Here is a 128,078-nt window from a genome sequence, read left to right on the forward strand (position 1 = left end):
TCATTTTCATTTCCTAGGGAGCAGATAATGCTGTGAGCCACAAGGACCCCTAACTCAGCTTCAGTGATAGACTCAGAATTAATGGAATTAAACCTCAGAACAGAGACAATAATTAAGGTAGAAAGATATTCTGAGTTATCAGACACCTCAGAACTTCACCATCTATTCACTCTTATGTTTATATAGGTAGGGAGAGAAATGTGTAATTTTCATTATTTTTTATTTCAGTTCTTTTAAGTTCTGGGTTGTTATTTGTTTGTCTTTGCTAATGGGCTGCCTATGTTGGTTCCTCTTGATGAAGCTATAAAGGTGATTAAGTAATTCTTCGTAGTTATTTGAGTTCTGTCTTGTTTTCAGACCAGACAAACAAACACATTGCAATAAAAGATATAGACAGGAGAAATTTTTTTTTTCTTTAATTAGGATGAGTGACTAGATTTACTGGGAAACAGCTAGCGCAGGCTGATACTACATACATGCTGGATTAATTGATGGAAATTAAGCATTACACTTCTGTCCATTCCCATAAATTCTTCAGCTTTTAGTTAGATTTCAGCCCTGACATACCGTTGTCACTTTCATCTCACTGATAACATACACAGTGAATTAAAAATGGACTTATTTCACAACTTCCAAACAACAGGACTATATTGGAAAAGGCTTTTTAAGAGTAAATAGTTTCCAATAAGTAAGGGTCATTTTCAAACCCCTTGACTAAATGCTCAGATAATGGATTATATATGAGAGATTAGCAGTGGTAAGGTTTACCAGCTAAGATAGCCATGCTGAAGAAAATATACTCAGCAACTCCCAAGGATAAGTGTGTATTTAGTAAATATTGTAAATGACACATGAGAAATATGATACACCAGCACAAATCAAAACTGATATTTTCAGCAACATTTTTATGGAGCAATAATTCAAGTGTTTTTTAACTTTTTTTCAAAAAGTTAAACCTTTGGACTAGCAATGAAGTCATCTCAAAGCACATAGAAAGCTAAGTGCTACTGTATTTTTGAAGAATATATGCAAAGTGTACTTCTGCACCTTTAGCTATATAATACCCACTTAATTGTCAGGTTAAATTTAATTTATCTCAAGTATGAGGTACCCAGAACATTAAGACACTACTGATATATATATATGTGTGTGTGTGTGTGTGTGTACGCGTCTGTCTGTCTGTCTGTGTGTATGTGTCTATATATATATATATATAATTTCATATATATGAAATTTTCCAAGATCAAAGCTAACTGAAACCATGAGGAAACAGAATCAAAAGATAAAAGCACCTTTTGCTCCTCTCTTGTATAGATGTTGTCCACCCACCTCTGCCCAGAATACCTCACCAATTAAATTGTCATTTCATGTTGTTTTCTCGCTGTGATTTGGCATTGCACTTTTCTGCTAGAGTGTTTTTTCCTATTTGGCCCAAATGTGAACCTTTTGTCTGAGATCCATTTTATAGAATGAGCTCACTTCTGCAGACAGCTGGTTGATTATTGCCCTCATGAGTGGGGCTAATCATGAAACGGTTATTGGTCTGGATTTACTGTCTTGCAAAGAGACTTATAGAGGAAGGAGATGAGCATTGTAACAGTTATTTTCAGCTGTATTGAGAGAGTTAGTTCCCTCTCCCCAGCTGCCTTTTCCCTCCCAAATATGCTTCCATGGTAACATACACAGAGCTGCTGCAGTGAAGTTAATCTCAGAAGTTTGGCTTTCCCAGTTGCTAATATTCTGAACTGAATCTTGCTTTAAATCCTGGTAGCACATAGAAAAAATAATATTTGGCAATATTTGTGTTACTTTTGCTTCCTGATCTATTTCCAATTATCTTCTATTTCAGGTAGTATTTTAAAAAGGACTGCTGTACAGAAGAGACTAGTATTTAAAAAATGTTATAATTAATATAAACTTAAACACTCTAAGGGAAATTAGGATAATTCATACTTTACAGCTGATGCACCATAGAAATGTAATAAGTATTTCAGGGGAGGGGTGGCAGTTGAGTAGGTGAATATATCATATAGAGAAGCTCTTGGTATCCTTGGTGTTGGGCACAATCAAATTTTAAAGCACCTTCTGATAAAATTTGTGGAAAATGTCAGCCAACATATGTTGTTCATATCAGGGTTGTTCCTTTTTACTGGGAGGATAGCCACAAGCTCTTTGTTGAATAGATTTGATAAGTGAGCTATATGATTTTGCTATTGAGAATAGAATTTTTTGTGTGATATGTCCTCAAGCACCCATCAGTATTGATGCAGAACATCCAGAAATTACTGGCTAGAATAATAAGTATTAAAAGTATTGTACATCTTTTATCCCTGTCAGTGCAAAATCTAATTTGTTACACTATTTACACACTTTATTTACTTAACAAAACTTGAAGGTGAAATCTATAAACAATTGCAACTCTCTTCCAACTAAGGAAATATATTTCTGTTACTTTTATAAACACTTTGTGTTATGCAAAACATTTTTCGGGTTTGCTCAAAGTCTTCTTAATTCTAGTCAATTTCAGGTTAGCATTAATGTAGCTGGATCAGTTTAATAGTATAGAATACAGGGAATATGCTATTAGTGAATATGCACAAAAATACCTATACTTGAAGAAATTTCCAAACACTTTATAGGAACTCTGCTGCAAAATGAGGATCTTCAGAGGGGCATTTAGTAACCTCTTTAACAAAAAAACTTTTTCCTTATTGTCTTACTGTGGATGGATTCCAAAACAAGCATCAAATAGGAACTGGGTCCAACAGATTTTTTCACTGTAACTCCCTTTTTAATATCCTAAACAAGAGCCACAACAAGCCAGTGGTCCTGCTGAAGGTAGGATATGATCAGTTTGTGTAAGAATTATAAATAAAGATTAATTGGAATTGCATAAACAATCTGACTTTTGTTACTCTCAATTTAAAATTGCCTCATTATATAAATCTTGTCCCTTCCTAATATGCAAGTATGAGAGAGAAAACTGCTTGTCTGTTTTGGTTGCAAAGACTACCTTTCCAAACATGAGCAGCTGCTATTTTGTCCTGGCCTGAAAAGCTGAGCTTTGGGCTGCATGAACATTTTCCATTACATCAGCACGACATTAACCTGCAAATAAAGCCATAGCTAAGGGTCACATCTACAAACAGATGAGGCACACACATAAATGGCCATTTCTGTTTGCAGCCAAGCTGAATGTCAATTAGGCTATTGCATGTGTAGCAAGGCAAGTGAGCAAATGATAGAAAATTTCCAGCACATTTTCCCTCCCCAGAGAGAAATTCTGAATGAAACACTAGATATACTAACAGATGAAAATTGCTAATGCTTTATCATGTCCACCTCTCCATTGGCAGTGAATGGAATCAGCTGGGAATTAAGTTATTGCCATTCATACTGCTGCTCATGTGCTTTGTTCTCTGCCAACACCTTAAGGGAGTCAGACACTCTGCTTCTGTGGTTAGCAAAGTGGAATTCTGGAGCGCATTGAGAGTTTTGCTTGTAGCAAAATACTGACATATTCAGCCTAAAGTCATTCTTCACCGCTATGTTTGCTACTAAGATGCTTTGTAAACAGTTTAAACTGGTGTGACAGCCTTCTGTACTATACAGAAATGTATTAAAAGTATTTTATTAAATGAAAATAATGGAAGGAATCATAATGAAGACTAAGATTTATAGTAACAACTAAGGTCAGTTCAGTTTTAGGTTGTAAAAGAATGGCATAAAAAAAGAAAATATTATTCCTGACCTAGCATATAAGAACAAATAAAGGTTTTTACTGAGCTATCTTTGGTTTAAAACTGTTAGAAATGGATATATACAATCCTTTAAAATCGATATGGTAGCTTATTCCTTTCTTTTTAAAATGCAATTGAAGAAGGACAGGAGGTACGGAAGAAGATTATGAAAGACTTCAGGATGGTTGACAGAAGCAACTGCATTTTTTAAAAATCTGTTATATCTGATGCAGTAGAGATCAAATGATGGTAATAAAGGATATGGACATTGCTTTCCCAAAGTTTCAGTAAATGGGACCTATATTTTTATCTGCAAGTGATCTTTCTCTTGATTTCCATGTTTCAGCAACACTGAAAAACGGCTGTATAATAACTACACATTAGCTGTACACAAAACAGTAACTTTCTGAGAACAGTAGTAACTATATAATCTTAACTGAGTCTATACAGTCAATGGTTTCTCTACATGGAGCCTTACAAAGTTCTTGTAAAGGCTGAAGTTCAATTATTCGAAGAATCAATCTCCTCACCATATATTCCTTCAATTCATCATATATTGCCTTCTTGATAATCTGAGATCAAGCTTTACAATTACAAAGGCAATTAATTTCAAACATATTTAAGGGCTGAGCAGAAAAGAAATGTTTTGTCTCTTGGTACATGATACTATTAGCAGATTTTCATGATCTTTGGTAGAAAAAATTGAATTTCCCAGTACAATGTAGAATTATAATAACTATATCAAACAATAACTGTCTAAAAATGAACAAATATGCATCACACACATGCTCATTTCATTTTGACAGCTTTGATTAATTCTTGTCCCTGTTCTTCCATTTATTTGTCACATAAAATTGTATGCTTATGATAAAAAGGATATATCCATTTACTTGGTAAATCTGTGTCAACTATATAAAATTGCAAAATAAATAAAAGCAAAATTATCCTTGTAAAGTCATTATGAATTTCAGTAAGGACAAAAATATATTTTAAATATATATAATTCATTAAATTTCTCCCCTTTCGCTTCCTTCTTTCCTCCTTTTCAACCTTTGCTCTAGCAGCAGAACTATAAAATACATTTCAGGCCCAAGAGCAGACCTATTTGACCTATTTGCTTCCAGAACTATTTGATGTAATACACCAAAATGGATGAAATAAAAAGAGAAACATGCAATTTAATACCATTCTGCCCAGCAAGGTGCCACAGAAGAAGCTTGGGGGCTTATCAGCTATAGGAGTTGGATTTTCTGTAATTGTCTCATAGACAATATCATTGTGGTAGTACAATGATCCATGTCCAATCATATCCAAAGTTTTAAAAGCAAAAGGAATGTATCAACAAAATTGTACTTTGAGTCCATAAATGGCAAAAAAAAAAAAAAACAAACAAACAAAAAAAAAGACACCACAAAAAACTTTTGTGAAACCTTGTAATCATTTTGCAATGTTCATTTTGTTTAGCCAGACTGAAGTATTACAAGCATACATTAATACTATTTATAAAGTCAATTTTTAATGTGCAATACTCCTTTAAGGAACAGCTCTAACAGATCTCTCCAAGTGGCTCTTTTACCAAAAATTTCAGGAGAATTGGGAAAAAGTCCATGGAGTTTACTCACTGGAAGAATACTTAGTGGAAAATGAGAGATGGCAAATAATCAGTTTTCTACTTTTTTTGCTATGAGAAGTGATGCTTGACTCTCTGATCACTAGACTTGAAAATTCAGTCCTAATAAGAGAGCCTAAAACCTTTTTGGAGGAACACAACAAGGAAGATGGTCAATCAGGCATATTTTTCTCATAGTAGAATAAAAATTTGGTAGAATCTCAGAGTATTTCTTAATATCTCTCTGCAAAATAGTGGCTGTTTAACATCCGTCCTCTGGTTGCTTTCTTAGTTGAGCTACCTGATGATACTAAATATTAGAAGAAAACAGAGGTTTTAGTAGAGTGGTTTTGAGACAGTTCAAAAGCAGAGGATTTATTTTTCAGCAGTTCAGGCACTCTGGAATGCAGGCTCAGAATATCAAAGAGTCTATCATATCTGGAAATTTGAGCCTGAGGATTTTGGAAGAGCTGCAAAGCTGTAACTCAGGGGGCTGACAGCACTTCATTTAGGAAGTGTAATTACTGGCCTTTTTCCTCCACTGCAGTAAAACTGTGTGTTTTGTTCAGTTTGCATCAGCATGTACCAAGCACAGTATCTGATCTCAGAATAATCAAGGATTATTATCTAATATAATAATCCTTCATCCAGTAGTTGAATTTTTTTTTAGATGTATAGTTGTGTGTGTGTGTTTTCAGTGACTGCAATTCATTTGAAAAGGCAACCCACATGGAGAGACAACAAACAGTCATTGAAATCATTGATAAGGAAATATAACAGCAGCCAGTTTCTTCATCTTGATTTTAAAATCAGAGCCATAACTTTGTGTATCAGACTTCTCTTGTGGATCAAACAACTCATGAGTTTCCCAAACGGGGATTTAGAGCAGCAGCCCAGATGTGCTAAAGCCAAGATCCTCCCACTCCCCAAGCTGGCATGGAAAGGTGTTAGGATGGCATTTTCCCCCTGATTCTGACTGTTTTCCCTCTGAATTATAAGGAGAAAGAACATTCATTCCCACTCTGAGAAAGCGGGGGAACAAAGCAGCCAACCACAGCCATGTGAGTGTATTTTCCAATGATGAGTTGCATATTTCAGCCCATGTGAGTATTATCCAGGCAGGAGAAAGGAAAAGATGGTGAGCCAGGATAGCTGACTTGCTTAGGAAGATTTAACAAAACTGATTTATCTGCTGAGAGTGGAAGGTGTCAGAAAAAAAAGATGTGTTCTTTCTCCTGAAAATCCTTTCCAGGGGGATTTTCAGCACCTTTTCCCCTATAGCTATCACATTGGCCTTTCCTATGAGCAGGGCTCCCAATGTCCTGGTGAGATGATGGCATGGTGGGTGGGACAGGAGCAGGGCTTGAGCCTCCAAGGCAGCTCCCAAGCATGAAGTGCCTTCCCTGCCTCAGGAAGTCCAGCCAATGGTTCAGCCACCTCTGTCTTGCTGCTGGTCCCAGGATGAGCACCTGCAGGAGTTCCCAGTGTGCAGCTCAGTGAGGGAAAAGAAATGTGATTGTAGTGTACAGTACCGTGTGCTTCATAAAGCCATGCCTTGTGTCTAGCTAGAGCTAGAGCATTAAACAACAACTACTCCAAGGGACTGAGACAAAGGAAGAACAGTTTTCTACTAAGAAAACTGTTTCTACTTAGTTTTTAATTAAGAACCTAAAGAAAGCAGACTTGGAAAAGCTGTTTTGCAGGGTTTTGCAGTATGTCAGCCAGACCCGCACTCACCACTCAGGCACAAGGCAAGGGTGCACATCCAGAATGATGCCAGATGGAAGCAAATGGGTCCTCTCCTGCTGTGGATGTCTTGCCATCTCCTGGGATGTGCTGTAGCAGTGGGGAGAAACGCCAGCTGGAAATACTGGGGTGCCTCAGCTATGAACTCACAATTCACAGGTAGGGCTGTGGCCAGCAGTGCATTTCAAAATAAAACACAGAGCTTGTATTCTTTTCAAAACAAGGTTTGTTAACTTTATTTGCCACAAAAAAAAAAAAAACAAACAACAACAACAAAAAAAAAAAGAAACAAAACAAAACAAAAAAAAACAAACAAACAAAAAAAGCTACAAAACCACAACAAAAAGGCACAAGCACCCCAAAAAACATAACAAGAAACCAAAACAAATCAAAACAAAACTATTCAAAACTACCCAAACAAAAAAAAAAAAAAAACAAAAAACCAGAACCCCCACACCAAAACAAAACAAAACAAAACAACAAACAAACAACCAAACAAAAAAGCCCACAAAAAGCACACCACAAAATCTCCATATAAAACACCCACCCCACAATATCTCTATATCTTTCTGTTTGCTTAGTTAACTGATAATTTTAAGGTAGACAGTTTAGAAAATGTGTGCACTTCAGCTTCTAACCTTGTTTACCAGCTTGGTGCCACAAAATCTACTGGAGATTTTGTGTAGCCTGCACTAAGCCTCAGCAACCACTCAGCAAGAGACTTGAGTGACGATCTCAAAACTCCAGTGGTCCCTTTGGGGTAGGAAGAACATGCAAAGTCTGACAACAAGATTAATATTTCATAGATTTAGTTGCAGCTTCTGGGTAACACTTCAGAAGAACTTATCAATTCAGTTGCTAATGTATTCATTTTAATCCCTCCTTCTGCTCTTCAGCCTATGTGATAAGGAGTAAATCACCCATAGCCCTGCATGACTATTGACATCTCACTGAACCTGCAATAATTAGCTTTTGTGAACTGACCTATGTTGCCATGTGAACAGGTATACAGATTCTAAGAAAAATGCAGGCAAGAGAATTTAGCTTGTAGAACTAAACTCCAGCAAAATTTGGTCTCAATGAAAGTTCACCACCATCACCAGAATTTGTCAATATCAACCAGACAAACTTTGACTGCCAGAAATAAAAGAAGTAGTTGGAATCACCCATGCTGCAGTGCAGTGAAGATGCACAGTAACAAAGCTTTTGCAACAAAGGCAGCTTTTGTTCCTAGATCTTCACGTTTACTGAAAGGTCATTATGATGCACACAAGAAATAACTCATTTTGCAGAGACTGAAAAGTGAGCTATTGGTGGGGTCTCCATTTCTCTGTTTAGACTAATCTATAATGTGAATTTCTAAGGTTTACTTAGAACATCTATTAAAGGTAAATATGTAGAACTAGCTTGGAGAACCAACACAATTTTTTACCTTTGAACTTACCAGACTTTAAAATTAAGTCCATTTTACTTGCATATCATTTCTTTCCCCTGCAACACAGCCTTTCTGGTTCTATACTTTCCTAGACACAGCTTCACTTCCATGACTGCTCTGTGACAACTGATTTTCATTTTTGTTCATTGTGAGAGAAGCTTTGTGCTTGCCTCATATGTCAAAATCTTCTTCAGAGGCTTGAAGAATTACCAAGTACTCCTTATCTATTCTGAGAGTAATGGTTTACTTGGTATCTGAGCTGAGCATGTTTAAGCCACAGCTAGGCAATTTTTTTGAATCTATTAGATAAATGGCTAGCCCAAATTCTGTAGATATTTGAAGAAAATTCTCATAGTTTTGCACTCAGAGTGGTGTTTGAAGTTTGAATATAAAGTACTTTCCTCACCCCTGTGTTTCAAGAGACAGGAAAGAATAACAAGTAACAAGTAACAAGAGACAGGAAAGAATAATAATGAAAATTCAGTTTCCTGAAGATTTGATACAAAGCTTTTCTTGAACAATGTAAGGTCTTTTGGAATGAAGATAAATTTAAAAAACCCGAACTAACCACAAACAACAACAAAAAAACCAACTACCTGTTGTTTCTAGCTGTGTCAGACAGGTATGAGGTACATTTACTTACATATATAGAAGTTTTAGATCAACAAAGCAACAGTGGCCAGAGGCAGTGATGTATAGGCTAGGCAGAGTAAATTCCCATCTTTCTGAAGTTATAAAGCAGCTGAAATGCTATCTGTCGGCTACGACTATGTGATTCAGAGGGTCAGAGGACTATGACTGGAAGACTTCAAGTTATTTTATCTCAAGTGATTTTCAGCTATCAAATTGTCGCTTTGCTACAGTATATTTTTGTGATCCATGTGTCTGTGCCTTTGGAATCTGAGCAGACAGAGAGAAGCTAATAATGACAAAGAACACAGTTTTCTGGTTTATTAATATCTGTGTGTTTATAATACAAGCTGCCTGGATTAATCTGAGACATGTATGTCCGGTGAAATAACTCAAGAGTAAGCATTTACACAGTGGGTGTTTATGCTGGGTTTGGCTGTGATGGAGTTAATTTTCTCCACAGTAGATGGTATGAAGCTATGTTTTGGATTTGTGCTAAAAACAGTGTTGCTAATCTAGATGTGTTTTTGTTCTTGCTGAGCAGGGCTTACATAGAGCCAAGGCCTTTTCAGCTTTTCACCCCACCCCACCAGTGAAGAGGCTGAGGGTAGAAAAGGGTTGGAAGGGGACACAGCTGGGACAGCTGACCCTAATGATCAAAGGGATATTCTAGACCATATGTTGTCATGCTTAAAATATAAAGCTGGGGGAAGAAGAGGGAAGGAGGGAGTATTTGGAGTTATGGTGTTTGTTTTCCTAAGTCACTGCTTACCAGTGATGAATCCCTGCTTTCCTGGAAATGGCTGGACACCTACCTGTCCAAGCGAACAGTTGAATGAACTCATTGTTTTACTTTGTTTGCATATGTGACTTTTGCTTTGCCTATTAAACTGTCTTTAGCTAAACCTACAGGTTTTCTCACTTTTATCCCACCAGTTCTCTCCCCTATCCCACTGGTGGGACAGTGAGAAAGTAACTATATGGTGCTGAGTTGCTGGTTGGGTTTGAGCCATAGCACTGTTGACACAAACACAGCCCATAGCAGAGTCCTGAAAGTCACTGGCTCCATTGTTACCATGTGACTGAGCGCTTTTATCCTTGAGAAATTGTATTTAATGGAAACCATAAATCTCCAGTACAGTTGAATCTAGTTTGCACCATACACCATTGCTCACAATCTTTTCCCAGGTCTTGTCTTCTGTGTTATTACCCCCACTTGAGCATTTAACCAGAGTGGTAGTTAGTATTAAACTAGAGGGTTTGACACTTTCCATATCCCTCAGCATTAAAACTCATGTTTGCACTACAATTAACACCTGTTATTAGGTTTGCTAGGTCATTAATATAACAGTTTTACATAGTCTTTTCAATATGGATTATTTTGGTGTGTTAAACTCTTTTTGAACTGAAGACATAAGAATCCACATTTGTAGGACATTAATTGTCTAGCATTTACTGATTTTTTAGATCATTATGAATTCATTCATTACAGTAAAGTAATTTTGGTAGAGGTTTTAAAATCTACCTATCACACATATAAAGATAACACTGTACAGAAAAGTTAAACATGACAACCTGACTTTAATGCTACTAAAACCAAGAAAACAGATTCTTACAGCTGTATAGAAAGTGTATTCAAATGTATGAGCACACAGGTTTAGCTGAATTTGAAGCCATTGTGTTAATTTGTGGTTAAGAAATATTGTACTCTATAGTTGAGCTGGGTCTTAACAGTAAAGAGAAATCTTAACAGAAGTTATTTCTTGTGGTAAACTGACAGCTCTATATCCAGCTCCACTGGACTTCTAACTTACTGTACAGAGGTGTGACATTTAAACAATTCTTAAGAGCTTGTTACATTTCACTGAGGCACTCTGAACTGTCAAGAAAGTCCTACAAAGATATCTAGATTTTCAGACTAGAGCTGCCAAAAACCTCTTGGCTAGTAGAATTTGCAGTAGCACAATGCATCTCTGTTAAGCCAAATCAACTGATTCTTAAGCAACAATTATTGGGAAGTAGAGAGTCTGTTCATTAGTGGAACTGAGTGAGGTGCTAACAGAGAGCACTTTACCACCAGTTTTCAGACCTGCAAGAGGAATATGCAGAAGGAAATTGAGCCTTCAGAATCTCAATTCCTCATCATTTCAGCTATACCCTCAGAAATGCAAAGAAAACAGAGGACCAGTTCTGATGACTTGCCAAACGTTGCCTTTTACAGCAATTCATGCCTCAGATGGTTTAATCATATCATGTGCTTTTCTTCAGATGTCAGTTTGGCAAAAGTCTAGTCACTAGGCTCTTATACCTCTATTCTATTTAGCCTTGATTTATCAGAAGTCTCTGCTGGGAAAAATCCCAGACTTTTCAAAAATGCAGAACTATGAACACACTCACTGCTTTCTTCTAGTGGTGAGAGGTACATGTCCTTCTTTCACAGCCCTACACAAAAATGGACTCAACACCACTTGTGAAGGGCTGTCAGGGTATATGAGAAGCAACTATATTCTGCTTTCATCTCTTCAAAGGTTATGTCTTCTGATGCAGTTATAAAACCTCCTTCCTGACTTCAAAGTCCCATTGCAATCAGATTTTGACCCTGAACCTTCAGAAGTATGGTTCAAACAACTAGAATTTAAGAGAAGAACTCTTTACCTAAGACAGTAACAGTAAAATTCAATTTTAAAATGTCAATATTAGTTCTTAAAGACTTTATTTTGAAGTTGTTGATATGGCTTCTTTTCTACCACCTCCGCTCAGAAACCTGAGAATACAAAGGGCAGGATGATGGAACTTTCTATGTTTAACAAATAATAGGGTCAATTGTCAGTCATGGTCTTCTTCTCCAACCTTGGCAGGGACCTTCAGCTCAGGCAAAAGAAAATCTAGATCTAAGGTGTTTGACAAGGAGACATCAGCACAGGATTTTTCTCTTTTCCATAAAGCTCTAGAAATTCCTAGTGCTTCTGGATGTTACAATGACAACATGAACCAAACTGCACCATTTGTTTGGTCTTTTGAGAGAGTGACACATACATCAAGAGTTCAGACAGGAAGTTAGAAACAAAAATTACAATGGCCTGTCTCAGTATATTTGAGATACTTCATAAACAGACTTTTGGGATGAGCCTTTTCCCCTTGCTTGCCGCAACATGCCATGTGAATACACTTAGAAAAGGCTGCAACAACATTTTTATGTTGAAAATTTTAGTTAACTGACCTGTTCTTAGTCCAAACATACTTCAACTTTTCAAAGTCAGATGCACTTATAGGTGACAAATTTTAAGCTCCTTTGTGACATTTTTACAATCATGATAACTGCTTGAGGTTACATCTTACAGTCAATATATCATGAGATTTGCAGAATTTACACTACTGCCACATGACATGTAGCACACATTCCATTAATATTTCAGATTCTCAGAGACCAGCAGGAGATACTATTAATTCCAAGTGCCACAGGATGTGGAAAAGAAGCTCTAATATATCCATTATCTCTGTCAATCTGCATTTTAGATATAATTTATCATTTCTGCTATATTTTGACTCTGGTCATAGTTTTGGTTTGTATCTGTTTCATGCTGCAGTTTTCTATGCTTTTATGCCAAGCAGTATTATGTTTAAATTGATCTACAGTTTATTATTTATTTAAGCAATCTTGGAAAGATTAGTATTTTTTTTTTAAAGTTCAGCAACATATCATAAACCCTCCTTGTGTCCCTGGAAAAGACTGAAATGTGAGAACTTGGTGAGAAATGAACACTTTCTTCCCTTTTCTTTTAATAATACCTTTCAGTACATACCCAGAGGTAGCTGTAAAATTAGATTACAAGGGGATGCAAGTAGGTTTTGCAAGTAGGATGCAAATTACAAGAGTAATTTGTTTTGCAAGATATTGGACATGCTCAATGCATTGTAATATCACAATTTCCTTTTCAATGCAGATTGTGTGCAATGATGAAATACATACATTACATCTGATGATCCCAAAAGTGTTAAGCAATTGTCATGGCATTGACAAATCACCACATAGCAGAACATCAAATACAACTGCTAGGGGCCTGTATTTTCCTGCAGAAATAATAAATAGGTTTCAGACTCATCTATCCAACAAGCCTCAGGTTCTCATTCCTGAGTAGTTTCTTTCAGTAAGAAGTCAGCTCATCCATTGCTGAAGTAGATTGACCTAAATTTATTTCTTCTCCATTAGAAAAACAAATCAACCAAATAACCTGCCTCAGTCTGTTCACACTGAAGTACTATAATGTAGAGTCTTACTTCTGAATAAATAAATTGTACCAAGTAGATTAGAACCTCTTACATCAGGCTTCTGACATCTGACCCAGTAAAGACAACACAACTCTTTCTGTCAAGGATGATGGGTGAAAAATTATGTTCCATTATGCATAAATACCACAATCAATTTATTATGTTCTAGAAATAGGCTCTTGAACCCATGACATCATCTTCCCACAAAAAAAAAAAAAAAAAAAAAAAAAAAAAAAAAAAAAAAGTTCATACTTAGCTGCCTTTGAGGATTACTGCTAATTTTGTTTCTCATGAGTTTCTCTGCTATAAATCAAATGACAGCACAGTTGAGAATTGAAGGATGACCCGTACACTTCAAGGGAATGTGCTGGCTACAAAATGATGCCACTACTTCTGCCGAGGTTTCAAGTGACACTTGATTAAATTAGCTTCAGGTAGGAGTTCTACTCCCTCCAAAGCAGCTAATGATGCTAAATCTACAACTGAACAGCTACAAGCAAAGCATTACAAAGTACAATAATTTTAAAGGGAATGCATATCTTGCAAAACAGATGACCTGTAACTTGATCTTGTTTACTGAAGTTAGATATCTAACCTTCTGCATTTTAATATGCCCTGAAGAATCCATACTCCAGCCCATCAGAATCATATCTGTGTTTGCTGCTCAATGACCTCCACATTAGGACAGTAAAAAGAAAGGGATTAAGCAGTCTCTTCACTGCATGTATCAACTGATTTAGGAAGGTTATAAATGTTATCAGGGCCATGAATGGATACACAGTGTTACTGTGTTGTAACACAGTAACAGCAAAGGCATGGGGTATGTTTTTTTACTCAAAGTGTTCTTTGGAAAGTCTATAGCATTTCTGGACTTACTTGGCTTGGGGGTTCTACTCAAGAGAGTAACACAGTCACTCTTCTTAATGTACATGGTGAATAACACTTTAAAAGAACATGTAGGCATAAAACAAGATACAGAAACTTAAAGATTCAGATATTTCTGCTGTAAGCACACATGTTGAACCACAATGTGAATATTTAAACAAAGCCATGCATTTATTCTGTGATTAAGTAAATGCCCTGATGATATTGAGAAAGACTGCCCTGAAGTTTCTAGTTATGAAGCACAATTCACAAATTTACATGAATTAGAGTTCTGACAACTTTGATTATTTCTTTAGTTATGCCACCACTTTCTATCAAGAGCCAAAAATGTGAAATAAGTTTCAATTACAGGTGTCTGTCCTAGTCAAGAAGAATTTTGAGGTGTGCTTGTAAATAATTATTTTTGTAATAAATAATGATATGATTGATGAAAAGAACTGGATGACAGGTGGCAAAATCAATTCCTCTCAACAGCACTTCACATATATTTTAGCTACCTTCAGATTTAAACCCCAATAGAACACTTGCAAAGTTAAGACAATGAAAAAAGAAACTTTGCAGACATTTTTATTTTACAAGACAAACAGAAGCAAGGACATGTTTTAGAATTATAACCGAAATACACTGAAATACAACCAAAATACAAATTTTCTCTTGCCCTTCCAACCTAATAACAACTGCAGCATCCCAGAGATATATTTTCTGTTGCAAGAAGACCCCTATTCAGATGGATTCCTTAGAGAATAAATAACCTTTTTCAAACTGGGGTGTTTGTCTCTGACATAAGACGTGTCCCCCTCCATAGGCAATAGTCTGCCCTTAGTGTCTGCTTTATAGCTGTGTCAGGGCTTGCAGCTTGGTTTTTTTCAGTCTTTGAAGAATCTTCTGCAAGAGGTGATTTATTTCCCCCCGATTCAGATGTCACTATTTAAAATGCATTCTGGTGAACTTTAAATGAGAGCATAACAAATTAAACAAGAGCAGGCCCTAGGCATTTATAATATTAACAGCTGGAGAACTAACTAATATTTTTCTAATTAAAACAACTCTAGCTCATTAAGTGTGAAGGAAAATTCATTTCAGATCTTCAAATACAACAGGCTACTAAACAGTCAATTAACTTTTGAGTCATGTCTTGTCCTCCAAAATGAATGTTAATACCACTCTATTACTTGAACATTATACTAAGAAAGAACAATCCATTTCATACCTAGTAATTTTTTTAATGAGGCCACATACAGGCCAGATATATTACATTCCTATGTTCAGTGCACCTACTGCCTGCACCTTTGACTTTGACATTAAAGTTCTGTGCAATAACCAAAAAAATAATAATGAGAGTGATGGTTACAGATGGCAAAAGTTTCATTTCCTTTCATTTTCATATAAGCAAATTTATCATTTTACCACTTTTATCCATCACTTACTGCTTTCAGTCCTGCATATTGCAGTTGGTAGACTTCTTAACATGCACAGAGTACACATCTTTAAAAAATGCACTTAGGGATAAGAAATGCAGATTGAGATGCAGCTTGAAGTGCAGAATGGTTTTTAGTCAGCTAAACATATGCTTTACTGCAAGGAGTAGAATTAGAAATGGATGAAATTTTTTCTCAAATTTACTCAGAAAAAAAAAACCAAAAAAACCAGAAGTAGCAGTAAGGAGATGATAATTTGCGAAGAAGCTTTTAAACAGAAAGGTACCATGGATAGAGTTTCAGCTCAGATAAACTACTATGAAGTAGAGAGTAGCTCCTTGTGGACAGAGAATAAAATTAGATAAAGAAATGTGACACTGTATCTGTGATTGTAGGCTAGAGAGCTGCACAGCCAAACCCAGATCCAAACCCATAATTTCTCCTTACTTATGAAAGAATCATAGAACATCCTGAATTGGAATAGACCCAAAACAATAATCAATTCAACTCCTGAAATGAAAAAGGAATATTAACTGAAGAGGGAAACTTCTTAGATTTGAGAGAGGGAAATATTTACAGTAATGAAAGGGCATGCACAGAAATGTGGAAATACCAAATATATACACTGTGTTATCTTCAAGAGCAACAGATACTGCTTAATTGTTAAAGTAAGACAATGTTTATCACACGTGTTTCATGGATATGCAACAATAGACAGATGTATTTTGAAGAAGAACTTTTTAAGCAGAAAGTAATGAGGAAAACTGTTCACCAAAGATAACTGCCGCCAGTTATCATAGCCCTCTTGACAGGTTGGATACTGGGAGATCTGAGCCTGAACAGGGATTTTTTTGCACAACTTTTCCCCAGGCATAGTAAGACAAAAAACAACTTCAAAAGATTTTGGTTTAACCCTCCTTTATTTCATTTTTTGTTTCATGAAACAAGAATTGTCAGGTCAGAAATCGTTAATCTCAATCGAGGTTGCAAGGATAGAGATCAGGACCATCCTGAGGGTTTAACACTGCAGCATGACACTTGGGAACTGCCTCTAGCCTGGGAAATAGACTTCAGCTCCAGGATATCTGACTGCTTTTCCTTTGGAGCTAGCTAGCTATGCCCAGAGTCAACTTCTATTCACATGGCAGTGAATTCTGATTTAGACAACATGGCTCCTACTTGCTGCCCTGCCGCAAAACTCAGAAAGCATATCACATTTTGAGACAGCATGTACAACCGTATAGAGAACAAAATCCATAAAGCTGTTTTGTCCAGGGCAAGAACTACGATAATTTATACCTTGGAGAAATCAAAGTTCACTGTTGAATTTAATGCCAATTAAATAAACAATTCACATGCAGCAGCAACTTTTACAAAAAGAAGAGTGAAAATAGCCCATTTTTAGCTTTTCTGCAGTACACTCTTCTTTCTCTATTTCTATAGCCCAAAAGCTATAAATCTTAAAAATGTCATTCCCTTCCATATATTTCTAGAAAGAAAACCCACCTCTATTTTTATTCTCATATTTAATTGCAATAGCCTTTTGCTGGATGTTATACCTCTTCAAACAAGCAACACAGATCTGAATTTTTCTTTCTCTTGTGAAAATCTAATCCTACTCTATCAAGTTTATAGGTTCATATAGGTTCAACATTTTCATACTTGTTCTGCATCAAAATCTAATGGTAGTTTTGAATTGCTTTTACTTGAAACTGAGCATTGGTAAGCATTAAAGGCCCTTTTCTTCCTGAAGATTAATTTATCTTGGAGAAGAGAGTAAGTTGGTACAGTAACTGTAGAATTGAGAAACGCCAGCTTCATTCAACCTGTCTCCACAGGAGAGATTCAGTACAGATGGATTTCAAAATAACAATGAAAATTAAATGAATGTTACAGAGCAATTCACTTTTTGTGCGCAATCTCAAGCTAATCTACACTCTTAATATTCCTATTTGAATGTAATTTGCTGCATTTATTCTAGTATAATTTTATTCTTATAAGCATTCAGATGAGAAGCTCTTGAGCAGTGAACAAAGATAACAAGAACTGTTTAACCTGGAATATTAAAACTGCGTCTGAAGACATTACTTCCTGTGGGGACAATTGCCTCAGTAAGTGGGTACCAGGAGAAATATTTCCTAGCAAAATGTTTTTACATCATGACTGTTCTTTCCCAGTTCTTGAGCCATTTCAGCTAAACACAGTCTGAACCACTACTTACACATATTTTAAAAAATAAGAAAGTTATCATATTTTCTGGTGAGCTTCCTTTTCTGTTTTGGTGGGTTCAAAACTCTCAAAGTTTCACCGTTTTACACAGATGCATCAGGATGGATTAATACAAGACAAAATTTCTTGGGACAATGAGGCATCTCCTTGGATCTTTCAAAGATTTCTGGTATACTTAGTGAGAGGTAATGCTTTCTAAAAACATCCTGAAATTTCACTCAGTATAATCTCCCTTGAATGTATTTCACTGACATTTACATCCAGAGGGAAACGAGCAATGAGAGGAAACAGGATGAATATACGTTTTCTCAAGGTAAGCATCCTAATTTTCAAGAAATTAAAGAAATTCCATGTCCACAAGAAAAGTCTGTAAGAGCTAGTAAGTAAAGACTTCAGAGTGCAATATATTTTTGCAAATCTGTGGAGGTTTCTGTCTGATCTGAAATAGATATTCTTACTCTCACCCTTATTACTTCACTGGCATTTCAATTCATAGCTTAGGAGCACCTCCTGGACAGCTGTCAGCAGGGGGAAGTAAGATGTGGGACTTACATGGGATGTTCCCTTGAACTTCTAGTCCACAAACACCCCCTATTCCTTTCCCTCATGGTTGCTCTCAATCTGTTCTCCACCCAGCCTACATCTTTTCTTGGCATTGCCCCAGTCCATGTGTAGGACCTTGTACTTGATCCTGTTGAACCAACTCTTGTTACTAGCAGACTAGTTCCCCAAGAAGCTTTGGGTTAGAGGACCTAACAGTTCTCCCTCAACTCTTTTGGGGGTCAGTGAAACAACTTGATTCTTTCTGTTCTGTGTTTGGGATCTCTTTGTTCCTGAAAGCTCCTGTAGGGAGAGTCTGGAGTCTGACTGGGCTTCCAGGTTGTGTTACCCTGCTATAAACTGTACATTTAAGTGCTTCTGCCTCAGAAGACAGACATTAAGTACCATTTAACCTCATCAGGAATCAGAAGATTTCATATACAAAGTCTCTGCATGATTGAAGTTCTCTTACTTCAGAAATAATGGTTAATCCTCCTAACTAGTGAGCAGGAGAAGTGAAGAGTATATGACATTGTTCAAGGACATGAAAAGCAGGCAGAGCAATTTATGACCAACAATGATGAAGTAGTACAGGAAATAAAACCGCACTTCGATGTAATTAATATGAGAAAGATCTCAGTGACAAGGGCACAATGCACACATTTTGCAAACAATAGCTCATTTTTCCTTTCTACAAGGAATTTAGTGGTACATGACATCAAGTATGCTAACTATCAAATACAGTAAAAAACTTTTGTGAAATAGTCTCATGTTTATTTCCCTCAAGGAATAGAATGATAAAATAGTTTGAGTTAGGAAGAGTCTTTAAAAGCCTTCTAGTTCAACATCCCTGGGAAGACCAGGACACCTTCAACTTGTTCAGGTTGCTCAGAGCCACATTCAGTCTGACCTTGAACTTTTCACGGTAGGGGACAGTACTTACACAATGTCAGGGTCTTTTCTGCCCCTCACTGCACTCAACAAGACAGGAGGCTGACTTTCAAGTAGTTCCTAAGACCCACACCGCAGCTTCTTCACCCTCTTCTGCTTTTCCCTTCTAACTGTGTCACACATCCTCTTCATCAGCTACCACTTGCTACAGTCACTAAAAACCACTTCTGCCTCATGAAACTCCCAATTCACCCACTGAACTCCCTGGACCCTCAATTATATGATTTACCCAGCAGAAGCAGAGCTTGGAGCATCTCCTTTGAAAGGTCTGTCACCACTCTTAATATGCTATTTCCTTTTTATCAGAGAAATGTTAAAGTATATACACATTTAATGAGGTGTAAAAAAACCTCAAAAGAGAGCTATACACTCTCTTACACTGAGCTGGGGAAACAGAAAGAAAAGAATTTATGCTCCCTGGGTGAAGCAGCTGTTGCCCTTACAGCAGGTGCTTTAATGATTGCAATTACTTAGTGACTAGACATTTCTAAATAGCACACTGAGCACTGCAAGTAAAAGTAAATGAAGCACTAAGCTAGCCATTGAAAAGCCTTTCATTTTCTCAAGTCGGAAAATAGGTATAAGATTGCATAAGACCAAAGAATGTAATTTTATTTACAGATCTAGAAGCTTCCAGATGATTGAAAAAAGAAAGCCTAACATAAACTAGCGCAACCATTCAATACTCCAGGAGAATAAAAAAAAAAAAAAAAATTGTGATCTCTTCCCAAGTTTTGTGTCTCAGTGTGCAATTAAAAACTAGTGGAAATGAAATTTGCTGTACATACATATTACTGATTACTTAATTTTGTAGGAGGTAATGCCCAGCCCTTTTAAATTTCTTGAAGTCCCAGGTTTCACTTTGCAAGGCAAATTGGTGAGATAACCTTTAGCAACTGTTTTATTTTCCAATAAAATAGTCTTCTAAAGTAAAAAAATGGCTCAATTTGCAAAAGGATCATGCTGGTCGTGACCTTCATTTAACCCATAGAAAATAACTTATCTTCAGTAAAGGGCTGATTCAGATGGTTTTGCCTTTGCTGCTGCTGTTGCTAAGATGCCCAAGATTCTCCTCAGACTGTCAGACAATTTATTCTCAATCTCCAGCAATGTGAAACTCATAAATTTCAGGTTACATGGAAAACACTGTGTAAGAACCCACATTTTTTTCTATCATCTCTCTATCCAGTTGTTAGGAAAACCTCCAAACCTAGTAAAAGTATATTCACAGATGTCATCAAACACAGGCTCAGTATTGCAGGGAAATGTCTTATCTTGGGCAACCTGTGTTTCAGAGAACAGCTCTGTCCATTGCATGTGTTGTTGATCTTGCCCTTAACTGCATTTTCCTGCTGTAGATGTTCTGGTCTTTGGTTCCAAAAATCTCTGGTTTCCTGATCCATGAAATTCCCTTTCACCTCTGCTAATACACCCCAGAATTTACTGGAAGAAGATCAACAGAGCCAGCCAGCACTAATATGGGGAAAGGGAAAATGGAGAACAATAGTCACACTCAGTCCCACTATATGGTGATGATAGATGTCTCATTTCTTTAGAGGGCTACACATTTTTGAGAACTTCTCTAGCTCTGCTCCAGACCAAATTGTTTCTCTTGGTCTTCCATCTATGTATGAACAGGGTTTAAAGTGTAAAATCACATCCTTTCACATGATGGTTTATTATACAGGGCAGGGAAGTAGGTCTGTCATTGTCTTTTCCTTCCAGGACTGGAGAATCATCACTAACATCCTTTGTTGTCCTGAAATCTTCCTGTTTATGATGAAATTAAAGCTTCCAGACTAAAGCTGGGATTATTTTTCTGTCCTATCAAATAACAATGTGACTTGTGTGTGTGACTATATAGAATTCTTGCTCCTGGGAAAACATAGAAAATTGTTTTGTCCTGAAATTTCTTCTCAGGCTTGTGCTTTGCAGCTGGAAAATCAGTTTTCCCACTGTGCCAAATACAAACAACACATTGTTTTCCTTTTGTGTTTCATTGTACATTCTTATAATCTAAAGAAAACAAATATGTTTTCCCTCTCTATAGCTATCATTGTTTAAAAACAAATACATATACAACTTGACCTTTACCAGCAGACTGATTGCATCTAATCTTATTCCAGCCTCAGGAAATACATAACTCTAAAAATCAAAATTGTACCATCAAAGCATAGCCACATTGCTCCTACTGGCCATGGGGAGAGCTCTAAGAGCACAAACAAATTTGAGCTAATGTCAAGAGTACTTAGTCATCATCTTTCATAAACAACTTACTAGATCCTGTGTTTTCACTGCTAAATCACAAATACACAAAGAATCACAGACACAAAAATTTTGCAGTAACAAACATGACAAATAACTGAATTACATTTCCCTCTTCCTTTTCTCCTTTACTCAGTGGAACACTCACTCTGATTGTGAAGGTTCAATAAGTATAGGCTGATGAAATTTGATGTATGTCTAAAATTAGTCTTAATAAAAGATGTACTGCCGTGCACTGTATCATTACAGATTGTGAGTACAGTTGCAAGTGCACTCATCAGGGATTGCATTGTACAGATTCCAGCTATGGAATTTAGCTACAGGTTCTTCTAGGACTAGAGATCAATAAGCTGTTGATAACTCTTTAAAATGCTTTCTGTGAGCAAATATTTAAAGATATTGATGGCACACTTTTCATATCTACCCTATGTTTACAAATTAAATTGCATATTTACTTGTCTTAATTGATTAGTAATATGTCATATAATACAATGATAATTTTCTTTGTATACCTAGGTATAAAAAGTGCTGCCACTTGCCCATGACAGGATAGGAAGGAGAATTTGGAAAAAAAATTCTAAATCCTGTGTTGAGATAAAAACAGTTTAATAATTATAACAAAGGAAAATATAATTATGATAATAATAATAATAATGATGATCATGACAAAAACAATAATACTAAAGGAGAGGAAGAGAAAGAGCTAAAACCCAGCTGAAACAAATTATACACAATCCAATTGCTCAGTACCTGCTTGCTGATACCCAGCCTGTCCCTGAACATCAATCAGACTCTTTTCTGTGTAACTCCAGTTTATATCCTAGGCATGACATTCAGTGTTATGGAATAGCCATTATGGCCAATGGCCACTTCAGGTCAGCTGTCCCAGGCATACTCTTGTTCTTAGCTACTGTTAGGAATTTTTTTTTAATATATTTTTCTTCTGAAGTCTGCAAGTTGGAACATTTTGATCTTATTTCAATTAATATGCTAAATTTTTCAGATGAAAATACTTATATTCATACATTTCTTTAATCATACAAAAATTAGACTCCACTTTGAAGCAAATACATTAAAAACATAAACAATGTTGACCAACCCAGTATGAAAAATTTTTACAGATAAATAAAATTACAGACAAAAATGCCAAAGTTTCATTAATGGAAGGGAAAGAAGAGGTGAATTTTTTACCTAAACAATAATTACCAATTATTAATTATAAAATTAGACACCAAAAGTAATACAGCGAACTACAAAAGGGAGAAATGGAAATTTGTGGAAGTATCTTTGGCAGGTTGGGAAAAGATGTAAATCACAAAAGAAAGAGGTTATAGATTATATTTATATTTGGAATTTTCTCCTAAAAATCTTTAAAAAAGCAGACTCTCTTCTATTTCCAGTCACTTTCCAAACATTTATTGACCTGTGTCAGGCATTTACCAGGATTTCCTCAGAAACCTGATGAATCACAGGCAGCAGCAAAAATAAACATACTAGTGGGAATTCATCCCCAATAGCATTCAATGCTTCAAAAGTGTTTATTCTCCATGAGGCCAGTCCCAGGTATTTTTTTCACTGCATGGTCCTTCGTCTCAGCTGTTGGACATAATTATGAGGATATTTTGGCAACAGGCTTAAGCAATATGACTGTATAAATAGTTTCTTAGTATGACTTCTTGTTTGGTGATTTTAGTGTCACTTGCTCTACATTGTGCACAAGGTTATGATTTAAAAATGATATGTAACACTGGCATTAGAGGTGGCTAAAGTAGAATGTTGAATACTATGGCATTCAGGGTGTAGAGGTGTTTTGTGCCTTATGTGTTTTTAAGTTTAGTATTGATCTGCTGTCTAGAGCGAGAAAATATCAAAAGAATTAAAGGCTTAGAAGAAAAAAGGGAGAGAACCAAGGCAAGGAAGTAGATTTTAAAAATGCAAGAATGAGTAGCTGTGAGGGGAAGGAACAGAGTTTTGTTACTAGAATTGCTAGCCTCCTTGAAATCTGAGAAACAGGGAGAAAAGGGAACTACTACTATTTTCCTGCACTGTTCAATGGAGTGACTTGTTAGAAAAGAAGCAGCATTCATAACCTCATCAAAGGCAGAACTTTTAATCGGCAGATTTTATTCTGTCAAATTTTCTATAAAAAACAGAGTACCATATGTAATTATAAATGTATTTCACAAATGTATTTCTATTACTGCAACTTATAAACAAGGAAACTAAAAGTCTTATCAGTGAAGTATTTCTGTCTGACATGATATTGTTATGTTCACTGACACTTTTGGATTATCTGGGAAATGGAAGTCACTAATGCATCAGCTTTTGACTTGTACTTCTAAGGAACTTTTATGAGCTAGCTTTGAGCAGTGCCATATTAATTGAAATAAAATAGCACCTAGAGGTATGGACACAAAACACACCCATATTCTGACTTTAGTTACAGACATTTCTAAAATGCCACTTTAAAAAAATCAGGATTTACTGAGGAAGATCAGCCAGGTGTCATTTTAATTACTGGCCTAGAGCTAAGGTAGGGAGTAACTCAGAGAAGCTAGTGGTCTTACTTACCATCTGAGTCTGGGCAAATGGAATTACACAAATGATATCAGACATTCAGCATTAGTAGGAATTTGGTAGCTGGTGACTTGTACTTAGAGTGAGAAAATAAATAAAGTTGAAGTAAAGAGAAGGAAGTCCCAAGGCAGGCTTTAATACGTTAAAGTTAGGAATTTGAGTCAGCTTGGCCATTAGTATTCAGAGCTGAGCAAAATCAAGTAGAGGGGAAGGACCATCTGGTGCAGGGCACAGTGTTCCAGAAGGCTTTTGTACACCTTAGAGTCTTATTAAATTTGTGTTGTCCAAAACTTGTTTAGAAGCAATTACAAGAAAGGATGGAAGAGATGCTGGGTAGCAAGCAGAGTACAAAGGACATAAACACTAGAAAATAATGTAGTACAGTGATATTCAGTATAATATTCAGCTCCATACTAGTAACTCTGCTGGGAGATATTTCTTCACTATACATTGTGACAACATATATTAAATAAATATAAGATTTAGTATTGCCTAGGGCAGGCAAGAGATGGACATATTTTAGACTTGTTTTGGGGCACCTAGCCCTAAGTTTGCAATGGACCTAATTCTGTAAAGCAGTGAAAGACAAACGCAAAGTAGTCATTTGTTTTGCCAAGGACCTTGAGTAAATGGTATTCTAAAAATTCTGCTAAAGGCATGAAATCCCTAAGAATGCAGCCCAGCAGACAGTGCAAACCCCTGTGGTTGAAGATATGCAAAACAATCAGGACGTTCATGGGAGCTGCTTGAAAATGCGTAACTAGCATTTAGCAAGGGAAGGCTGGAATGATTTTTCTCTCTCCAGTGAGATGGCTCCCTCCTTGGGCGGGTAAATATCCCTGTTTGAAATTATTTAAGCTCAAAGGAAATTGCAATAAAACTGTAAAAATAATACCCAACCACTACACAAAACCAGACAAAAATTCAGACCTGAGCCACTTGAATGCTTCGGACTTTGGTGAGTAAAGCTTTCCCTTGGAGATGAGAGCTCCCTTATCTGAGAGAGGGGGGAGTTGGGAGTCCCTTTAAGTCTAAAGGGACGTGAGCACCAGTGAAGGGACCCAACAGCTTCCAGAGCTGTGCTTGTGACAGAGAAGCAGGGCATACAGTGGTCCACAGCCTCAAAGCTAAGTAAGGAATAAAAATAACTTTGGGGGGCTGATACGATTCTCCCTTGGGGTCATTGTAGACCTAAGCCAGACTGCCTCTATCCCAGGACTGGTCTATGGCTGAACCTGATGACAATGAGGGAATTTGTGCCAAAGCAGGAGCTGGGACTGGGTTTGCTGGGTCCCTGACTATCTACACTGTGGGGTGGGAGCTGCACCTCTGCTGCGATGACAGAGGAGTTCCTCTTGCAAGAGACATTGAAAGCTGAAGTCAGAAAATGAATGTCTTTCATCCTTTCTCCTGAGAGTGGTTGGGACTTACAAAGGGTTTGTGGCACTGATGGGGACAACAGGGGCCATCAGACAGGACAGGAGGGGACCTTCCAGTGCTGTTCCTTGGATAAAGAGAAAGGACCCATATTCTGGGTCTCCTAGAAATACTTATATAACTGTTTAGATTGGAAAATACCTCTAAGATCATTGAGTCAAATCATTAACCCAGCACTGCCAAGTTCACCACTAAACTGTAGCCCTAAGTGGCACATATGCAGATCTTTTAGATACTTCCAGGGAAGGGTCTCTTCCCCCAAGACTGATCTTGCTGAAGAATTATCTTCTTCTTCTACCTCAGTAGCAGGAGAAAGAAGATATTTATGGAGTTGACTCTTTAGCCCTCACAGTCCAGCTCTGATCAAGTCTAGGGTGACTGATTCACAGCATCATTACCAATGGACAGGAAGGGACAGAGCTGCCACAGACACTGAGACAGAAGCCTCAAGGAGGGGAAGAAATGGTAAGAGAGAACACAGTAACCTCCACCATCTGACTCATGCCCTCTTCATTCTTCTTGGAAAAGCTCTTTTTCCACAGTGACAAGCTGGGAATCCACAGTGTGGCTGGGGTGCAGAGCTGATGATGCACAGGGAAGGCAGAGGCAGCTCAGCATATCTGGTTTAAGGCCCTATTTCATTCTGCACACAAATGTGTGGTTGCTCGGGTTGATGGTCCATCTTGGAAGCTGAGCCACAATTACAACAGAACTATCTCTACCACTGAGGAATATCTGCAAATGCCCTCCAAAGTGGGCATCCTTACTCCTCCGTGCTGCCAAAGGGAGTAGCAGAGCAGGCAGAGGCATCTAGACACAAGAGACAATATGAAGCTGCTGACTTAGACAGTGCTGCTATGCTAATATCCTCAGGTGGGTTATTTCTAATGGGCCTTCATGTCCCAGCCTTGCAGCGCTGATTAGAGGAGTTATGCATTGTAATTTCACTGTCTTGTTCTGCATAATATATATTGAAATAAGCTGAGAGGAAAATGAGGCAGACACAGGGAATGGAGGATCTGGTTAATAAATAAGCCATATAGGGCAAAAGTGAGAAATAAAAGACACCTGTTTCTGGCTTGGCTTGATTACTTTTCACCAAAGTAAAAAACAACCTTGCAAACGTCCTTAAGGTAGAAATTAATGTCTTTGTTGTTATGTGTGACTGGTATTTTCTGGCATATACACAGACTGTGTTAGTCAGAGATTTCAGATGATAAAATTTAGACATTAATAAACAAAAACTATGCCTGAAAGGAAGATTTGTTCATTAACTTGGATAACAATAGACAATTCAGTATGTTACTTTGATTCTGCAAAACCGTGGTGAACACATGTGCATGAACCAGCATAGGCAGTCACAGGAACAACCACAAGACCACAGATAAAATGCAAAAGAAGTAAGCTTAATTTTGTTACCTCACCAAACAAGGCACCCCAGATCAGCATCCAGGCAGAGATGCAGGCACTAAAGGTTCTCCCACTTAGATCCCTCAGCCCTGGCTGTCAGGTAGCATTTTGCCCTCCCTTGCCCAGGCTTTTCCCAAGGAAAATGGGCTCTCACCTGCCCACCCAGGAGGGGCTCACCCATGCCCCACCATGGATTTTTTGTTTTCTACAACTTTATGAAAAGTCCAGCATGAAGGCTCTTTAACTTAAAAAAACCCCAGTCCTTACACAAGCAGCACATAACCTGACACACACTGCTGTATGCGATGTATGGCTGTTTATAATTTATGAAGTATTAAGGATATTGTCTAAAAGGCTCCTTGTGACAGACATGTCACAAAACCACAAATAAAATGGATCCATGGTCATGGAATTTATTCTACTAGAACAAATATTTTAAAGAAATGATATATTTACAATCTGTACTATAGTCATTTATACCAACAGCAGAAGTAGTAAAAAACCCTAAAAGTGCACAAAGTCTCTGTAAAGCAAAGAGTAAAGTTAGCAAATGAACTCCGTTATTTCAGAAGAAATTATGAGCAAAATTTATTCGTAATAAAAGACAATATTCTAGGTAGCATCTTCTTTCTTGTTTTGTTCTCATTCCAAATAAATCCTGTGGGGTTTTTTCCTCTGTAAGTGCCAGTTTTCTCTATATTGATTTCTAAAATAAGTAGTTCTAAAGCTGTTATTTCCTAAATAGCAACACCAAAATGAGTGAAAATGTGGTACAGAATGTTGTGCTGCTGACTTCAGTAAAGAAAAATCTTTGTTTATGAAGAAGCTATCAATTCCTTACAGGATTTAAAACATAAAAACATGCACACGCACACATACTTTTTATCCTCAAAATAATGTAAAAGTGAAAATACCAAGTCCAATGTCTGTACATTAGGGATATTATCTAAGCCACCAATAAAATACTCCAAGGAAAATAAGACATTAATGAAACAGAAAATAAACATAAATGATATTCTGTGGATGGGGCAGAAGCCATGAGCTGCTCTAGAGAAATGAGAGGGTCATCTCAGCACAACAGATAGTAAAGATCACTACACAGACCAACAGTTTTAAGGGCATTTTTAAGACCAGTTTTTAAAAGACATAATACAACTCAGAAGCAAATCTGTTACCAAATTACAAAAAACATACATAACAGAAAACCATTTTAAGAAATTTATTTTTTTTTTTTTACAGACACAAAGAAATGGGACAAAACTCCTCAATTAATTGACAAAAAGTCGTTTCTCTTAGACCAATTTTAAGAAACAAGACAGTAAAAATAAGAATTACAGCACTAATCTGAACAAAGCCAAACAGGTAACAGTCAGTTCACATGCAGCTGTCGTGGAGAAAGCAATGCAACTCAAACCCTAGCTGGGTCAGCTTGGCTTCTAGTGCCACCTGCTGAAATAACAGCAGTCTTCCCCTTGCAATCACAGCTAATGAACAATTTAAATTAATCCTCAGCATTAGACAGCAACACACGAAGGAAGGTCACTAAGAAGATGAAGGGCTTGAGTAATCTAAGTGCACATCCAGTGAGCCATACACTGAATGTAGTAAATTGAGAACCTTCTCTTGAATGATGTCAACCTGCTCTGAAGGGCAGTAGTCATCCAAACTTGATCTGTTAAAAAAAAAAAAAATAAAGGAAGCATGAGAATACAGATATCACAACCATAACCACACTGTGTATTCCTGCAATGCTCTGTGGCTAGGCTGAAGCTTCTTTCAAACAAAGTTTTGCCCCCCAGTATCCCTTTGAAGCATAGTGCTGTGCTTCTTATCACTATATTTTAAGTTTAATAGAAAGTCTGCAGCAGATCAGGAACATGATCTAATCTTTCCTGTTCTACTCTCCTCCTGAATCTGGCACAGAACACACTGGCAGTCAAAGTTCAAGCAAAGAATCTAATCAAAGGACACATGGAAAATTTAGATTGAAAAATTGAAATGCTACTAGTAAAGCAGGCAGGAAAACTTGAAAAACATCTTCACAATACCTGGCATATAGCATTTTTTACAGTATCTATTAATGAACCTCAAACAGTGAAAACTGACTTCCTGAATTTTTTACCTGTTAAGATCTACAGAGATGATTCTGGTTTCTCCATAGCAGTGGATAATAACCCTGCGATTGGCTTAGGGAATAGAGTTTTCTTTTATTGCAGGCATTAGCCATACTAGTTCTTGTTGCCAAAACCAGTTTCATATCAGCTTCTGCTATTGTTGCTGGTGCTTTAAGAGCACAATTAGTATTTCTGACTGATTAAATTGCAATAATTTGTCATGAGGCACTGTGATCTTCAAATTAGATTTTTTCAGGCCAGTTCTTTGGTTCCTGGCCTCAAACTCCATTCTGTTATTCTAAATAAAACCCTTACAGTCCTGCAAGCCTAATTTTTACCCCATAATAAAGTTTTACTAGAGCTTTGAAGAATATAAACGCCTTTTAGTCTACTAGATGAAAACTTGTTCCAGCAAAAGTTTCACTGCAAAAAAGAAATCCTATCTGTAGTACAACAAACCCTAGAGCAAGAGAGTAAGGAAGGTGAGATTTCAGCCCAAGGCAGCTTTGCTTTAATTAGCTCAAGGAACACAAGTAGAGATGTATGAACTCCAGTGACAGCTATCAATCCCAACATACACAAGGCCTCATCACAGTGCTGAAGCACTGTAAGGCTTCCACTTTAACAGAGCGTAAGACAGAACTAGTGCTATACTGACAGGATCATTTAGCTTCATACACATAGTCTGGACATTTTAAAGTGAAAGGATCTGCACAGTCTTACCGAGCAACTGTCACCAGTGTGGGCTTGGGCAGATCTGTCAGTAGAACTCTAATGGATTGTATGAGGCCTTCGATTTCATCTTCAGTACTAACATGGTGAGGAAGCTCCACATAATCACAGGTCAGACCAGCCTGATGGACCTGTGGGTAAATTAAAGAGAGATTTAATTTCTGTTGATGAATTATAGATACAGCTTATGCATGTAGAAAGTCTTTAGGATACCATCCCTAGTCCATCAGGTAACTTGCACCTCTTCAGACAGGGGGGTTTTCCCCCAGCTTCTTCTTTAAACAAGTAAAATTTTGGAGGTTGTATGCATTATTTTGTTATCTCCAGTACCCTGTACCTCTTCTTATGAATTCAGAGTATGCTGCAGTCCTTGAAGATGATATAGCTCTAATATGTTATAAATAGGTACCTTATTTTAAGTTCTACAAAGGAGATCAACAGACTGGTGAAATTTAGCCTCCATTCACAGGATGCAGCCCAAGACATTATAGTCCTAGAAGATCACACTAAAGTTGCCTAAATATAGACAGACAATCAGACTAGAATTTTAGCAGCTTTGCAAGGAAAAGCTTGTCTAAGTAATAAGACATAAAACCTGAGGAAAATTACCAAAATCACACAAAGTCCTGAATCAAGAAGCAAGTCTGAAAGGAAGTATGACTCTCCTTCCCTGTCAAAGCTACGCCTTTGACATCTGTCTGCTCTCCTCCTCTTTGTCACCTACCATTTCGTAGTCTGGGCTTTCCATCCTGGTTTTCAAACTGTGAACTAGTTGAACAAGTGGCTTCATTCTGGAATTAAAACAAAACCAACATTTTTTACAAACAGTTAGAAACATTTATATACCTTAAACGGTTAGGGAAAAAAATGGTGAGGAAAAAGGAGGGAAGTAGAAATTACGGCCTAGGATTTGAAAAGGAAATTTGCTCTTCTGCGTCATTTTGCATCTGCAGAAATGGAAATTATCAGTATTACTGTACTGTTTCACCAGATCTTTCTTATGAAGTTCCTATATTCATACCTGCCTCTGGCAAGTCCTCCTTGTGCTTCTTTTACAGTAGATTTACAGAGAAGCTGTTAGAGCTCAAAAGTCATATGAACTTTTCAGGAAATACTTCTTGTCACTGTTACAGAGGTCGTACAGTAACTGCTGCATTTGATGTGGAAAATGAATGATCTTCCTATCAAGGAAAAGCTCAGACTTTCCCTGTCTCTTTTAATCTGAAAACTCTTCATGTGAAAACATCTAGTTTAAAAGCAGAGTGACGCAGTTCAGATGTTTAGTGGAGACTGTTGCTCAGATACAGTTCCATTAAGTTCCATTTTTCCAAAGAAAGCAGAACCTTTGAAAACACCAAAGAACTGCTTCTCCATGTCCTCCTCAGTTTGTTGCCTTTTTTGAGAGCTGTGCTACACATTGATGACCAAGGTTTTAGTCACCAAATATGCCTCCATCCATAGAGAACAAAACTTGCATGAAGCTGTACAAGACTGCTCTTCCATAGCTTACAGTAGTGCTGAAGACAGTAGACTGCCTTTCCTTTTGTTTTGTCTCTTTTTCCTCTAGAACTAAACAAAAAAGTGTGTACTTGCACAGATCCTATCCTTTTCTGTTATCAAAATGTTGGACTAATCAGTCTCAGACTTCTATTTGTAATTTAGGCCTTTTAGAAATCTCCTACCCAGGATACGAAGCCCATTTCTGTAGGGTTTCTTCGTCATCACTGTCACACAAATCTGCAAATGCTGCTTCCAGATCTTCCAGCTGATGAACACGGTTTTCAACACAATCCAGCAAGTCTTCCTTTGAATAAGCATATTAGAAAGTACGTTAAGAAAAAAAAAGGTAAGAATATCATGACTTATCCTATGATTTAAATTCTGTAATGATTGATCTACTGGAAGTGGGGAATCAGAAAGAACTGATTTATTCCTACAGCACATCTTTTCAAAAGGGTCATAACAAATGCCTGCAGCAACTGTTATACCTTCAGAATAAATCACCTCACTTTGTTCTGATTTTCCCACTACAAATTTTAAAAACCCACCTTTTAAATATGTACCTGTTTTTATTCCTGATTAACTAAGAAATATAAAAATCAATTTCCAATATTCAACATATCTTTATTTCTTTATTCACATATATTAATTAGGTTTCATTTATTTGTGATAATTAAATGTGTTGAATCTCTCTGCATTAGTGTTCAGATGAGATTATGAAAGCCTGTATTTCCTTGTTTCAGAAGCACACAGCACATAAAATGAGAAGAACATTACAGTATTTTTTTGCAGTAGTTAAAGTATGGCATATAGTAATATAAGAGCATCCTTTCCACATCTGAACAAAAAGGTAAAATACCAATTACACATTCATCACAGGTCTGACTATCAAGAAAGAGCAATAAAGGAAGGAAGGAACGGGAAAGGCTGGAGGGAGGAATTAAAAAAAAATAAAAAAGAATCAGCCACTAAAAAACCAAAAAAGAAACACCCCACCAAACCTAAGCCCTGTTAAGCCATAAAAAGAACAAGTTTGCTGGTGACTTACTAGGTTTTCATTCCTTCCATGCCAATTACCATTTTGTTTACAGAAACAAATTTTCACACTCATTCTAAATATTTATGCAACTCACATGTATAATCAAAACATTTAATAGAAAAAAAAATTCTAAGATGCTGCTGATTAGCCAAAGTGATTTGGCTGCATAGCTTAATGTGAGACCACTTCATTAAGCACCTTTGATAGGTTTCTTCCTGTTGTCGTAACTCATTTTCATTGGATAAATAAAAAGAATCATTCCTTCATATGTTCCACAAGGAAGCATCATACCTCTGTTGCATTTTTATGTGGCTTCTTGAAATTGTACAACTCTTGCAAAAGCTCATATTCTGTCTTTGAAAAAGAAAAAAAAAAGAGGAAGAAAATGACTCTTCAAATGAGAAACCCAATCCTCAAAGCCTTCAAAAAAAGATCATTTCCCTACTCTAGTATGGCAGACAATAATACGCATAACAGCCTCTCATCAGGACAAGCTACCACTCTGGATAATCAACACTACTGTGCCTTTTGAAAGGCAGTCTCCTGATACCATCATGGCTTTCTAAGCACAGGTTATAGAGGTAAAAAATGATAGACTCTCATATCTTGCTGTGGGTATTTGGAAGGTAACCTCTGGAAACCCAAGCATAGCTTTTACATCCCAAGCAATGAGCAGAAGTTGAGTATACCCCTGAGTTTGAACGTACACTCAATATTGATACCAAGTGTAAGAAACTCCCCCTATTTGGTAGTTGTAATTCTTTACCACATACACTCCCATAGAAATATTTCTTTAAAATGGAAATATCTCATTAAAATATTACCATTAATCATTAACCATGGTCAGCTAATCTGCTAATTTAGCTTAGATGAGTTTCTCCATAGACATAAATACTAAGGCTGGTACTCTTTTGTGAGTGGTATGAGGCTACTCAATTTCCATACTTACCTGTGTGTACATTTCTTTAAATGGATTTTTAACTGAAAAAAAATCTAAGTCGATGTCCAAAACATACGCATCCCCTTTCTGCAGTACTTGGCAGACATCTTTAGCAATGTCCCTTATTGGGCATTCACTCTTTTTGAGACAGCTTGAAGCTGAGCCCTCTGCCAAAGTTTCTGCTCCATTTAGGGCACCTGCATTTTGTATTTCCTTTTCCTTCACACTCGGGATGTTGTCACCAAAGTGATCAAAGTCACCAGGAGCCACTGAAGAGGCAGAAGTGGCACTTGCTGTGTCATCTGTGTTTAGCTTCAGTCTTTTAGCAGATCTTACTTCGCCATTTCCTTTATGGCTGTTTGATGATTGAGTAGGATTGATGAGAATGACGTGCAAATTTAAAGGCTTCTGGTTTTCTAGCTGATCAGCAGGAACATAAAGACCATCACTTAAGAAGTAATTGTCTGTGCCTGTAACCCTACAATTGACAATAACTCCCAGTTAATACACATCTTGGCAAAGAGCTTAGGAAAAAGCATTTTATACTTTAGAGACCCAAAGAATGAATAGATGTTTGATGGTTAATGAAAGCAGTAAAATTGTGTAGAAAAAATGATTTCTTTTAATTCTCCGGTTTAAATTACATTAAAGTTTTTTCTACTTCTTTATTGTGGAATATATTATAATTCACTCTATATTTTTTATGATAACCCTACAAGGTTTTAATGGATAAGAAAAAGATAATGCATTATGTCCAATAAAATTAATTTGAAATTGAATTGCGTTTTAAAGACAACATCCAGAATTGACAAGATATTATCAATACTATGGCACATAAGATTGCAAATCTATGGATATTTTGCCTTGGTTTTATAATTTTCTAGGAAAATTATTATAGTTGGGTTTGCGAAGTGCCCTGAAATGCATAAATATTGACTTAGTGAAAGTACAATATTATGAATTCAAAAGTAAAATTTAACTTTTTTTTACCCCCAACAGATTCCCTAACTGATAAACATGGTAACTAGAGGATAAATAGCTAATTATCAATTGAATCCACTTAAAAAACCCCACAAAACAACTAACCAACCAAAGGCAACACTAAAACTTCTGCTTACAGTGAAAATTTAAAGAACAGAATTTTCAACCTGTATTGCAGTACTTTAAGCCTTAAGAATCATAAACTCAAATAACAAATAAGATTAAGAAGTGTGAACTTCTGCTCACTGTGGTAAGGCCTCATTTGAGTACAGGGTATCACCATCTATCAACCACAAAGACAAATCATTTCCTACGCAGGAGAAATTGGAAGTTCAGTTCCCCAGTGTCTTGTGGCTGGATTACCCTCAGTTTGTCAAGGGCAGAGGCTGGATTACAACCCCATACAATTGACAAGGCAATCACAGTACATCTTCCCAGAAATTCTGCAGGGTTCACCCATGAGCTCATAGTACCTTAGTGTCCACTAATGAAGAGGCTGTATCTATTGCCTATCAATCTCTTGTCATCAAAACTTTTAGGACATTTGTATTTATGAGGACTCTTTCCCTTTCTTCCTTCATGGTTTTGGTAAGCCTAGAACCTGAAGAAAATGTACCCAACTGTCTTCAAAAGGAAGTCTGAAATGCTGTTTTCATGCCTGCTAAGGCCACCAGTGAGAGAGCTATTCAACCATTGTGAATTATTCCTATATATTGGCTAAATGATTAAATGTAACAGAAAGCACTACCTTTAAAAAAAATCATTTCGGTTCCCTTTAGGCTTCAGATTCAGAATTGTAGAGCTTTAAATGTTTTATTTAAGGTTGTAAAACAAAGCATTTCTCTGCTGTTTTCTGTCAAACTTGCTTCAAAAGATTTATTTTGCTATGCCCACAAGAGACATGATTTGCAAATATCCCCTAAAGTTTCACAAAATCACAACACTGTGAATATCGTGAATGCAAAATTATTATGGACTGCATCCTGCAGAATGATGAGGGGCTCTGATTTGAACTTGAATCACAGAATAATTAAGATTCAAAGAGACAACTGGAAGTCTCTAGTCAATCGTCTGGTCAAAGCAGAACTGACTTCAAAGCTAGATGAAGCTGCTCAGGTGAATTGTCCTTTATCAAATGATGGAGAATTCACTACCTGAGTGCCTGTTTCAGTACTTAACTAAATTAACTTCAAAAAACAACAACAACAAAAAACTCCAAACAAACAAAAAAACCCACCCCACACTATTTGGCTGATACCAAATAACAATTTTACTAGTTAGAACAAAAATTGATACAGGTGTAACTGCATTAGGTTCTAAGGAAATTATAAATACAAATTAAATATTCACCTTTATGCAAGAGAACAAAAAAAAAATTCCAATGAAAAGCTATAGAGATGGCTTTTATATTACTAGTATATGTCAGCAGACAATTTACCTGATCGTTGTTGTTGATACATCTTTCCCAATTAGAAAACTGTGCTTCCCTTCCGAGATCTGCTGAGCCCAGTGTGGGTGAAGCCACACTACTTGAGAAATATGGCCAGCATAAACAGCGGGCATAATCCAGTTTTCAATACTTAATTCACTGTAATCAGTAGAGAAATACACAAGATAGCAATGTTACTTTCCCTATAAATAAAAATGCTCAAGAACACCACAAACACCTTCCACAACTTGAAGGTCCCCATGCAAATAATCTAAAACTAGTATTCCATGTAAGGGGAACATCAACAAAGAAAGAAAGAGAGGGAAATCTTTAATCATAAGACAAACCAATAAGGCCTGTAGTAGGTATAAAAAATTTTGGATATAGAGTGGAATTGGCTTCACTCTTAGCATGGCACTTTGATTATAAACTCCTTAGGGGTGGACTTGGCAGTGTTAGGTTAATGGTTGGACTCAATAATCTTAGAGGCCTTTTCAACCTTACTGACTCTATGATTCTATGCCCTTTATCTCTTGATACATCAGACAGAGGAAAGTGCAAGGAACATCATCGACATTGTTGTAAATAACTTCAAACTGACCTCATGAGAGTGTTTTATTGTAAACTGCTCTAAGTGTATTTTAAATGTCATCCCAGTAATTAAAGTGAGTCAATCCACATGCATAGGATTAGCATCTTTCCTCATTATCAAGACCCTATTTTCTTTAGGTGTATGATGCCAACTGCATCCTGGGCTGCAGCAAAAGAAGCGTGATGAGCAAGTCACAGGAGGGGGATTCTGCCCCCCTGCTCTGCTCTTGTGAAACCACACACCTGGAGTGCTGCATCCAGCTCTGGGCCCCCCACATAACAACTACATGGGCCTTTTCAAGCAGGTCCAGAGATGGCCACAAAGATGATCAGAGGGCTGGAATACCTTTCCTATGAGGACAGGTTGAGAGAGTTGGGGTTGTTCACCCTGGAGGCTGCACAGAGACCTTATAGTACCTTCCAATACCTCAAAAGGGACTACAAGAAAGCTGGAGAGGGACTTTTTACGAGGGGATGCAGTGATAGGACAAGGGTTTACACTGAAAGAGTGTGTGTTTAGATAGATATTAGGAAAAAGTTCTTCACTGTGAGTGCGGTGGGACACACCACATGGGCTGTCCAAGCAATTGTAGGTGACCCATGGCCAGAAGTGTTCAAGGCCAGGTGGGATGGGGACCTGAGCAACCTTGTCTAGTGGAAAGTGTCCTGCCCATGGAAGGGGAGCTGGAACTAGATGATCTTTAAAGCTCCTTCCAACCCAAAGCATTCAATGATTTTGTGATAGAGTCCACAAAACCTTTTAGTCACCCAATAAATAGAACAAAATATTGACTATGGCTAAGGTGATTCAAGTTATACCAAATGCATCAGCTTGTAAATCACCGTAATACTGAAGCAAACACTATTTTAAAACAGGAAGAGCAAGACAATAACAGAGATCATAGTGGCTTATTACCTACCTACCTTAGATGGTCAGGAAAATAGTGGTCTTTATGATTGTAATAGGATCATCTTGTTCTGCTTCACATATTCAGCATGCCAACAAAGGATGTGCTATTTCAACCTCATAGTCAGTTTTTCAGTGTGAAGAGAGGAAGACTGTTCTATAACTACAGCTTTTCAGACAAAGCATCCCTGCAGAGTGCTTTCCTCTTACCCAGAGGAACCACTTGGGATAATACCATCATACACTACTGAGCCAATACACAAAGCAAACTCACCCATCTTAAATTGCTTGATATGCAATGTAACTTTTGCCATTAAAAAATAAAGTTTCAGCAAAAGTGAAAAGACAGAAGACGCAACTTGAATCTGACTTATATCTCTTTTGTTCATCCTTCCTAAGCAGTCATAGCAATATTCACTGTGACTCAAAGGTAGCATGAATTAGACTTAAAGTCTACTCTGATGCAGTACCCAGGCCTTACCTAAAAAGAGCTTCTTTGTCATATACGGTGTCTGCAGGCATATTCACAGGAATGAGAAGGTCTGGATGGGAATCAAGATGAACAAAACTGATATTACTGGCAGGAAGATGCTTTGAACCAATGGCACGATAGATGAAAGGCAGCACCTAAAGCAACATGAATAAAAACATTTTAATGATAGCCAGTGGGCTGAAAAATGCAACAGCTTTAGCAGCAAAACCACCAGTACCACTTTTATTCCTTTAGAATTTGGATTAGAGGGAGAATGAGACAGAAAACAATACAAAGGGGAAATAACTCCAGTGGCAAGACAACTCATGAACAGTGATCATTATAAACCCAAGCGTTCCAGATGAGAAACTGCTGAAGAGTCACAGCCTTACACCATTTTTCCTTCTTTACAGGAAGTCTTACTGAGCTCTTCTCACTAGCCATTCAGCTCAGTTCCTAGAGGTTTGAGGTTTTTTTTCCATTTACAACTAAGACTCAGGAATGCCTTTCCTCTTCCGCAGATCATTGCCCTTGTACTTCTTTCCCCATGCTATAAAGCTTTCTCACCATGCACTGGTGCTATGGAGATAAAAACAGTTTGTTCCTTATGTTTTATAAGTTAACTGATATAGATTGAAAACCGACCCCACCACGATTTAAACTTTAGCTGACCATTAAACCTATTCCTCTTGAAGAATTAATTCCTAATCCCTCCATGACTGTTTGCAATAGAGACTACCTTTCTTAACTGCCCAACTTTATTCTCTACTGAAGTTCTTCACTCAGAAGTGTGAAAAACAGGAGACGAGGCAATTCACCAATTTACAGCATAGCAAACCACTGAACTGCAATAATGTGGGGTGGTAAAAATGAGAAAAGTGATGCCTGATTCCTCTTGGAACTGCAGTACCTGCAGAGTCTCTACCACAGTTAGAGGGCATCAACTGCCTTGGCTACCAGAGCAAATCCAACAAGGATTGTGAATCACAGCCCTATTATACAGGGAATGTAAAGACTGTAAGAAGCAATAAAAATTATGTGTGACCTCGGCATTACAACAGCAACTGAGCTACTTTTTTTGGCATAAAACTGATTAAGATGACAAACCCTGCATACTGCACAGGCATAACTGTAAAACATATGTATATTATTGCAATAATAGATAAAACAAGATTAAAAACAACATGTGTTTCCTGACCCATGGCTTTCACTTCTTTGTAAAAAAGAAGCAATCTGGCCTACTAAACAACCTACAGTATTTTCAAATAAAATTGAAGCTTCACCTCAGGTAAGCGCAACTACCAGTTGCAAGAGACGGGAGACAAAGCTCTCTAACCTTGCAAGTTCTCCTGATTTGGATTAAGAACAAAATTTCCTTCATGACAGCTGTTATTATTAATCAGTGCATGATGCAGCCTACTGACAACTTGCTCTGGAGGAACATCACTATCAGCAAGGCTGATATCAAAATTTCTGTGAAGTTCTTACACTTTGGGACAAAAAGCCATTTATGTTTTATGCAAGACCAATTCATCCACACTCCTATACTGAAAACGTTTTAAATTAAATATATAGTATTAATACAACTTTAAGCTGATTGAAAACAGAAATATAGAGACTAAAACAAAGAAGGATCATTAAGAGGCATTACCTCAGAACTCCTACGACACTGACACTCTAAGTCCTTGGCTACCACGAAAAATCAGCTGTCACAGCATCACATATTCAGCGAGTCTTAACAAAAATGAACGGCATTAAACTACTTACAAATTTGTAACATTACTGTCTTTAATAAAATTTACTACACTAATATTTTCTCTTTGCAAATAACCAAGTAAAGAATCTGTTATTTTAGGATTAAAGCCTCAGTTTATGCTATTATAAAAAACCCCATGAGAAACCAGAAACAGCAGTTCTAAAGCAATTCCTTCCTCACTCCGTTTTTCAATGACTCCACAAAAAAAAAAGGTGAAGCTCCAGATTTTTAACACTCCTCATCAAGTGGGAGTCAATATACTAGTTGGGATGGGATTATATTTACTTATACTCTGCTGACATGTCATACTCTGGGTAGGGTTGAGTTTCCAAGCACCCCACCAATAGCCAGCAAATTACAACAGCAGTGTAATGTAGGTATTAACCCCTTTAAACCACAGCAATTGGTGTGGTTCAATCACAAAAGAAGAAAAAGCAGTCAGCAATGATTGCTTAAAAAATTGCCAAAATTCGATCATGGCAATAAGTAGCTCGGTGTCTGAATCGGGAAGGAAAATCAGATCACCTGGGCGCTGGAGTTCATTGATGTTTCAGAGCGGAAGGGAAGGCAGCTTTAGGGTTTGTGTGTGGCTGCGGAGGGAAGGGCCGTTCTGAAGGAAGCGCCTGGAGAAGCAGCACACACGACGGGAAAGCACATCTCCGTGCGAGGTGACCGCACCGGGCACCTCTCTTCGCTTCCACCTGCCCCACTGAGCATCCGCGCCGCGGAGAAACACACCAATAAACTCACAAAAACAGGAACAAACGAAACCCCTCCCCATGCCCCCACCCGAGGGAGTCCCCATGCCCCGGCAGCCCAGCGCGGGGCACTCACGTCCTGGTGGTCCTCCACCACCCACACGGGCAGGGCCGGGTAATGCCGCCGGGAGGCCCCGCGGGGCCGGGAGGCATCGCCGGGCCCGGGCTCCGCTCCGCTCATGCCGTCGCTCCCCTCCGGCGGGCGGCGCTTCCGCCCGCAGCACCTCCCACCGCTTTCCTGTTCCGGAGCCGGGGCGCTGCGGGCGGCGCTGGCCTCGGCGGCGGCGAGGGCGCCAGGTGGGCTCGGCGTGCCAGGCTGCCCGCGGAGGGGCGGCGGGGCCGCCTTTGGGCAGCTCCGCGCTGCTCGTGGTGCTCGGCAGGGGTTGCGGCCGGGGCGTGGCGGGGGCGCAGGTCCCGGGGTCGGGAGCGCGGCGGCTCCGCGGGGCCGGGCTGGCGGGGCCGTGCGGCCGAGCAGAGCGGGGAGCGGCGCCCGGCCGGGGCGGCTCAGCGGTTCCGTGTTCCCGTCCCCCGGGCCGTCGGGAGGCGGCGGTGGGGTGAGGCCGGGTGGAACTGGACGGATCAGGTCAGAAGGGAACACAATGGGTCATCTGGTCCAGTCTCTCTGCTCCTGCAGGGTCGTCCCAGAGCACATGGCACAGGATTGCGTCCGGAGAGTTCTTGAATATATCTGGTGAGGGAAGCTCCACAGCCTCTCTGTGGAATCCGTTCAGTGCGCAGGCATCCCGCACATTTAAAGAAGTTCTTCCTCACGTTCAGGTGGAACTTCCTGTGCATCAGTTTCTGCCCATTCACTCTTGTGCCTGCTGCACGGCACTGCCGAGGAGAGCTTGCATCCATCCTCTTTGATACCCTCTCTTAGACAGTTACAGACACTGATGATGTCCCCTCTCAGTACTCTCTTCTCGATGTATCAGTGCCCTGTTGCTCTCAGCAGTGCATCTGCAGGGAGAGACGAGTTTATTCAGTGTTTTTTAGGGGACCAGTGCTGCTTTAGAATGCAATGGCTCCAGTCAGTGCAATAAAATTCCTAGGTGACAAGGGAAGAGAAGTTCACCCTTTTCTGTGTTTTTGAAGTTTAATGTGACTTGTGTTTGCAGCAGAGGGAGCTTTAAAATAATTCAGGCATGTAAAATAGTTTTGTGTCTTTTTGAATCTTTTTTCCCGTTGTGATTCTGTGCATCCTGAAGGACTGCAATTAAAGTAGTAGATCAAGAGCAGTTCTCTGGCATGGGGGAGATCTGAGAGCTGATAAACAAAACTGTTTGTTTGAATGCTGTGACATGTTAGAAAGAAACACACCTAAAGACAAGGCACTGTGGTACAGCCTGTTTAAATAAAATGTGTATGTGAACGTTTGCAAAGTCTAAAACAGTCTTCTGTTACAAGCCTGAGTTGTGTAAGAGCACAGCAGGAGAACCAAAGCAAAATTAATTCAGCATCTGGTGGATTATAATTAGTAATATCAAAAGGCTATGCTATTGCCAGACAAAATGGATGTTGACTTTCTTTTTTTCTCCCCGGTTGTGACTTTTTTTTTTTTGAGAGGCCTTACAATATCGGAGGGTACTGAGCAGGTACAGGCTGACTGGAAGGAACACATGGCTTTATACCATCATGACTGCTATCTCCTCAAAGTGTGGGATTCTCACTCACATTGGCCTTTGGTTGTTCTGGAGAGGGAATGACCACCACCAATTCCAGTGGCTTCCACTAAGCCCTGCATGTGTAAGGAGGGTTCTCTTGATTCCTCGTCTTCGATATGAGTCCTTTGCCCCTGTGTTTCTTTTCCTTTCTCCCTCTAGTTCACCAGAAGCTGTCTACTTTCTCTCAGCAAGTGCTACATCTTTTACTGCAGTGTCACCGGAATGTGGCTGAGCATAGTGTTCTGAGCAGTCCAGGTTGGCTATGTTGCACTATAGCAGGTGGGAGAATATTCTGTGCATGTGTATTCTTCAGCATCAGCAAAGCCGCAGTGAAAGGGAGGCTTTGTTTCCTTTTTCTGGTGATCTTTCCAACTTTGTGTGTATGTCTCCCCTTTCTTTCTCACTTCCCCTTACAGAAAACAGGATTTGACTTCTGGAGGTGCTTAGATCTTTTTTTTCACCTCTCCTTCCATTCCAGCCATAAATTTTTGTAACTGTTTTTTCCCCTTTTTTCAGGTTTTGAAACTTAACATCGTAATTAAAAAATCAATTTAAACTTTAATGAAACACAGTGCTTTCATTTATAAACATTAATGCCTTAAATACATGCCTAGTTTTGAGCAACACTTAAGCCTACTTTAAGCAGTGACAGTTTCTCAAGGGTAACAGGGCCAAGAAGGCAGTTGAGGGATTTCTTGGGAATTATTTATTTCAATGAAAATTAAGGAATAACACAGTCTACATGATTTTTTTTTCATAACCTGTAAGATGTGTAACCTGTTTTTCCACAAAAATATACCTACCTCACTTAAAACAGTTTGAAGGGTCTGTTGAATTCAGTCTTAAGTACATTGGGGACTCAATAGTAAGCTAGTATTTAATTTAAAATTTACATGATTTGTTGGGCCAGGTGGCATCCAATGAGGTGTTAGTCAAGTCATTCTGCCCAAAGTTTAGAATTGTGTTCTAGAGAGAACTCCTTGTTATACAACTTTGGATGACCACTGCAGTTATTAATAATAAGTGATTTCTTTGGTGTGGGGTATCTAAAGGTTTTATATCAAAGTGTCGAAGTACTAGTGGAGGCGCATGTATCCTTGACCTGTCATCATAACAATAATTTGTTGAAATTACATTGCCCTAACTCGTAAAGGATGATCCAGCTTGCGTTCTGGCTTAAAGACAGTAAGTGCTTTCATGGATTAGAGGCTTGAAGGAATCAAAAGAGGCATAAATGGCCTGCACTAAAGGTCTGAGGAGCACAAAGCTCCCAGTGAAAGTGGATATCATTTACTGCTTCTGTTAAAGGAAACTGCAGTTTCAGCACTTCAGGAGTAGCTCCTGCAGATGCATTGAAGACATCTTAGAAAAATCGTGTGACACTGGATTTTTATTTTCCTCAATAAAGGTGAGCCATGTCTTTCCATTCTGGGCGAGGATGTCCCCGTGGCCAGGGGGGACCAGGAGCAAGAACTTCAACACAGACCTACCGCCCTCAGAACCTCCGGCAGCTTCACCCACAGCAGCCCTCTGTGCAGTACCAGTATGAGCAGCAAACTGCCCCTCCAACAACCTACTCCAGCCCTCCAACCACCGGTTACATGCCTCCCAGGCCAGACTTTGTGCCCTATCCTCCTCCAGTGCCCCCTTCCACGCAAAATCCCATCAGCCAGTGTCCCATGAGGCCACCATTTCCAAACCACCAGATGAGGCAGAGCTTCCCAGTGCCTCCATGTTTCCCTCCCACTCCTCCACCAGTGCCAAACCCTAGCAACACTCCCGTTCCAGGAACACCTGCTGGACAAAGCACCTTTCCTTACATGATGCCTCCCCCCACAGTACCACACCCTCCCCCCCCTCCAGTCATGCCACAGCAAGTCAGCTACCAGCCCGTGTACTCGGCAGGCTACTCGCAGCAGTCGTTCCCGCCGCCCAGCTTCAACAGCTACCAGCACAGCTCCGGCTCCTTCCCGAGCAGCACTGCCAGCAGCAACGCCAGCAGCAGCCACTTCCGGCACACAGGGCAGTACCAGGGAGAGAAGTCCCAAAGCGACCGGCGCTCCCCAGACAGGAGCAAGCACTACGATGAGCACCGGCACCGCGAGCACGGTCACATTCACGGCGACAGGCATCGCTCCGCTAACCACGGGGATCGTCGGGATCGGGGCCGCAGTCCGGATAGGAGGAGGCAGGAAAACAGTCGGCACCGGACGGATTATGACAGAGGAAGGATATCGCCTCATCACAGAAGTTACGAGCGAAATAGGTAACATTTGTCTGCCTGCAGGGGGGAGAGATGTCATCATCGGCCCATAGAGCATAGAGTGTGTTTGCATCTATGTTCTTACCCTTTTTTGTCCCTCTAGCTCGTGAAGTAGCCACTAGTCAGGTCTCATGGAAAAAGTTACTATTTAGACACCTTTCAGGTACACTGCTTTGCCTCACAGTTGTAAACTGACAGATTTGTTGCTCTTGTCCATGGAGATAGTTTTTCAAGCAACAGTTTCTTTGCATCTCACTGAGTGGATTGTTGATTAGTGCTCAACATATTTATTTTAGAAATTTATGCAAATGTGGCAGGAAAATAGAGTTGGTACTCTAAGACTATAGAAAATTGAGTCTTGCAAACAATTAAGCCCCAGCACTTCAAATTTCAAGATCTGGGTACCAGAGTTAGGGTGCCAGGTGTTACTTTCAATAAGCCTTGTATTTGCAGAGAATACTGACTTGGTGAGGTTTATAGTCTGATAGAGGCGCATAGCTAATATATCAGTTTCTTTGCCGCGCGTTGGGCCCCTCTCTGGGGGCTCCCCTGTCAGGGGGAAACCCTCCTGGAGCGGTTCTGTGTCAGGAAAAGGAGATGCACGGGACTTTTTTGGTCTTTAGCTTCTTGTTTATTGTTATTCAAAGTTTTACACGCTCTCTATACCAGACTCTGCACACTGGAAAAGCACTGCAAAAATGGCCAACAGTCTCTTGGTACAAGGTCTTTTAAGACTAAACTGTCCAATTAAGAAATGACACTAAGATTATTTTCCCTTTTAATGCAATAACTGATTCCTCGAAGCCCGCAATATGGACTTTTCTGCCCGATTATGAGACAACACCCAAACCCACGAAGAAGAAGGAAGAAGAAGGCAAAGAAGAACAACCTGCCTCCATCCTAAAACCTCCATCTTGTTCCCATCTACAACATATTAAAAATCCCAAAACCTAAATTTCTCACCTAAGTCACATGCCATACTACTCTCCATAATCTATTTCACACTTTGTGGATTCTAGTCTGTCTTGAAGTCTTGGAAGCTTTCTCCATGAATGAGGGTCAAAGTCAGTGCTTCTCTGTGAGTCAGGTCCCCTCAGAGCAGACAGAGAAATGTTCCCTGTGCCCTGGGTTCCCACACTAATACTTGCAGTAAGGTGTTTTAGTGAAGAGCTTGTTGTGTTCAGGGTGGAAATCTCAGCAAGCCAGCCTCAAGAGAGGACTGAGGTGAAAATGAGTGTGGGTCAGCTGTAGGCTTCACTGATGTAATTCAGATGTCATTCAGTGTGTACGCTACTTCTTTTGGGATTTATCATGAAATGTCTGTCCCTCTTCTTCATGGACACAAAAAGCTTGGAAATTATGGGCTGACCTGAAATTTGCTGTGGCGTGTTTTAGGGCAAGTCATCATCAGTTAAATCTTTCTCATGTCTTAAATTTGTTCTGTTTGTAGCTCTTTATGTGTCTAATGAGCCTTGCCAAAATATTCAAAGAGCTACTGGAAAGCTAAGTATTTATCAGAGTTCCTGGATCACATGCTCTTAATTTTAAAAGCTCAGAATTTTTTCGTACCACGTGTGGAACATAAATTTACACATAAAGCCTGTGCAAATGAAGCCCCTTTGATTTAGATATGCAGAGACTTAATTACAGATTCTTAGACACCTGCATTCAAAAAAACAACCCAAACCTCACACTTTGATTTTCAAAAAAGGATTTTCCTAAAACTGAATGCAAATGGCATTAAGTCACTGGCCTTTTCTGTTTAATGTGCTTGTGGAGTTTTCTCCTTTATTCTGCATAATTTCAAGCTTCAGTTTTAAGTTTTGAAAATGCATGTTTTCCGTAGCTTCTTTCTCAAACACTTTTGGATTTCTGCTTTAGGCGAACAGCTTCCAGATCTACTTGATAATGTATCTACTTATTTTGATTCAGAACTGTTTGCCAGACTTGGGGTTGATTTTGTTTTTGTGCAGCATCTGTCTCCCAGGCATATCAGATGTCATGAAGTGTGCTCTCTCTGAAGACTGAAATCCATGAACAAGGCACCAACAAACAAGGATAAATTGGGCTGGGAAAAAACAATAGATAATTTATCCGAAAATTTTTCTTTGTAAATTTGCATTATTTTGTATTATGATCACGTAAACAAACATATATATATGTTCATAAATAATTTTGACTCACTCTGTTAACCCACCAAGCCCCTTGAGTTAGCTGTTTATAATTTCTAGTGTATCAGCAGACTAGAAGTTTTAACAGATGCACAATGACTTACCAGCTGTTAGCAGAGTATGAAAGCTGGTGTGAGCTCTCCTGCTTAGAATCATAGAATCATTTAGGTTGGAAAACATCCTTAAGATCATCAAGTCCATCCTGTAACCTAATGCTGCTACCTTTTCCACTTAATTGTGTCCCTAAGTGCCACAACTACATCTCTTTAAAGTGCCTTCACGGATGATGATACCACCACTTTCCTGGGCAGCCTATTCTATTGCTCAATAACCCTTTGGGTGGAGAAATTTTTCCTGCCATCCAAATAAAATCTCCCCTAGTGCAACTTGAGGCTGTTTGCTTTCATTCTGTCACTTGTTACCTGGCAGAAGAGGCTGACCCCCACCTGGCTACACACCCCTTTCAGGCAGTTGTAGAGAGCAACAAGGTCTTCCCTGAGCCTTCTTTTCTCCAGAGGATACAGCCCCAGCTCCCTCAGCTGCTTTGCCATTTGTAACAGAAGAAGAGGAAAAATGGTAATAAGTCCTGTGGGGAATTCATAGATATTACCTCTGCATGGTGTGAATAACCCCTAGTGTTGAGATAGATGGCTTTGTGACAAAGGTGGAGGACATGGACGCTTGACTGTCTTTTACAATTTTCTTGAAGGTCAATGTTAAGATCATCTGGGTTTTTAGCAGTCAGCATATGGATGTCATTTTGCATAACATGATCTTAGGCTGCTTTTGTGTTCCTTTCAGTTGTAGAATGTATGAAATGCCAGATTTCTCATTTAACTTATTTTTTGAATTTTTCAAGAGAACGGGAGAGGGAGAGGCATCGGCACCGTGACAGCAGAAGATCACCATCACCAGACAGATCCTACAAAAAGGATTACAAGAGAGCAGGAAGGTGAGGACGGCTGCATATGATCTCATGAGCATTTGAGGCTCTGTGCATCCACTCACATGAGGTTTTGTGTATGCCTGTGAAACCCAGAAAAAATGAGTGTCTTAAATTTATAATAATTTGCATCATTTCCATTATACATGCAAATACCAGTTATCTCAAGACCTTGTAGAGTTAGAAACAGGAATAATCTCTGGAGAGAGTTTTACTGCTGTGTACTAAAGACTTTCTCTTAAGTCTTCTAGTCTGTAAAGTACCAAAAATATTTAAAGTCGCTCTATCTTTAGATTATCTTTTAGAGACTTTTCTTATATTACTATTCCTTTCTGAATGCTGGATAGTTGAAAATATTGCAACATTATTGGTTTTGTGCGCAGAAGAGATTAAAAAAAAAGTAAGTAGGTTCCTTACTCCTCTTTCAAAAGCATTGTTGTTCAAAGGTGTATTAGAGTAACAGAAGTGTTGGTTCTGTATAATCCTTTTAATAAAACTCAAGTTCTTTTGTCATACCAATAGTTTGTGGGCTGTGCTCTGAAACTTCTTATTGTAACTTGTAGTTTTGACTGATGTGACTTAGTTTTTATCAATGATTTCCTAACTTAAAATAAAAGAAATTGACCTAGAATGCAAGTAAGAATTTTAATTTAAAATTGTATGTATTTTTTATTTTAATTATTGAATGTGACTTAAAATAAAAAGCACATCGAATTTTAAGTCATTTTATAATAGTTCAAAACTACAAATTACTCTTGTACTCTGGAAAGGCAACTGGATTTTGCTGCAATTTATATGATAGAATGACTTACTGATCTGAAGCAAACTGTTTTTCATTTTAAAATAATAAAGAGAATTGCTTTTGTTTGCTTTCTCCCACTAAGCCGGTCTCCAAGCAGAGAGAGAAAGAGAACCCGGTGGGAGGAGGACAGAGAAAGGTGGTCTGAAAACCAGAGCTCCAGTAAAGAGAAAAATTATACTGCTGTCAAAGACAAAGAATCAGAAGAGAATGCATCTGAAAAAAATGAAGAGGAAGATGAGGAATTGCTTAAGCCAGTCTGGGTTCGCTGTACCCATTCTGAAAGCTATTATTCCAATGACCCTATGGATCAAGTGGTATGTCAGTGAGAACTCTAAAATGACTGCAGACAGTCCTTTATAATATGAACTCTTCAGCAGGATCATCATTTTGTGTCATTTAATTCTTCTCTCTTCCCAATCATCTCAGTCTTTTAACCCTGTTAGGGGCTTAATTTGTTGTTATTCTCTGTTTTCATCAGTTCCTTCTGTCTGTTAGCATTCAGATAAGTGGTACATGGAAGAGGCGTACTTTTTTTTTGTCTCCAGGAGGGAAAGATCTGTTTTTTCCCTGTTACACACTGTGCTCAACCTGTGAGCAAAGATGCCTCAAGCACTTTGTATATTCACTCAAGCACACTGTATGTTCCTGCAAACTTGGAGAAGTGCTATACCAGCAAATGAAATAATTTCTCTGCTAGTTCACCTGGTGAAGAAATGTAATAATATGCTAAAGCTTTAGGTATTCCCATGTTTCACTGAAAGATCTGTCTTTCCCACCTTTTTGGTTTTTTCCATGAAATGCTGGTAGATGTTGATTTCTTGTGCTATTTTAACACTGTCCTTTTTTTGTTCTGTTGTTGTTTTAATTTTTTTATTAACAGGGGGACTCTACTGTGGTAGGAACAAGCAAGCTCCGGGATCTGTATGAAAAGTTTGATGAGGAGTTAGGAAAGCGACAGGCAAAGGCCAAAGCAGCCAGGCCACCATGGGAGCCACCAAAAACCAAGCTGGATGAAGATTTAGGTAGGCTGAAATGATGACAAAACTCTGGAATGGAATAATCTGCAGTTAACCTGTTTTGGCAGTTGTTTGTATTTAATAATGTTGGTAAGTCTTTTTTTAAATCCCTCCTTTGTATTTCATATCCATGGGAGTTTTACTGTAGCTTTTGATGGAAGTAGGGCTAGATTTTTTACCCAGAAAGCCTAGGGGGAAATAGAGAGCATCAAGCACTACCAAATGCTAGTTTCTTCTGTGGGATAAAATATCCTGAGCATGATCAGAAAGTCCGGAGAATGGCACATGAGAGGGTTTGAGGAGCTCCTGGTCTTATATTTCTAAAGAGCAAGCAAGAGTAGTGGTCATACACTCAGTGCTGTAAAAACAAACATCTGAGTTTTTCTTCAGTACTGTATTTTTCTTGTGCAGCTCTGCTTGGTATGATCAGACATCTGCAAAAGTATCAATTTTCATAACATAGATTATCTGCATTATCTTATCCCACACGTATGGATCTTCTGACAGTCAAATATATCCAGTAGCATCAAGTACTGGGGAAATACTGGTTGAATTAACAGGACAGAGGTTTTTATAGGAATTTGTCTACTCAGAAGTCAGTGAAGGCTGTTTTTCTTGGTTTGTTTTGTGAAAACTGTTGTTCTTTTCATACTTCCAGGATTTCAGTGTTTCATAGTGTATTTTTTAGTCAGTTGCTTTAGTTCAAGAAATTTGTAGGCATATCACAGTAATTTAGATGCTCTAAATTGGGCTTGCTTTTTAACTATTGCTTCATGTTGGCCAGGTAAGCTGCTTCAAACTCTCAGGTCTCATCTTAGAAACTCATGAAGCAGTTGCATATCAAAAATTCCAAAGCTGGAATACAGGCATAATTACATGGTTACACGCTGATGGTATAAAAGGATGCAATGAAGAGGAAAGGAAAAAACTAAATACTGATGAAATAAAATGTGAACTCACTTTTGTAAAGGAGTTCTTCACATTTTTTTCAACAGTGAATTTGCATATATTTAAAATCCTTCAAGAATCTCTAGCAGATTTAACTGTAGGGTTTTTTAGGTGGTGTTTTTTCATGTGGATGAATCAAGGACATGACAGCTACACTCAACATACCTGTGTAAAACTCTGATTCCTTAGATCTCTGAGGAAGAAAGCCTGCTGCTCCAGGCTAAAATATGATAGGGCTAAGGGCAACTTCTCCATTTTCTTTTTCTCACTCTTTTTGGGGAACCCTAAGGCTCTATGTCTTCACTGTTCCCTTGGGCTGATCAGTATCTGTGCCAGCTTCTCCTACAGCCATGTAGTGTCTAGTAGTTTGCCTTATTTTGTACTTCAGTAAAGGCTGTCTCTGTTCTGGCTTGTGTTAGCAGCAATCTTGTGTTGCAGTGGAATAGCAGTGCACTCCAGGAACACTTTTAGATCATGAGAGGCTGATGATGGAAGAAATTCTTTTCTGTGAGGGCGGTGAGGCACTGGAACAGGTTGCTCAGAGAAGTTATGGATGTCCTATTCCTGGCAATGTTCAAAGCCAGGCTGGATGGGGCACTGAACAGCCTGGTCTAGTGGGAGGTATCCCTCTCCATGGCAAAGGGATTGGAGTTAGACAGTCTTTAATGCTCCTCCCAACCCAAACCATTCTATGATTCTATGATTTCAATACATTACATCAAAAATTTCTGTGTTAGTCTTTTGAAACTCCAGCTTACTCTCACAGGTCCCATGCATATTTTGCACCTGAAAATAGACTTCAGTATTAATCACATGTATATCAGAGAACTTTTGAAACTTAAATTATTTGTAGGAATACACGTGCACACTTTGTGAGGAAACCATTTCAGCTGAGCATAGATGACTGTATAAACCATGTGTTCCAAGGATTTATTTTAATAACACCTTATGCCAAATTATGAACTGTGTAAAAATACATCTTGATAAAAAAAAGGGAAACATTTTCCTAGTGATATTCTCTCATTTTCTCTCTCTTCTTTTCTTTCAACTAAAGAGAGTCTTATATTCAGTAAAAATGTGTACTTTGAAACCATAGTTTCACAGTATTTGAATATATTTGCTCTTATGTCAAAACTTTAAAACTGGAAGAAACATCGCATTTTATTCCAAGAATAAAATAAGCTTTACTTTCATACTGTCAGGTGTCTTGGCTATGAAGGCACTTATTTAAATTGGAGCTGAGGATATCTGTGGAAATGAGTGACTGGAATATGTGCATAAAAAAGGGAGTCACTCCACAGTACCACAGGAGATTAGAGACATTAAGATCAAGGTTTTTGTGTGGTTTTTTTTTTTTTTTTTTAATGTTAACTCCAGACATTAATTCATGATAGAGAGTGCATTACTGTGGAAGAGAGCATGTGGAAGTGTTTTTCAGCCATCTTTATTTCTTCTGTGTGAATCAGAGAGCTCCAGTGAGTCAGAGTGTGACTCAGAAGATGACAGCAGCTGCTCCAGCAGTTCAGATTCAGATGTTATTGACGTCATTGCAGAAATTAAGCGTAAAAAAGCACACCCTGATCGTCTCCATGAGGAATTGTGGTACAATGATCCAGGACAGGTAGGGTGTGAGGGAAATGTACTTGGGTATCCAAAGGTCATTCTCTAAATAAATTGAAAATTTTGCCTTGTTGTCAAACATGCAGAGTGACTTCCATTTCAAAATGCTTTCTTTACCCCTGTATTTCCTTTTCTCTCTCATCTTCTTCAAAGCACTTCACTTTTGATTTCAAGAGTGTGGTTCCAGCTAATTAATCCTGGGGATTATTCAGTTGGAATAATGTCTGACAGTGTTAATAAAAACTGAATGCTAACAATGTGCTAATGCTGTCCTTTTAGTCTTGAGATAAAGGCACACAACTGGATGTTTACATCCTTTAAAAATTTTTCACCTTAAGCTCTCAGCTCATAATGATAAATAATGTTTTAAATATGCAGTTAATGCTTCTAATTTGTTGTCTAATGGTTGTTTTGTAATTGCATGGAGATTGTAGTTCTCATTAAATGTAATTGCTGAGCTCATGAAGTGCTGTTTTGAATGTCCACATTGTACAGAAGACTCGTTTTTGTTTGCAAATCCACTATCTTAATCTTTCTTACTTAATTATTTCACAATCTATTCTCTCATTTCATGTGGCACCTCAGTAAATTTATTTTTCTGTCACTTTGTGTGATGTATGAATTTAGCATGCAACAAATCATAATGTGAAGAGATACTGGAATGCATATTGCCACTGTGGTAATTCAAAAGTCTGTTGAATATTCTATTACAGATTCATATTTATGCTTCTAGTTAAAAAAATGATTGAGCATAGCTAGCTGTTTTTATTTGTATGGAAAACAAAATTAGCAAACTGTTTAGATATTTAACAGGAAAAATTGTGTAGCTCTTGGGCACACTTCAAAGTAATGTTCTATGAAGAATATTAACAGAAAAAAAAGTGAAATAACTGTAGAAGGAATAGATTGAGGAATGTTTGGTATATGAGTTTCCTGCTGAAAAATGTTCTGTACCAAAAACTTTCTTGAGACTGACTCTTCATCTTTCTTGAAAAGGCTAAAATCAATCATGTTGAGCCCATCAGTACTACTTCTGTGTAGATTTTATTTGAAAACATTTGAAGTTTTCGTAGGTATTTATCTGATGTGTCAAAGTGCTTTCTGTCAATAAATAAAACAGGAGTGATTGCCATGCACTCTTGACATGTACAGGTACACCATGTGACATGGAACTAGATTTGTGGGATAGATATTCTCAACCCTTCAATCTGAGAAGCTTGTTTGTTAATTTGGATAATCTCCAGCAGCACTGACTGGTACCAGAAAATAAATTGTTGAATTCAATGCCCCCACAGTGGCTTTTGCCTTACTAATGTGATCTGCTTGCTTGTGCTGCTCTGTTGGTCAGAGAAGGCATTGCCTATGTAAATTTGTGATCTCTCACCATCATTTTACCATCAATTCATGATTGCTCTCTCCAATCTCTGCATTTTTTTCTATGAACATTGTTGTTATGGACAAGATAGATATGTATCTGATTGCTTCTCAGGTCTTGGGCTTCACATCTCTCTCAGTTTTGGCCTGTGCATTTAAAATAACAGAGGCCATATTCGTGCTGAACAGTGCTAAGAATTAAGGATGAGATTTTCAGAAATATGTGATGATTATTTAAGTAACCTCAGTAGATGCTTAGTTTTGGAGCACTGATGAGCAATTAGCTGTTGACTGCTTCTTAAACTCTCTTCTGTCTTGTTGCTGTACAAGCCAATGAGAAAGTGTGCTTCTGTCTATGAGCATGATTCTATTTCTTTGAACCTGTTCTTTCCTTGAGGGTCTCAGAGTATGGGGAAAACTGTGTGAACACAAGCTGTCACATCACTTCATTGTTAAGACTGTGTGACTGAGTTTCTAAAGGAGTAGGGAAGCGTTCTGCTTCTTGTGTTCCTTTGCACATACGCATTGTGCCAGTCTGAAGAAACTGAGGTTAACACCAAAACTTAAAGGTTGTATCCCTATCCCAGCTGCCTAAAGCTAACAGTAACAGTGGTTTAGTGATTCTTGCTTCCCATGGTGTCTTCACATTATAGCTAACATGTGATGATGCCATTTAGCCCCACCGTGGATGCTGTTTATGTTTTCAGACTGCTTGTAATAGCATAGAAAGTTCTGCTGGTTTTTCTATTGCATTGCGAGTTTATTGTTTGTTTGGTTGTTTTTGTTTTTTTCCAAAGGCTAAAAGAAGTTTAACTTCTTGGATTCAAATTTTGTTTAAAAACTGGGGTTGGGAACTTTATTTTTCTGGTGGTTTGTTTCTGGGCTTCTTGTGTTGGATTTCTGCAATGAGCATAATGTAAGACCAGAAAGCTTAAGGCTGTTGCAGTAGGTGATAGTCTGCATTGATCTTGGTTGAAAAAGTGGAAAGAAAGACACCAGCTTTATGATAGATTGCATTGGCCATTTTTGGTATAGGCATTCGATGCACCCATAGAGAATACTCAAGTGGGTATTTTTGCCTCTTTTATCTTTTTACTGATCTATTCACAGGATGGATTTGTAGTTTCCATCAGTTCTTTAAAGTACCAAGTAAAATCTTTGAATGGTCTGCATTTTAGACAATAGCCTTGTTCCATGGCAGAGGGCTTGTTTGAGGATGGGTTTTCAGTCAGAGAACTCAGTGGAACTGTTTGAATATGGAGAATTCAGCATGTAAATGTTGACATATGCATTTTTAGGACCTGAATTTTGTTTTAGGCAGTCAGCATGCTGTTTGTGTGTATAAGCAGTGGAAAAGAGGTATATTATAGAAGGGTGGTAGAACTCTGCTGAGAATGTTTTTCCGTCTTGTGCTTCTGAAACAGTGATGAAGTTCTAATGCTGCTGTGCAGTTTTCTTACATTAGTCTACAGTGTTTTCGGTTTTATTGGCTTAAGAACATCCACTTAATCTAAGCATGACAGGCTTTTAGAAGCATCAGCACTCAGGGCATTAAAACCAACATAGTTTTCCAAAACCACTTTTCAATAAAACCAGAATCCCATTTTGTTTTTGACAGATGAATGATGGACCTTTGTGCAAATGCAGTGCTAAAGCCCGGCGAACAGGAATAAGACATGGCATTTATCCTGGTGAAGAGGTATTAGTAATTCTAAGGATTGCAATTATGAATATAAACTTGCAGCTGTAGACTCCTACTTGGGTTGATTTGAGGGGGTTTTCCCATGATTTATGGGCTGAGTGAAAAAAACCTCTTGTGCAACTTTAAATCACTTAGTTACCTAACCTCATACTTAAAATGCAATACTGGTAATTAAATCCACCTGAAAACTATAGAAAACGTTTGCCTGTGTTTGTTTAGTTTTAGGTTTGTTTGGGTTTTTTTTTTAAGTTTCAGAAACATGATTGTGTTAATAGAAAAGAACTTATGATCAAAGATCTGCTATCTTGAATGTGTTGTGAAGCAATCACTTAGTGAAGTGATTGCTTTAAAAGAAAAGTAAATAGTAATTCTGCTGCTGAAAGAAGCAGAAGGCTTGTCAGGAGGCATTCTTGCCTTAGCATGTAGGCTTTACCAGTTATCTTCGTACTTTTTCTTGAAAAGTTTTATTTTTCAGTTGGCCTTATTACATATATATACTGAAACAATTATTTATTTCTGTGAAGTTAAGGAGTGACGAACATTTCTGTGACTTATTTGAGTTCAGAAAATTTGCTTTGGTCTGAAGCTTACTATAAATTTCTCCGGTTCAGGATCTGTTCCTCCCCATGTTGCATCTAGGGTTCTTCTTGCAGAAAGGAAGAAAATTTAGGAGGAGAAAACTACTATATATAAAACTTGCTGCATGAAGGCAGCTGCTCCCTGGAACAGTGCCATCTGGGAATCCTAGGTTTCACAAAACGTCCTTGGATATAATACTTTTCACAGTGTCCTGTAGGTGAAACTGTCTAGTTTTGAGCTAGCTTGTTTGCAGCTGCCTTGTTGCAGCTGTGAAAAGCTTATTTTGGGGTGGAAGAGCCAATGAAATCACCTTCCTTAGTGCCAGAGCAGCGTAGTGGTGTAGCTCTTGCCATTGCCACAGGCCAGCTTTTGTTCTGCAGTTCAGAGTAGTACCCTGCTCACTGCAGTGGTTTTATTCTTTTTCCCAGTGTATTCCAAACAAGCTGGTGGCAGCCTCCGAACTGCAGCAAGTTGTATGTAGGGCATATGAAAAACTGGTTTTGTCTGACTGTTGAAAGGTTTAGGTCTTTACACAGGACTGCTTCATACAAGCTGGAAGGACACATGAAATTGCAGGTGTCTGGCTGCCTTTGGATCTCAAACTCAAGCATTACAACCTGGGAGATAGAATGGTGTTACCAGAGCCACCTCTGCAGTGATAGACTAATCCCTTCTCTTCAGGCCTCAGATTTTCCCCAAGCAAATGAGCTGATACTTGTCTGTCCTGATGATGTACCTTAAGATCTTCTCATGTGATGTCCAGTCTCCTCTTTGTAAGCTTTTAAAAAGTGTTCCCTGAAACAGATTTATATAGGAGAGGAAATCAGTCTGGAATGTAAACAGCTAACTGTTGTGTGTAAGAGAGATGGAGAGTTAAATGCAAAATGAAAAGAAAAAAAAAAAAAAAAACAACACCTTTTTTTGTATTGAATAGCTTTAAAAATATTTCTTAAAGTGAAAATGGAGATAAGGCCACACTTTCCTCCTTCCCAGAATGCTTAATTATGACTACCTGCTTTTATTTAATTTTTCCTAATGCATATTTCATGGCTATTAGAAATGCTTTATTCTCTCTTTTAATCTAAATTTGCCTTGACTCTACACATAATTCTGCTTATCTCTTTCTTTAAGCCCATTAAACCATGTCGTCCCATGACCAACAATGCTGGAAGACTATACCACTACCGAATTACTGTGTCACCTCCCACAAATTTCTTAGTAAGTACTTTATAAATAATTGGAAGTAGGACACTGATTTTGTTTTTGGTGACAGAAGTCATACTGCTTCTTGCTTACTCCCTGGTGGTTTTGTTTGCTTTTTTAAGACAGACAGACCTACTGTTATTGAGTATGATGACCATGAATATATCTTTGAAGGGTTCTCCATGTTTGCACATGCCCCACTTACAAACGTAAGTATGGTCATTGCTACATACTTTAGATTTCATACAGGGGATTTCTTTAGAAGGTGTTCATTCTGCCCTGAAGCAAAACATCTCTAAAACAACAATACATGTATGCTACAAACATCTTACCAGCACTGGGCACAGGGGAAAGATATTTGTGGTAATGAATCTTGGGTTTTGTCTTGACTGATTGTGGTAGGCAGCATCTTTGAACTGTGACTGAAGCTGTGATGTGCATCGAAGTAACATTTTTATGTGTTTCACAGTTTTGAAGTGAATTAAACCATGGAACAACTTTTTGAGACTGCTAATTTGATTTAAATTGGCTAAGTGGGTTTATTAACTTGGCAAAATTTTAAAAAATAGCAATACCAACCAAAAAAAGTTTTCCTTTTAAATGACAAATGAAATTTTTCAGAGATCCACTCTAAAGGGTTTTCTCTCTTCTTAAAACTTACCTCAATGTATCCAATACTTTGTAACAGCTCTTCAGCTTCTTCAGGATCTAGCAAGTTACAATTTTTCATAAAAGCTGTAGATATGTGCAGGTGTTTAATTTTATGTTTTGAAAGCAAATGTAACAAGAAAAGGACATGATTGGTACCTGACTGCCTCACTTTTCCAATATAAGCTGAGTTAGCCAAGCATAAAATGGAAAATATGCAGATTATTAATTTCTGTACACTTGCAGATTTTTTTTTTTATTATGTTGGTTATTTCTAGGTTTTCTCAAAAAATTCAGTGTGTATTAATTTCTATGGTTTTTATACCTACTACTAGCTACATCACCGGTGCCACAAGTCAGTGTAAGAATGGTTACAAACACAGGACTTGAATGTAAGGATACTGGAACTGAGAAGCACTGAGAAGAAATTACTTTGGCCCTGACAGTTTGCTTACATAATGGATATGATGACACTTCACTTCTGTTGGTCAGGGGAAGGGAGTCTTGTTGAGAAGTCAGTGAGGGAGTGGAGTTCAGCCTCTGGCATGGCAATGGGAAGCTCAGCTGCCCAGTAGCATTAACTCAGCCTTGGGGTTCAAGGCAAATTTATCTCAAGGCTTTACGTTTTCACTTTGCAAATGAGCAAAAAGGAGCAGTTTTGTTTTATTCACATTAAATAATAAAGAGACGCCCTTATCTTTACAATTTTTGTGTCTACTGTATGACAGGAAGGCAGAGTGTTATGGAAATTTTCAATATACAGACAACAAGGAAAACTCTTCTTTGATATGAGTAGTTGGCAAAACTGCTAAGCTTACTGTAAAATGCATGTTTACATGCACTTCCAGATAGGGGGAGTGATCAGCTACAAATGATTCTTTTTGACAGAGTTGAATACAAAGCCACCATGTGGTGCCAGTTCCTGTTAATAACAGATATAAAGCCCTTTGGAAGGAATCTCTTGATGTCATGAGATGGTTTTGGCATACAACATAAAACCTGCTCTTAGAGGGACACTTCGGAACATACTTGGTAAAATGGAGGTAGCAAAAGGTAGTAAAAATAAAGATCTGAACACTGACATCTTTTCATTAATCAAATTTCTGTAGTATGAAGTCTTAAGTTTGCACAGTTAGGGTTATTATTGATTTACTACTGTTATTACTGAGTAATAACTGGGCAGCTCAAGTATTAAGGAAAACGGTTAGTAGAGTTACAGAAAAAATTGTTTTCATATTATAAATACCAAACCAATTTTACAGTACCAAGCATGTGCTCCTTTAATGTGTATTTGCTTGTGTACATGGAACTCCGGTTCAAGGAGATCTTAGTTGTGGTCACTTCTCTAAAGCATTCAACTTCTAGTTTAAATTACGTGTTAGGAAGTAAGTAAACAATTCCTGTGCTTTTTTTAAAAGCCTCACTGATTTAAGTGTGACAGGTTTTCATCTGCTCAGATTCTGAATGGTATATTTAGCTTCCAAGGTTTTGGGAGGGTTTTGTATTCCCATTTAATACTGTATCAAATTGTAAGAAATGCAGTTTTGTTTGGTGCCGCTTTGTAATTTATCATGCAGATATCAATAGATTTTTGTAGTCAAAATAGTCAAATGTTTGACAGTGGGCTGTAAGAAGATGCAATCAGAATACTGCACTTAAGCTATGTACATTGATTTCATTGCAACCCCAGCACTGTTCAGATATTTATTTGTGTGCTTATAAATGTAAAATAACCTTGGGTTGCTTCACTTTCACAGATCATGGAATTGTTCTAACATACTTTCATACCTTTGAGGCCAGTGAGTAGTAAAATTTGGTAAGAGCTGTAGATGTGTAAGGGAAAATTAGGCATTTTTGTAGTCTTTTAGGAATTTAGATTTTTTTCTCAGAAAATCCCATTAAAAAATGAAATACCTTCTGCAAATTATAGATTGTAAAAAGGTGAAAAAAGGAATTAAATGTTTGTCTTGCTAGCTAATCAGATGAAATTGAGAATATTTATGGCATGAAATTAGTACAAAACTGCAATTTATCCCTAAGCTATAAAATTTGACTTAAAGCTGCATTTTAAGACAGTACAGCTGACATAATTGGCAGTGTGCTGAAAACACCATGCTTTCAGATCACTCTGTCAATCTGATATGCTGTGTCATAAACAAATTCACTTGCAGATATCCAAGTGAGAGAAGATAGAGGTTTATTGAGGTTTACAGGTGTGTTTTTTCTCCTAAAGAAAATTTTATCTCCAGTAGATGGCATTATTTAACCTTCCTTCACCATCCCTCCTGTCAGCACTGTGTTTTATTAGTGAGGTGAAGGCTGGAGCTGGTACTCCCTTTACACGTGCTTGTGTTCTTGTCTTTGCATGATCCCAGCTGTTTTAGTTAGGGCCCTTTTCAGCATACAAAATTGCATTAACTATACATTTGATGCTGTATAGTTTTTAATGCTGAAAAATTTCTCTTTTCTTCCAGATTCCTCTATGCAAAGTAATCAGGTTTAACATTGACTATACAATTCATTTCATTGAGGAGATGATGCCTGAGGTAAGATGGAAAATTAGTCTAAAAGTCAGAGTGGGTTATGAGTTGTTGGTATGTTTAATGGATTAAACTCTTTAGTGTGTCACCTTGTGAGGTCTTAAGAGACTGGCTTTGTTCTGAACAAGTGGCTGAAATAGAACTTGAACTTACAGGTACTGGCATAAATCCATCTACCTAGGCTATCATATATTAAAATCAAACAATAAGAAGTGCTTATATCATAGGTTCCTTTCATTTTAAGTTATATGCAATATCTGTAAATTGAAGTAAGCGTTACCCTTCTCTTACATCTGACAAAAATAAGGCATGTGGAAGTACTCCTTTACCAGGACCGCATAAGTCAATGGCAGAGCTGAAACTTAATCAGAAGTTTGAAGCTCTGAAGATTGCTTATCAGTATTTAATGTAAGCTGTTGCCGAAACAAATTTCCTGTGGATGCAAACAAAGCACATTGAGTTCATAATCTGTTTGTGGTGGGGTTTTTTATTAGTAATTAATGCCTGGTGGAGCGAGTTTGCGAAGTAAATTGCTGCAGTGGAACAGTGTGTATAGGTACAGAAGCACCCCTGCATATTAACTACAAAGATTGGATCAGTATTTCATTTAGTCATATATATTTACATTTTTCTTTCTAGTTATCTCCTTTTTTGTTGCTCAGCAGCATCTACATTTATGCAACAGCCCTGAAAATGCCTCAGAAAGAATAATGTGATCGAAACAATTAATTTCTTGTTAGTGAATGTACTATATTGTCCGTACATCTTGAACTGAAAGAACAAATGGCCACCAAGCAAAATAGGGAAGTCAGCATTTGGGAGGGCTTCTGGATAAATGGCAACAGCTTTATTTGTAGACCATCTTTTCTAATGATTTTTGAAAGAGATCTTGGTGTTGAGTTTGGAGTTTATGGCTCATATCATACATGGACAGTTTATATTAATCTGGCCTGAGTTTGTTCAGGAAAGTTTATATGTTTGTTCACTGAAGGACCCACTTCCTCACTTGATGAAAAGAATGTGTTTGCTTTGTTTTTTTCCATTTCATCTTTTTTCTTTTTCTTTTGTTGGCTATTTAGGTAATAATCCTCAATTTGTGTTGTACTCATATTTGCTATTGAAGTGATCGTGATACCACAGATCGTGATTTATAAACATTTATTATGAGCATGTGAGGAAAAGTGAGCTATGAAAAAGATATTTCTCAGAAATGCGTCATCTGCTTAGCTTGCTCAGGTAGAAGGGGTTTTAGTGCTTGGCAGATTATTGCAGGTTTATAATTTTTGCCTAAACTGTTGATTTGGACATGGAGTGAAGAGGGTTCAATACCATTCTTTCTTGACAATTCTTTCTGAAGAGACCACTATGCTATGTTAGAGTAGATGATCACAAATACATCAATACTGTTTCCAGAAACCAGTATCTAGTGGTTGGCAGATATGAAGACACAGTTTTTTAAGTTGTGTGTTATTTAACTATATATGAATGGCATTATTTGTATTGCAGTATTATATATTTATAATTTTTGTCTATTTTTTGTTTCCCCAGAATTTTTGTGTGAGAGGCCTTGAACTGTTCTCTTCATATCTATTCAAAGATATTTTGGAGTTGTATGACTGGAATCTTAAAGGTAGTGTTCTCTTTGAGACGGTCCTCAAAATAGCAATGTAACTGCTGTTTTCCATGAGAGGGACAAACTTCATGTATTCATCAGTAAGATGAAATTAGAGTTCAATAGTGTGTGCTCTAGCAATTAAAATGCACAAACTTGGCACTGTATTCTCACAAATAAACTGAATTTCTGCCTTAATCCAGAACTTTTATATTAAATCAAACAATAAATATTACTGTGTGTTTAATATCACAGAGAATCATGTGCATGGCATTTTGAAAGTCAATGTGTCAGGTAGAGTATTCTCTTGTTTTACAAGCTAACAACAAGTTGCTCATGCAGTATTTCTCTGCAGTCAACTCAGAAAGCAGTGTCATAGAGACAGTTGTGGAGACTTAATGTTATCATTATAGCTGAATGTTTTTGTCTTTTGACAAGATGAAAATGCTTGTTTCTGTGAAGACTGCAACAAAGGAGAATGCTTCCCATAGTCTAGAAGAGAAATGAGAGTATCAGAGGAATTGCACTTCAGTATCTGTAGGGTGTCTTGACTTTATGGAGTTGTACTCTGTGCTTAATGCAGTTAAACAGAGGAGCACACAGGTTTAATACATTTTGTGTACCCTTTGGTTTGATACTAAATATATTCTAATATCAGTGGTGTCTCTCCTGTCACTGCTTCTGATTGTTCTTTCTTTTTTTAACACCAGGTACTTACTGGTTTAGTTTTTATTTTCTTGCAAAGCTTTATATGATGAATAGGAAAAAAAAAAAAAAAAACACAAAACAGTACTACAGTACTGTGGAAATTTCCATGTTCTCTTTGTTATGCTGAACAAAACCATCCCACTAACTGGGAGGAGATAAACTTGTGCTTGTATTTGTAAGGCTTAAGTGTAATAATTAATTGATTATATAAACTAATCTTTTTCTATTACTGTTTCATTTAAAAGTATGGGGGTTTTGTTAGGTTCTTAATATTTTTAAATTATTTTAGATTTCTTTTAAATTGTCTGTGTGAAAGCTTTCACTACAAGTTGTTTCTCTGTTCTTTTTTTGGTTTTTTGTTGGTCTTGTTCTTTTTGAATTGAAACTTAAGCCCTATGAAATGTAATCACATTCATTGATTTTATCTGCAGCAAAGTTGCCTCTCTTCTCCTTTTGAAAATATGTTGCTGTTCATAAATTTTCTGTATTTTTTTGTATTTAAGGTCCTTCACTTGAAAATGATTCTATTTCCTGTCCCAGATACCACTTCATGCCGCGGTTTGTGAGATTTCTTCCAGGTAATATTTGTATTATATAGCTTTATACAAATCAGATCTAAAAATCTTAAAAAAAAAAAAAAACAAACAGAAAACAACCCTATCCCCCAGAATAAAAACCTCTACAAAAAAATCTTTACTGCAAGTCAAATAGCTCAGTCAGTGCAGAGATCAGGTGCTTCTGTCTGAAGTCTTTAGTGCTTGCTGGCAGTGTGGATGGTTTACTCAGAACTGGAATTCAGATGGGCAGGCGAGGTCTTGCTTCTAGCTTTTGTGTCTGTAGTCATTTTAGGCAATGCTGGATCCTCCTTGGTGTGCTCTCTGATGGAGGTGTGGCATTTGAGGAGTGCTGTTATCTAATCTCGCACATTTCATGTGCTCCCTGCTCTTCAGGGTACCATGTGGTTAGATCACAATTGCTGATGTGCAAGGGTCAGCAGCACTGGCACCCCTGAGCACATGTTTTTCTGATAATTTCTTTATCCTAATGCAAGCTTAGACCTTGTAGCAAATATTGAAAGATAAAAGCCATCATTCCAATGCAGTTCAACCCTGACCTGCTAGCCAAGGACAAGATTCCATGTGGAGCATTGCGCTCATTTTGAGCGAACAGCTTACGTAGGCATTTAACGCATCCTAAGACACCAGGACAGACTTTCAGTTGATGTAAATGTCATGGCTCCATTGAAAATGTGTCCTGCTGAGATCCTGCCAGTGATTGCTCCAGGAGGGTTGTGTGGACAGAAGGATGTATTTGAGCTGTGGGATTTAGGGTGCAGATGAAACATGGAACAACCTTCATCAAGAGGGCTGTGACCTGGGGGTGCTTTCTGGTCTGGGCTTGGAAATTTTATTGGGATATTAATTATAGCTGGTGCAAAATGAGTTTTGGCTTGTTACTGTGGAGAGTACTGATGCTGAGATGACTGTATTTCTAATTGTTGTTCCTTCCTGGATACACAGTACTCAATCAGAAGCAGAGCTCTGAGGCTTGCTAGCAAACATTGATTTGGTTTTGCTGAAGCAATTTGCAAATTAAGCCATCAAGCTACATGTGGCTGATTAACTTGACCTCATCACAAAATGAGAACAAGTTTGTCCTGCCTAGTTTGTCTCGCTTGAGGGTACTTTCCTGTTCAGGGTTTTCATATTCTGATTTATTTTTTTTAAATTTTAGATTAGAAGTCAGCTCTTTCTGTGCTATTGGGTTGTTTACTGATAGGGAGAGATAAGTCTGTATAATATATATTCCTGTGTGCTGCTGTTTCTTTAAGGTCCCCAGCCTTCTAACTCTTTTTTAAAAATGTCTTTTTCCTGATATTTCTGCATATGTAGTTGCCTTTTAGCATCTTTTTGACCGTTTTTTTTTAAATCAAACTTTCATTTTTTATTGATTATTTCTTGAAGTATCCTTGAAGATTTTTAATTTTCAGAGAGTGGAAATCTATTTCCTTCAGGTATGTTTGCAGAACACTTCTTAAGTCTAATCAAAGATGTTGGTGCATCAGATCTTCACACATCTGTCAGCTCTCTCTTTAAAGATAGGAATGAATTGCTGATTTCCCATCCCTTCTACTTTTTCTTTCTTTATTTCCTAACATTGTCTAAAAGTAATGAGGTTTGGGATGTCAGGTTTTCTATGTGGATTTACTTAGAGACAGGCCTTGGAGTAGCTCTGACCTAGTCCTACCCGGTTTACTGAGAGCATGCAGAACTGTATTTTATTCATTTTCATAGGTTTTTATGATGATAAATATATTCAGAGAGTAAAAGCCTAGAAAAAGCACATTTGAGGTCCCAAGTACTGCATATTCTAATTTAGAAAGGCTTAGCACTTAGCACAGCCATCTATAGCAACCTGTACATACCCTTCCGTGAGTAAGGATACACTTATATTTTAGTGTTTTGTGGGTGGGGGCTACCTCTTGCATAAGAGTATAATCCAGTTGTTGACAGGAAGACTTTGCACACTTAAAAATCTGTCCCTGTAGCTATTTAGAAATACTTCCTATTTCCAGTGAGGTTTGGGGTGTATTTTCCCCACTTAAGATTCCCTCTTGGAGTTTGAGTGAGTTAGCTGTTCTGAGAGGCCAAGTTACACCATTGCCTGTCATAATTTCTGTGCAGCAGTGCTGTAATTCCAGCAGAAGTAAGAGAAGGGCTTGGTTCCTCACATAACTTGTAGAGGACATAATTTTACACAGTGGTGCTGTTGTGCAGCAGCTCTGCAAGTCTTTTCCATCGTGCCTGGGATCACACTCCTTGTGCTGTGGTGTCATCCCCATATTACTCTAAGGTTTTACTTCTGGTCTGTCACCATTTCACTTTTGTGGATGTGGTGATAGAGAGAACATACTCAGGAGATTGTTCCTGCTCCCTGAGGGAGAGAAATCAGTGTTTGTGTTCTGTGGAGCTGAAACTTGAAGATGCCTCCATATTTGCAAATTAGCACTATTGTTAAAGGAGGGAATTAGAGAGATTTATGTCAAAATTAAAGCATTGTGGGAACATGCAGTGACTTTTTACTGACATGAGCAGACTTACTGGATTTGAATAGTCAGTGATCTGAGTGATCACTGAGTGGAGATCTGTCAGGACCATCACTTACTTTCCCTGTTTGCATATTCACATCTGCACCTGGCTGCCTGAATCCAGTCAGATTATAGTGTTTTCTTTTGTTACAAGCAGCCTTTGCTGTGAATTTTTCCTGGGGTCTCAGAAGTGTTTAGTAATTTTCACATGCCCTTGATTCATTTAGTGCCAGAAGACAGCATGAGGCTCTTTAGTCTTCATTACTGCAGTTATGGCATGCAAGCATTACAGATGAGTTTTAAGTGCAGGGATAGCTTACTACATTCATTCAGAAGTAGCCTGTAAAATTTTGAATGTACTTAAAAAAAGCTGCATAACACCTAAAGGCTTTTTAACTGCTGTTGTGAAAATAATGATAAAATTGTGAAAAGGAACATTTAACTAGACAACATAACTGATTGTTTTGCTTACTAATTTTAAAGTTTATTCAGGCAAATTAGAAACTTCAAGCTTACAGTACGATGGAACTGTTACTCTTGCCACCATTACTATTACTGCTTTAGTTAGCAAAGTGTTTATGCCTGAGCAGTATTCATCAGTAAAACATTTGCCTTCATATTTGTCAAATAATATAAGCATTTTGCATTTTATTTTGCTCATACAAATGCTTTGTGTTCTGCATATTTTCTCTTATGCTCATGCTTTAGGAATGAATCTCTGAAATATGATTTTTTTATTTATGGTTTTAAGATGGAGGAAAAGAAGTACTCTCAATGCATCAGATTCTTCTCTACTTGTTACGATGCAGTAAAGCTCTGGTGCCTGAAGAGGAGATTGCCAACATGCTTCAGTGGGAAGAACTGGAATGGCAGAAATATGCAGAAGAATGCAAAGGGATGATTGTTACCAGCCCTGGCATGGTAGAACAAATAAATATTTTTTTTGTTTTTTGAACAATCCAGTGACACATACATGTCTTCTTTCAGAGAGTTTGTTACAGGCTAAATTAGAACAGGAAAAGGTGACCAGTGGAAGTTGCAGATTACAATAGGAACAGTTTATTGACTGGTTCCAACCCTGAATTGTACCTTCTGCTGCTGTACTAAAGGGTGTATTTTCAGATAGACTCTGTTTCAATGTGCATGTTAAAAGGAAGAGCTATATTTTATGTATGTAAAACTTTCCTATTTTCTTGGACAGTCTTTATGTGCATGATCTCATTCTCTTTTCCCAGACATGGCACCAGAGAAATAACAACTATTTGCTATTTACTTTCCTCTTCCTCATTTGACCCCCTGTTGACAGCTGTATTTAATGTGTGCTGTCCTAACACTGGCTTGAATATGGAAAAGCTGTTTTCTGCCTATATAGTTTTTTCCACATTGTTTCTGTTTTGCTCTTACTCACACTCAGGAATTTTGTGTACATTAATTAATGCATGTAATAATTTTCAGTGCCTAGTTTGAAACCCCTGTGGCCTTATTATTTTTGGAACAATTGGTATTTTAAAGCACGTGTTCTCTGAACACAGCTCCTTTCAACTCCGGTGTGTATGTGAATAAGGCCATTATTCTGACTTTCCTTTTTAAGAAATGTGGGTCACAAGAATAGATGAATGCCCACTAAAAACTGCAGGAATGTATTTCTATAGTTTGGTCAGTATCACAAAGGGATATCTTAGAGGCATATTTTGGACCTAATATTTGAGACTGACATGCAGCTTTCTCAGTAGTAATACCTTCCTTTTTCTGACTTCATTTTCCTCTTTTGCTTATAGCTCGAATTCTTAGTTTCTGAAGAAAAAATGTAACTTGGTACCATACCTAAGAAGGGATCTAGTTTTCCAATGGAAAAACCTGTCCCAAACTGCAGCCAGGGTGACACGCTAAATACATTTTATCAGTTCATATTTTTAAGTATGGCAGCATAACATTAGTAAACTACTTAATAAGCTAATAATAACTTGGGTCAGATAATTTTCCCCTTGATTTCATTCTGAGTGAAGTAAAGCTTTTGAAACAACAAGAAAATTAGGCTGTTTCTGGAAACCTGAAATACGAAAATACACGTGAACTCTCACTGTGGAAAATTCTACCTCAGCTGCTTTAAATGATTGCTAAACCAGAATCCTGTAATAGAAATTGTTAGAAAACCTGAACAGCCTTAACTTGCCTGTGGTTTCTGTGATACGAGGTATATGCCTGTCCACAAGTTGTCAGCATCTGAATGCTGTGCACTGATGTAACTTCGGTTATTTTGCTGAAGATATGCTGATTTCAGCTAGCTGAAAGTGTGCTTTTTTGTTTAGCATGGAGGAATGCATATGTGTTCCTTCCTTCTGTCACGGAACTCTAAATGTCTGTATGTACAAAGCAGTGTGATTTGTGAGCCTTAGCATTAATTCTGAGATCTTGTGTGATTTTTTACTGGCAAACTTTGCATTGTACAAGGCAGCGTTTTTAGAGACGTGTGGACATCAAAATATGTAAGCATAAAAGAAATCTGTAGCGCTTTGAAATGTCATGTTATAATGGCATCATTCGAACGTGTTTTTTCTCTTGAGATTGCAATGACATTCTTCTTAGTTTGTGAATTTTCCCTGTACATTGCAGCATACTGGACTGATTATGAATGTAAGTGCAAAACAGAGTATGAAACTATTACCTATGCATTTTATGACATTAGAAGATAAAACAGTTCTGTTGGAGAGACAATATGAAACTGCTTTCGAAAATGACAGCTCTTCAATTCAGTTATATCCACTTGAGACAACAAAGTAAAAACACTGAATTTTGTTTTGTTGCACAGCATCTCTTCAGAAACAATAATTCCTCTTGTGATCAAATCTGGGTTTTGTGTGTTGTGTTTTATTTTTTTTCAGTGTGAGGTATTTATATCTGCAATATGGAGAAGGGAAAAAACTTATAATAGGATCTAAATCCCACTTAAACAACTAACAGTATTTCAGCATTATTTAAAATCATTTTGCTTATTCGTGGTGTTTCAAAGTTCAATGAAACTTTGTATTGGAATAAATTTAGAAGTTCACAAATTTTAGTCATCTTTCATACTTCACTCTTCCTAAAATATTGATGGTTTTCTCACTACTACATAGATATATGTATATATTAATATATTTCCATACTGCACCTGCATGCTATTTCATGTTGTGTTCTATGTCTGCAGAGCCTTGATTTATGAGATTTGGAGTAGGAAACAAAAATAACAGGCCTCTGTTCTGTTAGAATTTCTTTGATTTTGGCATGACTTTAAAGGCAAGGTTGTGATTATTGGATAGTCTATCAAAGCATTTTTAAAGAGCACAGGGATAAAGCTCTGGAAGAATAGCATCTAGTTTGCTTGCATCCTATCTGCAGGTGTACAGTTTTTATGTGATGTTTCTGTATGTTGCTGTTTGTTCATTTAACCTTCAGAAAGGGCACCGGAGAGGAGGCTGGTGTTCACGATGAAATAAAAAATCATAACCTAGCTACACCCCTCTCATAACTGTCAGTGAGGGAGCAGTTGTGATTAGATCTTGGAGAAGTTCTTTTGTCCTGGTTGCTGTCTGTGAACAGCTGTGTAACTGATTGAAAACTGCAAGGCAGTGTCATGGAAATGCAGTCTGGTTTTGGCTAGTCCTGAGGTCACACATTTAACACAGACCCTGCTATACGCATAGTGAAAGATGTCCTTTTTGCACTGATGAGTATTTAATTGCCTCTGTTAATGTATCTAAATTACATGTGTCTGTAATTTTTTTAAATGTGTCTGTATTTTTTTAATTGTATTGATTATCATTGGTATATTGAGTTCAATTATTTTTTAATATTCTGTTAATTATAGTTTGCTGGCCTGGTTCTCAGAGGAGTGGTGTATCAAGGCTGCTTTTTTAAGGGGTACAGGGATGGGAGAAGTTCCTCAATTTAATATTATGAGTGGGGAAAACCAACAAACAACTTATGAGAAAACAAATACTTCTCAAGCTGGTTTTGTGCCATCTCCCAAAAAATGAAAACCAACCCGCTAGAAAGTAAACTTAACTTAATCCTTAAAAATCAGGAGTTTTAAGCTCTTGTTTAGGGAACAACATTCTGTCTGGTACAAATCTTGCCCATTATTTTCTTTAGGGCTTTTTTGTTCTAATCCTTTTTTATAAGTGCTGTGGGGATGACCTTTTGTCTCTTTTTGTTGTGTGAAACCATCAGCTTTAACTAACCAATTTTAAAAATTCAACTAATTTAAGTAGGTTAACTATAAACTAACTTTTTTTGCTGAGGAGATACAACTTTATGTTCAGTCATCTTGTCTAAAGGGAAACTGATAAGCATTTTTCCCTTGGAAAATATTTCTGTATCTGAAAGCATTTAAGTAAGTTTTCTTTTTAGAATAGATCGAAACTGTGGCCATATATAGAATTGGCTTTGCTTTTCTGTGCAGAAAATTATTCCTGTGAACAGTTCTACCAAGGTGGTTTGGAGGGTAAAAGCTTTGTTCTTGACAGTTTTTATTGTTTTGTGAGGAGAATGGTGGGAGCTGTTTCTGTAACACTGAAACTCATCTTTGAGTGCATCTTTACGGTGCTAAATGAGAAGTTCTGAGATGCAGGTAACTAGAAGTAATACCCTTTTTCTGAAACCTAATACAAGCAAAATGTATTGGCCTCATCCAGCTGATTGCAAAAGGGGGAGAAAGCAGGCATGTTACAAAGCAGCTTGACAGGTAATGGAGAAGTTGTTTACTTGGAGACAAACAGTGCACCTTCAGCTGAGTTTTTAAATATGCTGGGTAAGTGATCAAAAGCTCTGTGAACAGCATGTCTGCTACAGTGATGTGCAATTACTTACTCTCTGCATTCATGGAGCTGAAGCAAAAGTCGCCTTCTTTTGCACTGTCCTTTTTAACAATGAAAAGAGCTTCTGTTTTGAACTGTTAAAAGGGCAAAAGTCTCCTCATTATACAAGACTGTATTCCTCCTTGTACACATCAGCCTAGGAGCCTTTTCTGAGAGTAGTGTGACAGATTTTTTTTTTAATGCTGTTTAGTCAGTGTGATTGAATAGATCTAATAATGCCTTCATTTGCTTTGGGAAATCATGAACTAAAATTAGAGAGGTAACCTGATCTTAGCAAACTGCTCAGGCATGTGGGTTCTTGGATGCCAGAATGCTAATCCTAATTTTTTTTTTTCTGGTGTGATGCTTGACCAAAGAAAGTTGTTTTAAGTTCTTGGAAATAGTAAAAGTAAATTTCCAGACGTTTAAAATTAAAAGGCGTTTTTGGTTTTTTTTTTCCTTTGAGTGTTAAGTCAATTAACTTTGTTCCAGTTATTGTTGTTGCCAAATATTTATAATAGTATTAATGATCAGTTTAATGTGCATCTTACTAAGTTTAGAATGTTGTTGCTTCGTGTTTCCTGGATAGTGTGGGCTTGAGGCAGTAAATTTTCCATGGAGCTGCTGTCAATTTAGTTGTATTTTTTTTTTCTCCTAGAAGCCCAGCTCAGTTCGTATTGATCAACTAGACCGCGAACAATTCAATCCTGATGTAATTACTTTCCCTATTATTGTGCACTTTGGGATACGACCTGCTCAACTCAGTTATGCTGGAGATCCTCAGTAAGATGCTTTTCCTTCTTTCTTTTGTTCAGGAACTCATTACTGCTGTCATTTGTGCCTTAAATAGGGCTTAGCTATGTGCTTAGTTGAGTCCAGTATAAAGCTTAGCGCTTATGATATCGGACACAAGCTCCTGCAAGTTAGAAAATACGAGGAGTAACTTTTTCTCTGGAATAATTCAGGATCTGCTGAAGTAAACACGGGTGCATGTGTGGTATGAAACTTCTTAACCTGACAACAGCTCTTCTGGGTCCAGCAAAAGGTGGTTCCTCAAGCTCCATGTTACTTCTCTGAGAGGCCAGTGGTGGGTTTTCAGAGAGGAAATAGCATAATGGGAAGGCAGAGAAGGAGAAGTAGTTACCCAAGCTTCCTAATGTCTGTAGCATATAGACTTCTGAGCTGCAGGATGTATTTAGGTCATTTTGTTAAACAGCCCTGAATGGATGTTTTTAAATTTCTCTAATCACTGTTTGAGTCTTCTTATGCAACTGACAGGGAGAAGATTTCACGTAATCACTTCACCAGTACTACTGTGCATCATATCCAAATGTAATGATTTTTATTTCAGAGCTGCTGCTTGATTGTTTAATTAGATGTTCTTCAGGTCTAGTAAGGAATAATAGCCATTTTCTGTTTGATTACTTTATGATGTTTGTTTCTTGCATACTGCTATATCCTACTTAATCATCTCTTTCTGTGCTTTGAAGAATCATGTCTACATTGTGTTTCCTACCTTGGAAGCTCTTGGAAGCTCTTTTCTGTGCTTTTTATATCATTATAGAGTTTAGGAGGAATGTAGAGAAGGAGTGGAGAGGGAATCTGGACTTCAGGCAGACCAAGAAATACTGTTTCACTGTGGATTGATGAAGGGACGCAAAAGTGATGATTGGATTTTGTTCCCAGTTCTTTTCTTATCTCTAACTATTTCAGGGAATTCTTCCGGTGATTTGGACATCTGCTTTCTGCATGATGACAGTATAAAGCCTGTCTCTGGTGCATGTGTGGTTAAGGTTCTCTTTTTCCTCAATGCAATAGTTTAGGAATGATATTCCCCAATTTAGTACTCCCACTAATAAGAGAACCACAAGCCATTCCCTACCCCTTCCACTGAGAGACACAAAAAGTCAGAGATCACAGGTTGAGAGAAAAATTATTTACTGGAAACAGCAATGAGACAAGAAAACAAACAGTAACAGCAATAATACTAAAAACAAAAGTGTATAAAGAGAAGATGATTTATGTGCAAAATGCTCAATATATCTGCAGTTTTGAGGCCCAAACACCCACATGCATGTAGGACAGTTGGATTCTTTTGCAACTGCTTGCTGAGGATTTTAAATCCAACGTGGCAGGAAGTATGAATATTGAGTGCTAATCCAGATAATAAAATGTTTTTTTTGGCTTTGATCATTAGTTTTGTCTTTAAAACCTATCTCTTTATATTTTAGTTTTCTTGTCCATAAAAAGGAAATAATTAGACCCAAAAATATAAGAATTATTTCTACGTTGATGCTGAATTTATTAGTATTTGTAAAGTTCTAGTATTTTCATTGAAAATAGTATAAAGAGACAAAAATTATTCTTCCCACACATTTTTTCTTTAAAATTTACTTGTGGGTTTGTTTTTTGTTTTGGGTTTTAACCTCAGAGCTGCTTAAAATAAATGTACAGAATACATTTATTTTATCAAAGTATCAAAGTGTTTTTTGTGGCCTCTGTGGTGCTGTCATAAATGTCAGGCTTAACTCTGATGTATGTGCACCCAGAAGAGATTTTCCTCTAATGTGTCTTTTCTTTGTGATGTTCTAATACAGATTTTTTTTGTAATGGTAATATGTTTATTAATTCTCAAACTTAATTGTAATAACAAAGCTTTTTTCACCCTTATCAATACTTGTAGAAAAAATGTGTATTGTAGCTCACAGTTTCAGGTTCTTGTTTTCGGGTTGAAACTTCCTCAAAGCATTTGTTGTTTTTGTTGTGGTTGATTTGTTCATTAACTCATTTTTCTTTTTTGGATGGTGATTTGTTGAAAATAGATATGCTATTCTGCAGATTGAAAAAGTGCAGTGAATGGAGCATGAGAAAAATCTATGGATTGACCATTTCAGATGTGTTTGTAGACTGAAAAAATATCAGTATCTCCAGAGGTAGAGAGTATACATTCAAGAATGCTGCAGAGAAATAGCTAGGGAAAAGATGCCAATAAGAAAATATTTGTTTATGTGTCTGTGAATGTGGGATGCTGGGAAGATTATGAAATAGTAAAAGAGCTGCCGCTTCATTGACTGCTAAGCCACTAATGTGAAAACTTCCTAATAAAACCATTGCTCTAAGTTGTTGCTGGGGAGGATCTTGTTTTATAATGTAAATACGAGTAAAAACAAACTTGAGTCAACTTCTTTCCTCTGGCCTCTAATTCCCTGCTTCCTATTCAAAATCTGATTTATGATTGTCCTGAATACAGAGGTTACATTTTGAATGGAGGTAGCATTATTTCCTAAGGACTGAGGATCTCTGTCATGATTCTCTTTGTTGCTCCTCCCATTGTAACTTTTGTACCTGTCGGTCAATTGCAGCTGAATATAATTTTGGGATGTTGTCTTCAAATGGAGTAAGTTCTTACAGATTTGGTGAATGTTTGTGCTAGATCATTGAGGGACTCCCACCAAGGAAAAGGTAATTGGGGTTCATGTGTAATTAGACACTGCCAAAATAAGAAAAGGCTAGATGGTTGGAGAAAACCAGAAAACTTAAGTATGTGCCAATCACAGAAATAACTTGAATTGCTCTTTCCATTCAGCACAAACCCATAGGGAACAAAACTTTCATTCCACTTTTCACAGAGTAACTTCATGTTGCATGTGACTTGTAGAGCTCATCCTCATGTGCTTCACTGAAATGTTTGAGCTGGTGTAAGGACAGACACTTCCCGGGGAAGGCTACCACTCCTTTGCAGTGAGTGATAGGTAAACCATGTGGAGAAGAAGGAGTTTTCACCTGCCTGAATTGAGTTAAGGGGCAGGCACATCTTTTCAGCTTGCAGAGGTGACCCTTTGAAGAGGATGGGTGGGTATCTGGGACAACTGGGGTCTGCCTGGGTCTTTGCTGTTCTTTACCTCACTCTGCACATTAACGCCTCCTCTCTGCTACCTGGCCCACCCTGCTGGAGCAGCTACCCAGGCACTGTCACCTCTCAGAAAATGCTTTGAGGTTATTGTATTTCCGTAGCAAAGAGGTGCTTGTAGACATTATGTATGTTGTGTGCATTATTAGCAGCTGGTGTGTTCCTAATGGCAAACAGGGAGAGTCTTCTGTTCACTGACCAAAATACTTGTTTTCTGGTTTTGTTCTTCAGATACCAAAAGCTGTGGAAGAGTTATGTGAAGCTACGTCACCTACTGGCTAATAGTCCCAAAGTCAAACAGGCTGATAAACAGAAATTATCACAAAGAGAGGTATTCTGGACCTTCTTTTGACTGATAATTGAGCATTGTAATTCAGGATGGAATACAGCCAACAGGACTGCCCTGTTTATGGAAACAATAGAAATCCTTTACAAAACATTTTCTTTCCAGACTCTTAACACAGATCTTGTTTTTATCCATGTTTGTTATTAAATGGAGGTTTTTTCCTTTCTTCAGCTGTCAAACTGCTGCAAGTTTTTTACCCAATTATAGGAATTATTGTTATGGAACCATAACTTCTTTATAGCTGTTGCCATTAATGGTTTCAAGAATTAGCATAGAGAAGGACTTTTTATTTCCTAATGTACTTTTAACTGGCTCGTAATTTTGAACATTTCTCTTCTGAAATAAAAACTGCCACGCTTGTGTGCATAAACCGTAATTTATTAGGTGGTATAGTGACATTGCTTAGGATCTTTGACTTGAAATCATCTGGTTGTTGTATGATAGACAAGATATTTTTCTCATTTTGTTTTTTTTCCCTGCAAAGTGATGAGCGATAAGCATTTCCTAAGTGCAAATGTTCAACCAATTGGGAATTAAAAGCAGAAAAACAAAGACTCCTAAATATAGCCTAAACCAACCTATTTCTGTAAATCCACAGACTGAAGTTTTGAATTTGTCTGGTGCCTGTCTGTCAGGCACTCTTAATTTGACAACATGTGTAAAGAATACACAGAGGAGAAATTAACTTCTCGAGTACAGGATGGTATTTAATTAAGTGGTATTGTATTTTTATTTATTCATTAGAAACACTAATTATTCATAAAATCATAGACTACCCTGAGTTGGGAAGGACGCTTGAGAATCATGGAGTGTGATTCCTGAGACTTCCCCAGTTTATTGGGGAAGTCTCAGAAACTGAGCTTCTGGAATTAGTTTTGGTTGCAGAAAGTGATACATATGACATTGCACCTGATGTTTTTCATTGTTGCAAAGCATAGTACGCTGTTGTGTGAGCAAGAGTGTTAGTAAACATTTCATTTAATGCTGATATTAAATAAGCCCTTGGCTTCCTTACTTATAAATGGAAAAAAAAACAAAACCCCACAACATTATGACTGAACTATGCCACAGTTGTAAAGGAAAAAAAATATTTGTCCTTACAGAGGTGATTTTGTTTGCTACAGCTACACACTGAGCAAGCAGAAGATCATTGTTTTATGGGCATATTTTCATTAAGGGGTAATGGATAGCTCATTTGTAAAATTGTAGTGGATTGTTTGTAAAATTGTAGTGGATTGTATTTTGCTCCAGAAGTTAAAATGTTCCTTTGTTATTTAGCACTTGCTGTGGAGTGCTGATTTTTGTTTCTAGACTGTATTATCTAGGATAGCAAGTTTTACAAGTAGTTTGCCAAGAGGGAGGCATACAGGGCTGAAGCAGAAACTTTGTGTGAGGATAATCTATGTATTTGCCAGTAGAGGTGTCAGGAACTCAGAAGGAACTGTAGGACTGTACCTGACTGGTACATGGGCTTTTAAAGATTATGAATCATATATTATGGAGTGCTTCTGAGCCAGTCAGACTGAAATACAGCCAGGTCTGGCAAACACTGTAGCACCTTTTTCAGGAAAACTCAATGACACACCTTTGACAATGCACAAGGGGTACAGTGCTGGCAGCATCTCTGTTCCCTCTGCCATCAGTCATCCACCACTGTGAGGCTGTACAGTGATATTATTTGTGACAAGGTCATGCCTGGGGCTTTGTTCCTCTAACCTAACTTTGAGCATTTACAGCAGGTGCATAAATTAGGACCTGAAGGCTCACTTTGAAGTCAGTGGAGGGAGAAATGCATTTTTGAAGCCATTTATCCCCTTCACTGAATATAAAAGGAGCTAGGGCTATCTAGTGTCCTACCGTAGACACCGCTTTATGGAGGTGTCTGAGGTTTGATAAATCTGTGTCTGGACAGATGCACCTGTTGGAACTACTCTGTGAGTCTCTGCAAATCGGAAAACAGAGCCTGTTCTTGCCCAGGTATGCTCACAGGCTTCGAACTGAGAGCTGGGAAGAGACAGCTTTGAGCAAGTGCCCTGTAATGAAAAGGAGAGGGAAAGGCAGGATGAGCTTTGCAGCTTTGAAGAGCTTTGTGTTCTGAAGAAGGCAGAGCACTGAGGGGTTAGTTCATGCTGCGTGGGGAGCTTGCACACCCCAGGGCTTTATAGTATTGGAACCAAGAGATTCTAATCCAGGGCTGATTTATTTTATATCTTTTACTTTCATTTCATTTTTACAGAAAATATTTTCTTTCAATGATATTGTCAAAATCTTTAAATTATTCTGACCCTTTCATGGTTTCTAGAGACAAATTGTTTGCACACCACCAAAATAGCCAGTGGTCAAGATAAAACATATTTTTAATAATTTTTATTGAAATAAAATCGGTGGATTTTAATCAGCATAGTCTCCAGAACTGGTGAGTGCTGACCCCTTTCCCAGACTGGGCAGAGTGACATAGCTGAACAGGAACTGTTGCAAAGTAGCCAAGATGACAAAGCAAAGCCTGCTTTGCTCCTCCTGAATGTTCAGAGCCGGAGTACTCACAGTGATGGACATGAATGAAGAGGTTGTTTTGTACATCTGGTAAATAAAGTGCTTTCATTATAAGGACTTTACCTTTCGTACTCATGTATCATCTTGGATGTATGAGTTGGACTGGTGTGTTTTGTCATTTGCAGTAAAAAAAAAAGTAGTCACCTCTGTTCTCTCCTTGGTCTTCCAAAATCCCCTGCCTGCACTGTATTCCAACACTTCTGCCAGTCTGTATCTGGGACTTATCACATCTGTGCTAGCCTTAGAAAGTGCTCACCAAAACTGAACCTTACATGGGTATTGTGAATGCACTGGTGTGTGCATTGCTGTGCTTTGTTGTAGCGAACTCTTCACAGGAGCTCTGTTCTCTCCCTGCTTAGGAAGCACTGCAGAAAATTCGCCAGAAGAACACAATGAGACGTGAAGTGACCGTGGAGTTGAGCAGCCAGGGATTCTGGAAAACAGGGATACGCTCTGACGTCTGCCAGGTGACTGAACCCGAGAGATGTATTTTCTTTCTTGGTAGCTGCCATTTACCTTTGCAAGGGTTTCCTCTAGGCTAAAGAACAAAATGGAAATAATATCTGTTGATCTAGAGAACTATTCTGGTGTTCTGCCCACCCCTTCTATACACACAAAAAAGGTAATTTAAAATTTTCTGCCAGGGGTTGATTAGTGCAAGGGAGAGAGGTTAGGAATGGCCAGTTTGAGGCTGGAGGTTTGCCAAATGTTGAGTCCAGTGTGGAGCTCTTAATCCATCAACTGGCTTGGTTTTAGATATTTTAATTTTATTATATTTTTCTATTTTAAAACACCCCAAGTTTTACAGTAAAGCATGAAGAAATATCTTTTTACTTGAAAGAAAGTAAAAAACTGCTAAAACCCCATCACAATTACCTTTTGAGGTGAGCCTCAGTAGAAAGGTATCTTTCAGATATTCTGTTTCATATGCATGACATCTCCAAGGAACATCTCTCTGTCAGATCCTATTCTGAAGCAGTTGACAGCAACCAACTTTGTGATATGATAAGAATAAATGCAATTTTTATTTAATTTTTTATTAGCAAAATTTGAGTAGTAGTAACAGCCAAATAATTATGCTAGAGATATACTTGCATTATTTTTTAGCTGTTGTTTTGGTGATGTTATTTAAGAGTTAAATACATGCAACTTAATATTAGTTTAACAATGTGAAGTATAAATTAGGGAGATTGCTAGGAAAGGGTATAGGTAGAAATTACATTGTAATCTTAGAAGTATGGTCAGGCCAAAGGGGGAAATTCTAGAGTGAGAGAAATGCTAGTAACTAAAATTGCTTTTCTTCCATCTGAAAAATTTCTTGTGATTCTACTGTTGCTTCTGAAGTAGAAGGAGAATAGTGGCACAATATCTCCTCACATAGCTCAGGAGCATCACAGCTCTTTCCTAATTTTTGTGTTGTGAACTGTATATATTTTTACAGCTTAAGTAAACAGTGTAAATTTCCAATTTAGGCACTTTGAAACTGTTCTGTGTTATTCATAATCGCTTTTGTGATTCATCTCCTAATGTCTTGAATATTCCTGTTTCATTTTGGTGAAGGACAGCAAAATGCCAAAGAATGATAAAAGTAAAGCTGTTTCACAGTTTTTGTGCCCATCTGCAGCTGTAACATCTAAATCAGACAGTTCTGATATGAAGGTCCTTTGATTTGATTTCTTTGAGAAGCCAAGAATAGGCAACTGTATGTAAAATGAAAGATTGCTGCTGTTGCTACATGCTTTTTCCCAGATTAAAGACGACTAAAACTAAATACGCATAAATCAGCTCTGGGGGCAGAGCTCAAGTGCAGTGATTTAAAATTACTGCTTTTAAAAGTATTGCAGTTTAGAAGATTGAAACTCTTTTAAGTCACTTGTGTTCACTTATACTTGCTCTGAGTTACATGTAGCCTTAATGACACTGGTCTTTGCTGTCTGAGAAATGAACTGCTTGAAAGGGGAGGAAAAATGGTGAGTGGAATGTTCAAAAAAAGAGTAAAATGTGTAAGTTACAGGCTCACTTGAAGTTACCAGTATATCCAGTGCAGTACTTGGCCACTGAGCTGGGCAACACTTAAATACACTGTGTGTCAGGATCTGGCCATGTTGAGAAGGCACCACCTCTGTTCCCCTTTCCACCCACACCATTGTTGCTGGTGAACCTTCAAGAGCAGTGTAGAGTGTTCAGCAACTCATGCATTCCAAAATATTTTAGCTCACCTACTTCCACTTAGTAGCTTCAGGTCAGGAGCACTTGCTGTCCTGGGGGATCAGGGCACTTGAGAGAGTCTCTGCTTTGCTGTGCTAGCTGCAGCAAGAAAAGGACATGCAAAATATTTGAAATCATACATATTTTAAAAACATCTCTTCTACAGAGATAAATACATAAAACATCAGAAACATTGAATAGCCATAGTCCAAGATGATGGATTTTGATTGAATCAATCAATCGATCAAATAGTTAGTGCCTGGAAAGCAGCATTTTGTCAATATAACTTCAAGAGTCAAATTAAAGTCTTTCTGTGTGTTCCCAGGCATCTGTCAATTCTTTTTTCACTGCACCACAGCTGATAAAAGTCTGAAACTTGGTATCTCAGTCCTCAAATGCAGGGACACATATATTGCTGTAAAGAATGTTAAACGTTGCTTGAGGAGACTCTTTCTGTCTAGTATGGTGGAATGTAGAGGCAGGGAAGCACAGTTGTCCTGTGAAACAGTTTCAGGTTTGGTTGTTTCGGTGTTTTTCAATTAATTCCTTCCATGAAGGAACACATAGGAAGTGCACCTGTACAGTTTATATGGAGATAAATGGGATGTTCTTATAAATACCCCCAAAAAATTCTAAATGAGTGGCATGGTAACAAAATAAAACTTCCTGATAACACTTCCTAATTCTACTTAGAGTGGTTTTATATTTCTCTGCCATTTGGAGATCCAGGGAGTCTTTTTCTTGCATATTAACTGGTTATTTCATCTGAGAGAAAAGGACCAGGGAAGAGTTCCTAGTCAACAGCTGGCTGTACATGAGCCAGCGTGTGCCCAAGTGGCCAAAAAAGGCCAAGGGCATCCTGGCCTGTATCAGCAATAGTGTGGCCAGCTGGAGCAAGGCAGGGATTGTCCCCTGTACTCAGTATTGGTGAGGCTGCACCTTGAATCCTGTGTCCAGTTTTGGGCTCCTCAATACAAGAAGGACATTGAGGGACCTGGAGTGTGTCCAGAGAAGGGCACTGGGGCTGGTGAAGGGTCTGGAGCCCAAGTCTGATGTGAAGTGACTGAGGGAGCTGGGGGTGTTTAGCCTGAATAAAAGGAGGTTCAAGGGAGACCAAATCACTCTCTACAACTGCTTGAAAGGAGGCTGTAGCCAAGTGGGAGATGGTGTATTCTCCCAGGCAGTGAGTGACAGGACAAAAGGAAATGGTCTCAACTTGTACCAAGGAGGTTTAAGATTGGATATTAAGAATAATTTCTTTGCAGATAAGGTGATCAAGCATTGTAACAGGTTGCCCAGGAAAGTGGTGAAGTCACCATCCCTGAAGGTATTTATAAAGGTCTGTGGGACATGGTTTAGTTGGTGGAGTTTGCAGTGTTACTTTAGCAGTTGGACTCAATCATCTTAAGGGTCTTTTCCAATCTAAATGATTCTGTGAATACCTTCCAGCCCTGTGTTCAGTTCTCAGGAATTTCATGGTCTTTTACTTAAACAGAAAGTCTTGCCATTAGTTAGTCTTAATTTTTGATCTTGTAACATTCACCGGTTTGTATTTTCTGCTGTTCTGTCGTTAGCGACCTGCAGAAATCTGTAACAGCATTTATTCTGTAAATTATATGTCATCTATTTCATGTGCTTCTTCTTCTTGCTTCTCTCTATGCTATACACTCATTTCCTCTAATCATACACAATCCTTTTTCTGAATTAATTGTGACAGCCCTCAGATTTTAATGCCCTTAAAACATGCCTTTATTTTGCATATATTAATGTCATGTCAGTAATAGGAACAATTAGAAAAAGCTAGTTCACAAATGCCCATATGCATAAAAGTCTTAAAATTCTGCATTTCTCCTGTTTCTCTCTTCATTCTTATGCAAGAATTGTGATGTTGATATCATACGTGCTATACTACTCTACAGATAAACTATACTAATTGCTTATTTCAACCCAGATGCTTCTGAAGTCAATATTAGTGGAGAATTCCTTTGAAACACTGAGAGAGGGGGACTGCCATTGTTACAAAATAGTTGTTGTTTTTTTCAATTTTATTGACATTTTCCCCAACAGAAAAACACTGTCTGTGTCTTAGACAAACAGCAACCTTTCTGATACTTTTAGCACATTAAATGTGCCAGACTACAGCATTTCAAAAATCCCATAATTCTTCCTCAAAAGGTAGTGAAGCAAGGTACAACTGTGCTTGAAAATTGAGTAACTACTGTTGTTTGGTGAAAGCTGGCTAAAGTGGTGTAAAGTGTTTCTTCCTTAATGTATTGAGGCAGAGGAGAAGTGGTGTTTCTTCATTTTTGAAGCAGGGTGTTAAATGAAAAGGTACAAACATATAGCATTGTATTCAGTCATAGCTTCTTGAAATTTGCTGTTACTTAAGTTGCTTAAGTTGAAGACTGGGTTTATGTATTTATTCCTTTAGTCTGGGCAGGGCTGTGGAGATAAAAACATATGATTAATTAAGTTCTTTGATAAGTGAAGGATGGGAAACTGATATTTTTTTTCCTCATTTAAACCAAAACAGTAAACTAGATGTTGTAACAATTGGGAAGTGTTTGTATTTTTAGCTCAGTCAACTGAATTCTCAGTACACTAAAGTTGAATGATTTTGCTTATTGCATTTGTTTTTTCAGCATGCAATGATGCTTCCTGTCCTCACCCACCATGTCCGTTACCATCAGTGTCTGATGCACTTGGACAAATTGATAGGCTACACTTTTAGAGATAGGTGCTTACTGCAGGTAAGATATGAAAAGAAAACCTCAACATCTTGCTAGTTTCTCTCCATGATATTACTGAGTTCATCCATAGTGCTGAAATGCACAGCATTGCCACAGCTTGGATGGACAGTACTTGTACTGCAGATCTTTCGGAAGTTTCAGTTTTCCCAAGAGACTTCTAAATAGAGATATCTATTGTTCACATAGATATTACACCTACCTTTGCATGGTAGATCTGGATTTGCTTGTAATGTGTAGCAAGACAAAAATGCAGTTACTGAAAAGACTGTCAAGTACTCATTTCTGGGTAAGTTTCTTTTTTCAGGTATTTATAGAGAATACAGTGTTGTTCTGTGTATGAGTGAATGTAAGTGCCCTGCTTCTTGTTTTTATAGCCAGTTGTTCCAAAAGAGAATAGTTAAAACATTGCCTTTTTTTTGCATTTGTAGCTAGTGAATAGAAATTTGCAAACTTCTGTTTAGCTCTTAATTTCTGCAAGCACATGATGAATTTTTTTTTATTAACAAGCCAAGAGCAGGAGCTGGAGAGGAGAAGTTCTTACTTGTTTTAGATGCATCCATGTCACATGGATCATCAGCCTCAGAGGTAATCAGTTCCAAATATGCACTAACATTAAAGGTTATGTTAGTGCATATTTGGAACTGATTACCTCTGAGACTGATTCCTTACATGGTGGCCCCTTTCCTCTTAGACTTTTTCTGAATTTACTGAAGGAAAATGGGGACTTCTGTTCAGAACTTCCTTCTAAAGTAAGTGTCATCTCTCCAATGACTGAACTAAATTCAAAACATAGCAATTTTTGTGTTTCTTTACAGATTTTACTCCCAAATTATTTTAAGGAAATGTCTTTTCTCACAGCTTTTCTGGTTTCTAGGATTTGTTTTCCAGGCCTTTTCCTACTGTAAGTTACATTAAACATTGAGCATTTTCTAGGATTTAGTTGTTGGCAGGTTGTCTTTGTTTTAATGTCAAAGATAAAAATGCAGTGATGGAAACTTTCAAAATGTTGAGGCCAAACACACAAACCAACAAGTAAATTCTAATCAAAAAGAGATGAGAGCATAAAAATCAAGTCATGTTTGGTTATAATAAACGTGCTTTTTAATGCTACACTCATATATTTAAAACCTAAAAGCAATTTTCCATAACAGGAAGATCTTTTTAAAAATGTATATATCGTATCAGTAGTCTGCTTGAGCATAGGCAATGTTAGATGTATAATTCTATATTGATTGTTACCAATTTTATCATGGTATATTCTTTTTAAAGTACAAGCAGGTTAAAAAAAGATTACACTGAATTATCTATTCAGAAAAGCTGTAATGTGTCATGTAGTCCAGATGGAGCAGAATTTGAGAATGTGCAATTACAACAAACTGAGTAATACTATCAAGGAATTAAAAAGGACTTGGAGAAAGTTCTTATTGTTGATCAAATATAATTTTCCTCTTTAAGTTTTATGCTTAGAAAGCAACAGACAGTGTTTGGGTGAATTACTGAATGTCTTTGCTCACAGTCTGCAGCACCAGTCCTGCATGTGGGTCAGAAGTAACTTTCTGTAGCTTGCATTTTCCAGTGTTTCCTCCTTTTTATACACAAGGTTTGTGTGCATATACTTTTATACAAGCACAATATTTTGGTCTGTGTATGTGTAAAGAAGGAGAAATGCTATGAGTTTGCAGGATGGAGTTCTGAAAAACAAGCTGTAGTTCTATTTACTGCTGCCATTTCTGCAGTGTTGGTGTCAGCAGCAAAGTAAACTTATGGTAATCCTTGGTGGTACAAAGGTAAAACAGAGGACCAATTCTGTCATTCCTCTTCCATTTCAAGAATGAGTCCATTATAGTCATGAGGGAAAGAGTTCTTCTGTGATTAACTCTGCCAAGAATAATGTACTTCTTGTTGTTTCATTTTTTGAGCTAGGAGAGTTTTATAGATACTTAAGTAATGTAAATATGGATGGTTGGGAAGCTCTTTTAATTGCATATTTTTTAATATGAATATTTATAGTTCAGTGTTAGAGTGAATATATTTTTAAATAAGCAAATGTATTGAAATCAGGTCAGCAAAGCTGGTAAGCAAAAGTCTTAAGGCAAATTGACAGTTCATGCTTTTTCTCTTGTAATTTTTCTCTTTCTAATTTTTCTTTAAAGTAAAAAATGATGAAAGTTAATTAGTTAAATTGATGATTGAGCATAAATGTTGCTTCTTTCTGACATCTGAAATAGCTCACCCTACATTTAAATTGCTGGAACCAAGTTTCTGATTGACTGCATCACTTCGTAACCTTTCTTCAAATTGAAAAATAACTATTACTAGCTACCAGTCTAAGATAATGTTTTTCTTTCATTTTCAAAAAGACATTTAACCCTTTTTTTTTCCTGTATGTGTTACACTATAGCTTGCCATGACTCACCCAAGCCATCATTTAAATTTTGGGATGAATCCAGATCACGCCAGAAATTCCTTATCCAACTGTGGAATTCGACAGCCCAAGTATGGAGATAGAAAAGTTCACCATATACACATGAGAAAAAAAGGTATGCTATTTACACCACTACCATTCTTCTCTTACCACACAGTTAATCAATAAGAGCACCCTTTCTTCCATTATCATTTCCTTGGCCATTGTTCTTTTGAGAGATGCCTTCAGTAGAGAATTTCAATGATTATATGCAGACACCAGTGAGGTCTTTCTAAAAGACTGGATTTTGCAAAATAATCAATAAGTAAAGAGCTGAGAACAAGGAAGGGTAATAAATGGGAGGATGTCTTTGCTTAGATTTTTGGCAAGTACTGTTTTCTTAATTTGCTGCTCAACATGGTGAATGATCTGGAATATATTTGTAAATGTGTCTTACTAATGTGAACGTGTAGTCTGTCTGCTGCAAAATATTCCTCAGCCCTATAAAGTAAATTCAGTGATAATGAAGTAAATTGTTTGTTGCTTATGTAATGTTTAGAATGTCCTTTTCATGCAAAGGTGGTATTTATCTGGCTCCCTGAATGCAAAAATTCAATACTATTGTAATGGGACTGTGGGCAGTTAGGCAGAGAGCATTGGTAAGGATTATATTTTATGTAGTGAGCCCTGTAAATAACAGGATAATCTTGTGTACAGCAATTACAAAGTAACATTTTAAGTAATTGTTTTCTACATTTATTCAAAGTGAATTAGTGGCTGTTTACTTAATAGTACATTGTTTATGTTTTTAGGGATAAACACCCTGATAAATATTATGTCCCGTTTGGGACAGGATGATCCAGCTCCTTCCAGGTAATAAAAATAGTTGTTTGCAAGTAGGGAAGCTGCTGCAGAGGGAGATATTTAATAGAAACAACCAACTTACTGTCAGCAACAGTTTTGGCAAATAGTTGAAGTGAAAAGTCATTTTGAATTGACTTCTATATTATGAAGTTGTGTTGAACTTCCATTAGCAGTGACATAGTAAATGTTTGGTCATGCCTGCAGAAAACATCTGAGGAAGGTTTTAACAGATAACTCTATCATTTTTGTTGATCCTTGAAATGAGGAGGACTAAAAGGCTACATTTTTGTTTTTTGTAGAATAAAAAATAAGATTTGTTGTTGTTGTTATCAGTGCTATAAATTGGATTCTTCATCCAATTTTATTGTTTTCTCACAGTAGCACCTTCCTGGCATGGCACCTTGTTAACAGAAGTGTGGTGCTGAACATGGGCTTTGCTGATTTACTGTTCCAATTTAAAGACAGGTGCAAAACCCATTAATGTTTTAATGCAATAATCCGTAAATGACCACTAAGAATTCTGTGCGTATAAATATATTTTAAGATGTGGTTTACAGCCACAGGCACCATATTGAGCTGAAATTGAATACACAAAGCTCACAAAGCTAATGCAAGAAACAGTTGCATGTGAAATCTCTTAAATGCATGAACTAGATGGCAGTGTGTATTTTAGCTAGTGCTGTAGCTGGACCATTCAAGAGCCATCATTTTGAAAGAAGCTTGGGAGTAGGAGAAATTTAATTCTGCATAAATTATTGTTGCTCTGTTCCCTCAATGCTGTTTCAGCTAGACCATGCCCTTTTCCCTTCAAGCTTGTTTGAGTCCTCTAAAGATAACATAAGGCTAAATTACATTAATTCTTATGAAATAACACAAAAATGTAAAGTCCAATTTCTGAGAGAGGTGTGTATTCAGTTATGTTGCTACACAGAGTTGCTCACACATTACTGTTTTTTACAGCAGAGGTACTTGAATTCCTTCAGCCCATAACAATGGCCTGCTATTTCAGAAATTTCACTAATTCTGTAATTGTTGGGGGAGTGAAAATTACAATAAAAGCTGCCAAACACTTGACAAGGCTCTTCTGGATTAAAAAAAAAAAGTCTTGTGGCAATGGCCTTGATTCTGTTACAATCATGTGTGAAATCAAAAATGGTTCTGCTTACTTGCTTTGTCTAGAGCAGAAATTTGTATGTATTGAATATAAGCAGGCAGACAGCTTGAAGGAAATGAAAGTTCTTGCAAAACAAAGGTAAATCAGGAGCGGTGATAAAAGAAAACAGAGGAAATAAAAGATTCTAATAACTTAATGGCATCTTTGGATGCATCTCCTGGTACAGCCATTTTTTCTTTTGAGCTCAGTGGAAGTTACAGAAAACAAGGCCTTTAAAGGTTCTATGAAACATCCAAGTTCCTATTCCCTCTGCCATAGCAACGATCTGCTGCAGGGTCATCCTGCCCTGCAGTTGTTGATTTTAATTAGGTAGGGCTCCCTAGTGTCATGCACAAGGCTTGGAACAGGCTGTTTGTTTCAGTCATCTGGTGCCCTCTGATGGACAGAGAAACCTGACATCAGTGCCAGGCAGCACTCCTGTTTCCTTTTCCTATTTTATGAAGCTCTGACAATAGCTCAGAACAGAATATACGGAAATTTTGAAGGTGGTGGTGTCAGTCCTGAGTTTCATGATTCACATAGTTATTACTGTTTTGGAAAGGATTATAAACCAGAGAGGGTGTGGGAGGCTGCAAAAATTAGTATTGTGACTGATTAGCAATCAACTCTGATTTTTTTCTGTTTTAATTGTGTTGTGTAAATAACCAGTATGTGTTACTTAGGTTATGGTGAATTTTAAAATGCCTTTTTCAGGATTAACCACAATGAGCGTTTAGAATTTCTGGGAGATGCTGTGGTGGAGTTCTTAACAAGGTAAATGGGGAATTCTTCAACAGTTCTCACCTTTGTATGTTATTATTATAGTGTTGTGTTTATTGAACTTTCCAGTGTCTACTTTCACTGTGTATATTTGCAGTCCTGCCTGATATTTAGATCTGCACACCTGAAGACAACTCTCTTGATAATTCTTCCAGTGGTCATGATAAAGCAAGAAAGATTACAAAATAAAAAGTTAGAGTTTCTGTTTCATGGCGTGCAATTTTAAATTGATTTGGGTTAGAGATTATTCAGCTATAGACAAGTTGAACTTTATACCCTTTTTTTAAAGGAAAGATATTTTTCCTAGCATGCTATTTTGTTTCCATGGGTTCTTTTTGTCTAGTTGCGAGGGAGAAGCATTTATGGGTAATGTTGAATGTGTTGCAGTTCTTGTATTTCCAGTAATTAGGGCTGTAGCTTCCATAACAACTTAAATAGTTAAGCACAAATGCAATCTATTCAAAAGTAATGAAAAAAACCCATGGTTCATCAGAAATTGCTCCAGTTCTGGTCTGAGTCTTCTGAAATCAGTGAACAATACTGACATATTATTAGTTACCTCCATTGTTCTACCTTACCTTACTAGAGGCAAACAGGTTGCATACTATAAAGATTATACTCTATTTTCACCTGCTTTGTTCTACTGTTTTTGATAGAGGTGTAGTCTTGTTTACTGCTAATTTACTCTTTAAGCCAGTTTGTTATATGAACAACAAAACTGCCTTTATATCTCTGTTCTCTACTAGCCATTAGCTACATGATATTAAAAACTATTAACCTGTAAAGGTCTCCATTGCCCTTAAAACTCATGGCCTTTTCTCTCATACAACAGTACAGGCTGGAAGATGGACGACTTGCTGATTAAAATGTCTTGCATTTTTCATTGTCATTGTTCATCAACCATCAGTTCACTTTCTGAGCTAGATTTTTTCTCGATTCAGGAAAAAATGAGCTCCATTTTTGTTCAATAGAGCATGTAAGCACCTATTTAAGTCTGATTTTTTTTTCTACCTCTCTCAACTTCAGATGTCTGCTGTTGTGAATTATGATGCTTGATTGGATTGCTTCTAAGTTTTATAGCAGTTTTTGTCCTTAAATAATCTTGCATCTTGCATTTTTATCCTTGTGTACTGGCTTAAAAAAATATTTTAATAATTAGTACCACACGGTGCCTTAATTGGGGAATGTTGAAAACCCTCTATGTGTTAACTTTTTTTGACATGCATTAGATAGTCATAGATGAAAGTATCCAAAATCAGTTATTCATTACTCAGATCTTGATGGGATCAGTGAATTACTTGTTTTGTTTTGTTTCTGTTTTATGAAGTACCTTGCTAGCATGATGACAAATACTATTAAAGGTTGTTAAAAGCTTGTGACTTTTACTTCTTTTTTTTTTTTTTTTTTTTTTTTTTTTTTTTTTTTTGCTTGTTTTTGGAATAATGACTTCACACATTTGATAAATCCAGGCTGTTGAGTTCCGTTCTTTGTTTCCATTAGAATCTGTTAAAATACTTTAAGAAACATGTATAAACAGATAGATACCCTGTTGGCAGCAGCATCACCTGAAAGCACTGCGTACCCACAGCATGGCGTTTCTCAAGGCTGAGGCTTCCCTTGTGCTTTATTCCTCAGCATCCTCTAGGTGTCAGCTGTGCTGAACCCTCTGCTGCTAGACAGAAACCTGAGATGAGGGAACTGGAGGCTGGGGCAGGGATTTAGACATTACGTGCTGCCCAGCAGAGAAGCAGCACTCTTCCTGCTGTGCTGCCATTGCTATCTGGTCAGATTGGGCGTTGTTTGAATGTTTGTATCTTTACCTTACTTCAAGCTGAGTTCCATTTTGGGAAGGGACCCATATTACCCACTAGGGTCTGAGGGAAGGGCACAGTTCTCTACAGGTGTATGTGGTTCATCTTTAATCAAATGCTAACAAAATCTGGTTTGCTTTTTGTTTTGCCAGTGTCCACTTATACTACCTGTTTCCCACTCTGGAGGAAGGAGGATTAGCTACATACCGCACTGCCATCGTACAGAACCAGCACCTGGCCATGCTGGCTAAGGTACAGCTCTCTGTGTCTCTGTGTTTGACATCCATGGGTAGAATACTATGAGTGCCTAGACTGCTTCTTGAGGGAGCTGCCTGCTTTGAACATCACTTTGTTTGTTGTGTTTTGTGTACAAGATTGGGGATGCGGGAACCCTTTTCAGTTTGAAAGTAGATTTTAAAGAAAAAGGAAAACTTTGTGTTTTCTCCAAAGCATGCTTTTGGGAAAAGTGATTTTTGCAGGCGTAAAGATAAGTTTTTAGCCTTTGTTGAAGGTGTGCCTATAATTGCCTTTAATTTTCACAAGTAATGAAGTTGACAGTAGAACTTCAGTGAAGAAAAAGAATCAAACTTATAAACATATTGCTTATAAGAGAACTTTCTGATAGAATATGTAGGGAGAACATGGCAACAAGAGGTAGAAAATATGGTGGGGGGGAAATGTCATCTGCTCCATAACCTATGCAGTCATTTTCAGGTCCACTGTAGACTGTCAGAGTAATTAGCAGTATATTAAACAGGGTTTTGGAGAAGAGTTGTGTTATCTCCTGGGAAAAATTAAGATGCCTTAGAATTTTATTTGATTTAGTTCTGTGAACGATGGAGCTTTTTATATTTCTATATATGATATTGGTGCGTGGTATTATGATACAGAAAGTTGATTCAGTCTTTTCATAAATAGGTAGGTATTCCCTTATTCATTCTTGATTTTGTTAGCTTTTTTTTTAAGAAACAGTCTGAGACTTACTGATACAATTGATTATGCCACACATGTGCACACACTGTCTGCTGTGTACTGCTGATGGTTTTTAAGTTGCACTTTTAAGCTTTCCTCTCTGTAATCACACAGTGCCCCAGACAAGCTTATCCGATCTTTGGATTTTGGCAAAAACTTCAGGATTTTTAACATATCATCTTTTTGCTCAGCTGTCAGGAGAGGCATAGGGTAGGCAGTGGACACAATAATTTTCTTCCACGTCTTTCTTTATTAATTTAGATAAGCATGAATTGATTGAAACATTTCATATCAGGGCCTTGTTTACAAATATGGTATTGCCTGACATTTGAATTAATGATACTATTTTTAAACCTACATCAAGAAAGCTCATATACTCTTCAAGTCTGTTCACAGCCTTTATCATTGTACAAGGACAACTTTTGAAAATTTTTATTGCAATATTTTAAAATCTGTAGATGCAGCTGTAAATATTAGATATCTGTATAGTCCCAATTTTCCTTTCATGTGTCTTACAAGATGTTCCTGGTTTCATCCCCTGCAGTGTTGTGTTGCATTCAGTTCACTTAATATAATTCTTAGCCTCTCAATGTCTCTTGAACTTGTGGAATGCTGTTCATAACTAAGAAGCAAATGATGAGTATAAGAAGTTGAAATTTTATATAAAACAATTAATATTCTACTCTTATGTTGACTCTAGCAAGCACTCCACTGCACATTATAAAGTGTGATGGAACACTATCAGTCATAATTCACAGTGTTCTGGAGCAGTGAATAGGCTTCCATTCATTGAAAATGGAAAACTCTTTTTGGCAATTGAAACATGTCTAAGCCATGCATCTCAAACAACTTAGTCTTCAGCTTTACCTCTTAAATATACTATAGGAGGAGGAAGTTAAAAGTTAACAGGAAATTAATCAGTAAGAACTTACACCCAGCTGGGAAGAGCCTGTTCTCATACAAACCTCACAAAATGCATAAATCTCTTCTTTAAAAATCCCAATAATGGTTTTGTGTCAAAAAGACGAATATATAAAGAGAGTCTAGGAGCTCTGGCCTGCATTTCTATAGCAGAATTATCATATATTACAGAAAATATCTGGCTTACTATCTGAGATTTTGACTGACAAGCAGAACTATAGTTCAGGCAGCAGATGAGTGTTAATTATGCACTTTTGAAAGGAAGGAGGAAGCTAGGTGGCACTGCAGATTAAAATATGAACCTTCTCTTGCAGTGCCCAGAGGCTACCAGCTGTTGATGGTCTTAGAGGAAAAAGCCAGATGTTCAATGGATTGTGTCTACTGGACTTCCTTTTCCTCACTGTTCTGCTTTAGCTTCTTTTGGTTTGATAATTCTAGTTTTTCCATGGTATTGCACTCCAGTTGTTTGCCTCTGATAAACAAAGAAAATGGTTTAATTTTAGCCTGTGTCTAAACTGAAACTATAGAGAAAAGCTTCATAGTTCCTTCAAACCTAGTAGCTACATGATGGCAGTGTAATTGAACTTCAGTGACTAAACTGGTACTCTTGTACTTCTAAAGCCATGTTTTTGAGTTTTAACTCTTTCTACATATTTTGCAGAAGCTGGAACTAGAACGATTTATGCTCTATGCTCATGGTCCAGACCTTTGCAGGGAGTCAGATCTCCGCCATGCCATGGCCAACTGCTTTGAAGCCCTAATAGGTAACGTGTTTGCATTTGTGTGTGCAGGCAGGTACATTTTATACGTGTCTGTGTGCTGTGTTGTCTGTGATGGAGGAGATGTGAGCCTGTTGAGTAGTGCTAGTAGGAGTAGGCAGTAGTAAAGCTTCTTGCATCATCTTTGTCCCTTCCCCTCTCCTGCACATGTGCCACATGTATAAACACGAGTGTGTAGTAAACCGTGAAAATCTCATCTTCTGTATCCTGGCTCCCACACACTGAAGGTGGAGCCATTTCTGCAGAACTCCACCTCTCCTGTGCCAGTATGGCCTGACACCTGCCCCCTGTCTGAGGGGAGCAGTTCAGTCACCATGGCCTGGCAGAAGATAAGCAGGCTCACTGCTTCCAGTAGTGCTTGAACAGACCTGCAACCTCAGCCCTGAATTTTAAACTGTAGCTTGCCTTCTGAATGCATCAGGCACTCACTCCCAGCTGAGTCACCAGACTACTTCCTCTGTGCCCTGCTAGCCTTCTGTGAATTTGCAAAGTAAATACCTTTTAGTCTTTGCATTTTTCTTACAGGTAAAAAGCATGGCAATATGCCATGGCTGGTGTAATAAAGCTACCCTCTAACTGAGGGTGAAGGAGAGTTGTATCAAATTTGTTGTTGGGTGCTAAGATGCTGATTTTGACTGGCTGCACTGGTCTATAGGTTTATATTGCAGAGGAAATCAGGGCCTGACCACAGTTACCAAGCCAGGAGGGTGAAAATCTCATTGGTTACATCTGCACAAGCTCTATTTTAAATAGCATATTTTTATGAACCTTTACTTGTTTGAGTACACAAAGCAAGTTAGTCTCACTGGTTTGACTTCGTATTCATCAAGATGTACTGTACAAGTTAGTAGCTGTGGGAATGGTTTAGCCCTGATGCAGGTCTTTATGTACTACATGAGCTCCTAAAGTATTTTGTCCTGCTTTGAAAAATAGATCATAGTTGGCTTAGATGTCAGTAGTTCTTTGCATTCTGCCTTGGGCCAGATTGCATTTCCTCTTATCAAGGAATAAGAGTTTTCTTTTTAACTCTGTTTTGCTTTCCATTAACGCTTTGATCTTTAATTTAAAAATAAAATGCAAACAGAAGAGGAATGCTAGATATGTATCTGTGTCTTTGTTCATAGGCTTCAGCTTGTCTAGGATGTAGTGATGAGAACTATTTGGCAAGCATTGAGATTTGCTGAGAGAGCAGGCTTGCTGTTTAACCTCCAATACAAAGCTGTTTGCAAGTTAAATGAGCAATGAGATTTTGTCAGTGCTGTAGCTAAAATCTGGGAGCTTGCTATGGGACTATAAAAGTATATGTAGGGTCTGAAGCTCCTATTTGAGGCTCTTCTACAAAGTCTTCATCACAAAGTCCCTGTGATGAACATAAAAAACAGAAGTATGAGCAGGCTGCCTAGGAATTGTTTAAAATTTTGTGCTCTCATAATACTGCTCTTCAAGATTAGTCTTATAAAAACCCAAACTTTTCTTTGAAATGTCCAAAGAAAGAAGTTGACCTAGTGAGGAATCAAAGTGGAAGGGAAAGACAAGGCAAATCATGTTCTTCCTGAATGTGGGAGCATGTACTCCCTTCCTCTGTGTTCTTGATGCAGCTGTGTATTCCATTTGGTTTTATGCTTACAATAACAAGTTTGAGAATTTCAGAAATTCTCATGTAAAACGTAGTAGAGGACAAAATGTTGATACTAAATATAAGAAGTGCCTGTGCAGATACAGAGCATATAGGATACAATATAATACGTGAACACAAGTTTTGCAGAGCTTGTTAGTGATAGACATGTGGAGAGAGCTAGTGAAGGCTGTGTGTGAAGTTTAAAAAAAAAAACAAAACATAATCTTCAGAAACTGAGACAAGCAGAGATGCCCTTTCTAGTTCAGACAATAAATTATTGTGATACCAATAAGGAAGGAAGCTAAAGGAAGACCTTGAGCTTTGCAATAGTCCTGACACATCATTTATATGAGTGTAATCTCATTGGAAGTATAATAGAATAAATGGTAATTGTTTGCTAGTTACTGAAATGTATTTCATGGATTTCCCTATCTGCAAATGTTGTTGTGGTTTATCCCCAGCCAACAGCCAAGCCGCACACAGCCACTTGCTCACTCCTCCACCAGTGAGATTGAGGAGAGAATTGGAAGGGTAAAAGCTGGAAAAGTCATGGGTTGAGATAAAAACAGTTTCATAGGGAAAGCTGTGCACAGAAGCAAAGCAAAACAAGAAATCATTTCACTGCTTCCCATGGGCAGGCAGCTGTTCAGCCATCTCTAGGAAAGCAGGGCCCTGTCACACGTAATGATGACTTGGGAAGGCAAACACCATCACTCCCAGCATACCCATTTCCTCCTTCTTCCCTGCAATTTATATACTGAGCATGATGTCATGCAGTCTGGAATATCCCTTTGGTCAGTTTGGGTCACCTGTCCTGACTATGTCTCCTCCCAGTGTCCCAAGCACCCCTTAGTCTCCTCTCCAGTGTAGCAGTACCAAAAGAAAAGGGCTTGACTCTGCGTGAGCCCTGCTCAGCAATAACAAAAACATCTCTGTTTTATCAACCCTGTGTTCAGCAAAAATGGAAAACATATCCCTGTACTAGTTACTGCAAAGAAAATTAATTCTATCCCAGCTGAAACCAGCACAATTGTATAGTTAGCTGTTTACTGGAAAGTACTTCTGGAAATATACTGCATCTAGGTTAATTTGTTTAAATTTTTCTCTTTGGATGTATAATTTCCTATCACTGATATAATTATTTCAGGTTTTTCTTTGCACTTTATGACTGTTGATTTATGCTGGTGTTTTAACATGCTTTAAATTTCTCTAAAAAATAGGTGTTGCTACAGAAAGCGTGCTTTTAAAAATTAATGTTGGAGACGAAGAAGTCCAAGATCTTTGACTTTCTCATGCTTAGTAATTTTCTACATACTAATTGCATTATTGACCTTTGACATATTGGTCCCCTCATGTAGGAGCTGTTTATCTGGAGGGAAGCCTTGAAGAAGCAAAACAATTATTTGGACGTTTGCTCTTCAATGAAAAGGTATTTATGTCCTTACATGATTGGATTTCCAGCTCAAAAATAACTTGATGTGCTTTTCTGTCCATTGTTTTACTTAAGGATTAGAAGTGAACAGAAATACTGTTTTATGCAGTTCCTAGAAATTAAATTAGGACAGCAAGCTGTACTGATCCAGGCAAAAAAATTATGGTGTTTTCTCAGGTGTGTTTTAGGTTGCGTGGCTGAGGTAGGGAAGGATGGCTGGTGTGGGAAGCCTGATGGCTTCCATTCAAAGTGGAATACTCTAAAAACATAAATGGATGCTACAGATCCAGGTGTCAGGCTCTGAGGGAATGATGCACATGTTGAGCAACTATTCTGTTTCATCAATTAAATCATCCTGTCCGAGGATGATTTAAAAGCTTTAAACATATATTTGTGGAAAAAAAAAAAGAGGGTGTTCCATTTAGCATTTACCCAATTGCACAATTACAGTGTGCAAGAGCAAATCAGGCTGTATCTTAGATGGTTGTTAGTTAGAACATGTGCTGTATAAAGGTGAAGAAAGGTACCCACTACTGGCACAGCACACGTGGCTGTGGGGAGAGGATGAATTGCATATTATTTTCCTTCCTTTAAGTCTGTGAAATGACAAAGCTTATTAGAAATAAAAGTATTTGGAAGCTTATTGTAATTCACTGTTTATTTTCTGCTTGGTATCTGTAGTGAAGGAAGCCTTTATGAAATAGAAGAAAATAAGTGGGTTTTTTTTTTCTTTTTCAGTCCTTTGGAGAAGTCAAACTTGCTACTGAGGAGTGCTTGCAAATAAAGTTAGTCCTGAGGCTTAAACAAATCTTTTTCTTCCTTTAACCACTTTTTATGTGGTTCAAGGATTTTTCCACCTCTTTGACACAAGCTAATTGGGAGAACTACAGGCAGTTTGAACAGCAAATACATGATTTTAAAAATTAGTTTGCCAGCACTATTGAATTTGCAATAAGCAGAGTCAGCATCTGAAATAGTTCAGTATTTCAAGTAATGACATTTTATTTAGTACTGTGGAATTTGTTAAATGACTCCCTTGAGCATTAAAGGCATCTCTCAATGTTTGCAGGACCTGCGGGATGTATGGCTTAATTATCCACTACACCCACTCCAAGTAAGTGTATCCCTTTCTGTAATAAATTTCACAGTTCTGTTTTATTTTGAGGGATGCTTTTCCATAGGTTTCCATTGTGATGACATCTCAGAAATTGTGCTAAAGAGTAGCCAAAGGAATATATATATGTTTTCCTTTGTGTTTGGTTTGTGATTTGTTTGGTTGGTTTTTTTAAATAAGTAGTGAATTTTTGCCTCTCTGAGAATTAATCATTCACCTTTCCTCTGCTCGTGTTTGTTGTATAACTGTGCCTATACCGTAAATCCAACGAGAGGTAACGTTTTGACAGCTTCTTGTTTGTCTTCTCTAAGTTGGAGAGAAAGGGTGCAAAAACAATCAATGAACATATTTTCTTAACCTGAAATTAGGACTGAAACCTTAATAGTAGGAAGGCACGTTAATTGAATGCCATAAAAGTTTAGATTTTATTAGATTTTGATTTTGTGTGTGCGTGCCCATGCAATGATAGTGTGGTTGTTACAGTATGGAGATTCTGTATGGAGAAATTATGAAGGTCTGAAGGCTAACTTGTCCTCCATGTATTGAAGGATACAAGTTCACAAGCTGTTGGTTTATGAGGCTGGAAGTTGGGAGATTGATATCTGAGTCCATTCTCCCTTACTGAATTCTTGGGCAGACATAGAGCAAGTCTCAGAGCCTCTCTGCACTGTAGCTCCTTGTCTTCAGTGCAAGCAGGAGTGTGCAAGAGTGCTGCAAGAAGAGCAGAGAATGCACAGACAAAATCTTCAGCAACAAATCAGTGCATATGAACATTTTTTACAACCACATCCCTCTGAGTATAAATTCAAAATACTCTTAATGGAAGATAACATGTTGAGATTCAGCACTAGCTGTCCTGTGTGGTGGCACACGCAGCTCCAAAGAAAATTGTTCTTACTCGAATTTCTTTCTTTGCTCTTACTTTATTTTAACCTTTTTATCCCTGCTTTCACAAAGAAGACTTGCATTCTGCTTAGAAATTAGCAACAGTCAGTGTAGTAAGCTTACTATTTCTTATTACTGCCTTGACTTGTGTGATGAAAATTGTTTTCTTCCACATTCTAAAACTATCCTAGGGGGTTTTGACAGTAGGTGAAACGCAGGCATCTCAGGCTGGCCTTTTGGCACAGCTAGCCTGAAAAATGGCATTTTTAAAAATTACTAAAAATCACTGTAACAATATGCCAAATGAGATCCCAATCAATAAAAAAAAGCTCTGGGAAGATAGCAGAATTATAGAGCCTCATTTCGGTGTACTTGGCAGTAGCCAAGTCTGTAGAAATGGTTCTAAAAAATAATTAGTGGTCATCTGGATACATATGGACTCTAGAAAGTCAGCATGTAAGGACATGTCCTGCCTCACTGATGTATGGAAGGTTTTAGGGGACAAAACAGCATGTGATAATGCAGATGATACTGTCTGCTGGGTTTCCTGGGAGGCTGTTGGAAAGACAGTCAGGAAAGTCTTTGAAATTTTTTATCTTTTTTTTAAGAAGCAATTAAAAAAAGCAACTCCAATGAAAAATGTCAGTCCCTACCAGATTAAAAGGAATGGCTGAAACATAAGAAATGGAGAACAGGAGTGAAATGACCACATCTTGCAAGGAATGGTGATCACTGGCAGATTTCCCTCGGGATCTTTGCTAACGTACAGGCTGTTCTCATTGACAGCCTAGGGAAGAGGATGAGCAGTTTGTTGACAGTACCAAATTATTTCAGGTAGCAGGGACAACAGCAGACTGAAGAATTGCACTCTGGTTGTGAGAATGCGAGGGTGACTCACTGTGGAGTTTAAAAAAGCAGAAGAAATTCTGTGTAGGTGAATAGAAAGGGCTGTGCATGAGTAAGCAAAAAGCAGTCTCAGCTCCACATGCAGCTGAACAGGTTTGGAATTTGGTGCAAGGGTATGTAGCTCTATGAAAGTGTGAACTGAACGCTCTGTACAGAAAACAGAAAAATTGAATGTAATCAATTAATAGAAAAGGGGCAGACAGCAAACCAAAAATTATCTCAATGCCAGTTTAAAAAGCTGTGGTTATTCTTACTTTTCTTTTAAGCATCCTCTTCTGGATAAGTCTTCCTCTAAGGCTGTATCAAAGAGATGCTCAGAATAGGTGGAGGAGGAAATGCTTAAGCCATTTCCCAGCTCCACAAAGGCATTTAACAGTGTCATCACAGTAAGGACATCAGACAAGAAACTGATAAGAAAAGATATTGACCCAAAGAAATCATTTTAATTTTCTTGTGTTAGTGTGCCCTTTTGAATTTCATATTTAAAGTATTTATTCTTGATGTTTTGATACTTAAGGAAAGTGGGAGAAATTGATTTGGGTTTTGTCTCGTCTTGACATGCTATCAGTCTGCCAGCTGTATTCTAATAATTTTTGAATCTGTTGCTCAGTTGCAAACAATGTGATAATGTTAGAAAATGCAGAAATATACAATTGTACATGTTTTGTGAAAGTTTGTATTATGCTACAATGCATCCACATGTAGAAACACGCAAGTGATGTGTTTAAATGCCTTAGCTGTTAAAAAAGCATACATCAGAGCTCATATCTTCCTTAAGTGGTAATTAAAGAGGCAGAGCAAACTTGGTTTTCTCAGTTCAGCTATCCACAAAACTTGTTCATTGTATTCTTTGCCCTTGATTTAGAGAAGGCTTTCTGAAAATTTCTGCAGCAGTCTGAGTTTGTCATTACTTACGCTTCATTTTTCTTGCAGCTGCAGGAGTCCAATACTGACAGGCAACTCATTGAGACCTCTCCGGTTCTTCAAAAGCTTACAGAGTTTGAGGAAGCAATTGGAGTAATCTTTACTCATGTTCGACTTCTAGCACGTGCATTCACTCTGAGGACAGTAGGCTTTAACCATCTGACTCTGTGAGTACATAGCAAGAGTCCTCATGTAGCTCTGTTGGGCCTTCTGTTAGAATATTCCAGACTGCCTAGTTTGTAACCAAACTACGTTACATTTATTTCCTGGAATAGAGCAGCTATGTTCACAAGCCCTCCTGGCTCAGTGTGCCACCTCTCACAGTTGTCAGTAGCAAATACCTTGGGAAAGACTGTAGAAGATTTTAAGAGACCTATGCTGGTGTTTATTTTGAGCTTTTTGCATGACTGATATTTGTACATCCCTCCTGAGACCGTAGCAAAACATACCTGGAGGTACATATGGGCAGAGAAAAGAAGTAAAATTACGCTCTTTGGTCCAAGCACAGCCCTTGTGTTCTGTTGCTTGCAAAGCTGCCAGGCCCTGGTTTCAAGCAAACAGTATTATAGAATATGATGGGTTGGAAGGGACCCATCGGGATCATCAAGTCCAACTCCTGGTCCTGCACAGAACACCCCAGGAATTACACCATGTGCCTAAGAGTGTTGTCCATACACTTCTGAACTCAGACAGGCTTGGTACTGTGACCACTTCCCGGGGGAGCCTTTACAGTGTTAAACCACCCTCTGGGTGAAAAACCTCCTGATATCCAACCTAAACCTCTCCTGACTCAGCTCCATGCTGTTTCCTTGAGCCCTGTCTCTGGTCATGAAAGTGAAGAGATCGGTATCTGCCCCTCCATTCCCCTCTGCAATGAAGTCTTCCCTCAGTCCCCTCCAGGCTGGATGAAGTGACCTCAGCTGCTCCTCATATGGCTTCCCCTCAAGACCTTTAACCGTCACAGTTGCTCGCCTTTGGACACTCTGTAACAGCTTAATGTTGTCTTTATATTGTGGCACCCAACACGGGCCCCAGCACTCAAGGTGAGGCGGCCCCAGCTCAGAGCAGAGCGAGACAATCCCCTCCCTTGCCCAGCTGGCCATGCTGTGCCTGGTGCCCCCAGGACACACTTGGCCCTCCTGGCTGCCAGGGCACTGCTGACTCACGTTCAACTTGCCTTCGACTAGGACCCCCAGGTCCCTTTCCACAGTGCTGCTCTCCAATGTCTCATTCCTCACTTTATACACACAACTGGGGCTGTCCCAGACAGAGAATCTGGCACTTGGCCTTGTTAAACTTCATATCAATGCTTGCCCTTTCCAGGATCTTGTATGAGTTTAAACCCCGATCCTTTTCTTTCTTGTGAATGGACATTTTTCTCTGTTGAAGTATTGCATTCATTAGTTCATTTTGTTAAAACAAGGTTGAGATAGAGATCTTATTCCAGTACAAATTTGATGTTAACTACTCTTCTCCTTCATTTAGTCTGTGATCTGTAATCTAATGATTGCATTTATTTGTAGCTATCCCGATTTGCTTTTTGCTTTTTGTAAGTTGGTGTTACTACAGTAATGAGCTGTGTTTTCATCTCACCTGATTAACACTGAAAAATTGTCTTAAATGTGTTTGGAAATGAGCAAGGCTCACTTTCAAATCACTCTTCATTTTAATTTGTGTGTGCATGCTGGTTTTGGTTTTTTCCTCATGAGTGCTTATTGATTTTGCTGCATTGATGTCTCATTTTTCAGAGGCCACAACCAGAGGATGGAATTCCTGGGTGACTCCATAATGCAGTTGGTAGCCACAGAGTATTTATTCATACATTTCCCCGATCATCATGAAGGGCACTTAACGGTGAGGCTGCCATCAATCATATTCTCCATAAGAGCAAGAGTGGGATGGAGACTGAAATTATCAGAACAGCTAGTGAATTGTTCTGAGTTTGATTAATAAAAGAAGCCTCAGCAACCACTGGTCTTAATAAGGCTTTGTTAATTTTAAGTCATGAGCACTGCAATGAATAGAAAATGGTGATTTATGAGCCCACTGCAATAACTTCTGTTCAGTCTGTGAAATGGATCAAAAATTTTAAAGATGTCAGCAATGAAATTGAAGATTAAGACTAGTTCTTGTTTAAAGATGAGTGTCTTAAACCATTTATTCAAATAGATGTATCATGTGACTTTTTTTTATTCCTGACTTCTAGTCTGTTGAACATGCATACAGGCAGGGTTATACATCCTGATAAAAAGTTTTTACAATTTATTTTGGTCTGGTTTTCCTCTTGTCTTCAATCTGGACTTCCTGAGGTAGCTTTTGAATTGAATTTTGTTATAGTTATAGTCATCTGTTGATTGCTATAGCCTTTTAGCCTCTCTTATCTGGGCTTTGAGCAACTAAGTTTGGGGACCTTTCAACAATTTAGAGTACTTTAAACACAGCATGGTGGTATGACTAGGTTTTTCCTGATTGTTGCATTTAGCTCTGCAGCTAGAGAGTTGTGTCTTTGTTTGAAAGTAACAAATTTTGTTGGGCTTACTAAATTTTCTTAGTTTACTTGATCAGCAAGCAATACATATATCAGGAATGTGAGTCAAGTTTTCTAGTTAAAGTTAGGAAGTAGCCTAATTTTAGAGGGGTTTCCTCAGATCAATAAAGGATGACAATGCTAAGTCTCTAGCAGGCAGTGTGTTATCAAGAATATGATTCTTGAATCTTTTGGGCTAAAGCTATTTACAAGAGAGAAAAAAAGTACATGCTGTGACTAAAAGTTACTTGAGTTTTTTTTCACCATTTCTTAAGTTTCAGTTATATTTGTATGGATTCTTCTGCACCATTGAGGAGACAGGATATAAAGCCTGGTGGGGTTTTTTGCTTTCTACATGACTTTTAAGAATGTAGGCATCCGTGGTCTTACAACTCTTGCAAGAGCTATTTGGCCAGAAGGATATGGGATGTTGCTGTTAATGGGTGTAAATGCTCAGAACGATGATGAGAATGTCTTTTTGTTGCTTAATGTAATGATTGATGAGTTGGAAAGTACAAGTTGCACACTTCAGTTTTTAGGCAAAACTGCAAAGTTAAAGTGGAGTGGATGCTGAAAACACATAAAAAGATGAAAAAGCAGGCAATGCCTAAAATAAAATTTGAACTGTGGAGATGTGTTCATGTGTAGAGAAAAAGAAAATTATTTTAAAATGTTTTTAAATTTGATGACAAATGAAATGAGACATCTGAGAAAGGAGACTGATAAAGTGGAATCTAAAGAGAAACAGCAAACACTAAGCTCTTTCTCCTGTCATCTGGGAACATACTTAAATTTGAAGTAGTAATACAACATCAACTAAATGGTGTCTGGTGTGTTGAGGGCAATTTTGGTCAAGGATTCTACTTGACTGGCAATGCAGTGGCTTCCCCAGTGTGGAGTGATTGCTTGTGGAGAGATGTCTGTAAAATAACTATACTTAAGAAAAAGAAAGGCAAACATAGTCTCATCTACATACTTGGAGATAGCCAAATAATGTACCAGAAAAGAAGTTGAGATTTTGTTGGATGCTGGAAGATACAGCTTCTACAGTACTGGGTTATGGATACATTCTTCTGGTACAGTCATGAGTAGTGATATGTTGGGTGAAGATGGAAGAATTAGGAAAAAACTGCTTTGTAATTGATGTCAAGCTCCAGTTGAGCATATCATGTGTCACAGCATCTGCAGTGATGCAGGCTGTTACCAGTGTAGAGACTAACTCTAAAAAAGCTGCTGCACATAGACTGTGTCTTCTCTATATCATTAAGAGGAATTAAGTTTCTTGCTCAATCACACTTATAGAGGAGGTGAATTCTAATACAGAGCAAATTGATAACCACAGTGCTAAGAGGATAACTGGGCACTTTTTTCCTATCTCTAATTCACTGAGTAGTGTATATGTTGCTCTTTTGTTTTATGATACTACTAATCATGATTATGGATCCCATCAAAATAGATAGTCTGCAAAGAAAACAAAAGAAATCCTTCTTCTCCCCTTACAAGAAACAGATTTTTTGTCTTGGGACACTGCACTTCTGTCTCATAGGTTGCATATTAGGATACTGTACTTAGGATATCGTTGGGGAAAGTATAGTTTATTTATCTTAAGGACATAAAAGGAAAGAATTTTGAAAAAGGAACAAGTAGTAAATGAGTTTAAAGAAAAGTTAGGGAGATAGGTAATAATACTGTCTGCAGTTTGCCTAGTTTACGAAGATCAGGTTATGAGTATCTGCTTCATACATCATTGACAAACAAATTATGAACATACTGTTCTTTGTTTATCTGTTGTGAGAGATGAAGTATCAAGTGCAGCAAATAAATCTTGATTTTTCATAAGCCCAGCTGACGTGCTGGAGCCAGGTAGCATATAACTTGTATCTAATAAGCTGAGCAAATGTGATATGGAAGACAAAAAAAAAGGAAAAAATGTGTGTGCAGCATCTCGACTCTAGCTTGCACATAAATTGTGGAAAAGAGAGACATTCTTTACTTCTCACTCTACCTCTTGTAGTAGTTGTAACTTCTTTAATGCTGTCCCATTTAAAGCAAAAAAGCAAACAAGCAGGAAAAACGCTGACCTCTCCAAAGGTTCAGAAATTCTCCCTAAAATTCCAGAATACTCCTTTAAGCTATGCGGGAGCTCTGTGTCTTTGCTAGAGCTCTATGTTTAAGTAATCTGTCTGGACCCAAGGTTAAGTATTTTCATGACACATCCTTGACATTGTCCTATATGGAACATGTTAGGGCAGATCTGTGTCCGGGATGCATTGGCTCAGCTGTGCTGCCTTCTAGCAGAGCAAATAGTGCATACAGACTGTCCATCTGTGTAATTTTTTTCTCTGGACAAAGGAATGGAGCAGCTTCCTCATCTGCTCATTCTGAAACACTGAACTATCTTGCTTTAATGTTTATTTGTTTCAGTCATCACATACTTATTTATTATTTGGTGGACACTGGGGGCTGTTCTGTGGACCCCAGAACATTGTTTACTTACACTTTATGTGGGAAAATGTATACAACTGTGTATTACTTAAACTAGAAAACTGCAGATTAGCCAAGAAAGTACAGGACTCATGAAGAGATGGTACATAATTGCAAGGAAGCTCACAAACAAGCATTTTAAATGCATGACATATATACAGAAGTAAGGTGTCCTATAGTAGCTCTTAACTTCTTTAATGCTGTTCCATTTAAAGCAAAAAAGCAAGCAAGCAGGAAAAGTAGAATAAGATTGTGTCCATAGAATAAGTAAAGATTGGTGAGAAGAATTGAAACTGAAAGAAAAATCATCAGTAGAAAGAGTGACAGAGTGTGTGTCTATATAAATCACTTGAGATGTCCTGAATCAAAGCATCAGTAAACTGAGAGAAGTGAGAAACCTCACGGATAAAAGTAACTTTTTCTTTCCAGCTCTCCTAGGTTTTGTAGTTTGTTATTGGTAATTGTTACTATGGAATGGAACATCTTTCCTTTGCAGCTGTTGAGAAGTTCTTTGGTGAACAACAGGACACAGGCCAAGGTGGCAGAAGAGCTGGGCATGCAAGAGTTTGCCATCACTAATGACAAGACAAAAAGACCTGTAACTCTTCGAACTAAGACTTTGGCTGATCTCTTAGAATGTGAGTTAATTTGGTTATAATAACTTAATACTTAATGACTTCCTTTTCCTTGGGGCTTGTTTAAGAAAGCCATTAGAAATCCCCTAAATTGATATTAAAAATGTATGTTCGGGTTTCCAAATGAATTATGCCTATACCTCTGAAAGCCAGATTTCTGAAGACTAGCCTAGATTTTTGAAGTCTGTATAAAAGCATGAAGGAGGCATAATTGCAGTTAGAAAGTTGAAGGCTTAGAAATTGAGGGGTTGGGATGACCAGGTCAAAAACCATGTCTTCAAAGTTAATGCTTGTACTCTGACTTGAGCTATTTAACAGCAGTTTCAGTGTTTAATTAGTATGTTCTTGACACTGTTGGAAGACCATTACTTCCTTCTGTAGGTGGATATTTCTGTGGTTCATTTATCTGCATTTGAGAAGGTTTTAAAATGGTCGCTCCATAAGAGGAAAGGGTACATGGAAATGAAATTACTTTTAGTTGATTTTTGGAAGTTTGTGCTACCTTCTTTCCTATGAACTGGAAACAGTGATAAATGTTCTGCAAAGAAAGTTAATCCCTATCTTGTATATTTTGATGTATTTTAGAAGGCATTCAGATCACTTGGCTTTTGCAAAATCCTGTAAGCAAGAGAAAATAGCACACAAACAGGAATGATTTATATCAAATTATTTTATGGTACCCAGTAGTGATTTATTTGTAAGTATTCATGGTCTCCTGGTTAAAATGTGAGATTAGGAGCAGAGTGTTGTTTCTAGAACTTTATATGACTGGGTGGATTTGGGTAAATCACTTAATCTCTTGGTCAACTTGATTTTTTTTTTTCCCCCAAGTATGCAGTATAATACCCTCATCAGATTACTGCTCTGAAACATAATTGAATTTGGCTTTAAAGTACTCAGAGATACTTGTTTCTAAAAGTGCAAGCCAGTAATGCTCTCCTTGGAGGAGTAACAGTACCTTTTTTTCCCCCCAGCTTTTATTGCTGCCCTTTACATTGATAAAGATTTGGAATACGTTCACACTTTCATGAATGTTTGCTTTTTTCCACGGCTAAAGGTAAGACCAGTCAGTTTCCTACTTTCCTGCCACTGTGTTTTAACACACTGTAGCATTTGAAACTCTTACTACAATCTCTCAATCATAAAAGCATCTTTGTGGACTTCCTACAGGAGTTTATTTTAAATCAAGATTGGAATGATCCTAAATCTCAGCTTCAGCAGTGCTGCTTGACTCTCAGGACAGAAGGAAAAGAGCCGGACATTCCTCTTTACAAGTAAGAACAGGCTTCTTATGGATACCAGCTAATTATAAATATTCCTTGTATATGGAGCAAGATGTAATCAGTCACCCTACATTTTCTCCATAGTTTGCTTTTATTGTCGTTATCCAAGCCCTACAGTCTTTCTTTGTTTGAAGATGGAAAATACTGTTTTCTAAGGCTTAGGTGTTTTAAGCCATTGCAAGGAAGAATTACTAAGCATTTTACCTTTACAGTTGTAAGGGAAAAAGAGTTTTTATTTTGGAGTGTATTTAATTGGCATAATTCTATATTTGTTTTTCTTTTAATGTAAGGAATGGCAGTATTAAATGAAAAGAGTTAAACAAAATGGCTGTTTTGTTATGAGGTCAAGATATCTCCATTCTATTCTCAGTAACAGATGAAGTTTCTTGATATTATTAAGCAAACATAATGATGCCTTATGTTGCATCTCCCCATTATAGGCACTGTTTCTCATCCACAGTCAGGCACTGAAGGGCAGCACAAGTTTTGGACATTTTTGCTGTGCGGTTCAGCTGACAAATGTTCCCGTGTTCAATGACAAAGAGCTCAGGGCAGTGAACCTTTTAACTTGTACACCTCGGTTAGATACCTGAAGCTGGATGGGATAGATCTCCCTTTTCACTTCCAGTTGCTAAATTGTGTAATAGCTGCTTCAAAAAGATAATAAATAATAAACCTTAGGCTGTATATTGCATCCATATCCATTCAGTTAGTGTAGGAAAGGGTGCAATGTTAGCCCCAAAAGAAGAGATAAAGGCTATGAAAATTTAAGGCTTGTGTTGTTGGGATTATTATATCATAAAATACGAAGAACGAAAGTCTAAGTGCATATGTCACACGTACTGAAGTAAGGTTTCCAATGCAGCGTAGCAGTTCAGTGACAGTGACACACACTGCACTTCAGAAGTGCCATCCCCTTAACACTGCAGCCAGTGCTCTGCAGGTTTGACTCCTCGGTCTGTCTGTGTGAGGGTTCAGGGCTTTGTCTTGGGTGAGGGGGACAAATTCAATAAAAAACAATTACCCATTTTTGTAAAAACCACTTAATATCAAGTACCAAATGTTTGTTTTGTTTTGTTGTGATGATAAATTGATTTTTATAGTACAGCTCAGACCTAGTAATCCGCTGTTATCTTCCTATTATCTTGTTAAATTCCTTTTCTTGGGGTTATCTGTTTCACTGCAGTCACTACTATTGCTTTTAAATTCAGGGTAGGTTTTATTTGCTCATGTCACAGTGCAGGGAGAGATAGAGTACTTTAGTTAGATACTTTAAAAATTGATGTGAAATTTGTGCTTCTTCTAAAAAGAAACAAGGCAGCGGACAGAACTTGATCTGAAAGTAGGGAGAGATTTGGGACAGCTGTAAGAAACTGCAAAAGAAGCAATTCATTGCACAGCTAGGGAATTACCTTTTCCCTTTTAGATGGTTGTTGATGTATGTCCTAGACTTCAGGTCAAATGGAAAGTTTGTTTTGTGACAAACTTAACTTTTCAAAGCTGATGGAAAATTTCTTTGTACTGTGATAATTCAGTGTAGAAAACTACCATGTCTAATACAAATTCCTTATAAAACCTTGTTACCTGCAAAACTCCCAGGGACTAAAATTTTAATGCACACATAATTGTATGGGTGCATTTACTTGCAATTGCACAGCTCTGCATAATTTATTACTTTATTTCAAGTGTTTTCACAGTATTTCAGCACTTCATATTACAGTTTGCATTTTTGCCTTTAGGTTAAATAAAGTTTTAATTTTCAGGTGGTGCTCTTGAGTGAGCCTGGAGTAATAAACGTGATCGATATAAATACTGTTCCGGTAATCTCTGGGTTAATGTGATCTATACAGACATCCTTCTACCCTTGCTCAGTGTTTTGCATTAATTACACTATATGTATTGACCAGACTGAAAGCCTGGTGAGCTATGTGCCACAAACAGATTCTGTGTTTTAATACTCCCTGCTTGAATAAAATATTTCTTCTTTCAGGACCTTGCAGACAGTGGGACCTTCTCATGCCAGGACGTACACAGTAGCTGTCTACTTCAAAGGGGAAAGAATAGGATGTGGTAAAGGTCCAAGGTATAGTAAAAAATTAATCACATGGTGTTAGAGTGTGGTGGTGTCCAAAATGACTACCATGGAGATAGAGCATTGTATGGCTTAGGAAAAGTAAGCTGTAGAGCCTTCTTCAAATTTCTCTGCTTTAGGAGTACCTGAAGGGTTCAATGTTGGTATAATTTTGGATCTTAAGATTCTTTTGGTGAACTTGCCTTCAAGGTGGCTAGCTAACTGTTTGTGCTCTCTAATGCTAACTATTTGTGGCTCTCGGAGTAGTAACTGCAGAACAACTTCCAGAAAATAGTGTCTTTATCTTGGTATTTGCTGTTGGATTACTATGCAGCTTACACTGGCAAGTTAAGAGTGCCACTATTACCCTTTTTTTTTTTATTTTTCTGAGGTTACTACTTTTAAGCATTTTAGAATTATTCTAAGAGTTCAAAGACTTCAACCATGAACCCCAAAAACCTCATTTTATGCTACCAAATCTGGTGGTGGTTATAAAAATAGCATTGCTTTTTTAGACATTCATGCATCTGTGATTTTGTTGCTTTTTTTCTCTTAAGTAAAAACAATGCTTAAGTGAAGAATAGCCTGGGATATTTTGTTAATGTTATTGGTCTAACTTAAGAAATATTCTACTGGAGCTGTAGTACTATTGCTCACGTATTTATGGAATGGCTGATATATCATAGACTCGGAATTACAAACTGCTGGTTATCCCAGAAGTTTCATTACAAAATAGTAACTAGTGCTTCACTTTGGCAGAAACTTTAGTTTTTTCTGTACAGCTTAGATCTCGTGTAACATGTTTTTGTTTGGCTTTCACAGTATCCAGCAAGCAGAAATGGGAGCTGCAATGGACGCACTTGAAAAATGTAAGATATTTGGGCAACAGAGAATTCATAGTTTATTTCCTAGTTCTTTAGTGAGGCAAGGTGCAGATTTTGTGGGGGATAAGTTTTGAACAGAACACATATGCTAAGTGCTGACACCTTCTAAGCAGCAGGTTTTTCTCTTAGTACTTTCATGACAGTTTTGTAGCAGTTGAAGTTAATATGATCCCAACAGGTATTTGTTAACAGGAGCTGATCAGCTACAGAGGATGCAACTTCAAGGGAACCCGGTGCAGTAGAGTTTCATTGAAGTTTTCCATGCTTATGCTTGCAGTAGGATAAGACTGCATAGTCTCTGATGCTCAGGTTGTCTCACCCTTTAATTCAGGGGAGGAGCAAAGTGCGACCTTAGAAGATAGAATTTGATCCCTAGATTACCAGTAGACTAGGTTAAAATCTAAGAGGCAGATCCCCAACAATTTAAATCGATATTTATCTGTCAAGAAGGGCTAATACATCAGCTGCAGACCCAGGGATCTGTGTATACATCTCTCTAAATTACATGCTGCATAGCCAGCACAGGAGCAGTCCTTCATTGAAATGTAGTCCCAGATATGAATGAGTGTGAGCAAGCTTCTTATATGAAATAACTTTGGCCAGTTGGGTTAAGGTGCCAGGTCTGGGTGACCTGTAAGCAAATAGATTACAAACATTTTGTGCAGCAGAAATTCTCTATTGAAAAGAACATGGGAAGTCCATTTTTTGCATTTCATTCAAAGGAAACACATGCAGTTCCTCAGATGTCAAAGGTTTTTAATCTGTTATCTCTGCATCTGGAAATTCAAGAGCTTAAATATTTCAGAAGGCAGTGAATCTGTGTAGTTCAGATATGTTTTTATATCCATCTGCTAAGCGTATACTTCTCACCACCAGTAAATTTGACAAGTAGAAAAATGTAACTTCCCTTCTCTGCTGAGTATCTGCAAGATGTTACTGAAGTTTTCTTTGAATTTTCTTGTGACAGTATCACCACTCAAGAGAGCTGTGAGTTTCATGGCCTATCAATCCAAGGACTTCACAGCTATCTTCTGACATATATATTTGTTTAAATACTGTAGAACTCTAGAGGTCTGTGCTCCTGCTGCCCTTCAATTCAAAACAGAGCCAAGTTAGTTTCTCTGTGCCTTGCCAGTCAAGTTTTTATTGTCTTTCTGAATGGATGTTACACAACCCTTAAGTGCCTCTGTTGTATTATGTATATGGTGGTGCAGTAGAGTTGTTTGGTTTGGTTTGTTTGTTGGGCTTGTTAACGCAAAAGTAGTTAACTTCAAGTGAAAGTAGTTTTCATATACCTATTTATATGATAGCCATGATGAATTTATTACATGAGTTTCCTTCTTACCATCCTAAACATATTAGAACAGGTTGCTACCAAGCTGAGTTCTAAAAGAATCATGTTACAGGCAGTACTGAAAATCTGATTTTCATTTTATGGGGCACATGAGCAACAAAATATCCCAGAACTCCATTAAACAAAGCACTAGTCTTTTTAAAAACAACAGCAATGTAAAACCAATTTTGTTCAGATTGCTTTCTGGTTTAAATAAATACTACTCTCCTATGCTCAAGTTGTAAATAACTGATGAATAAACCTTTTATTCCTGTAGCACATATAATAAAGGGCACAAATTTCACTGGCCAATAAAACAAAGCAGTAGAAAGTAATTCTGCTCTACCACAAACTCCTGCAGTTTATGTGGCTTCTACACTGCATTCTCTAGCTGAGAATCTGTGCTGCCTGGGACCCAGAAAAAGGAGGAAAAAGCTTCATGCCCAGGCGTGAAAAACCTTGATGCTAAGGTACTCCTCCCTGAGAAGCCACAGCTGAATTCTCTCTCAATAGCCAGTGAGAGAGAGAGCAGTCCTTTGCTGAGACATCTACCAAATTTATGGCTTTAAAGGTCAGTGTAGTAACCTTTTGCATTCATCTCAGACTGATCTGGTAGCCAGTGCTGATCCCAGGGCCCTGTGTGATCCCAGCAGGATTCACCACCAACTGTAGTCTGTCACATACTCTGCCACCCACCCCTTTGCTTTCTGACTGCCTGGAGGGTGCAGGTCTCCACAGCACAGACACATGTGGATGTCAGCACCCTGGTCATGCAGAAAATATCACATTCTGTGAGCCATGCACTAAAGTGAGAGCAATTCTGTTCACTTACATAAGCTGTTCTTCCAGACTCAGTACTAATGTGCACCTACACATCAGCCAATGGACAAATGCCTGAAAGCAGAAGCATCCATCTCCCCAGCTATTTCTCCATCACCTCAGCCTTGTCCAGTCTGTTTCAGGCAGTCTTCACTCATCCATGCTCTTAGACTCTGCTAAGGCTGCCTTCTGGTACATAGCCAAGCATTAACTTTTTCAGGAACAGACTTAATTGCGTTCCATCTTGCTACACTATTACTTTCCCATTAGAATCCCCGCCATAGTGTGGGGCATATAGTTGCTTCTGCATGGTCTAAAACAATAATAAAAATAATGGAAACATCTGTGCAATGCTTGAAACTCATACTTTTTCGAGTGAGAGCAAGACAAAAAACCCTGACAGCATTGACAGTAGTTTCATATTCATTTTTCAGTATCGACCACCTGTTGCTAAGGGAACAGAATGTAAAATCCAGGTATTACCTGGCCATGTCTCTATACCAGGATTTTATATTTTGTTTTTGTGAGTATATTAGATTTGGCAGCGCTTTGTAGCAGGAGAAACAGATGTAAAGAAATCATGAAGAAACCAATGTCTTATGAAACAATCCTGGTTTACAATGCATTATAAGAAATAAATGAGTAAAAATGGGAACAACATTGTTCCCCCCTACCTCTAATAACATCAAAGTTTAAAACAAAATGAGCTAAGGCTTTCTCTGTTACCAGTTTGTTTATTAATGTAAAATATTTCTCCTTGTGTCAGATAACTTTCCCCAGATGGCCCATCAGAAACGGTTCATTGAACGGAAGTACAGACAAGAGTTGAAAGAATTGAGGTGGGAAAGAGAGCATCAAGAGAGAGAGTCAGAGGAGACTGAAGAAGCAAGGAAATAAAAGGGCACAGAAGCAGTGGCATATTTACTTACTTAATAACTCTGTCTGTGGCCTATGGAGACCTAACCTAGTTTCTTGCAGATGAATGAAGAGTGCCTGTTGATATCAAAAAGAAAATTGTAATATCTTCCTTTAAAACTGTGTGCAAATATAGTATTTCTTTAGTTTGCTTTTAAGTTTAGCTTTTTAATAAGATTTGGGTTTAAATCCTTCTAATTTTTATGGAAAGTTGTTGATTATTTTTATTATTTTTACTGTCTTGTATGAAGTAATAAAGTATTAATTTCAAAATCTAATAGGAGGAAAAGCTGTTTACCAGTTGTCTCCTATGTCTAAGTGCTGTGTTATCAGTGACCAGCCAAGTTATTGCATGAACTCTGCTGTGAGGGGAAGGAAAGTATTATGAAAAACTGATTCAGCTGAGCACTTAAGCATGTACCTAACTTACATTTTGCAGCTAAATTTACTTCTTGAGTCTGCTAAACCAGAGCTTTAAAGTTCAGGCCCTTTTTACAGAAAATGGTGCAGTAATTAAAAGGAGATACTCAGTTTTGCTTTGAACAGCGGATGACACGTCTAAAATGTAGCGCAGATGCGTGTGGAAGATTGAGTAGTTTTTTTTTTTTTAAATCATTGTTACAAGACTTGAAGGAGAAGATAATTATGAAGCCAGAGAATGGCAGTTTTTGTAGAGAATGTACATGTAGTTTACATTAACAAGTTTAGTTTCTTTTTGAGCTTCTTGTTCTGTCAGGCTGGTGTCTACTTTAATGGATTTCTTTGACAGGAAGATACCAGTGTGGCCATTACTGTGAAATGATGTATTAGAAACACTCTATATGGGTGCTGTTCCAGAGAGTTTCATTGAAAACAGTTTTTGCCAAAAGAAGGGCAGAATTTATCCCCAAAGTGGTGTGCAGTTTTAAGTCACCCAGTTTCCTTGGGTTTTTTTGGTGTCTGTGGCTTGTATTAGACAGACAGATGTTTCTTCTATAAAAGCTTTGAACAGCACCAGAAATTAAAAATCCACTGTGTCTGTTGGTATTTTTTCCCACTGATTATCAGTGTTATTTGTTCTTTTAATTTTGCTGCTTCAAGCCATTCATTTCCATTAAGCTGGTTCTCAGTTAATACCGTCCCTTGGTACGTATTGTGTAGTCATTTTTCATCTTTCCTTTCTGATAAGCGAAACAGATTGAACCCTTATTTTCCTTAGCTGTGCGTTTTCTTCCTGAAAGAAGAAAAGATCCTTTTTGGCCAGTCATTTAAGCATGTCCCACATGTCCCACAGTTGTATGTGTTAAAGTATGGGGCAGCATGGATGCACAAGTCTGGCCCAAGGAATTCGTGCCGACTCATGAAAGAAAACTTCTGTCTGACAGCCACTGTGCACTGAGCAGCTTCTTCAGCACTTGTCTGGAGCACCTCTCTGGTGTGGGGTGGACATCAGGAGAAGCACTTCATTGCAGGTGCCAAAGTAGACACCAAATGAAGCTGAAAAATTCAGACTACAGAAATGTCTTCCCAAAGTTTCACTTCTGAGGTAATCAATATTTGCATTTTCAGAAGCATACTTTTTCTACACTTGCAATGTGAGATGCACTTAAATGGGGGGGGGGGTTATACTTGAGCCCACAACACTACCTCACTTCTTCCAGCTCTATGATTTGCCTTTTCCTAATGGATTGATGCTTAAAATCCATTTCAGAGGATGAGAGAAAATAAAAAAACAAACACATTCTGTAATTTAGAGAGTGATAATAATGAAGGGAATAAAAACAAGGTAAAGGCAGGGAGCTGCTCTCTGCTGAATTCTGCTGCCATTTGACTTTTGAGAAGTGATTGTAACTTCTTTTAACTTCAGTCGGTAAATAAAAAGCTGAAATGCTTCTCAAGAGTAGGAAGCTTGAAAAGCTCCAGCAAGTCCCCTGTCCACAAGACTTTTGTATTTCAAATTCTTTTGTATAATTGCCCATCTGCTTCTAGCAGTAAGATGAAATGGTGCAGTGCTAGAGGGTCAAGTGTAATCGTGTAAACCATTATTTTATTTTTCCCTCTTAACTGTGAACAGTTGCATATGTTTAATGAATAGAAAATTACTTCATTTTCAGGTGTATGATTGCTTAGCAAATTTCATCGTATTTGACATCACCAAAGAAACCCAAATTGGAATTGTTAGCTCATAGTTTTAACATTACTTTCATTATTCCTATATACAATTTCACTTTTCAGCTGTAAGAAGACTGTGGTCTTATTCATAAATGTTTTCATTAAAATAGATTGAATTTATCAGATAGGCTGCATTGGGGGAAGAACTCAAGACTTTCTTCTTTGACCTGGAAATTCCTTGGGAAAAACAAACTTTTGAAATAATTTCTGCATTCCAGTTACTGCAGTTAATGAGTTTTAGGCTTTTGTCAATAAGATGTTGGTGATAACTGTGTTTTTACAAGTGGGCTATTTTCCCTTTTTTGCTATGTAAGTGTGGGCTAGGAAGATTGCCTGAAGCATTTTTGTTTTCTTTGTCTTCAGAACAAGAAACAAAAGGTAAAAAAACACCCTGTTTCCTGTATTCCAACCCCAGTGTCTTTCTGTGTATGGGCTGTCTAAAAGCAGTGGCTGTGAATGTTCCTGTTGATTTCAGGAGTTGTGTAGAATGTGAAATGTGAGCACAGTCCTTTACAACAGCCACCAAGGAGGGGAAGCCTCTTCAAGTTGCCTTGGTAAAAATTATCATTGCACTCGTGCTAATCAGTGGTACAGCTGTAGCTTATAACTACGCAGCTTGTGCTGCTCTTTTGGAGGTGTGGGGGCGTGTCTGGTTTACTGATAAAGTCAGTTCTTTTTTGCTTCAGAGCCTGTTCTCTGAGCTAGAGGTTCTCTTGCAAGATCCATTGAGCTGGGTACAAGTAGATGAATAAAGAGCAAGACTGGGATCTGTGTGAATCCAGCAGATCCTGTGAATATTTTTAATGTGAATATGTACAGAGCATTGAATAGAATTGTAGCTGATTTGTTTGGGTATTTCAACTGAATTTACATAAAATTCATTATGTTATTTGTAGACCCTAAGTTCATTTTGTAAGATTTCAATTTCTGGAAGATTACTTAGCAGCAGTACTAAGAGAACCTTGGTCTCTAAGATTCTTGTAAACGTCGTTGCTAATAAAGTTTCCCAGAAAATACTTCAGGCATAGTTGTTACTTGATAAAACAATTTGGAAAGATCAAAAGGCAAATCCTGATCATCTGTCTCCCTACTTCAAAGACTCTGATTATATGGGCTACATTTTTAAATGAAATAAGTGGTTCACTTGTACAAAGTTTCTTTTTGTGGAAGTTTGTAAAGCCCTGTAAGAGCTCAGGGAGTTGTTCATCTGCATCATTTACCACTATGCATTGTCTTTGATGAGGATGGTGTTGCAACAGAGATTTCTGTGACCTGTACATCCACCCTGCTTCTCCCCCTTCCTACCCACTCCCCACATCATAGATTCACATTCTTTCTGGAGCCTTAAGATTCAATCAGCTGCATGCTCCACCTGTGTGTATTTCTCTATCCATCAGGGAGCAGGCTTACCTAGAGGCCCTTTTCTTCACCTGCCTGCTACAGGTGACAAAGGGAGCACCCAGAGTCTTGCGAAGTATATTTCCCTTTGCCTGAGTCATCACTTCATTCCTCAAGAAGATTTCAAAACCTTTCCTGAATAAGGGTACAAGTGATTTGCCTGTGACTTGCAATACTATCGTACCTGAAAGTGTCAGTCGTGTAATTTTATTGCTCTTCACAACACCTTTGTGGAGGGACTGTTCTGTTACTAAGAGATGAAAAGGATGGAGTTGTCACTGTGGACCAGGGCTCAGGATGTCTGTGGGAGGGCAATGATGCCTCATTCAGTGGATGCCTTCGTCTGTGGCTTTAGTATTGTACTTTCAAGCCTGCTATGGTTCTCTTGCCAGGCCTGAGAGGGTCTTCAAGGAAGAAAAAAGAACGTGGCCGTGCAGGCTGGGCACTGACACCCTCATTGCCTTTTTCCTGTGGAGACTTGGAAAGCAATGATCAAGAAGACTGGGGACTCTGTTATAGGAAACCAGAGTCCAAACAGTGTGTTGCTTGTACACCTCTTTAGAATAAATAAATAAATAAAACCTTCCACTTTGAGCAGACATTTCAAAAGTAATCCATTAGCAAAGGATAGGCTCTTGAGCTGACAAATTGTGAACTTTGGCTGGTGGCAGAAGCATCAGTGGTCCAGAAGTGCTGTGGCAGTGATGGGTGGGTAAGTGTTTGTCACTGGAGGTAGCTTGTTACTTATTTAAAGATGGGGATGGTGGTGAGGGGAACCCATGGGACCCCACTGATGCAAGCTCAGCCAACATTTCTTAAAAAAAATAGAGTTACTTCTTTCTAAAAAAAATAAAGTTACTTCCCTGCAGGTTTCCTCCTTCAGTCATTTACTCTGTCAGAACAGTTCTGACATGGTGACCAGTTTTTGCTGCCAACTAGAATTACAATTCAAGTATTGCAGCTGTTTCCAGAGGGATACTTGAACTGACAAACAAAAAGCAGCCATTTCTCAATCCAGCAGCATTTGAAAATGCTAATACTATTCTGTATCCAATTATAAATTTATTTTTTATATTAAGAAAAATAAAATTCTGTAAGGTAAGAATTTTTAATTGTCTCATTGATTAGGGCATTCAAAGCTACTGCTCTTACCTTTTGTTCTTGTGATGAAATACATTGTCAAAATACATAAGTGGCTTTAAACTTTATCATTAAGAAAAAATAAATACACCATCTGAGGGGGGAAAAAAATTTTCCTTATCCTAGATGTTTAAAATTTCTGTCATTCAATGCTGCTGTCTGTTTCCTTCTTCCAAAACCCAAACATTTTAAATGTGTGTTCCACCTGTCAGAATGTGTCAGATTTTACAACCAATATCCCATTTCAGTTGATGTCAGTACATTAACAATCAAAATCAATCTGTAAGTTATTGCTTTCTAGTTTTTGAGCCAGGGCTTGACCAGACATCCAAAATAGTGTGACACTTTTAATCTTACAAGACCTCAAAACTTTCTGAGAACTCAATGGCTTTAGCCCAAAACAGGTTTTTAAGGCTTCCCATTACCTATGCTCCCATTACTTTTATTTTAATTATTATTATTTTTCAATGTTTTCATTGTTTATTTGTTCTTAATGTGATCTGTAGCACTACTATCTTCTATTTCAAGGTTCCCTGACCCTTACTTCTGCTTAGCAGATAGGGCATCAATTCCTTGCTCACTGAGACTAGAAAATAAATGACCTTCAACTCTTTGCAACTCACACCTCAACACTTATATCAGAAATCAAGTGCCCACAGCAAGAACAAAAACCTCTCTGCACATCTGTGGAAATAAAGTACTGAATCTTTCCAGTACAATTCCAGGGATTCTGTCAGACATTTTCAGAGAGGCTGTGAATTCTTGAGGCATGCAGTGATGCACTTTTTGCAGCTTATGTTGTGAATTTATGCAATTGGATTAAGTTTCGCATCTATTTCAGCTGTAAGCTTATAAATGGACATTTATATGTGTAAGTGAGGAGAGAGAGGTAAGACAAGGCAGAACAGATGCCGAAAACGCTAGAAAAAAAGCTTATTTCAGCACTGACTGCTGAGAAGCAGATTGATTTGGATAGAAAAATGTTAACTACTTTCAAATACAGACTGAAAAATACGAGGTTTCATTGTAACATAAATACAATTCTGTGCCGTGTGCTTGGGATAATGATGGCTTTAAAAAATGCATTTAGAGTTGAGTTTTATGCAAAGCTAGAAAATAAATCTTACTGGTAAGATATAGCAAATCTAGTAGAAGTGAGATGATAGTATCTTAGAGATACAGGGATGGGAAGTAATCTAGTAAAGTTGTGATAGTGTTCCAGATTTTAATTAGGAACATAGTTGAATATGTGTGTGTTTGGTGTAAATGCAGTTATGCATGTATATATTTATTTACTTAATGAAACATCTGAAATTTTCACTCATTGAAACATGATACCTTTTTACCAAGGAAAGAAAAAGGCTTCTCTATGGTCTATTTTTAACAGGTGTTTAGATATTGGTTTTATTGAAGTAGTGTCCAGATATCTTCACTGCAGCTGGGGCTTTTCATGCCAGCTGTATGAATACAAAATGACAGGCAGTTCCTGACCCAGAAAGAAATAGAAAGGAAGCAATGACTTACTCAAAGTCACTGAACAGGTCAAGGGTAGAAATGAGAACAAAACCTGAATCTGTCAAGTCCCAGCTGAGATTTGTCCAGTCCTCCAACTGCACAGCTACTTATTTACAGCATTTAGCTTTAGATGTTGTAGTTGGCTTATTTCTGCATTAATATCGGTATTTTAAATTTCATGCACAGCAGCCTAGAATGGGGCTTTACCTAATCTCTTTCATCCTGAAACTTATAAAAGCAATTTTCAAAAGTGAAAGAAAACTCAGGTGGCTGGTCCTGCATGGTGGGAGCCTTTCTCCACAGCCAGCATGCTCACATTTGCTGCTGAGCTCCTGCTGTGGCAGCTCAAGCTCATAGCTCCAAGGCCACTGCTGAGCACCTTGGGACAGTGTGTGACAGGCATCACTCGGGTAGGAACAAGCAGCATTGTCACATTGTGTTGGAGCTGAGGTTTGGCCCTGTTATACACACACACAGGAGAAAGCAGGTCTCCCTTCTGGATTCACAGCCTGCTGCTAATGCCTGTAGGTTTTTTTTAGGTCTGTAACCTCACCAAATCCAGTAGAGGTTAGTATGACTCTAAGCACAGGACAGCGTGGTGACAGAAGGAAATAAGCATGCAAACAGCTGTGCTCTCATATGTTAAAAGTACTTGGCTGCAAAGTGCCTAAGTTAGTTCCTTGAAAATTAATTGTTTGAGATATATTTGGGCTGTAGATAGGTAGAGGGGGCCATAGGTAAACGTCACAAAAAGAGAGAAGCATCCCCTCTTCTTAGTCTTGTGCTGCCATGTGTGCTGCAGGAGGATTAATGGCTGCAGGCTCCAGGGCAGTAATGGAAGGTGGAGGTGTGGGCTGGAGCATGATCCCGGGCTGGGAGTGTTGTGTGCCAGTACCAGGGCTGATGGGAACACATCCTGTGCCTTTTCAGCTGGTGAGAAGCAGAGGAATGAGAATGGGTTTTAGCCCAGCCTTGACTGGCAGAAACTGGTGAGATGGTAGTGAGAACTGGAAGTAGAAACAGGTTCTCCACTCTACAAGCTGTTGTTAACCCCTGATCAAAGCACTATTTCCTGCAAGGCAAGGAGGAGTGAGGAATGAGGCTGGCAGTCCAGAGGACAGTACATGATCAGAAGGGCTCAATTCCATCAGCTGTTGTTTCCATACTGTTTGGTAATGGCCTATCTCATGGATTCCCATGTTTTGAGGGGATTTTTGCCTGGTCCCATGCATGCACCCATTGTACAGGTATATGTGTGCACATGTGTGTATGGGGTGAAAAACAGGAGAGCAAGTTTGGGTGTGTGCAAAGAAGCTTGGGACTGTGCAAGTGTGGAAATGAAGGAGGCCCAGAGAGACAGCTGCATGACTCCTTCCCCTCCAGGCAGATCTGTCATTTCTGGCTCTTGGATTGGCTTGTTTATTCTGTTTAATGATGCTGACCTTTGTGTTGGATAAGTTGGCCTGTTGCAAGGCTAGGATTTGTGGCCTTTTGGGACTTCAGTTGTTTGGAAGATTGAGGATATTTTTTACTACATCGGGTCCAAAGAGAAGGAATTCTGATGACCCAGCTGCCCTGATAACTCATTTGCCCTTTACCTTTTGACAGACAAAGTGACTTCAGACTTAGTCATATGTTAGAGACTGTCTAAATTTGAAGAACATCCTTGTAATAAATTATATCCTATGGCAAAGGAAAATTCAAAGTTATTTTGAAAGTTCCTATTTTTACAACATATTGCATATGCTTTCTTGAGGAAAGCTTATCTTGAATTTTCAGTGTGAGTTTTAGAAAGGACTTACCTGGAAAAGTAGAAAAAAAAAAATTGGATACACTGGGGGGAATATTGCGTCAAAATGTCTTGTCTTCCTCAAGAGATCTTATGCCAATGTTACTTTATTGGTCTCTGTATGAACAACCAGCTTCTTCAGTAATTGTCCCCAAATATTACTTGATCTTGAGCCCCCCAGTCTGATTCCAGAATGTATTTTAGCCAAACTAATTCCTCAGGATTAGCACAGAAGTGTTCACACCTGAGATGTTTTACAGCACATCAACCAACAGCTTCATCTGTTTTCCAGTCCCTAGAATTTTAGTGGTCATTGTCCTGCGATCCTTATGCCTAAAATTAATTTTAAATAACTGACTGTCTGTCTCTGTTGAGATGAGTACATCAGCTGGAAGTGGGAAATCACGTTGTTTTCACTTGCTATCAGTGGCAGCAGCTCTGCAAGCTCTACTGGCAGCTACAACTTCACTGTCGGCAGCGGGAGGGTCATGCTGGTCACAACCCAGAGACCCACAGGCTGCCCAGGCGGCCCTGGAGCTTGGTTGACTGTCACAGAAATACAAGAGCCAAAAATCCTGACCTGTTTGCTTCCCCCTGGCTCCACTGGTCCTTTTGGGTAGAAAGCAAGGAAGGGGCAAAAGAGAGATTTTAGTATTTTCATGGTAAGTTAAGCAGCACTCTTTCTGACTTCTCACAGGAAAGAGATCTGCTGAGTAAGAAAGTGCTAATTTCACATCATTGTTTTTTGCAGTAGAGCTACTCTGGAAGTACCAAGCCCGAGAGGAACGAGAGCATAGTCAAATTAATGAAAAATAGGTTATGGTGATAAATTATTCAGGTGGATAAAATTACTTTGGATTTGGAAGACACTGAGACTTAAGGGCCAGATCCTTTTCTGGTATAAAAAGATTCAGCTTCATCACTTTCAGGGAAACAGAGGGAACTTACATCATTCAGTTCAGGATCTGACTGTGACTGGCAGCATAAGCAGTCATTTAAAACTCAATGGCATATATTTCATCTACTTTGGGTGACAGCCATAAGGTGAATGTTTTAAATTCTGACATGGCGTAGCCTTTCTTTTGAGATCAGTGGTGTGATTTTAAAAGGGATGAGATAAAAGCTATGCCTCTCCAAAGGCACATTTTCTCTGATGTTAAAGGAAACAATGTAGAAATATTCCCACTAAATAAATCATCAGGGACTTTCAGAATAGATAATATCCTTATGTCTTAAAACTTGTAATACAACTGAAGTTGCTCACCTTAACTCAGTTTCTTTTGTTCAGCGTTTTTTCCGTACAAGGAGGCATGTGTAGAGAAGGCAAGTCTGAAGGAGACACCCCTTCAGAAGAGGTTCCAGTGAACAGAGACAAAGAAGCTCCTCTTTTGACTTCTGGCATGGCACTATCAGAAGTTTAATCCTTCTTAATCCCAGTCACATTTCCGAGGAGGTGAGATAGTGGGGAACAGATGGAAGACTGTTATTCTGCTAAAGGTGAATCACAGCAAGCTGTGATTGTACCTGGCTCTTCAGAATGGTCTCTGGTTTTTTAAGTGCTTTAGCCAACATAAGGGAGGAAATGTGCTGATTTGGCTTCTGCTGCTCTAGGATGACTTTTCAGTGACATTTCCCTGCAGTTTACATGCATGTATGCACAGAGTGGTGGACAGCACAACCAGCTCTTAGAGGCCATGTTTGAAGCTAGAACTTGCAGTCACTTGCACCTGTAGAAAAAAACAGAATACTCCAAAATCAAGAACTTCTAGTAAGTTCTTTTATCATACTAAACTCTAAGACTGAATCACATCCTACCAAGCAGCAGACACTGAAGTCATAGATATGCCCCCCCTAGGCCCCTGCTGTGATAAGTGGAGAGAGAAAGCCATGTCTCCAGAGACTAGTTCATGGCTTAGGCAGGATGAATCACCCCCTCTTGTCTGAGAAGCAAAGGGTGACACCTCTTTTATCTTTCTGAACAGTCTAACACCCATAGTTACGTGAGTTGAATCTAGGCTTTAAACATTTGTGGCATATAGCTATAAGACACAAGTGCTTACATTAAGCCAGCATGGCATGGCCTCCTTAACACTTTGCATAGCCATTGCTGTGAGGAGAACGCTTCTTTATCCCCAGATGACTCTTTCAACCATCCCCTTATGTGCAGATGTGAAGAGGACTGACAGTTTCTCCAAAGTGAGAGTATTTTCAAATGTCAAGAAGCTTTATTTTTTAATGTGTTAAACTATGTAAAATCCCCAGCTAATATAACTCATAAATGAAATGAGACTAATTAGTAGGAAAGTAATGAGAGAGCATTTACAGAGGTCACATCTTGAGGTCCAGTCACAGCAACGGAAAATGTAGGAGAGGGGTAAAAACTGCAATCTACTTTGTTCCTGTAGCACTGGCATTCATAGTTGTTAATTAACCCCAGCAAGGCAACTTTAGAATGGCAAAATGAGGAGAAAAACGTTAAGGGATTATGAACTTTGTCTTTCCTTTCTCTCCCCTTTGTCTCCTGTCAGTGTCCCTGGTCAGGCACAAGCTCCTTACTGCCAGGCCAACCTGCCCTTGCATCCATAGCAGGGCTACAGCTCTATCCTTCTTTCTCTTTGTTACAGCCACACGAGGAAGCACTCTGGTTCAAGTGCTTTTTCCAGGAAAAACTCAAGAGGTACTAGGACACCACAAAGTTCTTTTGGCACAGGTCACCAAAGTTATGTAGCTGTGCAACTCCTTTTTTAAATGAGAGTCTATCACCCATCTGGAAAGGCAGAAAGAAGCACTTCCTGACTTTGGGAATTGGAAGGGTAAGTCTGTTATGGGTTTTTGAGCACTTGCATACAAAGGTATGGAGAGTTGTGTGAGGACATAGAGCATGGAATTGGAATACCATCTGTGACAGCAGAAGTGGAAACTGTTGTATTGACTGCACAGTAAAGGATCCAAATGGCAAATTTATGTTCAGGGTTACTTAAGCTTTAATAGAAGTATAAGGTCTCTTTCTTAACTCATCTGAGTCAGTAGGGTCCTTCCTTTGACTTTAATGAGCATCTATATTGAGCTGAAAGTCAAACCTTGAAATGAAACCTTGGCATCCAGGTAACAGATTTTAAAAGCATGAATTTACAGTTTGTCAAAACATCAAGGAGATACTGCTGATGAAACAGCATCTACGCTACGTACTAAATCATAATGCACTTAGTGAAGCACAGATGTCTCTAGAAGGAAAATGCCTGTTGAAAACCAGACCCATGTTGAACTAGGGTCATCCATTTGCACAGCTTTTAACAGTCACATACACCTGACCAACTCCAGGCTCTCTCAGAACAAGGCAGAATTCAAAACGTTTGAGGCAAGTGCAACTGAAGGAGCATGCATTCAAACCGGTGCTCACTGCAAAAGTAGCATCTGTGTCTACAGAATAATTGAAGGAGCTGGATGGAAAGGGAACAAAATGATGAGAGGAGATGCCATGGCTGAATTAAAACTGCTGAGAAGTCAAATAAGGAAAAGGAAAAAAAAAAAGAATAGCACTGATGTCAGCTGTCACAAAAAAAAAAAAAAAAAAAAAAAAAAAAAAGATATTCAATAATGAACAAGCAGGCACCATGAGAAAACAGGTATGTTGCAAGCAACACAATTTAATCACTGTGCCAATCTGAAGTTAACCAGGTCATTGTGGAGAAAAATCACCAACAGGATGCCAGAGAACACTTTCTTCTTTGTTTCCTCTCAAAACTTAAAATGTTTAAGTTTGTTTCCTCTCAACTTTAACAAATGTGTTCTCTTCATCTTTTTATTTTTAGTCCAGTCTTCTTGAATATGTGCATTAATTGCACCTCAGCTACCTTTGAATTTTTCACTAGCCTAATTACTCTTAGAGTTTTGCTCATGTTTAGGCTGAACTTTTTCTTTCTTTGCTTATGGCTATTACTTCTTTTTCTGTTGTCTTCTGAGACTTGGTGTAATTTCCTTCCTTCATTTACATTGTTACCTTGAAGATATTTACAGGGAATGTTCATTTTCTTCTTAAGGTTTCTCTTTTCCCCTGTGTCGATCCCTTCAATTCCTTTCTTCTTCTTTCTCTCTCCCTAATTTGTATGCTCTCCACCTCTTCTTACAAGTACAGCTAACATTTTGACTAATTTTTCATGTGACTTTTTTTTCATGTATTTAAGATTAATAGCTAAGTAGCAGAACTGACCTTAAAAATCTGTGGGGGACATTTCCATAAAATATACTGGATAGTGTCTCTTTTTCACACTGCTTCGTGCTTTTAATGTCCATCAGCAGCAAGCTTGAATTGCTAAGCCACAGTTAGACACCCATACACAAACAAATATCTTTAGCCTTCATTTTTTGCAAGTAGGATTTTCTCTTCCCATTTCTTTGATAGCTCACTGGTGCATATCTTATATTCAAACTGCCTGGACCTGTATAGGTTCTCCATAACTCGTGTACATATGTAAGACCAGTGGGTGCATTTGAACAAGCAGAGTCTATGCTCAGCTAGGAAAGACTGGAATGGCATTCAGTGGGAATGTTCTCCTTCAGATGCTTCTGGGATGCCAGTCCAGGTTTATAGGTTTACATACTTACAGTATGTAAGCATATATGAGACCTGCATGTAGACATCTAACAGGATTTTCAGAAGTGACTAGGCAGGCTGAGCTCCTCATTTCCTGATTTTACTGGTTTACACCTGAATTCCTTCATATGTTTGCTACCTATAGTTTACTGGGGTGGGAATTGCCATTTTCTCCGTGTGGTACTGAGAACAGCAGAGTCCTGCTGTAACCAGTTCCTCAGCAGCACCAACATGACTGTGCCTAACAGCAGCAAAACAAAACCAGAGCAGTGCCCAGGGTACATGCAGTGGGAATTAGAATGAAGTAGAAGGAGCCAAATAAGAACATACCACAGAACAGGTTCATCTGATGATGAGGGAGTGAAGAAATGAGGATCAGAAATCTCTTAACACTTCAAGATGAGGCACTGTCTTTCTGTTCCTTGCAAAGAGACTGATTAAAAATACCACAAACAAAGAAAAGTGTTGGATGTATAAAAAGTGTAAGACTGTTCTTTTTCCTTGAAATCTTTGGCCTCACATTTGTTTATAAAAATTATCTAATAGAAAGAGAGTTGCAACCTGAGAATGTGTCTGTGCAGGTAATATGGTGCCAAGGAATGGGAATCTCGAGTCTGTCAGAAAAAGAAATGTGTTTAACAAGGCACAAGCTCAAGAAGATGCAGTTCCTTTACCCTGAACCCCTGCTGTCACTTTCTGCTGTCAACTGGAGGGTTTGATTTCAATGTTGTAAGAAACCTTAGGCAATCTCACACCGTGCAAGTGAGAAAATGACAGCCCTGTGATGATGCAGCCAGTTTTCCTGATCAGCATGATTGTATGAGAGCGCTGTACTTAGTTATATCGATTTGTCTCTGAGAGCTCTTTCTGCCACATAAATCTCATCGAAAATCTTTAAAGATCTTGCCCCAGAAGGCCACTATGTTATTTTTCTCTGTAAAAAGAAGCAGAGCCAGGAATTCATTTCTCAAAGTTTTAACTAGAACGACCCATTTATGAGGAAGGTGTGAATTCATCTGTTTTACATTTTGAAACATCTAAAAACAGCTCTGCACTTCATGATTAACCTTTACTTCTAAGCAGTACTACAAAGAGCTGTGTTTATCTCCTCTCCCTTTCTTTGTTGGATCAAGAGGTTTGAATAAAGAAAATCACCTTTCTTTTAGATGGGGAATTGGAAAGATCATTGTGCTTATTGTAGCTCAAGCCTTAAATACAATAGGCACCATATTAAAAAGATACTATTTGTGCCACTTTAGTTAAAAACACTGATAGTGCTTCCCTTATGGAAGTTTTCTTTAGAATGACTAAAATGATTTTAAAAATAAATAACCACTTTAAATTAAGGATCAAGTCTTTCAACTCAGCCAGAGCTAAATAAGCTCAAAATACAAATTCACATTAAGTCTCAATAGCATTATCAATATGTCTGAGACATAAAGTGTGTCTTTAGCCTGGCAGACTCATTTCTTCTAATATATATACAAGTGAATATGAGAAAACACAAGATGTTTGACCTTTTTTTAACTTAACTAAACCACTTTTTTTTAAAGGAGTCACTCTTGAGTTTGAATTATCTGTAACACAGAAAGAACCTGAACACCTACAGGTATGTGAGTTTTAGGCTGCTCAGGTACAGAATAGATTGCATGAAAGGGATATAAATGTTTCAGTAACACTAAATATTTGGTAAAACCAACATTTTTTCCTCTTTGAGAGCACAGTAAATTATTCCTTGGCTTGCTCTGTCATTCTGCACAGATGTAGTGATCTGTGCACATACTGTAATAGGAGATTGAGGACTTAATTTCCTTCTTCTCTTTTCTTCTAAATAAACTAACTCCAAGAACTTTTACAGTCAGGATGTGCCAAAGTGTCATTTATTCATTTAAACTGTGCAGCCTAGTGCAACTTAAATATAATTACTGTACATCAGAACAAAGCTAACTTCATAAAGGCATGACACGGCAGGCAACATCTGATTAGATAAGCATACTCCTACAAGTGCAGAACCATTGGCAGCAAAGGAGGGTACTGCATACAGGACAATAATAGCAATTAATGCCATATTTACAAACTTGCTCCATTGGAGGGCACTGCTACAGGGCTCATTTCATTCAAATTGGCTTAATACGAAAGTACTGGTGTACCCCTCTGCAATAAATGACAAAATTATGTTCTGCTTAATTTCCTATTATGTCCTAGAGCATATTCACATTTGTGAGTTCTCTCCAAACCTTCTTGCTCTAGGTATTCTTATTCTGACTTTACAATAAATGACTTAAGTTGCTGCAGCAAACAGATGAGAAGTCTGATGCAGTAAAGCTGCAGGGTTTCTGAGGCCTGAAACCAGCAGTGTCTAACAGTACATTTATTACAAGTCTACATTTAGTTACAAGTACAGCTCTCATACCTGAAGCATATCAGCATATCTTCACCAGTGTGGAAGTGTTTTTTAAAGTGACAGACTGATTAGAGTTTGAATCCATGTTCCAGACTTGAAGAAAACAGTGCATGAATCTTGCCCAGATTGATGTATGTTTCTCACTTTATGCACCAAGACTAGTGCCTTTAGATTCCCTGAACAGACAGACTAAATAATCATCATATGCAAAGAAATTTGAAGTCAGTTTCTGAGCCTCCAGGTTATAGAAGCTAACACCATGTTTTTTGGAGAAGTCTTTAAATCTCTGAGGTCTCTCTTGATCCCCCCTTCCCCTGATACTAATGGCTCAGATTTATGGGAGAGATATAAATATGGTCACTAACACTTTATGACAGTCCAAGTCCTATTTCTGTCAGGAACAGTGTTTCTCTAGCTGCCCCTCAACACTCCTTTACCTTTCCTTCAGTGGCAACCCCCTTTGTACTTAGGTGAGAAAAATGAAGACTCTTGTCTTCCTCTTCCATGGCTGATAGTAAGGAAATGGAGGGGTAGGAAGAGAACACTAGCTGGCTGCTGTGTGCATAGGAAAAAGCTTTTCCTAAAGTTACTTTTTGGGTCTTCTTTTCAGTGTTGGAGGGATGATATTTGTGTCTTTATTTCCTAAACTCAACACCCCTTACACTAAACAAAAATATGTGCCTTATTTGCCAAGGAGCATAGAAAGTGTTCTGGTGGCCTCTAACTTACTGCTGTCCCAAAGAGATTGGGCAGTAGGAAGGCAGCCTAAATGGGGAAGTGTTTTCCCTCGAGTAATAAAAATATCTTCCAGAGTTTGCATTTTCTCACTTCATCACAACATTAGCTCCAGCAATGACAGGAGCAACTCATGCTGACAGTACTGGACATATAGAAAAGGGCTTCTAGAGTTTACCAGTTATTGAAAGGTACTTAGTGAGTGCCCAGAACTATCTGCATCAATGAAATGTGAATAGTCTATTCACACTTGCAGGGGTAAATCAGAGCATGGGCAAAGCAGCTGTCAGGATTTCAAAAGACAGGAGAAAGTAAGATAAGACTGTGCAACCATTAGCATAACAGATATATAGATATAATATATATATGATGTAAATGTTTATGGAAGTATGTAGGTTACCCAGAGGATAAAAGAGAGAAGCAAGAACAAGAGCACAGTGAAATAAAAGTTTGAAGTTCAGCTTTGGTCCAGTTGTTCTGGAGGCTGGGTATGCAGGAGGGGTGACCATAGCTGGCACAAAGCAAGCACTGCCTGCAGGAAAGACATGACCTTCCAGTGGAGAGGAATTGAAAGAGAGAAAGCAGACAGCTGACAGGGTTTGATGATGTTTCAGCTGACATACAATGAGAGCTTTGTTTTGGTTTTGCAAGGTAATGGTTAATGGGCAGTAACATTGAATTCTGAATGTTTGGCACGATGTTTTATATGTCATGACCTTCCTGCCAGAGATCTTTGTTCATATGTGTTTCTTTTGTTTCATAGTCCTCAGTCCTCTGCTGCACTTTGTGCTGGCCATCAAACAGTTAATCTACATTGCCTTTCAGGAGTCTCATCTCCCTTCTGCCAGGATCAATGATAAAATTTTGACTGTGAAAGTAAGAGAGCCCATGGGCCAGATGGATATTTGGTAGCAAAACATTTGAAAGACTCTTTTTGCAATAAAGAGCTACACGAAGTATTTGCTCTAAAGACAAGCACCAATATCTTGTCTCCA

General features: G+C 38.1%; 2 protein-coding genes across 4 annotated transcripts; one reads left to right on the forward strand and one right to left on the reverse strand.

Moving 5' to 3' along the window:
- Window positions 1–27,534: 27,534 nt before the first annotated feature.
- Window positions 27,535–40,552, reverse strand: C1H5orf22 (chromosome 1 C5orf22 homolog). 3 transcript variants are annotated; one of them, XM_053960266.1, is made up of 9 exons: window positions 40,437–40,552; window positions 37,856–38,001; window positions 35,886–36,035; window positions 33,476–33,944; window positions 32,818–32,880; window positions 31,670–31,791; window positions 30,712–30,778; window positions 29,979–30,118; window positions 27,535–28,813 (listed from the first exon to the last, which is right to left on the reverse strand). In XM_053960266.1, exons 1-9 carry the CDS (start codon window positions 40,539–40,541, stop codon window positions 28,684–28,686), a joined length of 1,392 nt encoding a protein of 463 aa, XP_053816241.1. In that variant the 5' UTR covers window positions 40,542–40,552; the 3' UTR covers window positions 27,535–28,683. The 3 variants fall into 3 exon arrangements, with proteins under 3 accessions (XP_053816241.1, XP_053816249.1, XP_053816258.1); XM_053960274.1 differs by lacking the exon at window positions 40,437–40,552 and adding an exon at window positions 40,128–40,308; XM_053960283.1 differs by lacking the exon at window positions 40,437–40,552 and adding an exon at window positions 40,128–40,307 and having other exon boundaries at window positions 37,856–37,916.
- Window positions 40,553–40,605: 53 nt separating this feature from the next.
- Window positions 40,606–114,524, forward strand: DROSHA (drosha ribonuclease III). The gene is made up of 32 exons (XM_053951623.1): window positions 40,606–40,657; window positions 43,433–44,290; window positions 47,318–47,410; window positions 48,286–48,517; window positions 49,084–49,225; window positions 51,634–51,788; window positions 54,780–54,860; window positions 56,574–56,660; window positions 56,768–56,854; window positions 59,768–59,839; window positions 61,382–61,463; window positions 62,657–62,731; window positions 65,993–66,162; window positions 70,735–70,859; window positions 74,218–74,317; window positions 77,245–77,352; window positions 81,736–81,843; window positions 84,245–84,383; window positions 85,060–85,120; window positions 86,979–87,038; window positions 89,008–89,107; window positions 91,410–91,512; window positions 94,504–94,574; window positions 95,647–95,691; window positions 98,416–98,573; window positions 100,155–100,260; window positions 103,914–104,055; window positions 105,027–105,109; window positions 105,223–105,326; window positions 107,326–107,418; window positions 108,229–108,275; window positions 111,209–114,524. The coding sequence occupies exons 2-32, from the start codon at window positions 43,440–43,442 to the stop codon at window positions 111,337–111,339; spliced, it is 4,011 nt and encodes a 1,336-aa protein (XP_053807598.1). The 5' UTR covers window positions 40,606–40,657; window positions 43,433–43,439; the 3' UTR covers window positions 111,340–114,524.
- The last annotated feature ends 13,554 nt before the right edge of the window (window positions 114,525–128,078 follow it).

This window comes from Vidua chalybeata, chromosome 1, assembly GCF_026979565.1.
Source record: "Vidua chalybeata isolate OUT-0048 chromosome 1, bVidCha1 merged haplotype, whole genome shotgun sequence".
NCBI lineage: Eukaryota > Metazoa > Chordata > Aves > Passeriformes > Viduidae > Vidua > Vidua chalybeata.

Coding starts and splice junctions, on each gene's coding strand:
- DROSHA (XM_053951623.1), top strand. CDS start 43,440: ATGTCTTTCCATTCTGGGCGAGGATGTCCCCGTGGCCAGGGGGGACCA. Junction 95,692..98,415: donor ATCCACTACACCCACTCCAA/GTAAGTGTATCC, acceptor TTTTTCTTGCAG/CTGCAGGAGTCCAATACTGA. Junction 100,261..103,913: donor ATCATGAAGGGCACTTAACG/GTGAGGCTGCCA, acceptor TTTCCTTTGCAG/CTGTTGAGAAGTTCTTTGGT.
- C1H5orf22 (XM_053960266.1), bottom strand. CDS start 40,541: ATGAGCGGAGCGGAGCCCGGGCCCGGCGATGCCTCCCGGCCCCGCGGG. Junction 31,792..32,817: donor CACATAAAAATGCAACAGAG/GTATGATGCTTC, acceptor GCTTATTCAAAG/GAAGACTTGCTGGATTGTGT. Junction 30,779..31,669: donor AAATGGGCTTCGTATCCTGG/GTAGGAGATTTC, acceptor TTTTAATTCCAG/AATGAAGCCACTTGTTCAAC.